Raw genomic sequence first — 142822 nt, forward strand, 5'->3', positions numbered from 1 at the left:
TTTTTTTTAATGCACAGCTAGAGAACATGATTACCATTTTTCAATTCTGTTTTTTAACACTAACCACATTTTAAAACATGAGTAGGTAAATGATGGGTCATGTGAAATCTTTAAGGTAGCTTTCTGCAGTCCAAAGGAAGTTTTCTAGAGAACCCTATAATCACACCTCTTATTTAAAGGAAATCTGATGGTAATATATGTAAATGTTTCAGAGAACTGAGATCTGATTTAAGTAAGGCCAATTACACCTGAACATAGCATGCCAATTTCTGAAGTCCTCCAAGTGTTTCATCTTACAAAGCCATGAATGAAGCTTTTAAATCTGCAGGGTACCATCCAAATTGGCAAAAAAAGTTCAGGTTCCATTCAGTTGTAGCAGAGGTATGTGCAGGACTGGGTGAATTCTGCAATTCTATACAACTGCATGGGGCCCAAAGGTTAGGGCAGGGCTCCAGGCCTCAGATTTATTGTTCCTCCATATGACTAGCAGAAGACAAAGAAATATTTAAAAAAGGGGGGGGATTTACTTAATCTGCATAATTAATAGAGGTCACAGAATTCAGCTTTTTCTGATGCAGAATTTAGGTTATGCTGGTACTCTTTTAAAGGGGAAAGTATACAAAGGCCAGCATGTATGTGCATCGTATTTATCCAGCTTCGGCACAATGAAATTGAACCACAATTAGGAATAACAAAAATATTAACAGAAATACAACATCTGGAACTTGTTCTTCCAAAAGATAAAGTTATGGTAGTCCAAAGAACTCCATAAATTTCACTTATGTTGTCTTACCGCTTATGGTTTCCACACAGATTCATACTGAACTCAAGTTTCTTCCAAATTTTCCATTTCTTAAAAAAGTCCATCTCACAGATTCAGTTTAAACATTCTGTCAACTATTTGTTGCAGGGTTTTTTGAAAACAAAAACCCAAAACAATTATTGTCACTATTCAGGTTACATCACAAATAAATGCAAGCACCAAACAGCTGTCTTGCTTTGTTTTATTTTGTTTTGTTTTTAAAAGACACTAGCTGGATTCCATTAGAATTCACTATGGAATGAACCAAATGTTATTGTACTGACACGATAAAAAAACCAGCTGCCCTGTTCTCCGCATCTGCCATCCAACCTTCTTCTGCCAAACCATCCAATGATACCACAATTGAGTTCAGGCTGAGGCTGCTCAGAGTCCTATGTGGCTCCTGGTTCCGATTCAGCAGGTTGTGCTGCCATCGCTTTCAAGCGAAAATTCACATCTTCTTCATCTTTTTCTTGCTGCGTTGGTTAAAGACCGGTGATGATCCCATCAGGCTATCAGGGGAAGGAGAAGCATAGCTGCTTTCAGAACCGTCTGGGCTCTGCGGCATGCCAGCTTCACTCATGCCTGACATGGGCTCCTCAAACACGTCGCTGCCCAGGACCCCATGGTGCCCATGGACGTGGCCTTCCTCACTCTCTTGTGGCTCTATTTTCACCGGAAGGTTCCAGAGAGGGGAAGTGTTCACTTCGCCACCTAAAAGGCAGTTGGGGGCGGGGTAGAGAAAGAGAGAGACTTTACTCATCAGATGAGCAAAAGATACAAAACATAGATATGATGAAAACAAGAGACCAGGTAGACTAGCTAGTCTGCATAAATAACATGTTAAGGAATAGGGAGTTGGCATATAAAAACTGCTAACACTTTACTCATGAAGTCTTATTTTTATATCAGGATTAGGCAACGTGTGGTTGGACTGCAAATCCCATCTTCCATTGGCCATGCTGGCTGAGGCCGGTGGGAGTTGAAGCCCCACAACCTCTGGAGGGTCATCGGTTCCCCAGGCCTAGTATATATGGAAGGTTTCAGAACTTTTGGTGAATTCTGAGGAGAAAGTGAACTAAGTAAAGAGAAGAGTGAACTGTGCTGAACCAATGTACTCAATGGAGACTGGGCTGCTAATCCTGGAGACAAGGAAACGTCCAACAACAAAGGACAACGTGTTAAAAAGCCATTTTATCATCCTAAGACAGTGTAGCTTTAATGTGCTCGGCAACAGTACCCACTGGATGCCTGGTGGGACACTCTTCAGCAACTTGGTGAACAGCCTACAGAGCTGGTCAGGGAAAGAGCAGAATAATGGCATTTTTCATTGATAAGCAACAATCCACCATCAGAGAATCACAAGGCATTTTGTATACTTATAGAATGTTAGCCTCTTCCCTCAAGCAGTAAAGCACTAACGTTGAACTTTTCAGTGGAATCATTTGCATCCCCAAATGACTTAGGGATCCCTCGCTACATTTCACATTTCAGAGGCCATACACAAGAGCAATGAGCCCCAGCAGAACAAACAGACTTGTGTTTTCAAAGCCCAGTTAAAACAGAGCGGGATATCTAGACTCCTTTAGCTACATATGCAGCTAAGATTAAAGTTAATAGGAGAAAAGACATGAAATGTTTTGAGGGGGTTTAATTGGGTTTCTTAATTGCATGGCACAATGGATTCACACCAATAAAATTAAGTAGGCTTCACAACCATCAGAGATGAAAAATTATAATATTGCCCTTTGTTTGCTTAGCCTTTAGAATGGATTAACATTCCATTTTCAAACTTTATTTTAACTATTGCTAGGAACTTTACTAAATTTTATTGCAAATTTGAAGGCAGAAGGATAGGGTCCAGTTCATCACCAACAGTTCCCTTGATTGTAGCAACATTTTCCCCCCCCCCTAGCTTTATTCACCACTTTTTAAAAATCAAGAGGCTCAATAGACAACCAAAACTGTGAAATATGATGGAACTTCTAAACTAATATCCAAGTATCTCCCTTCTACTAGCACTATTACAAAGGCACAGCCTTCAAATGAGCCACACTTTGTAGCATTTTCCATTTCAAAACAAAGATCAACACAGCACTTAAAAGCATCTCGGTTTCCTCTTTTATGAGTCAAGGGTCTACCACGCAAAGGAACTATGTACCTGAGGTCTGCGGAGACACTTCTGCTTCCAGGTTAGCTGAGAAGCGCTCACTCTGAGCTCCGAGCACTCCCACAGGCAAAGACTGATCCCCAGATGCCAAATCCCCCTCCAGCTCCTCACTCATGGGAAACGTGATGTCACTAACTGGCTCCTCTTTGATCTTCACGGGTTTCATGTCTTCTGCTGCCTTCTCAGGGTTCACAAGCTTCTCATACTCTTCAGAAAGTTGCTTGCTTACCTGTTGGTAACCACATGGCAGAGATAAGAAGGTGTGGTTTGTGACAGAGGTGCATGGCATCCATCTCCTTCATGACCAGCTCACACCTACCAAGGTAAGTTGTCTATGATGGAAGATGGAGCCTGGGCTGGGCTATGGTGGAGACAGAAGGCCTTATATTTCTCCCAGCATGGGCTTGCCCCCATCTACACTCCTGCCTGACTGGCTTGGATTGTGCAGAGTGGGGAGGCAATGTGTCTCTGCGCATGGAGTGCTTGGCTGCATCTACACTGTACATTCAAAGCAGGCTCATGCCTCATGCCACTTTAAACAGTCATGGCTTCCCTCAAAGAATCCACAGAACTGTGGTTTGTTAAGGGTGCCGAGTTGCTCGGAGACCCCTATTCCTGTCTGAGACCTAAAATACCCAGGCTTCCCTGGGGAAAAGGGTTGACTGTTAAATTCTGTAGTAGATAGGTAGCCGTGTTGGTCTGCCATAGTCAAAATAAAAAAATTCCTTCCAGTAGCACCTTAAAGACCAACTAAGTTAGTTCTTGGTATGAGCTTTCGTGTGCATGCACACTTCTTCAGATACCTGAAGTGGTATCTGAAGAAGTGTGCATGCACACGAAAGCTCATACCAAGAACTAACTTAGTTGGTCTTTAAGGTGCTACTGGAAGGAATTTTTTTATGTTAAATTCTGAAAATTGTTGCCCTGTGAGTAGGTCTCTGAAGAACACTCAGCCCCTTAAAAACAATCAGATCCCAAAATTCTTTGAGGAATCCCCTTGCAGGAATCACATCTGAGAGGCAAGGCAAATGTCTTAAGTCTGTGTCCCAGCATTATCTCAGTAGAAAAGAACATGTGAAGAATAGCCATCTTCCACTCTGGTGGCGCTGTGGTCTAAACCACTGAGCCTCTTGGGTTTGCTGATCGGAAGGTCAGTTGTTCGAATCACCATGAGGGAGTGAGCTCCCATTGCTCTGTCCCAGCTCCTGCTAACCTAGCAGTTCGAAAGCATACCAGTACAAGTAGATAAATAGGTACCGCTGGGGTGGGAAGGTAAACGGTGTTTCTGTCCGTTCTGGTTTCTGTCACGGTGTTCCATTACCCCAGAAGCAGTTTAGTCATGCTGGCCACATGACCCGGAAAGCTGTCTGTGGACAAACACCGGCTCCCTTGACCTGAAAGTGAGATGAGCGCCGCAACCCCATAGTCACCTTTGACTGGACTTAACCGTCCAGGGGTCCTTTACCTTTACCGTTTACCAGTAATATAATAACACCAAGGTCACACCAGAGGTTCACTGGTGCTGACTGGAATGGTAAGGAGCTCCAAAACTGTGACCTTGAGGTTCTTGCCTTGGCCCTGTATACTTGAAGGAGCGTCTCTATCTCCATCATCCAGCCCAGACACCAAGGTCCAGCTCTGAGGACCCTCTGGAGGTTTCCTCACTGTGAGACGTGATGCTACAGGGAACCAGGCAGAGGGCTTACTCGCTAATGGTGCCCGCCCCATGGAACGCCCTCCCATCAGATGTCAAACAGATAAACTATTTGACTTTTAGAAGACATCTGAAGGCAGCCCTGTATAGGGAAGTTTTTAATGGTTGAGGTTGTTTGTATTTTTAATATTTTGTTGGGAGCCGCTCAGCATGGCTGGGGCAACCCAGCCAGATGGGCAGCATATAAATAATAAAATTATTATTATTATTATTATTATTATTATTATTATTATTATTATTATTAGCAATATTGCCATGGCTCCTGTAACCCTGGAGAATTATAAGAAGCAGCTTTCAAGCAGCTGTTATTTTCACTCTCCCATTGGCTTCATAAATCTACACCTCTTTAGGAGAACTCCAGGAATCTCTGCAAACAGATATATTGCAATCTGCAGGAACGTACCCATTTGAGATAAAGCAATGGGAAGCCCCTCCAGGCTAGACATTTTCCCCAACAGAGAGCAATTCTTGCAGGTGTGCAGTGCAATCTATCCCCCAAGCTCCCGGAGCAATGAACAACTTCGCCTTTATCGATAGAGAAAACACATTCACGATTTCCCTGTACTATGAGAACCATGGGAATTAGCTCTCTTGCCTTGCTGTGAGCATACTGCTTCCTTCTCTTCTCACCTGCAGCATATAGCTATGATAATCCTTGATCCGGTGTTGCCAGAACTTCTGCAGAGAGAGCACACTGCCAATGCCCACTTCGTGGAAGACCTGCTCCATGACATCCGGGAAAGGGCTCTGCCCAAGCCGGGCTTCTCGGTCCACAGCAAAGCGCAGGAGCTTAGTGAACTTCAGGCAGTATTCGTGGGCGATGTCTGTCAAGGTTTCCAAGACACTCTCGTTGGCACACTCGAAGCCCGCGTGGGCCAAAATGGTGGCAATGGACTGGTAGAGAAGCTGGCGGCAAGAGGTCCAACTCAGCTCCATCACTGGCTCTCCTTTGCCTCTGAAAGCAGACAAGGCAGCACCCAAAAGACTTGGTGAAAATGGGGCTCTTCTGGCTAGCGTCGCCTGGGACAAAAATTTCAAGCATGCTTAACGTTCTAGCTAGCTTGAGATGGCTGGCATAAGACAAAGGAAACTTTTCTCCCCTGAGAAAAACGGTTTGGTGCTACTTCAAAGTTAGATCTTTGAAGTGTGTGTGTGTATATATATATAGCAAAGAGAACACGACTGCAAATTTCTCACGAGTGCAAAGTAAAGTGTTTGCTTTGAGGTACGATATGTAACTCCTGCAACTTTACCTCAAGGCAACACATTCATATTAATTACAGTGAGGTTCAAAACACCCTACTTTTTAAGGGGGTCTACACAGCTTAAGAATCTAGAGCTGAATTCTTTGTGACATTTTAATCCATGGATGACTAAATGTTTTGGGGGCAAGGGCTGCATTCACCCATGAGCTGTTTGACAGGAGTGCTACAGCCACCCCACACTCTTACATGCAATCACACACCCACAGACAACACGCACCAAGCACACACAGGATACAGAGAAACACACACACACACACACACACACACACACGCCACCATGAAAACACACCCAGTTCATCAAGTGATCAATTTTATGACTAGGGATGGGATGATCTGCATCCCCAGTAGAGTGTTGGGATGGGCAGAAGTTTGAACAGTGTCTGCTTATTATTATTATTATTATTATTATTATTATTATTATTATTATTATTAGCAACTGCTACCCAAAATCTCAGTGGTCTTGGGAAGCCAGAAACAAATGCTGTTAGAAGGCCAGTTGGTCCCCCCAACTTAATCCGAAGTATTTCTAGACCAAACCCATTTTAGACTTTCAGCTCTAGTATCTTAACTATTTATTTATTTTATCTATTTATAGAAGTATTTCTATACTGCTATATCATAAAACAGCAGGGCAGTGCAAAGCAGTAAAGCCTTAAACACCATCAAAACAATACATGCAATCCTTAAAGTGGCTGGTTCATCCATTTAAACACCAGCAAAGGCCAGTCGGGATTTTTTCTTTAAAAAATCTTCAAAGAGACGTCTGAAAGTCAGAAGTGAGGATACCTGCCAAATCTCTGCAGGAAGACTGAACCACAGCATGGAACCGGCAACACTAAATACCTGGCTTCTAGTGGAGACCAGCTGGACCTCTGTAACACATGGGACAACTAACAGCACTCCTCTGGATGATCTCAGCGATCGAGCTGGGATGTAAGGGCTCATGTGGTCCTTAAGGTATCCTGGACCCAAGTTGCTCAGAGCTTTGTATATCAACACAATAACCTTCAATCTGGCCCAGTATTTATGTATTCCTCCATGTTTCCACACTAGTGTTGCTAATGATTATGACGCCAGGTCTGGATTTTTTGACATTTATGGCGTGGCAGAGGAAGCCTTCCTGCCTGGCTGAAGTTGGGTACGGACTATTACCTACTCAAGTATTTTTTTAAAAAATTCTGTACCATGCAAACTCATGATCTGGCATTAACACATGACATACTGGGGTTCATGGCAGGGCCTACCCATTATGGGGGACAGGAAGTGTGCTGATGGGAGCTGCATTCCATGCTCTTGAAATAGCCAGTTTCAAAAACCAATGGGACTGGGTAACTGGGCACACAGCCCATAATTCCAGATCAGGCCTGCCACCACGCCAACCCTCCAATTCTTACTACGGGACACAGTGCCTGCAGCAAGGGCTTGGGGAAGGTGGTATATGATTGGCATGGACTGGATCCCCCTTGTACTGCCAGCTTAACTGTACCATCCCACGTAAGTATATTGGGGGAGTGCTGTAGCTCAGTGGTAGAGCATCTGCTTTGCATGCAGAAGGTCCAAAGTTCAATCCCCGGCATCTCCAGGTAAGGCTGGCAAAAAATCCCGTCCAAGACCCTGGAGAGCCACTGCAAAGTCTGGGTAGACCAGGGGGCTCCCAAACTGTGGTCCATGGACCACCAGTGGTCTGTGAGCTTCATTCAGGTGGTCTGCAACATGTCCATATTCATATTTTTATAGTATTGTTGTTGCTTCTCTTATTTTATACACTGTATTTTATGGTTTTGCCATTTGAATTCCATGTAAAGCATGTGCTCTATCACTGATCAAATTTTGGCTGGCTGGGGACATTACTGGATAATGGAATTCCGCCATCTTCTCATTCTCATCTGGTTCTAAGATGTATAGACTACCCCCCTCAATAGAGTACAGTGACAAATCTGCCAAGCCTTATAAATCAGAGTTCAGGTTAATGAAGTTTCAGGCATCATAAACTGGGTCATTTTCTGTTTCGATCGCTGAACATGACAGGCAGGCTATCTGTCAAATGCCCCCAGCTGAAGTGATGAGAAGCGTTATTGAACATGAGGCAAGGCCTTCCCTTTTCTAAATAGAGAGATCCTGTGGCCCATTTCCTGTTTAACCAGCATGTCAAGGTAAAAGAATCTGGTGCATCTGGAAGCGGTGGAGGTTCACTCACATAAAATAATGGGCTGAAATGATAGGCCTTTCCAAAGATGAGCAGAATGCTCAACTTAAGAAGGCAAAGATTGCCTTCTCGCAATTGCCCCAATTTTATGAAACATTACACTGCTGAGCTGCATTTTCTAACCAGTGAATTACTGCAGAATTCTGTTATATGACCAAAGTGTCCTTCCAGGTAAAATAAAAGGTGGGTGTTTGTGGATTTAAAGCAAGATTGAATTAGTTACTGATCCTGGTGGTGACGGGTGACCTCCAATGATTCAAAAAGATGGGGAGCTTTTTCTTTATTTCCCTTTTCTGATGTTGGCTCAGCTGTGCCAACTTCCCTCCTAATAACGCCTGAATTCTTCTCTGCATTGTGCCTCCCTTCCTTGGCCTGCCAGTGTAAAACAGCAGCAGTGTCAGCTGGACCTTAACCATCAGCACTTGTGTAAAACTGACAGCCCCTATGAGCGAGTGGTCAACAAGCCTTGCCTTTAGCATTGCCAATTCACGTCTGCAAAACGGGAGGGGTTTTCACATGCAAAATGGGAGGGGTGGTCACAGGATATAACTAACCACCTCCATATCTGAGGCCTTGGGTCTCTAGGTAGGAATGGAACTCTTGGCAGGAAATCTTAACCCAACCCTTGATTGCCCATACAGAAAATAACCAAGGCTAGATACTTCTGAATAAATGCCCAGGATTATTGTTAATTGTTTAAACCACGATGGGAAAGCTGTCGTGTTCCATATATTTTTTAGCTGCAATTCCCATTACCCATGACCATTGGCATGTGTGCATGATGGAAGCTAGATTCTGATAACATCTGAAGAGTCACAAGTTGGCCATTCCTGGTTTAAAATGTGGAAACACCGAGGGCCTATTCCACTAAACAGAGGGCTCACTCAGCAGTTTAAAAGAAGAAAATATTGAGCAGTGTAGAACACAGTAACAAGAAAGAAACCTCACATGTGTGGCTCAAAGCCAAAGCTCACATGGCCAACCCCCAACCCCCAAAAGACCCCACATCACGCACCTGTAAAAGTCGCTTTCTGGATCGCTGTGCCGCAACTGAAACGGCATCTTGGGAATCTTGCTGTCGAGAGGCAGCAAGTCATCGGGGAGAGGTGGGGAGCCAGGGCAGGGGGGCAAAGGCTCGCTTTCTTCCATCTTGATGCCCTCCGCTTGCTGCTGGCTCTGACTCTGAGCCAGGGCAATGAGGCTGCGCAGCCGTCGGTTGTGCTGCATCAGCTGGATGGTGTGAATGGTGAGGCTGCAGGGCTCCGAGGGGATGTCCAGCATGGTGGTGGGCTTGGGCTTGTTGGCAGAAGGCTGGTGAAGCAGGGGATCCTGGACCTCCACAGTGCGGAACTCTCGCTGGAGCAACTCAAAGGAGCTGCGGTTGGCTTGGCTGGACGAGACGGGGATCTCGCCCCAGTAGCGCAGCATCTTGCTTGCTTCTTAGCACAAAAGCTGTTGAGATCACTTAAGGGACTCTCGCCAGAAGAGCAGCTACTCAGCAGGTCCTTTGCAGAAACAGGGTGGGCATTTTAACCTGGTTCGAAAGACAGGAAGAAAAATCCAAAGGTGTGTCATTAATAATAATAATAATAATAATAATAATAATAATAATAATAATAATAATAATAATTTATTATTTATACCCCGCCCATCTGGCTGGGCCTCCCCAGCCACCCTGGGTGGCCCCCAAAAGAACACCAAAATACTGTGATACATCAAACATTAAAAGCTTCCCTAAACAGGGCTGCCTTCAGATGTCTTCTAAAAGTCTGGTAGTTGTTGTTCTCTTTGACATCTGGTGGGAGGACGTTCCACAGGGCGGGCACCACTACTGAGAAGGCCCTCTGCCTGGTTCCCTGTAACTCGGCTTCTCGCAGTGAGGGAACAGCCAGAAGGCCCTCGGTGCTGGACCTCAGTGTCCGGGTAGAACGATGGGGGTGGAGACGCTCCTTCAGATATACTGGACCTCTAATGGGGTGCCTGCTTTTAACATTAAGAAAGTATTGGGTAACAAGCCCAAACCCTCTCTACACACGTTCTCCTTCACCATCCAAAAGCTCAACTGAGTAATAATGCAGCCTTCATCAGAAGCTGAGCAACATCTTCTTTAGGAAGTTATATACATACCCTAGAAAAACAGAAATTGCTGTGAAAGTAGCCTTACAGAGGATCTATAGATTCCAATTAGCGCTAGAGACGGAGTTGGTGGAAAAGGCTGGGATGAGCTCAGGCTCCCCAATACTAGTGTGATATTGTATGAGAACCAAACCATAACTGAAAAAGCCATGACTCTGGTCACATTTAAAACTCCAGTGGGGGGGGCTCTAATGGGGTGCCTGCTTTTAACATTAAGGAGGTTTTGGGTAAGAAGCCTAAACCCTCTCTACACACTGCTGTTTTAGACACCATGGCTTCCTCCACCCACCTATTTTGATAGTAAAACCATACACTCATTGCTTCATGAGATATGCAAAGTAGACAAGAGAACAAATGTAGCTCACCCATCAAATCTGGTTTGGCCCTGAAACAAAATAGCTGTCAAATGACTGCAGAAATTGGGGGAACGCTCCTGGGGGGGCCGGCAGACCCCCAGTACCTCCGAGCGTCTCCCAATAGGCACGTCTCTGGAATGGCATGTCCCTTCACTCCAAAGTGCCCATCTGAAACACTTCTCTTATGAAAAGTGCAGCCAAGTCTTCTGGCATCACACAGCAAGAAGATAAGAGACATCCGTAGATCTAAACTCCGTTTTATTCACAATATATACAGAGAGTCCATAATCACGTCTGTGCCCTTCAAACTCTGGCAGAAAACCGAAAGCATACAGCAAAAGTGAAAGAACAGTCCAATAACACTCTCAGACAGAAGATATAAGACAGTCTTCCATTCCCACACTCTTCTCAGACATTTCATGTGATTTATACTAATCACACTAACCAGCATGGGACTGGGGAAAGGGGTGGCAGGCTAAAAGCTTGGAGGTGGCATTTCCCCCCATTGTCCAAAATGCTGAGCTGAGTTTCCCCAAGACACTGAGGTGCTTGCAGGATGGAGAGGAGGAGGGGGGGGGGAAGAGGATTACAGACGCAGCAGCTTCCAAATCTATTGTGCAAATTAAATACTGCAAATCTCTTGTTTCTCAACAGAGTGCAAATTGGATTCAGGTTACACCATCCATGGCTCACAGACTAAAAAAAGTCTCAAAACAACTGAAATGACAGTAGATTTCAATTTATTCATGCTCTATGTAAACTATTCAATTCAAGACATCACCAAGATTAAGTCCCACAAACAGCTTCTGTTATTTAGGTTAAGGCAGAAAAGAACAGAAGAGGAATTTGATTGTGTGTAAATCATTCCTTGGGTGTAGTTACTGAGTCCCTTTCCCAATTCCCCTTACAGGTTTTTTTGCCATACCCTGTGGTTTCCTGGCCAAACACATTGCAAAACGCCTTCCAGCTCAATGCTGTGCACACTTCCCTGCATGTAAGCCCCAATGGAATACAGTAGGACTTGCATCTGAATTACAAGGCATAGGATTTCACTGTTAGGCTATCATACAGAGGTTGGTATCAAACAGCTCAAACAAGGCAGAAGTAACTTCTAAGGGTTGTCTCAAGATTTGCAAGTAGTTTTTGTGCATAACTGCAGGATTCTATTGATTTAATTCCATCACAGCAAACTTCAATCTCCTTTGTATCCAAATAGGGCTGAGGGAGACTCCTGCCTGAAACCCTGAAAAACCAAAGCCAATACAATACTGAGTTGGCTGGACCAGTAGTCAGACTCGGCATAAGTCAGCTTCCTATGTTCCTAGCTTTAATAAATGCTCACAAGCATCTGCTAGTCAATGCAGCCACCGCCAAAGCCATGCTGAATAGCTGAGAGGATGCTATTTCTATGTTTCATTGGTTTGGAATGTGTGTTTTGCCAAGGTTTTTTTTGGGGGGGCAGGGGTTGGATGCATTTTTGAGCATCACTTTTCCCCCCTGTGTAACTGACATTTCATTGTGCTTGATGTAAACAAAATCTGCCCTTTTTCCCTTATGGGGTATCCAAGAGCCCGTACGGGGTCCCTAAGTGGGTTCTCTATCGGTAGGAGAAATTAACAGAAGCCAACCAGAGAATATTGAGAAGCAAAGCAGCTAGTAAGCCTTATCTTTATTAAGCTGTTGCAACAGGGTCCTCTCACCAGATGCAGGGAGGAGGAACCCAGAACAATGGTGTGCAAGCCCTTATATGGACTTTTGAAAGTGCCAGCCTGTAGCCCAAGATCACCCCCAAAACATCACACATACATCACAGAAAGAGGTGGTCCCCAGCAGAAATACATGGGGGGGTCTAGAGCAGAATCCTGTCTGGCAGGAAACCTGTTAATGGTCACTGATTGGATTACCTGGGCATCCTAGCCATTCTTTTGTGATGAGAAATACTTCATTCCTGAGTCCAGGTCACAGCCTCACCTTATTCACATCTTAAATGTGCCCTTAAGGCAGGATTTGTGAGCACAGAGACAATGGGGATGTTTTTCCATTTCCTCCCTCCTTGCAGATAAACATTTGGTCTGTTTGGGAAAGTCAAAATAGTTTCAGGACTGTCTTCCTGTACTGTTTCAGGCATGTGGTTTATATATTTATGTACGTGTTTGCCTTGTACATTTATATATTTGAGACCTTAAACTCTTATAATATGCTCATTGCCATTTCTTAGATTTCCAAATGTGTCCCCAGGCCCCAAAATGGTGGGGACCCCTGGTTTAGATTGTATGCTTGGGGAACGCCAAACAAAAAGAGTAGGTGGGGGCACAGATTCTCCTCAATGGCACATTTACATTTGAAAATGTTGCTGTGCAGCAGCAGGGTGCTTCTTTATTCGAATACATATGTGCTAAAGGCAAGTCGTTTTAAGAACTGCTTCACATATGAGAGCCGGTAAGTAGGTATCTGCACACTTCAAGTATTCACTGTGTTGCAAAAGTTGTGTCCTCATTTTAGGGACAGCTGAACAACACATACTAATGGAGGCTCAGAGGGAAAGTGGGCTGACTTTCTAGTATAGAGGCAGGCTGCAAGAACGTTGAGGGTTCAAACAAAATCAACAACACGTGCAAAGTGAAGCAAACCTGCCCCATGGTGGGAGTTACTCCAGGTGGAAAGGAGAGGTCGCTTGAGCGTGCCCAATAAATTTCCACTCAGGTAAAGGGTGCACAGGTTTCCTGTACACATACAGAGAGACACACACACGGTCTTTCATAGGCAGCCGGGAAAGCCTTCTGCCCCCCTTCTCAGTCTCTCGGATGACCACCCTCCAAATCATAGAACTGCAGAGTTGGAAGGGTTCTGACGGAGGGGCCATGGAAGGAAACGGGTTTGACCGGGATGCCCACCCCCAGGAGTCCTCCGCAAGAGCAGTAAGGAACCCTGTGGAATCAAGTCAAAGGCCACCGGCGTGTCGGATGCCCCCGAGGGTAGCCCACAAGGGCGACCTGAGTGAAGCGGCGGCGGTGGCGCTCTCTCCCAGCAGCTGGCATCCAGAAGCATATCGCTTCCGACCCTCCATCCTTCTCTCCCCCTCGCTTGGTATAATAAAAAATGCCACATGGCTTTCCAGCCTTTAGGTCGCAGAGCGCGCGCACAGGCACACCCGCGAACATGCAAACTCGGGACCCACTTACCCCCGCGGGAGGGCGCGTGCAAAGGCCGAGCCCTCGAAGACGGTGACTCCCTTCCCGGAACCAAAGTGCCACGGCGGTGGTTTCCGCGAGGGGACGGTTTGAGAACCGGACGCGCTAAAATGGCGGATCCCGCAAAGGAGGGCTGCGAAGGGATGGGGGATTTTAAGAAGCCGACTCTGCCGCCTCCGTTCCCGCCGCCGCTGCCGCCTCCAACTGGGGCAGAAGACCCCAAGAAGGCAGCGGTTCCTAAACCCCCGCGAGGCCCAGCTCCTCGCCCTTGCCCCCCTCCCGACCTCCCGCAATACCAGGAGCCTCCGTGGGGAGGGTGCCCTGCCAAGGAAGAGGAGGCCTCGTCCGGCTACAGCCTGGAGGTGGTGAAAAGCGGCTCCGTGCTGGAAAGCGTCCGCTTGGCAGGCCGCAGCTGGCTGCTGGTGGGCCGCGCGCCGGGCTGCGACCTCTCCCTGGCTCACCCGTGTGTGTCCCGCCACCACGCCGTGCTCCAGCGCCGCCCGCCGCCCGCCGGGGATGAGGAGGAGGAGCGAGGCCAGGTCGGGGAGGAAGGGGAAGAGCAGGGCCCCGAGCCCGGGCTCTACGTCTACGACCTGGACAGCGCGCACGGCACCTTCCTCAACAAAGCTCGGATCCCGCCCCGCACCTACTGCCGGGTTCGGGTGGGCCACGTCCTGCGCTTCGGGGGCAGCAGCCGCCTCTTTGTCTTGCAGGTAAGGAGAGGGTAATCGTCATGATTTATAAGAATAATTCATTATTTATACTCCGCCTGGTTTCCCCAGCCACTCTGAGCGGCTTCCATCAAAATATTAAAAATAACAATAAAACATCAAGCCTGAAAAACTTCCCTAAACAGGGCTGCCTTCAGATGTCTTCTAAAAGTCTGATAATTATTTCCTTGGCATCTGGTGGGAGGGCATTCCACAAAGCGGGCGCCACTACCGAGAAGGCCCTCTACGCCCACCTGTACATTTGGGTGCGGGTTGTGGCGTTAGTTTCTGTACTGGCCAAGGGGGTATCTGCGGTGCAATCCTACACACGTTTACCCAGAAGTCCCAACTACATTCAGGAAGACTTAGAATTGTAGAGCTGGAAGAGCCCACAAGGGTCATCTAGTCCAACCCTATCTTTTGCCCAACATGGGGCACTTACCCACAACCCTGAGATTAAGAGTCCCATGCTCTACCAACTGAGTCTGCCACTGCCCGGACAGTCTTTTTGTGAGGGTAGCATGCCAGATTTAAGATGCTGTTGAGCACCTTCAAGCAGGGCATCCAACACCTAATTCCTGCCAGTCATCCTCCATCTCAAGGGAAAGAAAGACTGGTGGGGCACCTTCAGACATGGACATATAACACACACACTTGCCTCAGCTCGCTATGGCAAGCAGAATAATTGAAGGCTGGATATAGCAAGATCAACTAACACAGAAAATAGGAGTGTCTCTGTAGATCAAACGTATTTGCTGTTTTGGTTTGGAATTGGAATTGGAGTTGTTTTTAAGATGTATTTCTTGTTTTATCACTTGATGTTTGCCACCCTGGGCTCATTTTGGACAAAAGGCAGGATATAAATTTAATAATTGAACAAGCGGCTGCATGTTCAAAGAGCAATGCTGTTCACTATCTATTTTCCTGTAACAGGTAATGATGCTGAACTGCACTTGCAGATGTCCCAATTCAAAGTGATGCTTTTGACCTATAAAACCTTAAATGGCTCAGGACCACAATACCTCAAGGACCACCTCTCCCCATATGAACTGACCCAGACCTGTGATAATCATTGGAGGCCCTTCTTTGTCTGCCTCCTCCATGAGAGGTCTGGAGGGTGGTAACATGAGAATGGGCCTTTTGTCTGTGGCTCGCCTTATGTGAAATGCTCCCCCCAGAGAGACTCACATTTTCTAGCTGTTTCACCTTATGGTGTAGAAATGTTCTTGATTTTTCATTTTAACGGAGGGAGAGGCTCTGTGTTTCACTGCATCCAATTTAAAGAGGAATTAAGAATCTACCTAGCAGCTCATTTACACATATTTACCATTCTATAATAGTTAAGAAACTTGAACTTTAATCCTAACTACATTTGTTAGAGAGTAAATCCCGCTGAACTCAACTTTTTAACTGACATTCAATTTTGTATGTTGTAACTTAATCCGCAGGGCCCAGAGGAGGATCAAGAACCAGAATCAGAGCTGACTGTAACCCAGTTGAAAGAACTCCGTAAGCAGCAGCAGGCTAAGTTAGAGAAGACCATGCTGGGCGATGATTCTGATGAAGATCAAAAGGAAAAGGATGAACATAGAAATGAAAATAGTCGGAGTACTGATTTCACTTGTTCCTGGGGACTGGGTAAGTTACAGTATATTACTGGTAGACTCTTAGCGCTTACCTATGCTTCATCTTCCACCACTGAAACTTGTGTGGTGTTAGTTCGTGGAGCTTGTTTCTGTCTTCTGTTTTCATTGCAATAAAATTATATGTGAATTCCATGTTTACTGAGGACTGGGATTATTTCCTACCAAAAAGGCTGTTCAAAGGCTTTGTACATGTGGCTTTCTTCCACCTGTAGGCATCTGGGCAAGGTTTATCTTGCCACACTCCTAGATCATAAAATGAGGCTGTATTTTATTCTCTTCTATATCTACTCTCATTTATAATTTTATTTGCATTTGTTTTTCAGGGGAAGACGCAGAGGAAGAGGAGGGTGAAGAAAACCCTATCGCCATCGAGTTTCAGGAGGATCAAGAAGCCTTTTATTTGAAAGATCCCAAGAAGGCATTGCAAGGTTTTTTTGACAGAGAAGGTATGTGTGTTACCTGTCATTCATGTCTACCATGGTAGTGCTGCTTAGCAGAACCACTCAAGAAGTTAGTGTGTATACATATAATGCACTGCTTTTAGCATAAAAGCCCTCAAAGCAGCTCTCAGCAAAACCATTAAAGCCACAACATATAGAAGAGTGGCAAAAATACTGTACTTCAGATTAAGAAGTGAGGAAATAAGTAATTTCTGGGTGATCCGAAAGGGCAAGCAGGTCATTCTTTAAATATCCTCACCCCAGACCAGCAGTTTGAATTGGTCCCAGAAACAAATGGGGAGCCAATGTAGAGAGGCCAGCTGTTGTGTAAAATATTTCAAATGAGAGGCCCCAGTCAGCAGCCTGGCTACAACCTTCTGCAGCAGCTGCAGTGTCCAGGCACTCTTCAAAGGCAGGCTGCTCTGAACTTGTTGCAGTAATCTGATTAGCATACACCTAAGTCATTTGATTTTGACAAAATCTGTATTTTCAAGTAAAGGTCACAGCTGGTTCACAGGTCAAAAGCTGATTCTTCAGAGGGAGAACTACACTCCCCCAAACAGCATTCCTACTGTCTAAAAGTACTTTTGTCTCAATTTGTTTGCCCAGTCAGTTACATATCCTAGACTCTGGTTCAGGTGTTCCATTTCCTCTCTGGAATCAGATGGAGTTATAAGCCCCATTATATGTTCCTCACCTGAGGGAAAGGTGGGTCCAAAGCATCTGTGGGCCCATCCCTCCAGACCTGCCTTTGCCAACACAAAGTTCCTGCCATCTGCACATTAGCATGGACATTTGAGGTAGAGAAGCCTTTTGCCAAATCCCTCTGTGCATCCAAGAGCCATGCACAACCCAGGGTTCAGGGTAGGCTATGCATATAGAGGTCTACAACCAAAGGGGTCCCTCTTTCAAATGCCCATGCTTGGATGGCAGGAGTTAGGCCACAGGCAAAGCAGTACAGACCTTTGGGCATTAAATTCAGGAGTAGAGGGGGGAGGGCTAGCACACTCACTCCTGCACCCTCTACACAGTCCCCCCCCCCCCCCATGTTCAGCTGAACACCTGAATAGAGCTTTACTGTGCTTCTTGATCTTTTAACCTCTTCTGTGTTGCTTACAGTCATCCTGCTTTCTGCAGGAGAAATAAGAAAGAAGCAGATTGGACAGATCTGTATAGCTATATCCTGGTTTAACTTGAAAGTATTAGTCCCTCCGTGGCAATTCTGCTTTGCTCTTGGGGGGTTTTCCACACACATCTTTGTAACCTAGAGTGGTACTAGAAACAAATTAAAGTGATCAACCTATCGTGCTTAAGAACTTCAGGGTGCAGAAGAGGATGGCTGCAGTCCCAAACAAACTTACTAGGAATAAGCCCCATGGAACACAGTGGGACTTATTTCTCAGTAAAAATGAATAGGTTTGTGCTGGCTATTTGGTTTTAGACTAAGCATGGGATATTATACTTTAATGAAATTCTACTTATTCTATGAGCTACTGCAGCTCATAAAAAAATGTGAGTGCCAATTCATCTTCGGCATTGGTGGGGAGACCACTAATTTCCAACATTTAAATTACTTTGTCAGCTTAAGCTCCTTTATGGAAATGAAGCTTAACTGCAGCATTATCTTTGATCTGTACAAAGAAATGTCTGAGAAGTTTGTTAAAGCTTTGATCTAGCAGTGATATATTCACCAGTCTAGATTTCTCTAAATGTGTCTGATTATAGATGTGTCTGAACCACTTACAGATGCAGGAATATCTTTGGAGTTAGAGTGATGGATCATTTTAAGACCTTATTGCTAATTGATAAATGAATCAATATTAAATATAGCATTGCCTTAGGAAGGATTTTTACAGATACTGTGCAGTTAAATTTTAATCCATGTAATTAAACTGCTCCAATTGCTGAAATAACAATGATTCCAAATACTTAGCCAGTTAATAGTTTAATACTGTTACCATTCATAAAAAATTAAAATAATTACAAAGGAGTAAAGAGCAAGAATTTAGGTTAAATGTAATTCAGGCTATCTATTTCACTACAAAACAAAGCTGCTGATAATGTATGCAAGTAAATCAGCTCCTCTCCCTCTCTTTTCTTCCTAGGTGAAGAGTTAGAGTATGAATTTGATGCACAAGGAACTGGCACTTGGCTCTGTAGGGTGAAGTATGTATGTATTCTATGTAATAATTTTGTATAGTTATGTCTTTCTGTATGTCAGAGAGGCAAAGAAAGCTGTTATGTCTTGTACATCTAGAATTGGTTTAGAGCAGTTAAATGGAAATGTAAGAATATTGATTCCGATCTCATTTATTGTCTACACCAGAGCTTTCCAAACTGTGTGCCGCCACATCTTAGTGTGTCGGCTGCAACGTGTAGGTGTATTGCACAAATGCACCCCAAGCTCCTTTGGGGCCTGGAAAGGGGTTAGTTTAATCTCTGGTTTGCTAGTAAAACTGACCTACTGTGTCACAAAATGATGCATGTCTAAAAAGTGCATCACCAACATGAAAAGTATGGAAAGCTCTGGTCTACACTGTATTCTTGTCAAACGATGAGTGGTGTCCAACATCAATCATACCTAGAGTAGACCTATTGAAGTGAATGGATTTAAGTGACTTAACTCAATGGATCTACTCTATGACTAATGTTGGAGGTTTGCCAAATGCCTGTTGATTGCAATGGCTCTTAGGTTGTCTCTGTACTGAGTATGCTAGAATGGGGGAAATAACTCTGAAAGAAGTGAGTGCTTTGTCTTTCAAATAAGCATAGAAGGGATTTGTCATACTATTTTCACTAAAATATTTGATTGTGGTGATAGAGTTCAGGTGTCAACCCCACAAATACTCAAGTGCCTTTTTTTCAAAGGTTCTCTTGGTTGTATTGGGAAACAAGGATGGCAATAGTCACACAAGGGTTGGCTGAAGAGGTCCGTGCCCTCAATTGGAGCACCCTTTCCAGTTCTGTACACCATACTTAGAAAGGATGCAGGCAAATTGCAAAGTGCTCAGAGCAGAGCAGCAAAGGCGAATGGTGTGGAAAACAGATCCAATAAGAAAGGTGGATGGGGAAACCCAGCTAGATGGGTGGGGTATAAATATATTATTATTATTATTACTACTACTACTACTACTACTACTACTACTACTACTACTACAACTACATACTACAATAACTGGGTATTATTATCCTGGAAAAAAGAATTCTGAAAAGGGGCATCATAGCACTTGTCAAATCCCCAATGGGCTGTCACAAAACAGAGGCCAAAAACTTGTTCTGCTACCTGAGATGGCAGGACTAGATCTGATGGCCAAGCCCCAGGAGGGTAGAATTTAGTTAAATTGTGAGAGAAAATTGTAAGAGCAAGTCAGCAATACAGTCGTACCTTGGTTTTCGAACAGCTTAGTTCTCAAATGTTGTGGCTCCCAAACGCTGCAAACCCGGAAGTGACTGTCCTTCCGCAGCTTCCTGCAGCCAAGCAGAAGCCACGGTTTGGTTTCCAAACATTTTGGAAGTCGAATGGACTTCCAAAATGGATTCCGTTCGACTTCCGTGGTACGACTGTAATGCCATTTACTCAGAGGTGTGGTAGGTTCCCACTTCCTAGAGGTCTTCAAGTTACACGAGAGTAGATTTCAAGGTGAACATTAAGAAAAGCTCCTTAATAAAAATAGTAGTGTAGGTGATGGAAACAAGCTGGGGGGGCTTAAACTCACTGCAGGTTTCCAGAAAGAGGCTGAGCAGCCAGCTCTGGATTTCCTGCATGAAGAAGTGAGTTGAACTAGCTGATGTCTATGATTCTTTATTTATGGCACTTGATAAGGTTATGTGGCTTTCACCTTATGAAAGCAACATGCTTCAAATAGCTGGGAAGATTGCTGTCTTTTAGAAAACTGTTTAAAGGATGAAACTGAAAGGTGATTGGGAGTGGCTGCCTGGACCATATAACACTGGTCCTAAAAGATCTTCACAATTCAAAGTGTTGGTGCTGACAATTAAAGCCCTAATGGCTCAGCCCAGTATGCCTGAAGGAGTGTCTCTACCCCCATTGTTCAGCCTGGACACTCAGGGTCTTCTGCTGGTTCCCTCACTGCAAGAAGCGAAGTTACAGGGAACCAGGCAGAGGGCCTTCTTGGTAGCGGCACCCTCCCTATGAAATGCCCTCCCTTCAGATGTCAAGAAGATGAAGAACTACATAACTTTTAGAAGACATCTGAAGGCAGCCCTGTATCAGGAAGTTTTTAATGTTTGATATTTTATTATGTTTTATATATGCTGTAAGCTGCCCAGCGTGGCTGGGACAGGGTATCAATAATAAAATTATTTTTGTTACTGTTATTAAGGAAAAGAGATGAAGCAATGAGATTTCAGTTGAGATTAATAGAAATTGTTACCCATTATCTTCCCGCGAGTGCTCAGTTGATTATATAGTCTATTTCCTATTTTACTATGGGAAGGTCTCCACTGGAACCTGCGTGCTTGGCCTTCTCAAGCTGAAAGTTTAAGGCCTAAAGCACTGAAACAGAATGCGTCCAACTTTCGAAAATTCTCCCTCCAGACTGAGACATAATAAGTGGCCATGGGTGGAAGGCCGCCTCCAACTCCGATTCTAAACCTTGTATAATTAATGTTGAGATGTTTTATAACCAAAGAGGCCAAGGTTATTTGAAAGAACAGTTCTGAGCAGTACACAAGCTGACACTGAGCAGACATGTCAGGCCATTTGTTGATCTTTCCTTGAACTGTAACCTTCTGAATTCAATAGGCTGCCTATAGATGATGCTTCGGGGAAGCAACTTGTGGCAGAGGCGATTCATACAGGGAAGAAAAAGGAAGCAATGATCCAGTGTTCATTGGAAGCCTGCAGGATACTGGATGCGAGGGGTGTGCTGCGGCAAGAGGCAGGTAGGTGGACTAGCCAGAGGCTCTGGCCACGCAGAATTCTTTTTGGAAATAGTCTTATTGACAAGAGCTTTGAAGGAATTTACATCTGTAAAATGTGGAGTATCTTGCATCTTGCTCACCTACAAGGATTGCTGGCATGCCACTCTTTGCATTTTATTTTCACAACTATTGGATGTGGTGACTTCACATCTTTGTGTCCATTTGCATACTTGCTTGTTTTTTGAAATGTGCATTAGATCACCTGTCACTAAATCAGAGGTACAGGTGCGTAACTGGCTTCAAGCTTTTCCAGTTTTCTTCATGTATTTTTGTCTTCGTTCTTTCTTAGTATCGCGAAAAAGAAAAGCGAAGAATTGGGAAGAGGAAGACTTTTACGATAGTGATGACGACACATTCCTTGATCGGACAGGAGTTATTGAACAGAAACGTCTGAGCAGAATGAAGAAAGCAGGAAAGATCGATGAGAAGCCAGAAACCTTTGATTCATTGGTAGGAACAATTTCAGCCAGGGATTCGTGGTAGTTAGTTGAAATTTGTGCCTGCTGCTGACCCTGTGCCTCCAGGCCAAGATATGGGGTATTGACTGATGATACTGTTGAGTTTTGGAGGTTCGCTGAGCATCTTCAGGGTTCAGAAGAAGTGCAGGGGTAAGCTTCCCCCCTCCACCTCAATTCTGAGCTGGTGGCAGGGAAGGTGGAGCTGAGAAATCAGAGGGTCATCTTGCTGTTTCTCTTAATATCTCTTAAATATCAGTGGAAGGCCACCTAGAGTCCTCACTTGAGAAGAGAAGATCTCATGCAGAGGCTTGGAAGACACCTTTTTGCTTTCTGATTCTTTCCAAAGTTGGTACAAACTCTAATAGATTCCTTAACATTTTCCCAGGCTCAGGAGAAGGGATTGTAGCCAACTCGACCACTGTTCATGCGGAATGACTTCCATGAGCACAATGGCATTTGACCTCTCCCCTGCACTTACTTCAGATCTGCTCCAAAGGATATGGGGAATCCCCAGTGCAGATTTGGAGGAGTGTGAGGGTAAGTCCTATTGCACTTTCAGCAATTGTCTGGTGTGCACAGTGATTTAGTTGGATAGAACCCAAAGTATCTTGCCAGAATTTTAAAAATGCTGTCACCTGAATTATGCTCCCATAAATAATCATTCCTAAGAGTGTTCCTGCAGCGGAATATAAACCACTTTCCACTATCATGTTGTTTGTCTGGTATCAAATTTCAGAGGGGTAGCCACATTGGCATGTTCATTTGTCTAGAAAGAATCATTTTTTGGCCTTCTAAACTGAAGAAGCACAGAAGGAAAACACTTGATTCAGTGTGGCAAAAAAAAACTTAATAATGAGCCAGTGGCGATTATTTAAAATGTTTTCATACCACTGTATAGCCAAAGATTTCTAGGCATTTTACGTAAGTTCTCTTTCTTTCTTTCTTTCTTTCTTTCTTTCTTTCTTTCTTTCTTTCTTTCTTTCTCTCTCTCTCTCTCTCTCTCTCTCTCTCTCTCTCTCTCTCTCTCTCTCTCACACACACACACACACACACACACACACCAATTGCAGGTGGAAAAGTGACAGATAAAAAGCAAAGTTAAAAGACTGAGTTAAAATTTTCAATATACTTCGAATGCCTGGTTAAATATCTTTTAAAGGTTTTGCCTGACTTCCATAAGACAAGAAATTTGCAGCCAGGTCAGCCTCCCTTGGGAGAGCATTCCACAATTGGGTTGTTGCTACACTTCTTTGTATTTCTAGGCTTTTCACTTCGCCAGCATTTGGGAACACAAAAGGTTGCTACATTTTTATTTTAAAGTTTTGTAAAGCTATCACAGATGCTCATCACTTTTCAATTGTCTCTCTGTAGAGTGCAAAATTAGCCACAACTGAAAGAGAGCTCTCTGAGATAGCAGAGAAGCTGAAATCTTCAAAGACAAGTAAGGCCACATACTTTATTCAAATTTTGGGGTTGTCTGCATAGGAATAAGGCATAATTAATTAATTCGTAATATTAAGGGTATTTTGTTTCTGTCTTCCACAAATGAAAGACTTAAGCCAAGTGTAACATCATGATTAAAATTATTTAAAATGCCTAATACTTGCCTTTCTAAAGAAGCTGATCAAGTTAAAACTCTCAAATTCAGTTCTGTGGAAAGCATGTTACATTTAGTGGAAGGAAAACAAATTTCATTCTGGGATAAGGAGCTTCAATACGGGCAAGTGATAACACACTTTTGGCATAACATTCAACTTCCTTCTTTCAAGTCCTTTTCCAATCAGCAGCCCTAGAGATGTCCTTGAAAGTTAGTTATACATGCCTAGCAGTATGCCAAAGGAACCAGCTTTATCAGGCCCTTCATTTCTTTGTTTAATACTAATTCAATTTTTGCACAGATAAACCCTGCATTTTCCCAAATACAGTTACTAGATCAAAGAATTCAAGCACATCTGTAGTCTTAATTGTATTCATCTCAGAAAGTTGTATTGGGCATCTGTTCCGTGTCAGCTACTAAAATTTTGGACCACTACTACCCATAACTAAATTGGGATGGCATGATTTTTTCTGTATTTGTATTTCCTTTAGCACAATCGCATTCAGCAGCGCAAGATTCTTTGGACGAATTCATGACGGAAATAAAATCAGGATGTGCTTTAGACAGTGTGGCACGTAGAAAGCTTCATTTGCGGACTTTTGAGCTGAGGAAAGAGCAGCAGCGATTGAAAGGATTGATTAAGATTGTTACACCGGCTTCGTTGCCGGAGCTGAAATCCGAGTGAGTCTTCATTTTATGGAGTGGTAATCATTTTATATTTTCCTTGTTGAGCTATAGTTCTCTGATGACTACCCAAATATACATGCAGAGAAGTATGGAGATAGTGGGAGGCAGGTTTTGGCACTGGAACTTCTCAAAGAACTGGTTTCCAAGTCTATTTTGACGTACAATGCTGGTGAGCATTAATTGTGATTAATGGCAGTGCCAACACATAACCTTCAGTCCCCATGGATAGCGGCAGGGGAGAAAGGAATTCTTGTTTGAGAAGGGAGCCTGCAATTCTGTTATCTGTCCCTGATGGGCTTCATTGTCTCTGCACGAGCCCAAGGCCACACCGTGAGGTTTACAATGAGAAGGAACTTTTTAATGTGGAATCTCCACATGAGAGAGAGTGCACACAACCATAGTTCTACTGCTGGTCCTTCAGAATTTGATACTAAAGCTGTGTGTGTGCTACTTATTAATTATTTCAATTTCATTGTTCCGCATGGGACAATGACAATAAAGATATCGTTATTCTCTTCCCCTCCCTCCCCAAATGTTCTGTAGGTTTGGGAGTCAAGATTCGGAAACTCAGAACAAACCCAAAAAGCTGACTTTACCCATGTTTGGTGCCATGAAAGGAGGAAGCAAGTTCAGACTGAAAACTGGTACTGTGGGGGTAAGTAAAGATAGCAAAAGCTATGGGCTGACAGTAAGGCTTCTTAGCAGAATGGGAAGGGATGCCATTTTGACCATGTCCCATCTCCCCTGCTGCCCCCCAACATTTTGGAGTGTTGAGAGCAGGGGAGGGGGTAAGGGGAAATGGGAAATAGCTGGATATTGCTTCCCTCCCCATTTTGCTGATTTAATTTATTTATTTTGTCTAGTCAAAGCCATTGCAAAAGATAGGCTCTATTTAGAAGTTGGATGCATTAGGATGGGCATTCAAAGATAGTTGGATCACATCACTTCTGTGGCCACTAGGAGGAACTATTGTAGAAACAGTTCAGCTTTGGGCTTACTTAGTGAGCCTGTTTATGTTTCTACAAATCTCAGTAAGTACTTAATAACTACTGTTCAAAGGCACATTGCCTCATAGCATGGCAATATTCTGTTCCATATATCAGTGGCAGATGATATAAGAACTACGTTCATGGCAATTTTTGTTTGCCCCACAGAAGTTGCCTGTCAAGCGTCCAGATATACCTGTAAACCTATTAAAGATGAAAGATGAGGGGCCAGAGGAGGAGGAAGAGGAGGAGGAGGAAGAAGAAGAAATGAAGGCTGTAAATCAAGGAACACAAAACTCAATGATGCAGATACCAGCACAAGAAACAGTTAGACAGCATAAACGGCCTACCAGTTCTTATGATTGCAGCAGCGAGCAAATGGAATTTGTTCATGGAGGTTAGTCTAGTTCTGTTCCCCTTCATTTTGAGGTTCTTAGAAGCAGTAGCTGGGACTGTTGGAATGCTTGATATGTACTCCTGCCAACAACAGTTAGGTTCAGCTATGTTCATTTCCTTAAGTGCCTCTGAAAACCCTGCCCTGAAGTCTTTTGAAGAAGTATGGACTTCAAGAGCTTAGTACAGAAGTGCACATCGATGGGGTAAATTTCTTCCTCTGGGCTAAATGGTCTTGAGGCCTTGGGATAAATTGTTCTAGAGAATCTGTGGTACACTGCTGTCTTGGAGTGTTGGTTGCAGGTCTTTTGGACCAGCTCCCTTCCTCTTCAGCTGGCCAGGAGCTAGCATTTGTATGCTAACCACTGCTGTTGGGACTGTACCCTGTGACTTGCACCTAGTGCACATATCTGTGCAACTGGTTGCAAAAATGGCTGCCCTCATTTCAGACCATTTCAGAGGACTCTAGTCATGATAGAAAGCATAGGTTGCTCTATTCAGTCTCTCAAGAGCGGTGGACTCGTAATCTGGGGAACCGGGTTCGCGTCTCCGCTCCTCCACATGCAGCTGCTGGGTGACCTTGGGCTAGTCACACTTATCTGAAGTCTCTCAGCCCCACTCACCTCACAGAGTGTTTGTTGTGGGGGAGGAAGGGAAAGGAGAATGTTAGCCGCTTTGAGACTCCTTCGGGTAGTGATAAAGCGGGATATCAAATCCAAACTCTTATTCTTCTTCTAATGGTATGTGTAGAGCAGGCTTCCTCAACTTTGGCCCTCCAGATGTTTTGAGACTACAATTCCCATCATCCCTGACCACTGGTCCTGCTAGCAAGGGATCATGGGAGTTGTAGGCCAAAAACATCTGGAAGGCCGAGGTTGAGGAAGCCTGGTGTAAGCCATGAAGAACTCAGAGATATATTAGCAGCATTACTATTTTATAAGTGTTAGGTTCATTTTGAATAGGAATGTTTTCCTTGCAATGGTCTCTTTTTAAATTCAAAGTACCAAATTTCATAGGCATCTCCAAAGACCAGTGAAGCTACACAAATAATTATTGCATAAATTTCAAGGTAAATTTTCTTAGGTGATGGGGATTTTAGGTTCATTCTAGTGGGCACAGCACCTTCACACACCAAAATATTGTTATGAGGCTTTACAGAGCCTTACGTTCCCGCCATAATCCCTCACCCTTTGGGGAATGCACAGATCCTGCATTAGTTGATTTTGGGAGAAAGGATAAGAAACATGGACAGATCTTCCATTTTGCTTAATTGCCTGATACAGTGCCTGTGCTCAGACGGTAGCAGGATTGCTGTGGGTACTGTGTTTTTACTTGACTGGCTCAGACCTTCTGTGATTGTGTGTAGCACAGTGTACCTGCTTTGATAGCTCAAAGCAAGTGAAGTAGCAGGACTCTGAACATTTTGGATCCTCTGGCATTTTGCAGCATCATTGCTGTGTAAGCCTGTTTATAGATAGATAGATAGATAGATAGATACCGTATTTTTCGCCCTATAAGACGCACCGGCCCATAGGACGCACCTAGTTTTCAGGGGGGGAAATCAAGGAAAAAAATATGATTTCCCCCCCGCAGCTCTGGGAGCAGCGGACAGGCTGCACGCAGCCTGTGCGCTACTCCAAGACCTTCTCCCTGCTTTTGCGGGAGGTGGCGGAATTCCCCCACCTCCCGCAAAAGCCCACAGGAGCCCCACTTGACTCCTGCGGGCTTTTCGACTAGGAGGGAGAAGGGACTGAAAGGGCCAGTCAGTCCCTTCTCCCTGCTTGGGGAAAAGCCCCCAAGAGCCGCTTGCTCTTTAAAGGGTGCACGGCTCCTGCAGGCTTTTCTAGGAGGTTGGGGAATTCCCCCACCTCCTAGAAAAGCCGCGGAGCCACTTTAAAGAGCGCACGGCTTTTGCGGGCTTTTGCGGGAGGTGGGGGAATTCCCCCATCTCCTGCAAAAGCCCGCAGGAGGGAGAAGGGACTGATTCGGCCAGTCAGTCCCTTCTCCCTCCTTGGGGAAAAGCCCCCAAGAGCGGCGCGCTCTTTAAAAGGTGCACGGCTCCTGCAGGCTTTTCTAGGAGGTTGGGGAATTCCCCCACCTCCTAGAAAAGCCGGGGAGCCCCTTTAAAGAGCGCACGGCTTTTGCCTGCTTTTGCAGGAGGTGGGGGAATTCCCCCATCTCCCGCAAAAGCCCGCAGGAGGGAGAAGGGACTGATTCGGCCAGTCAGTCCCTTCTCCCTCCTTGGGGAAAAGCCCCCAAGAGCGGCGCGCTCTTTAAAAGGTGCACGGCTCCTGCAGGCTTTTCTAGGAGGTTGGGGAATTCCCCCACCTCCTAGAAAAGCCGCGGAGCCACTTTAAAGAGCGCACGGCTTTTGCGGGCTTTTGAGGGAGGTGGGGGAATTCCCCCATCTCCTGCAAAAGCCCGCAGGAGGGAGAAGGGAGTGATTCGGCCAGTCAGTCCCTTCTTCCTCCTTGGGGAAAAGCCCCCAAGAGCGGCGCGCTCTTTAAAAGGTGCACGGCTCCTGCAGGCTTTTCTAGGAGGTTGGGGAATTCCCCCACCTCCTAGAAAAGCCGGGGAGCCCCTTTAAAGAGCGCACGGCTTTTGCCTGCTTTTGCAGGAGGTGGGGGAATTCCCCCATCTCCCGCAAAAGCCCGCAGGAGGGAGAAGGGACTGATTCGGCCAGTCAGTCCCTTCTCCCTCCTTGGGGAAAAGCCCCCAAGAGCGGCGCGCTCTTTAAAAGGTGCACGGCTCCTGCAGGCTTTTCTAGGAGGTTGGGGAATTCCCCCCCTCGTAGAAAAGCCGCGGAGCCCCTTTAAAGAGCGCACGGCTTTTGCCTGCTTTTGCGGGAGGTGGGGGAATTTCCCCATCTCCCGCAAAAGCCCAAAGGAGGGTTGGAGAGCAGCGGCAAGGCGTCGCGCGCCTTCCTGCTGCCCCCCATCCTCTGGGGCTGGCGATGGGAGAAGTGCTGCTTTCCCCACCGCCAGCCTCAAACCCGGGTTGGAGAGCAGCGGCAAGGCGTCGCGCGCCTTCCTGCTGCCCCCCATCCTCTGGGGCTGGCGATGGGGGAAGCGCTGCTTTCCCCACCGCCAGCCTCAAACCCGGGTTGGAGAGCAGCGGCAAGGCGTCGCGCGCCTTCCTGCTGCCCCCCATCCTCTGGGGCTGGCGATGGGAGAAGCGCTGCTTTCCCCACCGCCAGCCTCAAACCCGGGTTGGAGAGCAGCGGCAAGGCGTCGCGCGCCTTCCTGCTGCCCCCCATCCCCTGGGGCTGGCGATGGGGGAAGCGCTGCTTTCCCCACCGCCAGCCTCAAACCCGGGTTGGAGAGCAGCGGCAAGACGTCGCGCGCCTTCCTGCTGCCCCCCATCCTCTGGGGCTGGCGATGGGGGAAGTGCTGCTTTCCCCACCGCCAGCCTCAAACCCGGGTTGGAGAGCAGCGGCAAGGCGTCGCGCGCCTTCCTGCTGCCCCCCATCCTCTGGGGCTGGCGATGGGGGAAGTGCTGCTTTCCCCACCGCCAGCCTCAAACCCGGGTTGGAGAGCAGCGGCAAGGCGTTGCGCGCCTTCCTGCTGCCCCCCATCCTCTGGGGCTGGCGATGGGGGAAGCGCTGCTTTCCCCACCGCCAGCCTCAAACCCGGGTTGGAGAGTAGCAGCAAGGCGTTGCGCGCCTTCCTGCTGCCCCCCATCCTCTGGGGCTGGCGATGGGGGAAGCGCTGCTTTCCCCATCGCCAGCCTCAAACCCGGGTTGGAGAGTAGCAGCAAGGCGTCGCGCGCCTTCCTGCTGCCCCCCATCCTCTGGGGCTGGCGATGGGGGAAGCGCTGCTTTCCTCCACCGCCAGCCTCAAACAGCAGACTCTCCTGGCTTCAGCGGAAGCAACGCGAAGCCTCCGGAGCGCAGGCTTCGGAGGCTTCGTGTTGCTATCGCTGAAGCCAAGGAGTCTGCATTCGCCCCATAAGACGCACCCACATTTCCCCTTCATTTTTGGAGGGGAAAAAGTGCGTCTTATAGGGCGAAAAATACGGTAGATAGATAGATAGATAGATAGATAGATAGATAGATAGATAGATATGAAAACTAATTTCATTGGATAAAAGCTATTATAGTATAGCATTGATCAGCTTTTTGAAAAAAATAAAGGCAGTTTAATTGTAAGTTGTTAGAATTTGTTAAGATTTAATCTGCTAGTTCTGTGTTCATTAAAGAATCTGGTTGGCTAAGTCTGTGGGGTTCCATTTTTCTTTTACAGGAGCTCAGCCACAATCAGAGCCTTTGAGCAAAGATACAGTGACGCCAGAGTGCAGCTCCCCACTGAATAAATCACAGAAGAAGCCACAAGGTGAGCCAGGTGAGTACGAGAGAAAAATGGATGACGGCACTGGTAGATGCAATCATATTCTGTTGGTTTGTACAGTTGGAGTGGGAAAATATATTTTAATACTTGGAACATCTTGCAATATAAGATAGCAGTTCCTTCAGCTTGTTTTCTGAACATCTAATCTGTTGTAACAAATAAAACCACAATGCTTAAATAAAATAATAATCCTGATGAGATACTTTCCTTTTGGCAAAATGCATAAAGAAATTATTTAAATGATCATTGTGTGAAGTTTCCTAGTGAGTTAAGAAAGTTGAAAAAGGGGTTTTTTATAGTAATCATATTTTTAAAGGATGAATACTTTTCATTCAAAAACAAGTAACAACAAAATTTAGAAGGATTAAATTTAGAAGGATTAAAATGTATTAAATTTAAATAAGTAGGATGGATTTGTTAAAATTTGGAAGACTAATAAAAATTAATATATTTTAAAAGATTAGAAGGAAAATGAACAGCACATTTGGAATGTCTCCTTTGTAGTGCTAGGCACATAACTAAAATATTCAAGATTTTCTGGAGAAATGGGGAAAATAGCAAGCAATACTTGGTTTAATATAGCACTGCTACAGGTATCAAAATTGCTAACCTTTGTAAGATACACCCCAAAAGCAGTTTTGCTGTCCTGGATGTGGCTTGGGTACATTTTGTTGGTAGGGCCTAAGGAGCTGCGGTGCTTAATTTTAACAGCTCCCTGGCCATTTTTTTAAAAAAAAAATTACATAGGGGATTTATTTGTCTGAAATTTGTTTTGAATAATTTCTCTAAATAGAGTCGGCAGCATTAACATAGTTTTTCTTATTTTTTTCCTAGCACCTGAGACATCTGCAGGAAAGTCCAAGAATAAGAAAATGAACATTGCAAATACGGTGAGTTGGAGGAACTAAAGCATATAAATAGGATGAAGTGCACTGTAGCATACTGCATTCCCTACCTGGTGCATTCACAGAATTGCTTGATGCTTGATTTATGGGAGATGGTGTCCATAAGAGGATAAGGAAAAGATAAGACAGTGCTAGTGCTGTGTTCTCTGGCACCCGTGCAGTCCTCCTGACTTTGCAGAAGGCATTGCTGTCTTCTTGTGCACTGTGTGTGGCATAAGTATTCAGGCTGCTAGTAGTGGAGTTGGGCACTGTTGCCTTCTTGTGCTATTGTGCTTATTGCTATTGTGCTTATTGCTGGGGCGGGTCAACCGCCAAGTCAAAAGCAGCTTGGAGGACCTTTCTTTGTTCTCACTGGCCACATGCAGCAGCAGTTCAGTTCGTTGGTGAGGCCGTGATCGTATAGTGGTTAGTACTCTGCGTTGTGTGTCTCATGTCAGGCTGATAGATACTGTGCTAGTACAGGGACGTCCAACTCCCAAGAGACCGCGATCTCCCAGAATAAAAAGCTGGCAGCAATCTACCCTTGGGGGGGGGAAACAAAGTTGTTGACCTCCTTTTTTTAGGGGGGCAAATCAGAGTTGTTGAGCTTTTTGGGGGGCAGGTCAAAAAGTCTCTCACCAGAAGATCACTACCAGCGATAGCTCCATCTGCCGCTTTTGTGATCGTATGCAAATGAAGGAGGGGGCAGGGCCAGATGTTGCAGGCCCCCCCCCTGCGCACGGAGGAAATAGAGCCCGCTAGCTGCCGGGGATCGACCAGTCGATTGTGGTCGACCAGTTGGACATCCCTGTGCTAGTACTACTGGTAGATAAGACACAGTTATGAAAAGGTATAGCTGCTGATTATTTTGGAATGGTAGCACAACTCATAAGTTGCAGGAAGCTACACCACTTAATTATAATGCAAATAATTTTGAGTTTTCTTAATACTAACCTGGCAGTGCTTTAACTTTCTCATCTAATAGAAATCATTGGCAGGGCATTGCAGCCAACAAAACTATATGCAGCCAGGCAACAACTGTTGTAGGGGGAGCAGGCTTTGTGCCAACAGTATCGTTCTGTTTTATTATAAGTAACATTAGATTCTCCACTATAGCATCAAGTATAACCATATGATGTTTGTGTTTGTTAAACTCTTGTTTGTCTTTTGTCACAAACTATCCTCTTTAGAAAGTCTTAAGAAAACCCTCTTTGCATAAAGAAAGTGGGGGAAATGGTTTCAAACCTAACACGTCATTCTTTGGCCCAAATAGCCCCTCAAAGCATTTTACAACCCAATCATAAAGTAGAATCTGTCTAAAGCAATTTGAGTTCATGTTCTCAAGATAGTCACACTAAGATATTTCCCCAAGTTTAATAATAATAATGATAATTAATTAATAATTTATTATTTATACCCTACCCATCTGGCTGGGTTTCCCCAGCCACTCTGAGCAAAATATTAAAATACATGAATGCATCAAATATTAAAAGCTAGTAGTAATAATAATTTATTATTCAAACAAGTGCTAGTAGAACCTTTTTAAGGGGGTGCATGAAGTTGTGCAGCAGAAAGAGGGAAGGGAAATGTTAGAATTACAAAGGATCTTTTTTTAATCTATTCTGCAGTCTCAACGCACTCTGTCCTCAGAATATCCAGAAGATGACCCAGACTACTGTGTGTGGATGCCACCTGAAGGTAATTTATAATTTTCCAAAATCATGTTTGACCTGATCTGTTTGAAGACAATGCAAAATAGGGGACTTGGGTTGCTGAGAAACAGAAGGGGGTGCATGAAGCTGTACAGCTGAGGAGAAGGCAGCATAGAGACAGGCACTTGAAATGTCTTGCGTGTGGAGTAGTCTAAATAATTTTGCACCACAGAGTCTCTAAATCTGCTCACCTTTCTCTTGCTGAAGTATAGGGCAAGCAGGACAGCATCAGGACTAGTCCTGCACACTGATACTACAGTTTCTTTGCTATCCTATGTAATGCGGGCGTGGAAGAGCAAGCACAAGCAAATAAAGGATCTAAGCTTGCTCTGTCTGAATGAAGACTGACATTGGACCTCAGTTCTCCAGATCCCAGAACATTTCTGACTACATTATTGCTGTTTTCTCTCTGCCTGCCTTCCCACTATCCTACTTGGGTCATGCTTTTGCCCTTTGCCCAGCTTGGCCAGAGATAAAGGCAGCAGTGGTGGCACCTGAGGTTTAGGGAGGACACAAGCATACAAAGGGATCCAGTGTGCAGACAGAGTACCCTGTGCAAATATGTGCTGCAAAGTTCTATCCCTAAGTCATGCTGATGTACCTGCTGGTGGTAGATGTTTCTCAGGTATAGAACATCCTCCGTCATGGCTTGAAGTACTGCTTTAGGGGGAACAGGGGACGGGCGGGTGTGGAGGACCGCCTGGTCCTGAATGTGGTAACTGTGCCCCTGAAGGACCAGGTGCACAGCCTAGGAGTCATTTTAGACTCACAGCTGTCCATAGAGTCAGGTTAATTCTGTGTCCAGGGCAGCTGTCTACCAGCTCCATCTGGTATGCAAGCTGAGACCCTACCTGCCTGCAGACTGTCTCGCCAGATTGGTGCATGCTCTAGTTATCTCCTGCTCTACGTGGGGCTACCTTTGAAGGTGACCCAGAAACTACAATTAATCCAGAATGCAGCAGCTAGACTGATGACTGGGAGTGGCCACCAAGACCATATAACACCAGTTTTGAAAGATCTACATTGGCTCCCAGTATGTTTCTGTGCACAATTCAAAGTGTTGGTGCTGACCTTTAAAGCCCTTAATGGCCTCGGCCCAGTATACCTGAAGGAGTGTCTCCACCTCCATCATTCAGCCCGGACGCTGAGGTCTAGCGCCAAGGGCCTTCTGGCAGTTCCCTCACTGCGAGAAGTGAGGTTACAGGGAACCAGGCAGAGGGCCTTCTCGGTAGTGGCCCCCACCCTGTGGAATGCCCTCCCATCAGATGTCAAGGAAATAAACAACTATCTGACTTTTAGAAGACACCTGAAGGCAGCTATCTTTAGGGAAGTTTTTAATGTTGATGTTTTGTTGCTTTTTTATTCTGTTGGGAGCCGCCCAGAGTGGCTGGGGAAACCCAGCCAAATAGGCAGGGTATAAATAATAATAGGGTATTAATAATAATAATAAGAAGAAGAAGAAGAAGAAGAAGAAGAAGAAGAAGTGCTTAGAATTACTTAAGCGGTCAGGTAGAAGGAGAGGGGAGTTTGTATGTTCCAAGGTCTCCAACTGGAATGCATAGTTATCAAGAATGCTCATCAATCAATTGAAGTAAACAAATGCAACTTAGAATTTTCTTGCCCCAGATGCCCTTGTTTGATACACTACCTACATATAGTGTAGAGATTACTTAGGTGTACTTAAAAGTAGCAGTGCTGCTGAATTCCTCTGATTAGTCTTGTATTGCGAGCAACCTCCATTCTAAGAGTTATTTTTTGAAATTTCTGCCTTTTGTAGAACAAGATTAAAAGCCAGCTTTATGAATAGGCTGAAACATTGTATAAGCCCAGATATTTTTGCATCCCTTGCAGTTCCTTACCTGCCTCCCACAGGTCCAGCCAACCATTTCACTCCCTTTTTTGGCTTTGCAAATGTCCTTTTGCTTCTCACATACTTGCTCTGTGTCCCCATGAATATTCCTACACCTTTAGTTACTTCCAACCTCTGCAGAATAATGTAAAAAAACAAGAACAAACCATCTACCATTAGTGGAGGTCACACCTGGATGATGTCTAATATAAGTCCCCATCTCCCTCTCCTTGAAATGGACATTGACCTGTTGCATAACCAAAATATTGCACCTCTACTGAACCCCATGTCAGGAAAGTTTTACACTGCTTGTGATTAACTTAACACGCTGCCAAGTATGTAGGGTCTAGGTGACTGTGACTTGTCGACTATTTCTGTTTCTCTGTATATTGTTTTCACTCCTGGGCACAAGAGAGTTTTTTGAAAAGGGAAAAAGAAACACTCTAATCTTCCTCTTTTGATGCAGGTCAAAGTGGTGATGGTAGAACTCATCTGAACGCAAAATACGGCTATTAAACTTCAGGTGTTGGCTTTGAGAAGTGAAGGACTATAGTACCGCAATCACTACAGAGTAGAAGACTCCATTTACATGGCAAGCAACAAACTTTTCCTCATTGTGTTTAAATTCCTTTTAATGATTCCTGAGCCTCGCCACACATGCTTCTTCCCCCACTAAACGTGAATTTGTGTATATTGTGCATCAAAGTGTGTATATAGTAGTGAAAGCTATGTATTTACAAAGCAAACTTATCTATAACAAACCTGGCTTTTTACAATAAAAACTTAAGAATCCAAGTGCTTTTCTTTCCATTACAAGTATTGGGGTGGGAAGAAGGAAATCACACTGGAGAGATCCAGGCTCAAACTTCTGTTTAGCCAAGAAACTCACTATAGGACTGCTTTATTTATTATGAGTTTCATATGCAGAAGGCAGTCAAGTGACACTCATTTTGTTGTGTATGGCAATCCTGCATATGTGTATTTTGTTACATGTACATAGCTGATTTTAGGAGGGTTTCTCCCTATTTATTCCAACATAGACCTCTGCTCCGCTTCCCGATTCCCTCAAAAATACAATTGCAAACAGTAGCCTCCAGATGGAGCTGCTCAAAGCCAAGCTATGTTTAGTTTTATTCTCCCTTTTATAACTTTGGTGTTGGGTTTCTGTGAAGGTTCTCCCTTTCGCCTCTCATTACCAAGTGAAATTCGTACACATTCATATACTGTAACTTTATTATATTCACAACCTGCAAGGAAGAAATGTCTTCATCATTAGAAGTTTAGACAATTTCAATCCTATCGTTTACCATTTATAAAATGCTCTTGTTCAGAAGTATATAATTTTCGTATAGTCCACTTTATACACGCGTGCACCTATGTTCTTTTTAACTTCTAGTTGCCTAGGAAATGCACTCTTTTTTGTAGAGCTCTTGCGTTTCCCCTAGGGGTAGAGCAGCAAAGACCATGTCTTAAGATATGTAAGTTGAGAGTGTGTGGCTCAGAAAGAGTATATGCCTTTCTGTATAATGTATAATGTCACAGCTTCAATCTTCAGCACATCTAGTAAAATAATAATATTGATAACCTGGGTGTAGGAGGGATGAGGAAGATATATGTACGTTTAGGGGTACTCTCATTTTCCTACTCATATTGAAATACTGCCCCTCAATGAGGCCAAACTTAGATTCACAAAATATTTAGGGATATGCGCACCCCCAGAAAAAAGCATTGTGTGACATATGAGTCACTGTGAAAGATGCTTTATCATCAGTTCTTAAAGGTATAATCTTGGTACTGTTAACAGTGGAATTCAGCTGACTCAGACTGAAGGGAGCTTCCACAAATACATATTTGTCCATCCCCAACTAACCAACCCAGACCAGTTAAGATTTACATGATCACTCGTATAGTTTATAGTAACATGCTTCAACCACCTTAAATGGTAAATACATATCACATGACCTTGACCAACCCATATATTGGCAGCAGTGCATCTAAATTTCGCACAATATTGGGAATTCCATGTGGTCAGAAATCTTAAGTTAAAAGAATATTCAAAATACGTTGCTATAGCTTTCCCTCCCCAGTTCCAGTCAAAGCACGGTGCAAACATGGCTCACAGAAGATACTCTAGCACTGGTTTAGCAGATTAGACACCCATAGTATTGAAGCAGTGCAGGTGTGATTTGGTGAGGGGAAACTGGCTTCAGGTGAAGCATGTCCTCTCGGCCCAATTCTTTTAAGTTAGAAGTGAGACAATTGCAGCAATCCAGACATTGGGCTCCAACTCCCATCTGACCCAGCCAGCATAACCAATTGCCAGTGTGGACAGGAGTTGTAGTTCAGTGTTTGGAAGGCCAAAGATTCCCCACTTCTGCACTAAATGAATATCAGACACTGTCTTTTCGGTGCCTACTGAAGACCCTGTTCTTTCAATAAACCTTGTAAGTTGAGATCTTTGCCTGTCTTTGTCTGTATTGGAATTGTTCTTGAGAAGTTTGATGACTTCTTGTGTGCTGCCCTGGACTCATTTGGGAGGAAGGGTGGGATGCAAATGTAATGACTAAATAACACATCCCATTCCTGGATGGCTTAGCATTCTGTTATGCTCCTGCTTCTCTTACACAACAGGGGCTGCCAGATACCTTTGTCTTTCTGCCTTCTGTGAGCTCTGCTTCAGCTAACTCACCCACTTCCAGGCCACAATTGTAGCCGGAAGCTGTGTAACGAGAGCACAGAGTTAAATGAAAAGGAGACGGAGCTCCTGGTCGCCTATAGCACAACTCTGCACAATATTACTCAGCAACCTCATCCATCAGGAAGGAAATGGAAGCCACCTGGAGCCCCACAGTAAATGAGGAGGAGGAGAAAAAGTTAGTGGCTGAACATTAACATGGGGTAAGAGGACCAGGACTGAGATTAATCCAGACAGCAGTGTCCCTGGGTTAAATAATACCCACTGATCATTCCAGACTTTGTTTACTTAAATATTTATAAAATACTATGCCGTACCAAAGATGATAGATTAGAACTGTGCTTTTGGAAGGGTCCTTTTTAAAATGAGTACTAGGGAAATTCATGTTTAGGAAAGAAGATACTTGTCTCGAGCCAGAAGGGTTGGATCATTAAAAGCAGAGCAAGCAGGAACAGACAAATGTAGCAGACCCCTTTATTTGTGAAGGTACTTAAGTCAATAATGTGTAATCTTGCCTGTTAGTGGCAAATTGCCATCCAGACACTTTTCAGGCCTATTGATACTCTGCTGTAAGTAAAATGGTACTTTGCTGTCCATACTAACTGCTACCCATTAAACTCTGATCACATGGGCTTTGTTTGTCCTTTTGCATACAAACTTCTGAAATCTTCTGAAACCTAAAAGTGTGTGTTTCATAGCTCTGCTTTTTCCTCCCATGTGAGTGGGTGGGAAGCTGTTATTTCAGAACCCTTTAAACAACCAGTGTGAATTTCACCCTCATAAATTTTCATCTCCCTCTGTTAATAAAATAAGCATATATTTTTCTTAAAAACAATTTGGCTTTACTGCTTTGACCTTTCCACAAACCATGAAGGATTTATCGTTGACTCAAAACACATCTCCCCAACCCAGAAGGGAAGCTAACTTCTAAAATGCTGTTTTTGTAAGGCTAGGTTTGGAAATGTCAAGTGGGCAACCAAATAGCATGAATCATAGGAACCAGTTCAGCAAGCAGAGAGCAATGTGTGTGCAATTAACACTAAAAGAGGTAGAATTTCATTGTATACTGAACAAATCCTTTTATCAGCTGGCATCTGATCTTCAGTTTAGCTTAGTGTTATTAGGCTTTTATACGTCTGAGTTTAATTCTGCCCTTCCTGTTAAAACTCTGCTGTTCAAAGTATGAAACATATTTCCTACAGCAGTGTGAAGGGCAACTAGGAGATGCATGAGCTCATGGCTGACAAGCAACCCTTCCCTCCTGAAGCTCATGTTTGGTGTAAGTCTTGATAGGCTAGTTTTACCTTCCCTTGTCCAAATAGAAAGGGCTGCATGCATTTCCATCTTTACAGACTGATGGACTAGTTCAACAATTCCCTGTATGCTAAGGGTATATCCCCTCTCCCCATCAAAGTCACACTTGTGAAACAGTGAAGCACTATAATTGACCCAAACAACTCCTTTTCCTAAAATAAAAATTTGGTACAAAACTACAAAAATAAATAACAACAGCGGAGAGAAAATAATTATCCATAATGTAATCAGGTTCAAAGTTGTATGGAAAGTTCATCAATTGACCTTCATTCAACCCAGAATACTCGGCCACAGTTCTCTGTATGTGACCAGAAGATTTCTAGCATTCCCTTCTTCAGTAGTGTATATAATAAAGGTAAAACATGGGTGGTGCTGTGGTCTAAACCACTGAGCCTCTTGGGCTTGTCAACAGGGTGAGCTCCTGTTGCTCTGCCCCAGCTCCTTCCAACCTAGCAGTTCAAAAGCATGCCAGTGCAAGTAGATAAATAAGTATTGTAGTGGGAAGGTAAACAGCGTTTCCGTGCGCTTTGGCACTCGTTGCGCCAGAAGCAGTTTAGTCATGCTGGCCACATGATCCGGAAAGCTGTCTGTGGACAAACGCCGGCTCCCTCGGCCTGAAAGCAAGATGAGTGCTGATTCCCATAGTCGCCTTTGACTAGACTTAACCGTCCAGGGGTCCTTTACCTTTTTTATAATAAAGGTATGTCACGAATCCTGGAAATCCAGGAATTTGTCTTGATTCAGATTCTTTCTTTAGTGCCTTGATTTTGTGTGCTCGCTTTTCCATGAGTGCTAGATTCCAAACCTCATGATACCAGCAATGGAAGAAACTGACTGCAGGAGATCTCCAGTTCTTGGTGATCCCAAGTCATGGAGCAACAAAAAGAAAGGCTGCAAGATCTTTATAAATTACTGATTTAGGCTGCCCGTCAAAGATGAGCAGCGGTGTCATCTATGGGTCAGAGAGAGTAGGAGTTGGCAGGTCATTTTATCGATTTCTTGGAAGACATCCATCCAAAATGGAGACGTATCTTCACACAACCACCACATGGGGCTAATGGGTCCCACTCCCCACAGTCCCTCCAGCATCATGGTGAGAGCATATTATTTTTTCTGTGGAGGGCGAGGAGATTGATGTGATAGCAGTACTTCTTGATAAGGGTGGCTGTTCTTCAATTAATAAGAAAGCAACAGTAGAACTGTGCAGGAGAAAAACTGTGACACACACAGCTGCTGTGTTGAAACATCAATCCATAGGATCAAATATATGGAGCCCAAGTTGTCCTCCCGTGCAGAATCTGACATCTGGCCACTCCAGAGCAACCATTGGTGCTACTTCATATGCATCCCAGATCATGTGTGGTTCTGCTGATGAACTGCACAAAGAACTTTTCCAGCAGAAAGCTAATGGTGGCATATCCATATGGCATCCTGTTGGTTAACCCTGTAGCTAGCAGTCCCGGTGCAACTGTGTAGAGGGAATATATGGGACTGAACTGGATACCTTTGCCTGCATTCTGCAAGCAGAATGGCCTGCTTTCGTTACTACAGCACAGATGAAACTGACTGTCCCTGAAGTAGCTAAAGTCAGTTGACAAGGATCAGGGTGCCGAGCTATGGGCTGAAAAATGAGTTGTTAGAGACCGCAAGATAGGACTGCCATATGTCTGGATTTTCCCAGACATTACTGGTATTTCAAAGGTGGAATTGATGGCTGGGGGGAATTTCCGAAAGGCGGCGCTTTGTCCTGGACTTAGGCAAGTCAATCAAAAACTCACGATTGCTCAATAACTTTGGGGTTTTCCTTTAAAAAGCTCAACACATGGCTTGCTTCTCTTAGGAGAGCACGTTCCTGCTACCTCCAGATAATCTGCCCTGTGTCTGAAGGCTGCCACAAATAAATAACCATGTCAATGTGACATGACAAGAAATTTACAAAAGGCTGATTTTAAAAAGGCATGAATTACAGAGCCAATGATTTGCACAGGGTATTTATATCGGGATTCTGAACATGCTTACAGAGAAGAAGTTCCATGGATTCCAAAAGAGCAAAGAGCCATCTACCAGAAGCACACAATGTCCCACTGGTTTGTGCAAAACACCTTCATGAAGCAGTGAAGTCTGAGTAAGGGAAAGAATTTAGAGTTTGTTGAGAGAGTGAGAGGTGGCAGCTGGGCAGTTAAGGAGACAGTTGAGGATAGGCGTTGCAGAAAGTAAAACCTAGTGAGCCAGGAATGTGGGGATTTTCCTCATAAATGAATTTAATGAGAAATAATGGGTTTGTATAGCTGATGAATAGAAAGGATGCAAGTTACCTCTGCGAGAACAACTGGATGACCAGTTGATGGAAAAGACTAGTAGGCAACATCCTGTCCACCTGTGGATATAAATTTCATCTGACTGCTAATTTCCTGGGCTTTGAGACCTTTGGTAGAGAAAACCAAAAAGAGAAGCTCAGACTTAGAATGTCTGTATAATACCGGGTTGTGGGAAACTTCGTTGTAAACTTACACTGCAGGGTCTGTTATTTTTCACAATGGAGAGATGGAGATCAAATTCTGCATCCAAAATGGCAGAATTTTGCAGCATGTGTATCTTGCACGTTTGTAAGCCTAGGAAACCTATTTAACCCTCATGTTAAATCCTGCAGAGAGCTCCCCGAGGTCTCAGGCGGAGAAGGGATTTCTTAGTCCTCCTGGCCTGAGATCCTTTTCACTGAGATGGCAGGGCTAGAACCGGAAATCTTCTCCCATGCAAAACATGAGCTCTTCCTGTACCACTGAGACCTTCCCCGTATGTTAACCCTTCATCATCTGTTTTGTTGCTGTTGTCCAATTAGAAAGGGACAAGTCATAAGGGATGATACTGAACCCCTCGACCACAAACCCTCACAGCTAGAAATCCTAAGCATCCATTCCTGTCTACACTGAGATTTATTTCTTACAGCTCACTAGCAGTTCTCTGTTGGTGCACTGTTTAGGGATTCCTGGCCTGGCAAAAAGCTTATTTGGCCAGCAACTGGGACAGAAATAGGGCACTGAACATTTCCTGCCAATCAGGTGAGCAATGAAGGAATCCTGAGTCAGCCCAATGATAAGCTCAGAATGTGTTAAAGGAAGGGAAAATTCAGAAGGTTTCTACAACAAGCAGAAGCTGTTGGAGCTGCAAGACTGTTAGCATTTTGCAAAAGCCCCAAAAGGAGCAGCTTGTTGTAAACCAGCTGGTTCCACAACATAACACTCATAGACAAGATGAACACAATCTCTTCTGCGGGGCCTATAAAATACTTAGGACTCAGCTATACAACTGCAAATAAAACATTTTAAATGTGTTGGAAACACATTAAAAAAAAAATTCACAGCGTTTTTTATTATGTGTGCAGATTCCACCTTAGAATCTACTCTGTGTCAAAGTTTTCAGGTTTATCGTACTCAGGCAAACGTATTCCTTTCATAGTCTTTTTGCCCATACTCCTTGCTAGAATAGATACACTGTTTTGGATTGAAAGCTTGAACCTTTTAAGCCTCTAATCGCTCCTTAGGTGTGTAAACAAATGCAGAGGTTGGAGCAAGGTCAGTGGGGTTGTTGGGAATCTCCGAACAGACTCAAATAAAATCCGCTAATCAAGGGAAAAAAATAGAGATGGTCAAGGTAGCAATTGGGGCATATTGCTCCAAGCGTATTTGCTGTTTCTCTATCCCACTCCTGCCCACTTAGCACACAATGGCAAAGGTGATACACAAGGTGTACAAGAAGAAGGGTTGGGGAGGGAGTTAATTTCATGCAATCAAAGGTCAGGCAGAATAGAAATGAAGGGAGTTTGAGGAGGCAAGAGATAAAGGCAATAGCGAGCCCCCTTTAGATGTGGGGGGAGATGGGACAAGAGAGTTTTGCTGATTAAGAAACCATAACAGTTTGTAACGATCTCCAGCTGCAGGAATGAAAGGGCTGCTCTGGGATTCATTAATATGAGGAAAGGCCTCCAGTCCTTTCACGGAAAGCACAGACAAATGCGGAGATCAATTAAAAACCGGGGAGAGGGCACAAGCAGAGGAGATTATTTTAACATCTGGCCTGTGTGAAATACATTCTTTGGAACAATGGCTGGCCCCATCTGACAGCACATGCTCATCGTCTGAGCCTTCTCCACGCCCTGGTTGCTATGTCAGAGGCCGAGTTCTTAGAGAGGTAGCAAACCTGTGTCGTACTGCTCAAAACTCTACACGTGTAACTGAGTGCCTCCAATCTGCCAGTATTTTATGAGAGGGGTTCAAGAGCATACCAGAAGTTTTGATTTGCACGATTAGAGTCGATTATGAAGGAACATTCCCTTCTCTGAATCCCCCCCCCCCCCGCAGTCTGATGTGGTACAGTCCAGACACAGGTTTTGCTGCCGCAGAAAGAGCCACTTGCTCCCATACAGGGGAGCTCATGTGTAAAGATCCATGTCAGTGGCCTTGCTCTCAATGCTATCTAGAGATATTTGGTGGGTTCTGATCTCCCTGTAGTTCCTGATCTACCTTTTCCTCACTCCTGGTCTGAGGGGACTGAATTTGAAGCCTAGTCTCAGCCATGAAGTTCACTAGGTAGTCATCACGGTGTCCTGTTGCTCCAGAAGCGGTTTAGTCATGCTGGCCACATGACCCGGAAAGCTGTCTGTGGACAAACGCCGGCTCCCTCGGCCTGAAAGCGAGATGAGCACCACAACCCCATAGTCGCCTTTGACTGGACTTAACCATCCAGGGGTCATTTACCTTTTACAGTGGTGCCTCGCAAGACGAAAATAATTCGTTCCGCGAGTCTTTTCGTCTTGCGATGTTTTTCGTCTTGCGAAGCACGGTCCGTCGCAACTGCGCCTCTTCAAGCGGCTTTAAGAAAAAAGCGCAAGACGTTTTCGTCTTGCGAAGCAAGCCCATAGGGAAATTCGTCTAGCGAAGCAACGCAAAACCGAAAAACCCTTTCGTCTAGCGAGTTTTTCGTCTTGCGAGGCATTCGTCTTGCGGGGCACCACTGTATTCTCAAATTAATCTACCTTAAAGATGTTGTGAGAATAAAATTGAATGGTCCCACATATGCTACCCAAGAACTCCTTTCAGGAACTGTAGGATACAGATGTGTTGACTGAATTTCTGATGTCAGCCTAGATGGTGTGGTTCAAGCTTATGAAAATTCCGGATTGTCTCCATGCCTGTAAGGTTTGCATGCATACAATTCAACAAAAGCCCCCCAAGGTTTGAAAGGTAGGGCTCGATAAGAGCTCAGAGGAGCCTTAACAAGAAAGCTGGGGGTCTCAGCACTTTGAAAAGGGCCACATAATTCTCCGGGAACTCCCTTGTTGTCATTTGTACATTCAAGATGCCAAGTGAGTTCATCCGAAGACTTCCTGGAGCCTTGTAGCTGGGTTCAGAACCTCTGCCTGCAGGAATCCTGGCAGATCTCAAGATAGCCCCAAGAAGGGAATGTTAATGCAACTTCGACTGAAATATTTCAAAGGGGAGTTGGCTAAAGAAACATGTCTCCGCTAGGTTGCCTGGGTTTATCGTTTGCATCTCTCATATCTCTGGCCAGAGAGGAAGTTTCCTCTATTTTCTTCACAAACACATATAGCGGTGCCCAGTCTTCATCCGATTACAAGGCCCCTCACAGTTTATGAGTTGGATCCAGAATCACCCTTCAGTTTGCAGGAGGGACTGACTTCTAGCAGAGGAAGGGGGAGATTATTTTTATTTTACTGATTCCCCTTTCTCCTTGGGCTGCTTCCCATGTTGCTCAAGAGGGTTCCTCCAACTTTCTGGAGGAACTTTGCAGGGACCTGCAGAAGGAAGGAGCAATCGGCAAAAATCACCTCCTCTCCCTCCCTCTTTCCTCCATGAGGAACATCCCATGGGCATCTAGGTATGGAATGGGGGGAGTTTTTCTGAAGCCTGGGAAAGAAAAGCACTGAATCCAATTATCTCCCGCTGCTGATGGAAAGCTCTGTGATCCACCAGAGGCTTCCATAAGGACTAAGTGGGGGAGAGTGATGTTTGCCAAGTCCCTCCTTCTACAGCCTCTTGCAGACCCAAAAAATCTGCTGCAGGGGGTGGTGAGAGTCTTTGGAGAAGAATGGGAAGTGGTCATAATGGTATGTTTAAACTAAGCCTAAGATACATGAAGCCTGAAAGATGTAAGTAATAGAACCAACACATCCTTGTGGTTATAACTAAATTGTAACTACTTTCAAGACATGGTAGGGAGATGAAGTTTGGCATGTTTAACTTATATATAGGTACACTGCTGATGGGATTGGTAGGTGGAAGATATAGAATGCCTGAATTTCTAAAGCAGGAAGTGGAGGAAGAATCCATGTTCTTCCTCTTAAAAAGGACGCTGCTGGGTCAGAGCCAAAACCCCATCTCCACTAGCATCCTTTTCTCACAGGGGCCAATCAGATGTCTATGGGAAGCTTGCAAGCAGGACCTGAATGCAACTGCACTTTCCCCTGCTGTGTTTTCCAGCAACTGGTATTCAGAAGCAGAGTACTTTGAAGGTGGATTATAAACATCATTGCTGCTTTAGAAGGAAATGGTAAATATTTAGCAGCTATGCTGCGTGTTATGTTTTAACCAATATATGATTTTTATATTGCATGGCTGATGTGTATTGCTTTGTGTTTGTTGTCTGTGCTCCTTTGGAAGAAGTGTGGTCCATAAGTATCCCAAATCAAAAAGTAGATTGTGGTTATTAGTAGCTGTCAATAGCCTTCTCCTCCATAAATCGCTTCTCATCCTGCATCTTAAAAGAACCCATAGCAGAGGTTCCTCCAACGAGCTCAAAGTCCAAGGAGCTGCTTTTGTATGCACCAGACCATTTGAGATATTAAAGGTCAAGAAGACCACTACAGTGGTACCTCAGGTTAAGTACTTAATTTGGTCCGTTCTTAACCTGAAACTGTTCTTAACCTGAAGCACCACTTTAGCTAATGGGGCCTCCCGCTGCTCCCGCGTGATTTCTGTTCTCATCCTGAAGCAAAGTTCTTAACCTGAGGTATTATTTTTGGGTTAGTGGAGTCTGTAACCTGAAGCGTATGTAACCTGAAGTGTATGTAACCCGAGGTACCACTGTACTGTGAACTTTAAAGAATCAGTGATTATTTTTTTTAATGGCCAAAGATCAGTGACAGTATCTGCTCTGCATGTGGGCCATCTCAGGTTCAATCTTCAGCATCTCATGATAGAGGTTAAAGAGATCCTGCCTGAAAACCCAGAGAGCTGCTGCCAGCCAGTGTAGGCAATACTGACCAATGGTCTGATTCAGCTTCCTGTGTTCCACTGCATTCCATTGTCTGCCTGGTCTTGTTGAAAGCAGTTGTATTTTGTGCCTGTTGCAGTTCCTTTTGAAAGGCAGCTCTGCTTCCACTAATCCCATCTAGAGGTCACCAAGGAATGTATCATGTTGGGCCATGCAGTGCGCTCTGGTTAACAAATGCCACTTGGGTATCCAGGAGCCCAAGTTTAGAGGCACTCTCCAATATTCTTACTTCACATATTCCAAGGTTGATCCCAGGCTAAGCTCTGATGATCCGCAGGACTCAAATTAAAACCTGGGTGGAGTCCCTTTCAGCTGCAAAGAAACAAACCACTTGGTGTACTTTTCAAAACTTGATCTTCTCAGTCTTTGGTCTTGGCTCCGGGTTTCAGTAGTTGTTGCTCCCTGAGCATTAAATAATACCAGGGCTTTATTAAAAGCATATTTGCCAAGGTTTTGCAGCAATTGGACACACATGCCTCCCCCACGTGGGAGCTCAGTCTTGATGAATATGGTTTCAATAAATGAGCAGCATTTCATTTACAAGCTATTACTGTGTTGTTAAATTTAAGATGAAAAAGAAACAAAGAATACCTCACTTGGAACAGTCATTCCACATGAAGCGATTACCTTGATAGAAATAGGAAGATCGAGGCAGAGCAAGAAAGAGCATTTGCAATGGAGAAGTGCACTTCTCAAACAAATCACTTTTGGTTTCACTGAACATCATTTTGACCCACACAGGAACCAGCGTAAGAAGCTGCAGAGTTGGAAGATCTCTCCTCATTGTTTGTTAGCCAGGCCCTCCCCCCAAAGTGTTTATAAGGTAGAGTAGGGGAGACTCAAGGCTCTCCAGTATTGGATTTAAAATTAAATTCAAAAGGGATGCCAACTATACTGAAAAGTGCACGAATATTTGCACAGTAGCAGAAGCTGTTGAAGGCTAGACCTCTTCACTCTCAATTTCTGCTGTCTCTCCCTCCCATACATGCACAATCACTTGGCTCAGCAATTCCCCCATTCAAAGCTATGGAATGTTCCAAGGCACAGGAAGCAAGATGGCGCAGTTGGTTGCTGGTTCCTAGAAAATGATTTGCAACTCTTCATCTTATTGATCAGTCAGCCTTACCTACAATAGCAGTCTTTTTTTGGCTGACCGTCCCACGGCTACATATGGATTTGTACTCAGAGAATGGGTTTGCAGGGATGGGAAACCTGTAGTCCTACAGCAGTTGCTAGACTGCAGCTTCCATCGTTCCTGGTATTAGCCATGACGACTGGGGCTGATGAGATTTGGAGTCCAACAACACCTGGAAGTAGGAACCGGAAGCAGTCTTCAGAAGGGTCATCTTGAATGATAATGTCGGTGGCTTCCTTAGAGCTGCCCAAAGCTATCTGTTTGTTTTTGGAATAAATCCTCCTTTTTAATTACCTACGCTTACCGTGTTATCAAGCTGGGAACCTGGACATCTGCAGCCAAAGGTAATAGCTGGAGAGGCATCAGCACAGCTTTCCAGTTTCATCTTTTCATGAATATCCACCAGTTTCCTTTCAGACATCACAGTCATGCATATGCATACACCATTCACAGTGACCACATTTGGAACCCACCCCCCACAAGCATATGCCAGCCAACATCCATGAAGAACGCCAACATACATATTCACTGATAATTCACTCTCCATTCAGGCCTCAGCTTCAACCCACAAATACCCACCAGCTGATGTCAACCAGCTTCAGCCATCTTACATCCACAAATATCAGCCTGCTTCAGCCTTGTGGCATCCACTGATTTTCAAATACAAATTCCACCTACCAGCATCTTCCATCTTCCACTAGGTCCATCTCTAGATATCATCCAGCTTCTGACCATGGACATCAGCTGCATTCAGGCTGCAAACCTGCTCAGCAGGTGAACTTGCCTTATTAGTGCTCCATAGCATTCCACAACCAGATAGCCTCCATTCATCTGTGAATGGGCCTCCTACAGATAGAAGACTGGGCATCTGGATATCACAGCTGTTGCCCACTGTACATTGTTGTTAGGGAAGAGGAAAATGCCCTTTTATATCCACTCATCTGCCATTACCTATTGTGACATCAGAGGTAGTCCCTAGCCAATGGTTGCTAAGTTTAGTAATTTAGTTCACTGAAATTGTAAATGCTTGTATGCATTACTATGTGCTTAAATCTGATTGGCTGTCAACTGAATTCTAGAAAGTTCTCTCCAGTAGTGGCTGGCTAACATTGGTCACATGGGAAGTATCTAGTGAAAGAGAGACTCCATTTTATGTGAAGCAAGATGACTGTGTTTTAGAATCCACTGTAAACACTGCTAGGTTCCATAGAGTGTTGGAGTGCTTCTTTGCTTGAAAGAGAGCAAAGCTGCAGGAGAAGGTAAAAGCAGTTATCTCTCAAAGGAGCTGCAAGGCACAGCCTAATTGTGATACAGAAGGCTCAGTGCTGAGCTCTGGAAAAAGAGGAAAATACAGTTGTTTGGAAGTTAGAAAAAGAGACTGTAAGCCCATGCTTGACTGTAAATATGTTTTGATTTATCTAACTATATATTTCTGTAAGTAAAGTTTTTGAATGCTAAAGTCTGGAAGTCTCCAAAGTCTGGAAGTCTCCAAAGAAGTCTGGAAGTCTCCAAAGAAGGGTTTCAGTCATATACAGTGGACCCTCCGGATACGAATTAAATCTGTTCTGGGAGTCCGTCTGCAACCCGAAAAGTCCGTAGGCAGAGGCGCCGCTTCTGCACATGTGCAGTATACACTTCCGGGTTTGCCATGTTCGTAATCCGAAAGTTACGTATCCAGAGCGGTACGTAACTAGAGGGTCAGCTGTATATCATTTGAGCTTCTTAACTGCGATTGACTGCCCTTACTTCAACAATGGTAACAGTTTGTGACACCTCACAATTGTGGATGTACCTCAGCAGTGATTTATTTGCACACTGGCTTATTCTTGAAAATATTTATTATAGCCCACACTCCATCTGTAGTGATACCAAGGGGGACCAACCCATAAAACTGTTGTAGGGGACCTTTCCAGCACAAGGGCTGCATTTCCTTGCAGGGAACCTGCCAGGGGCCAGTACAAGGTAGCAGTTAGAGGCAAAGGGGAGAGGAGCAGCACATGTAGCTCTTGTGTTTGTCCTGTGGGCTCCATTGCAGCTACGCAAAAGCCAGTGGTTTCTACGCTGCTGCCACCCATCAATCTCTCAATCAAGTTCTGCAAGAAGCATCATCACAGTTCACAGAAACATTCCAACTGGAGAAAATGAGGGAAGTGTGGAGCAAGGCTAGTGAGGGGCATGGTGTGGGGAGCATCCTGGGGTCCAGAGAGAATTGCCTGGAGGGCTGGATTTGGCCAGCAGGCCAAGTCTTCCTTCGAAGAAGGTTGCAAAGATTAGTACAGCGGTGCCCCGCAAGACGAATGCCTCGCAAGACGGAAAACCCGCTAGACGAAAGGGTTTTCCGTTTTGGAGGTGCTTCGCAAAACGAATTTCCTATGGGCTTGCTTCGCAAGACGAAAATGTCTTGCGAGTTCCTGCGGGGGTTCCCCCCCCTTTCCCAAGCCGCTAAGCCGCTTATCAGCTGATCCTAAGCCGCTAAGTCGCTTAACAGCTGATCCGCTAAGCCGCTTATCAGCTGATCCGCTAAGCCGCTAAGCCGCTTATCAGCTGATCCGCTAAGCCCGCTAAGCCGCTAATAGCGCTAATCCGCTAAGCCGCTAATGGTCTTGCTTCGCAAGACGAAAAAACCGCAAGACGAAGAGACTCGCGGAACGGATTCTTTTCGTCTTGCGAGGCACCACTGTACTATGTGCTAGGTCCTATTGCACCGAGTGAGGTTTAGTTCCAAGTAAACATGCATATAGCACATTGACCGGACAATTTTGGCTTCTCCATAAGGCGGCAAAACAGGTGCTGGATTTCAACAGAGAGGCAAGGAAAGAAACCACAGCATTTCTGAAACAGGCGAAATAAAAACACAACACATATACCCAGCCGTTGACTGCATCCTTAGATATTTAGTCCACTGTGTCCATCCTTTGTTAATCCATCCTTTGTTAATCCACTACAAACAACTCCAGATTTCTGCTGAGACAATGAGTCTGAGGCCCTTTGAAGAGAATGGGCGCTGGTGAAGCAAGCAATATATTTCCTAAAATAAACAGATCAAAGCATCATTCTTCCTTTCATATGTGGCATGAACCCTTTCCCCCACCCAAGAAATTCTTCCTTCCTTGCCACCATCACACACTTTAATTAACACATTACAACCTGCTGACCCATGGAGGAGTTAACGCAGTACAGTTCTGGTATGGCACAGGTAAATATCTAACCACATACCAAATAGTAGGCCTGGTAAACATTATTTCACTTGGAATGTCAAGCGCTTGGGAGTTGCAAAATGCCCATATTTATACAACTTTTAACCCTGTTCTTTGATTCATCCTCCTCCCTATCCACTGAATGAAGAATTTCTCACACAAATAAAACAATCCAGTAATTAAATCCCGGAGGAATTGCTGTGTCAGGGGGTGCTTTGGGTTAATATTGCCTGCAGAAGCATGAATGGGAAAAGAGATGCTGTATTGCCTTGCTTGCTTTTTAATTTCTTATTACTTTTTTATCCTACCTTTTCTTCCAAGGAGCTCAAGGTGCTGTATATGGTTCCCCCATCACTGACTGGCAGAGGCTCTCCAGGGTTTCAGACAGAAGATGAGAAGATGAGATCTCCGGAGATGCTGGGACTGAACTCAGCATCTCAGCAAAACAGATGCTCAACCACTGAGCTACCCTTCCCTAAAGCTGTGGGACAGAGATCCCTACATGCCTTCCCTTTCCTCCCAGTTTCCCTGTCTTGGCCTACTGGATCCCAAAACCAAATAAACTTTCTAGCACAAGTCAATTTCATACGAATATCTCTGAGGGAGTTTTAAAAACAAACCATGAAACCCAACGCAGGCCAAGTCCTAGCGAGACAGTTTGACAAGTGGAATCCGGAGTGTTCTAATCTGTAGGCCTCAGTGTGAGCTGGAAACGATCATTGCTGAGCTGTTGTTGATTCATCTCGGCAAGCAAAGGAAGGGGGTCTGTGTTTGGACAGATGTAGGTTGTATATCACAGACAGGAGACCTAAACAGTATGCTGAATCCCCAGCTGTCTATTATGGATTGTATTTAACCCCCCCCCCCATTCTCCATGACAGTTTTTCAGGCTCCTTTTCAACATCTCCAAAGCTCTTTTATTCCAGTTGATGCTCAATGAATACTTTGACTCGCTGAAAGCTGCGTGGTTTGGAAATTGTGGTTATAGCCATGCCAGGAAGCCAAAACTGCTGCATCCCATCACGTAACCTTTCCCTTCAGAGTCACATCAAAATACCATTTTTTTAATGCAGCTTGATCAGATTCATTTGTTGCCATGCACAAATATATAAATATATGATCCTAAGGATGTCATCCATGGAGAGGCAAAGTAGGTTAAACTGGGCTTAAACCAGTAGGTTAGACTGCATTCAATTTCTGTGGTCAGGACTCTCAAGGACTCAATGAAGGCTGTGTCCTGGCATGGGGTCCACCTCAGGTTCTCCCATTAACATGGGTTCACAGCCTTGAAGCCATTCTGGTGAGACTGTGATCACCTGACACTACCTTGATGTCAGGTAACCCATCTTCAAAAGATAAAATCTGGAGTGCACTCTTAAGTGCACACTTTCAAGTCCTGAGTCATTTCTGATGAGGCAGTCTTTGCATGGAAGTTGACAACACCCAGGACAATCATCCAGCGGGTCTTCAGCACCTGATCCAAGACCAGCTTGGTGATCTCAGGGAGACAGTTCAGTGGGATGGGCACAACACCAACAGTATTCCCAACTTGTCCCACTAGGGCCAAGTGCAATTTCCAGAGCGGCAGCCATGATAAGTCCATTACACCAAAAGCACCTTAAAGACTCACAGATTTATTTATTGTAGAATAAGCTTTTGTGGACTGAGGCCCACGTTGTCAGTTATGTATGAAGGAACATATTGCAGACTGACCTGGCATTCCATAGCAGCACCACAAGGCCAGAAGCCACACTGACACAGGGCGTCTCAGATTTCCAGGGAGATTACCCGATGTAACACAATTCAAAACCAGGCAGGGAGGAGCTCCCTTGAAATTTGGGATTCATTAAACACCAAGAACTATGTTCTGGCATATGCCTTAAAACCTCTACAAGACGTTGCCATATTGGTACTACAGTGGGATTCATATACGGCTTATTTTGAAATGAAAGCTCACAATTCTTAATGCACCAAGATGACAACAGCAACGACAAATTCAACGCAATATTGCATAGATGCAAAAGCCTACGCCAGATGAGCAGTGAAATGAAGAAAAATGTGCCGAGGTCCCCCCAACTTGCCTCCTCCCATGACCAGCTGTAAATATTTATCTGGCAGCCTTTAATGAAAGACATGGGCCGAAACAATGATAGTTTCAACATGGCTGCCCTCCAGGGCTCCAAACTCGAGGGAGTTTGTTCTTCGCCACAGCTTTCTCAGCCGATGGTGCTGTAGGTTCCTGGGCAGTCAAGTGGATGCTTTGGGGGATGGAGGCGGGGGTGGGGTGGGGATTGCGGGAGACCCATATAAAACCACAAACTCTGAAAGAAAAAGTGTGAGACTGCAATGGAATCCTGGCTGCCCTGCCTTTTAATGAGCTGGTGCTGTTTTGAAGCCGGAGAAACCTTCCAGGGGCGGGGAAGGAGCTTGCTTGGCGAAGGGGTTTTAGAAATCTTTCCCTGCAGCAACAGATTTAATGGTAAATAACTTGCATTCTTTTCCTTCTGAAATGCCTGATTATGTACACCCTCCAGATAAGTTGTCGCCTCTCTAGGGCAGCATGTTTGCTCATTTGTACCGTGTGCTATATAAACTGTTCAGAACAAGAGCTTGGAAAGAACACTTACTTAACACTTTCGGAGGCAGTTGTTAACAGAGTGGGAACACCGGCAGCTTACTTACACCGAGTTAGCTGGGTGTTACTACAGTGCTCTCCACATCTGACTCAGTACTGTCTACACTAAATGACTGTGGCTCTCCAGGTTTTCCGACAGATGCCTTTACCAGTCGTACCTGGAGATGCCGGTGTCATAGACTGGCTGGATGCAGACGAGTGGAGGGAGGCAGTTGGAGATCTCCTGAGGGAACCTCCAACGAAAGAAGGCTCAGAGCCAGGGATTGGTGGTGGGATGGCAATGAATGGTCAGAGGGAGAAGGGGAGGAAGGCAGACTGGGAGCAGGAGCACAACTGTCAACCTTTCCCTTTTTAAGGGAAATTCCCTTATTCCGAATAGGATTCCTCACAAGAAAAGGGAAAAGTTGACAGCTATGAGCAGGAGGTGTTGGATGCTGAAGAGGCAACAGGGTTTAATGAGCTGGAAGAGGCTGTGGCAAACAGCAGTCTAGACTCAAAGGCAGAAGTGGAGGCTGGGGCGGGGGGCAAGAGGCAGAGATGAGGCAGGTTGCTGAAGAATTCAAGGAGTTCCCCCCCTCCTCCCCTCAGTCTCCCAGAGGTGTGTGTCATGGCTTCCCCATCCTTGCTCAGTTTTTGCTTTTATGCGCTCCCCACCCCTGCCCTTCAGACATGAGTCTGCATCATTGTCCCCAGGCACTGATGCACCAGTAGGCTTTTTTCTTGTTCATCTCCTGCTGATTCAGTTTCCTCCAAGCTACTGGTTTTTTGTTTTTTGTTTACAAGACCAAGGACAGTTTCAGACAGGTGTTTATTGTGGGATGGGTGCTACTCATCTACACAAGGTGTTTTGTTTTTCGTTTTGCAGAGCCCAACACGATGTCCTTGCCATCAAAACACCAGCCTATATTCCAATCCACTCCAAATCCAATCCAGATTTACCCTGGATTAAAAAGCAAAAAGTGCTTTTTAAAAACTGCTGCCAATGTTCCATGTGTGATACCTGAATGGTCTATTTACAATGGCCTGTTTAGGCAGCCCTGTTTAGGGAAGCTTTTAATGTTTAATAGGTTGTTGCATTTTAGTGTTTTGTTGGAAGCCGCCCAGAGTGGCTGGGGAAACCCAGCCAGATGGGTGGGGTATTATTATTATTATTATTATTATTATTATTATTAAGCCATCACCTGGAAGTGCGTCAGATCTACATCTCAGTGGTGCTTTTTGTGCTCAGGTTCTAAAGCAACCTAGCTAAAGCTCTGATCCTCAGCTTTTAGAAATGAGTATTTTCAGAGTGAAGAATGGCACTCTGCTTTTGCTTAAAGGAACCTTTCCCCATTATGCCAGACTGTTATTGGAGCAAGAGCTGATCATGCCATTGCAATCTACAAGCAAGGGAAGTAAAAGCAGTGTGTATCTCATGACATGAATGGGTTTGCCCACATCATAACCCCAGAAGTGGAGTGCATAGCAGAAATATGTGTTGGGGTTATGCACAGGGAGATAACCAAAGGGCTGGATTTATTTCCCTTGTCTGCTAGGAATGTGCCCTGCCCACGCCCTGCAGAGTCAAGGCTTGCTCAGCTGTAATTTTCTCATCATTCATTTTGCAACCTCACCTCCAGCAGGTGAGCACAAGATAGATGGCCCATCTATCATTCTAATGTCCTTTAGGGCCGCCTGTTACCACAGTGATCCCATAGACAAGACAGGGTGCACTTAGCCTGGCTGCTGCTTTCATTTCATTTCATTACCTTGCATATCCCACCTTTCTCTCAGTGCAGGACCTAAGGCAGCTTACAGCATTGCTCCCTTCACTGTAATGTGAGAAACGGCTGCCAATCTGACAGCAGCCAGTTGGAGGCTGGTTTTTCCCCATGATCCCTTTCTTCTCTCCCGCAGCCAAGTGGGTGAAATGCCAGCTTGAGCCGTCACCACTCACACTTGCGGCAGTTCAAGGGCAGCATGCAAGGGGAGACACTGCTATGGCTTTCCGAAGCCAGACGTTGCGCATGATGCCAGCTGAGTGATGCAAACTGCAAATTTCAACAAACAGGCTGGCTGTTTTAAATCTTCTCTTAAGCACTGGGCCTGCAAGAGAAACAAAGCGGATATTTTAATGCACGCTTTTCTGGAACACAGATGAATGATGGAGACTCCTGTGGAATTTGAAAGCTTGTGTTTGTCTGCACATGGAGGCTATCATATTGCCATGGTTCTCAATGGTTTCAGCCAGGGGATATTCTCAATTTTATCTGGAGATGTAGTGCATCTGCCTTGCATGCAGAAGGTTCCTGGTTCAATCCAGGACATCTCCAGCTAAAACTGAGAATGTCCCCTGGCTGAAACCATGGAGAGCCATTGCCAGTCAAAGTAGACAGTACTGAACTAGATGGACTGGTGATCAGACTTCATATAAGACAGCTCTTATATTCCTATCTTCCGTGATTGCAACAAACAGGGGTCCTGAATTTGGCTACTACATACCCCCAGCAAACAAGCTTGATTCAAGTTGTAATATATATTGTGTTATACTGTTGATGGATTGAAGCAGTTAATTTAAGCATGCTTGAGATACCTGTTTTCAAGGATCATAAAGAAATAACTCTGTCACCGGAGTAGTCAATGAAGGCTAAGGCCATCTTCATGAGCAATTTTTGTGGCCATTCAAATACACCAGGCATAGACAAACTCGGCCCTCCAGATGGTTTGGAACTACAACTCCCATCATCCCTGACCACTGGGTCCTGTTGGCTAAGGATGATGGGAGTTGTAGAATCATAGAATCATAGAATCATAGAGTTGGAGTAGACCACAAGGGCCATCAAGTCCAACCCCCTGCCAAGCAGGAAACACCATCAGAGCACTCCTGACATATGGTTGTCAAGCCTCTGCTTAAAGACCTCCAAAGTAGGAGACTCCACCACACTCCTTGGCAGCAAATTCCACTGTCAAACAGCTCTTACTGTCAGGAAGTTCTTCCTAATGTTTAGGTGGAATCTTCTTTCTTGTAGTTTGGATCCATTGCTCCGTGTTCGCTTCTCTGGAGCAGCAGAAAACAACCTTTCTCCCTCCTCTATATGACATCCTTTTATATATTTGAACATGGTTATCATATCACCCCTTAACCTCCTCTTCTCCAGGCTAAACATGCCCAGCTCCCTTAGCCGTTCCTCATAAGGCATCGTTTCCAGGCCTTTGACCATTTTGGTTGCCCTCCTCTGGACACGTTCCAGTTTGTCAGTGTCCTTCTTGAACTGTGGTGCCCAGAACTGGACACAGTACTCCAGGTGAGGTCTGACTAGAGCAGAATACAGTGGCACTATTACTTCCCTTGATCTAGATGCTATACTCCTATTGATGCAGCCCAGAATTGCATTGGCTTTTTTAGCTGCCGCGTCACACTGTTGGCTCATGTCAAGTTTGTGGTCAACCAAGACTCCTAGATCCTTTTCACATGTACTGCTCTCAAGCCAGGTGTCACCCATCTTGTATTTGTGCCTCTCTTTTTTTTTTTTTTTTTTTTTTTTGCCCAAGTGCAATACTTGTTTTGTAGTCCCAAAACATCTGGAGGGCCAAGTTTGCCTATGCCTGAAATACACCTTTGGACTTTCCAGCAATCGTCATCATCATCATCATTATTCTTATTATTAGCACCTGGCCTATTTATCCATCTAAATTGAGGTTAATAAATTTGTGCCCTTCCAGAAGCACTTGGACTCCAACTCCCATCATCCCTAATTAGGCTAGCAAATGATCAAGGAGGATGGGAGTTGGGAGTCCACCAACATTGAGGACTGCCGGCTGCATAACCCTGATTTATGCCATCAATTCCACTGCAGGGGTATGAAGGGCAACTGCTAGACACAGCAACCTTCCAGACTGAACACAACACTGGAAAGAAGACGACAGACAGCTAGAGATCTCTCTGGTATGCATATCTCTGAATCCCAATACTCCTTTGTGGTTGTTAAGAGGTTTCTATTGTTTCTGTCAGCAGTTAACAAAGACAACTGGCTCCAGCGATCTGTCTGTGCTGTGGATCTGTGCATGCACGGAATTCTGTGCCGGATACAAAATTCTGCACGCTACGAATGTCAGCTTTTGCTCTTTCAAGCAAGTTTGAGTTTCTGCAAATATAAGCTTGAAGATATGTGAGCAGTGGATGGTGATATATCAGAAGTTGGTCATGGATGAGATCAAAGTCGTACTTCCTGTGGGTGAGTGGTGAGACTGAGGTTCAATATTTTTCCTATCAATAGCAGGATGCATTATGCACACTGAGGGCTCAGCTATACTCCCGCTTGTCCTGGGCCTACAAAGCATGGCTCTAAGCAGTTTTGCCTTTGTCTTGCCGCTTTCCCTTAGAAAAAACTGCTCTTTAGCACCAAACTGGAACAAACAGCAAACTGCAGAAAACCCGATTGCCATTTGTTTCCTGGGGGAAAGTGGCAAGGCAATTGGAAGTTGCTCTGAATATTTTCAATTTTGCTTGATGGCAGTGATTTATTCAGATTACAGAAGCTGGATGAAGAATTCAAATACAGAACCTGTTTCTTTCCATGCTTTTCCAAAGCATGGAATGTACACAACTTGGGCTATGGGGAATCTAGATATTTTACTGTACTTTCTACATAAGTGTTATGCGTCAAATATGAACTCCACAGTGCTGCTTTTAACAGTCTACATTGACAAATACATGTTTGATAAGCTAGATTTGAACCCAGCCAGCAACAGCAAGCCTACTGAATCCTTGCTGGCCCAATCTGATTCCTACAAAACCATCAACACATGTTTTGAAGCAGATGTGAACCTGAAGAAAAGAAACAGACAGGTCAACAATAATTCAGTTGCACAATTGTCTGAACTGCTCTTGAGAAACTTTGAGGAATTGGAAGGGGGAAAAGAACCTTCAGTGATCCAAATCAGGGTTTCCTGCTTGGCAGGGGGTTGGACTCGATGGCCCTTGTGGTCTCTTCCAACTCTATGATTCTATGATTCTAGGGTGTAGGTGGCTGGGACTCTTTCTTTGGCCCAAATGTCAACTATTGTAATGTTGCACGTTTCCTAGGCCTGAATCATTTGGTTAGTTTTCATAACACTGAGGTTTTCTTTTAATTTCCCAACATCTCATTCAGAGTTTCCATTGCTACAATATCTAAATGCCACAGCTGGCCCAGCCATTGGGCAAGTGGAGCACTTGCTTCCAAGTGCTAGCTCTACAGAGGACCTGAGCAGAGGGCTGAAGAAAGCAAATGAAGATTGCTTCCAAGAAGCACCCGGCAACTGGAAGAGACTAATCTGGACTTCAATGGATCTTCAGTGATGGTTGCAGCAGTGGTAAGAAGACTACAGAGTTCAGGGATGAAGACTCAACAGCCAAAGACAGAATGGAACTCCATTCAGGGCATCTCAAAGGCTGGCCCAAACTGCACTTTGATATATACAGCTTCAAATATAGGATACCTCATGAAGTCAGTGGGATCCAAGTACCGTAGATTCTGTGGTGTCCACCCATTGTTCTTTCAAGTGAAGCTTACCTGGCACCAATTTTGTTGTCCTTCCAATGCCAGACAAATACATGCTTTTAATACTGAGCATCTTGAAAGTGCCAATGGTTTGGCTTTTGACTTGTTGTTGTTGCTGTTGTTATTATTTACTATTGAATAAGAAATACAATATTATGCCACCCATCTGACTGGGTTTCCCCTGCCACTCTGGGCACCTTCCAACATATATATAATCATAATAAAGCATTATACATTAAAAAGCTTCCCTATACAGGGCTGCCTTCAGATGTCTTCTAAAGGTTATATAGTTACTCATCTCCTTGGCATCTGGTGGGAGGGTGTTCCACAGGGTGGGTGCCACTACTGAGAAGGCCCTCTGCCTGGTTCCCTGTAGCTTCACTTCTCGTAGTGTGAGAACCACCAAAAGGCCCTTGATGCTGGACCTCAGTGTCAGGGCTGAAAAATGTTTAAATTACAGTAATTACATTGAAATATGCATGTATATATTAGCACATGCAAATCTTCCCCTCTTTTGTCCTCTTTTACCAGGAACAAATTCTCCTTTTTGGCAATGTGATGGTGGTCACCCTGTGCAGAAGAAAGAGACAATTTGACCAACCTGAGTCCAGAAGAAAGTTCAAGAGCTCCTGAAATTTAAGAGGAAGCCACCCTTTCTGGACTTGTTGACAACGCTCCAAAGGTTCATTTTCCTTACAGAGACTAAATAGGTCTTCAGTATTCCCTACAACTTCACTGGCCTCATACTCGGAATGGGATTGCAAGGAACTTCACGTAGCAGACAGATGGCTGCCCAGCCAATTCAGTAATTAGAATAGTAAATTAGGCAAATCACAGGCTAAACAGCAACTCCCCAAGTAGCAGGAGCGGATTGGAGGGCTCCAATTGAAAATTAACAGCGTCTCCGAGGAGGGAGAAGCCATTGTGGCTGGAAAGCTGGCACAGCTGGGAAGCTGCAATGCGGCGGGCAATGCATTTGGACGGGACTATTACTGCACGTCAAAGCAGGAGAACACAATGTCTGGGACACGCTAATGACACCAGGGGAAAAAAACAGTAGCATTTTATTGTTCTTGGGTAGTAATTGCTGAAATGATTTGCTGTCGAGTCTAGGAGCGTAAGTGGCTTGATTAGCAGCATTGGATGCAAGAGAGAAAACAGTGGCTGCAAGTAGCTGTTGAGTTGTTCAGCAAGTGCAAGGAGGGAGCTCATTAAGAGAGAACACGACAACAAGGAAAGAAATAGAAATGCACTCGCCCCTTTGAAACGACCGCAAAAGATGTCGATTCTCAGCAACTCTATAGCTGTAAAACCATTCAAGGTATTATTTAAGCCAGGGCTCACTGGGGGCTATCCCTGAGCCTGTTAAGAATCATGTTTATAGTGCTGTGTTTAATCCAGTTTTTTTTAGGGGAGGCCTTAAAACAAAATCTTACGCCACTTGGTAGTCAGTCTCCCTGGCTTCCCAAATTTCAAATTAAAACTTAGGAGAAGATGTTGTGGGCTAAGTCCTCCTGTGGTGCTTTTGCAGATCAGGAGGTACAGACAGCTGAAGAGGCTGGGGAATGTTTCGTAGGGGTGAGGGAAACACCACAAGAAAAGTTTCCAAAAAGGACAAGCAAAATTATCAAGTGGGTGGAGTGACGCCCTTATGAAGACAAGTTGCAGCATTCTAGGCTTTTTTAGTTTAAAGCAGGGGTCGGCCAACTTTTTCAACAGGGGACTGTCCATTGTCCCTCAGACCTTGTGGGGGGTCAGACTATATTTTGAAAAAAATATATGAAGAAATTCCTATGCCCCACAAATAACCCAGAGATGCATTTTAAATAAAAGCACACATTCTACTCATGTGAAAACACGCTGATTCCCGGACCGTCCATGGGCTGGATTTAGAAGGCGATTGGGCCGGATCCGGCCTCCAGGCCTTAGTTTGCCTTCCTATGGTTTAAAGAAAAGGTGAGGAAGAGGCAACATGATAACAGTTTGTAAAATTATGCACAGCATGGAGGAAAGGGATAAAGGAAAGTTTTTCTCCTGCTCTCATTAACACTAAAACTGGTAAAACATCCAAGACTGCAAGATTCAGGACAGAGGAAATAAATTACTTCTGCACACGACACTTAAACTATAGGACTCGCTTGTGCAAGAGGCAGTGAAGTCCACCATCTTGGATGGCTTTAACAGAGGCCTGGACAAATACATGGCAAATAAGGCTACTTATATCTACTAGCCATGATAGTTGTATTCTGCCTCAACAGCCAGGAGTGAGCTCCCGTTGCTCTCTCCCAGCTCCTGCCAACCTAGCAGTTTGAAAGCATGCCAGTGCAAGTAGATAAATAGGTATCGCTGTGGCGGAAAGGTAAATGGCGTTTCCATGCGCTCTGGTTTCCATCATGGTGTGCCGTTGTGCCAGAAGTGGTTTAGTCATGCTGGCCACATGACCCAGAAAGCTGTCCGTGGACAAACGCCTGCTCCCTAGGCCTGAAAGCGAGATGAGCACCACATCCCCATAGTCGCTTTTGACTGGACTCAGTGTTTCCGTGCGCTGCTCTGGTCCGTCATGCTGGCCACATGACCTGGAAGCTGTACGCCAGCTCCCTTGGCCAATAAAGCGAGATGAGCGCCACAACCCCAGAGTCAGTCACGACTGGACCTAATGGTCAGGGGTCCCTTTACCTTTAATAACTGTCCAGGGGTCCTTTACCTCCCCCTCTCCCAGGAAAATCAATAGCTTTATTGGGACCAACTAATGCTCACAATACCATGTGCAAACTTCTGAGTTATACAGAACTCATTCCCAGGCTGGATGCTGAAGATTTTTTTTAAGGGAAAACATATGCTTCTCAGTGTGGTGTTAACCGCTAGGGTCCTTTACCTTTCTACCTTTTACCTTGATGTCTACAAACCATGATAGTCATGTTCTGCCTCAACAGTCAGGAGGCAGTAATACTTCTGAATACCAGTTGCTGGAAACAGGAGAGGAGAGTGCTCTTGCGATGTGGTCCTGGCTTGTAGGTTGACCCCTCTGAGAACAGGATGCTGGACTCGATGGGCCATTGGCCTGATCCAGGAGCCTCTGTTTATGTTCTGAGTATCCATCCCCTTTTTGGAATCTAAATAAGCTGCTTTCACCTTTGAAGGGAAACACCTGCACGCCGAGGCAACAGGATGAGGGTTGGGACTCAAATGTTACTGGAACTGCTCTGGCTGTTAACCGCAAGCTCAACCGCCGACCAGCTGTGCTCAGTTTACATCATGAAGCAACCTCTCTGAACAAAAGAGAAGGCATTTAAAACAACTGTCATCCTTTGGGCACACGCAGTAGATTTCATACATATGAGCAGCTGCACAAATTCACTGAACTACAGCTCCTGTTAGTACCACCCGGACTTCATTCATCCTCTAGCTGTGCAACATTAACAGAGGACTTGCTCAACCCCAACCCAAAGTTGGCATATGAACCAGCAGCCTTGCACAAGACCTCTTGGGAAACTGACATATGCCACCTTGAGTTCCATCATAGATGGAACTCAGGAGATGAGCAAGATCATACATAAATGCCATCATAGTGAATCACAGTGGGAAAGGTAATTCAAAACTGCTGCCAGCACAACTAGCCTTTAAAATAAATCCAAATTTGTTATTTTTTTTAAATTTAGCCTTTCCAAAAAGCTACCACATTAACTTGGCATTAAAATGATCATGCTGGTTCAGGCCAGATTTTCATGTAGTCCAGCATTCTCTCCAGTAACAGCCGTTCAGCTATACTTGGGACACTCGGACAAAACTATATGTTATTCATGCTTTTTAGAAAGTGTGCTTAACTGGGCCACTTTTATTTTAAAGAAAATAGTTGTTGGCAGTCCAGCCTGGGAAGAGTTTCCTATTCCTTTCAATAATGCCCCTCCAGCTGCAAACAGCACCTTGGGGGTAAATAGCAGCTCCTGGGGGGGGGGGTTGGTGGGATCCTTGTGGTGGATGGGAAAATCAGGAATCTGGTGCTCTCCAAACGCTGCTGGATGACAACTCCAATTATCCCAGATCCTGACCATTAGCCATGCTGGTTGAGGCTGATGGGAACTGAAGACCAACAACATTTAGAGGGCTATAACTTCCTTATGCCTTCTGTTATAGTCTGGCGCTCAGATACAGATCATGGGTACAGGTGATCATGGGTGCAATTCTCGCTGATGGCATGTACTACTTTATGGACACAAAGGACTTGGCTAACACCGATAGCACTATTCTCCTGAAAAAGGGAGTAATATATGTATATGAAGAGCTTTCATAACTGTTCAAAGATGTTCACCAAATTTCACAACTGAGGCTTTCAGCTGCCGAGTAGTCAAGGACTGATCAACTCCAGGCCAAACTTCTCATGCCTCAGACTGCTTCTGTGTGAACAGGATGGATAATTGTCTCTTGAGTATGAATGGTTGGATCTAGGGATGGATGATGAAGGGGGAGGGGGAAAGAGAGAAGAGGGGTGGCCCACCCAACTTTTGGTTTTGGCCTCGCCCACCCTCAGAGTCACTTCTGCCCAACTCTGGTACATGATCTCCGATTCCTGTCCTCTCACCAAGGGAGTAGAGCCCAGATTGCCACCCTGGCCTATAGACCATAATTCTATTCTCACAGCAATGTCTCTTCTAACTTTCAACAGCAAACTGTTGGCAAACGGCTAATCTTTTCTAAGTATCAGCTGCAGGGAGTCACATTCTCAGTGCTGTGTGAACCAGTCCTTGCACACACACCCCCCCCCCAAATTTCTCACTGCAGAGCAGTGTCCATTCACACAGCCCCCAATTCCTCACTGCAGGGCAGTGTCCAGTCACACAGCCCCCAATTCCTCACTGCAGGGCAGTGTCCAGTTACACAGCCCCCAATTCCTCACTGCAGGGCAGTGTCCAGTCATTTCAGGCTGTTGCTTCGTGCATGCAAGATGTGTAACCTAGTTGCTCACACTGACCTCACAACGCTGTGGAAATACCAAATCTGCTGTTGCATATAGGGTTGATGACTCCCTCTGGGGGCAGGGCAGAATTGTTGCTCATCAAGGCTGACCAGTAAAACGTTGCAAAAGCAGCCTTTTCTTTTATTACAGCAAAAACTGCAAAGGTCAAGCCTGTGCAACTTCCCTGAACTTGTGTGACTGATTCCAGTCAAGCTGCTCGGGTTCCCTTGTTGTGGGATGAGGAATATTTTAAACATGGGAGTCCCAGGGGCCCTGTCTATTTTGAAATAGTAAACTAAAACCCTGCTTTTCATGTCCTCAGAGACAAAAAAAAACCAGCAGTGAATATAGCAGCAGTTAAAATGTAACTTTATTGTTCTGATTGAAAAACCACAGAGAGAGAAATGTTACAAAAGTACTAAAGAAAGGCAACATTAACAGAGGTTCGTCTCCCCTCCATTCCTTCATCCTGGAGCATCATCTGGGACGGCATATTCTGGGCCAATCAGAAATAGTCATCCTGCTTAGCAAGGGGGGCGGGAGCGCTCTGTAGTGTCTGTGGGACAAGCAGTTGGCTCTAGGCAGGGGAAGTAGCACCCCAAAACTTTCCTGACCACGATTCATGCTGGCTGTTTGTAGGCCAAACCTAACTTGCAGAAACGGCAAACTAGGTTACATTTGCCCTTGTCATATAGGGAGGCTAAATCCCATAAAGATTACAAATCCCACCATGCATTGTTGACCAGAGCCTGCAAAAATAGCAATAAAAGACAAGGAAGCAAATTTCCCCTCTTTTAACTGGAAATGTTTCAAAAAAAAAGACCTGCCTTATTTCATTCCTCATTGATTTCGTTCTTATCAGAGCAAGCCAGCGGACAAAAAGCAGCCTGCTTTTTATTTCATTAATGCTGGTGAAAAGAAGGCTGTGCACACCACCAAATTTTTCATGGGATGGGGCAGTAAAAAAAACACAACCCAAAGCATTGACTCCATTATCACAAACATTCCACCCACTGCCACCTATGTGCAGGGAGGACTTAAGGCAGCAGAGTCAACTCATACTCTTGGAAAGATTCTGGACTTGGGATTCCATAGGGAACATGAGCAACTGAGGTTGGCTTTTTCTATACAGAATATGTTCTATGGCCAAGATTAAGATCTAAGGCCCAGATTCAATTAACCCAGCATGCTAGCAGGAGCTAGTGCAAAGGCAGTGCAATGGGGCTTCCCCCCTCCTCCTCCGCATCTCCCCCAAATCTGCTCTGGGGGGTCAGGAGGAGAACCCCCTGGAACAGTGTGTGGGGTGAAGGGGGCAATTTTGTCTGGCAAGCAGAAAAGCTTGCGCTGATGGAATGATCAGAACAGCACGGCACTTAATTCCTCCCCAAGTTTCAGAGAAGTTGTTCATGCTATGGCAGACTCACATTTCCCAAATATTGTTTTGCATATATATTTTTTTCAAAATTAAAAATGGTGATTACACATCAGAAGTGGTTGCTCGATTGCACACCATATTATTATAGTACACCGATAAGACAGATGTCTGAATACACATCTTTGAAATCACAGAACTAGAGAAAACAGTGTAGGCCCAAGAGACACTGTAGATTTCATCTGGTTTGAAGGGTACCCTGTAAATAGAGGCAGCAAATTCTGTGGCCCTCCAGATCTGGCTGGACCACAACTCCCATCACCCCTAACCATTAGCCATGCTGGCTGGGACTGGTGGCAGTCCAACATCACCTGGAGAATCATAGGTTCCCCATCCCTGCTGTAAAATCTGGGCCATTTAACAGCACCAAAAACTAGCCCCTCTTACGTCAATGCAGACAAGCAAGAAGAAAGATCATCAATGTGGAGCAGAGGGGGCTGCAGTCGTGTTAAAGCAGCATTCCGGCCCCCATAAAGATGCTGTTAGTAAAATACATTTTGTCTTCCTCTTTCTCCCTCACTCAGATCTACAAAGAGTCAACTGAACAGCCGGCTGAGAGCCGATGTTTGCTCCCAGTGCCTATTATATCTCAACTAGTGCAGTGAATGTAAATCAAAGGCAACCCAAGCACACATTATTCTATCCCCTGCAGTGCTAACCCATGCAGCTGCAGGATGTGAGCAGTGTGATCACATGGATGGAGCCAGACACATGGTTGGGAACCCAACCGTGCACTTATGGTTTTCATACATATTCCCCAGCCAGATGGGGACGGCGCCCAAGGAAGTGATGCTCTCATGGCTCAATAAGGGGTTTTCTAGCCAAAGTGAGAGGAAATTGTGCCTCCTCCAGCCCCATCTTCTTTCCTGAGTACCTTCTGGCTAACATCTGCCCAGACATAGAGCACCCTGGGGCTCCATGGCATATTCTAGACTGCACGGGGCAAGAACATGTGACGTTAGTGAACTCGACAGATGAGAAAATCCTTTGGGACGTACTCTGGAAGTGTGTGTTTGTGCTGTGTCTCAAGGCGACCCTGGGGCTGCACAACCTCAATGTGCTCCTTGTTCCAGCCTTGTAATGTGGTTGCACAAAGAAGATCTGGTCCACCCTCCAGGGGCAGCTAAGCCAGATCCACCTTGACCTTTAGCTGATGAGACCAGAGAGCATTCTAATTCTTGGCAAGGTTCACTGGGCTACAGAGAACAACTCCCATTAGATTTGGGGAGGGAAATGATAGAACCCTGCTTATTCTTCACATTCCACCACATGGATCACTGCTCATTCATTAGGGCAAGATGCCAACTTTTAATTGTAAGAAAAACAGCTTTCTGCGTTATCAGACACCATCTTGATAATTGTACTATGGCTTATGAGCTGAGCTTGCTCAATGCACATACATTCCCTTTCTGCAAATCTTCAGAAGTTACGACGGCATGAAAAACAGGCAAGAGAAAAGCCACCCATCTCCTGTTACCAACAATCTTGGTGGTTATTGCAAAACAAAACAAAAACTAAAACATGCCCTCCCACGCCCAGTCCCTGCTGGGAAGTTGGTTGGAATGAGGATTCCTGAGAGTTTGGCGTTATCTCCTTCAGTAGGCACATGATGGTTCTTCAACTGGAGCTATCGGGCTCAGAGGCTTCAAGGTGCTCAGGGATCGGAAGGCGAAGGCCGAGGGGTCGTACACAAAGTGAGGTGGTGGTCGGCTCCCATGGATGTGCTGCGCGGAAACGATAAAGGTGAGGACAGGTATCAGAGAACATGAAACTAGCATGCACAAGGGAAGCTGGCAGTGAGCACCCTATTTATTTAAACAAGCACAGAAGAATCAAGGTGGCCCGCCCCCTTCATAATACAAAAGAAAACCAGCAAAGCAGCAGTCATAAAAGAGTAAAAATGAAAAAGCAGGGAAGTGCTGAACACCAGCCATAAAACTGGCTGATATTCAGGCAGCACCACTGAAAAATACATCTAAACAACGGTGCTTTAAACAAAATGTCTATAGGCATAGACAGGGGTTTGACTGTATTTCCTGTTGCAAGGAGTTCCATAGCCTGAATGCCACCACCAAGAAGGCATCGACCCTCCTTCGATTCCCTTCTGCCACATATTATCTAGGCATAATCTTCACTGTTTTTTTAAGAGCCTACCAGAGACCTTCTTCTTCCAACAAGCCTTTTAAGTGGAGATGTTCATCCCAGTCTGCATCTGTACTGAAATTATTTTAAACTGTTCTTATATGTGGAGTGGGTCTTAAATGTTTGTACTGTTTTCAATATACCGTATTTTTCGCCCTATAAGACGCACTTTTTACCCTCCAAAAATGAAGGGGAAATCTGGGTGCGTCCTATGGGGCGAATGCAGGCTTTCGCTGAAGCCTGGAGAGCGAGAGGGGTCCGTGCGCACCGACCCCTCTCGCTCTCCAGGCTTCAGGAAGCTATCCCAAGTCTTGCAAGCCCGGCGGGATGTCCCGCGGGCTCGCAAGGCTTGCGGGCAGCAGCCTGCACCCAAAAGCTGGGGACAGCGGGGAGGCGCAGAGCCACCACCCCGCTATTCCCCGACCTGATCGGGAGGCTGGCGGGGCGAGAAGCAAGCCTGCTTCTCCCCCCCGCCAGCCCCACAAGCTCGGGGGATAGGGGGATGGCGAAGCGCCGCCATCCCGCTATTCCCCGACCTGATCTGGAGGCTGGGGGTGGGAGAAGCAAGCCTGCTTCTCCCCCCCGCCAGCCCCACAACCTCCAGATCAGGTCGGGGAATAGCGGGATGGCGGCGCTCCGCCATCCCGCTATTCCCCGACCTGATCGGGAGGCTGGCGGGGGGAGAAGCAAGCCTGCTTCTCCCCCCGCCAGCCCCACAACCTCCAGATCAGGTCGGGGAATAGCGGGATGGCGGCGCTCCGCCACCCCCCTATTCCCCGACCTGATCTGGAGGCTGGCGGGGGGAGAAGCAAGCCTGCTTCTCCCTCCCCGCCAGCCCCACAAGCTCGGGGAATAGCGGGATGGCGGAGCGCCGCCATCCCGCTATTCCCCGACCTGATCTGGAGGCTGGGGGTGGGAGAAGCAAGCCTGCTTCTCCTTCCCGCCAGCCCCACAAGCTCGGGGAATAGCGGGATGGAGGCGCTCCGCCATCCCCCTATTCCCTGACCTGATTTGGAGGCTGGCGGGGGGAGAAGCAAGCCTGCTTCTCCCCCCCCCCCCGCCGCCAGCCCCACAAGCTCGCGGGATAGCGGGCCAAGCTGTCCCTGAAGGCAGAAGAGGGAGACGAAGTGCTCCGTCTCCCTCTTCTAGCTTGGGGATGGCTGCGCAAACCTGGGGGGAAATCAAATTTTTTCCTTTGATTCCCCCCCCCCCAAAAAAAAATAGGTGCGTCCTATGGGCCGGTGCGTCCTATAGGGCGAAAAATACGGTAAAGGCATTGTTTTCCATTGTTTCCACCAAGTTTTTTTCCCCAGCCAGAACTTCCCAAAACTCAGTTCTAGCACCTCTATCCTAAGAGAACAAGGGAGGCGTTCATGGTGAGTTCCGGCATCTCTTTTTCTAGAGAAGCAGCACTGGTTACTACACTAGTGTTTTGGTTGAAACTGTTTCCTTTGTTTTATAACTTCATGTTTTATTTTTGTGGTGAAAGGCGGGCAAGAAATCTTACGGAACTAAATAGCGAAATAAATAAATATGTTGCCATTAGCTGGCATGAGCTCTGCCAGGAAAAGGTGGGTTATACATATTTTAAAATGGAAATTGGAAAATAAATAAATGAAAAGGGAAGTGAAGACAACACGTAGGGCTATGCAGGGGATATAGCAAGGCACAGCTTCATCCTCATCTTAATTGTATGCTGTATTTCCACAAAAAGGATTGTGCTTAGAGCAGCTTACAATGAAGAAAAAAAGAAATACATCTCCAAATCAGTCACAAGAACGATTCCATAATAATGTGATAAAACAACAACATAAAAGCAAATACAGCAGCCAGAGCATGATTTCTGTTCTCATCCTGAAGTTCTTAACCTGAAGCACTATTTCTGGGTTAGCGGAGTCTGTAACCTGAAGCGTATGTAACCCGAGGTACCACTGTACTATAAATGCAACATCATCACCTTTCCTGGAAACAGCAAAAATAGCAAGGGCGCTTGGGTTTCACCTTGGTCTTAGAAACACATTTCCCGTGATGTTGCTCAAGCCCCACTCCTGCAACAGCTTCTTATAAGGATTCCAAGATGGAGAGAGGGGTAAGGCAACTGGAAACACCTATCCCATAATGCTGCTGCCGTGATGTTGACTCTAGACACCCTGTTGTTTCTTTTCCTGCTTGCTTGCTTCCCTTCCACACACCAGTGTTCCTAAACCTAGCGTTTACTCAACCAACTTGAAGAGACAGCCCTTTTGCTAAGCATTGGGATTTTTCTTTCCTTTTCCGTAGCACCAACTAGCAGGTCTTTTATCCCAAAGTGACCTCTGACACTTCATGGCCATGTCTGTCAAGAGGTGGTCACTGTATCCGGAACCCCAGTCTTTGATCCATGCATCTTCCCTAATGGATTCTGACTTGCAATCAAACAGTGAAAAGGTCACAGACAGAAAGGTCTTCTCTGTTGCTGACCCTGCCAATAGGGTCAAATCCCTTTGTCAGCAGGGGAAAGGGTCCATTAGATTATCTGGTTCATTCCCTGGTTTTTAACACAGGAAACGGGAGAGGCCGTTGGTTCAATGGAAGACAAAGATTCAGCCTTCTGACAGCACTGCTGTATTCTCCCTCACTGATCTAAACATACAGATTTCTGCATGGGTATTCGCTACACCACAGGGTTATCAGTTGAGTTATGAGTCCAGATTTTGTTGCATACACTTTGGGCGGGGGGAGACCTTTAAGGAAAGAATATTGGTTAATATCCAATGTGAGTCATTCTCAGAGTAGACCAAGGGGACTCAAATTACTTCAGTTGGTCCATTTTGAAAACGACTTACATTAGATGAGACCCATATCACATTTTAATTTTTCACTTGTACAGACTACATTAATAAGCAACATCAACTAGGTAACATCTTGGCACAGTATAAGAACATGGGCGAGTAAAAATATATGTAAGAAGCAATGTCTAGGTGTACTTACCTATACAATGATGCATGATACACCAATTTTGAAAAAAACCAGGGGGTTTTCAACACCAATTTTGAAAAAACAGGGGTTTAGCCCAAAGCCATGAATTTATATGGTTTTGATGCCTTCTCTAGCTCAGGGGTGGCAGATAGTTTGGACTACAACTCCCATGAGCTCCAGACAGCATGGCCAATGGCCAGGGATGATGGGAATTGTAGTCCATAACAACAGGAAGGCACCACATTAGCTACTCCTACTGCAATATCTCCTATAGATTCAATATAGCTATTTTATCCATTCCTTTTGATATGCATAAAACAAATTGCCAGGACAGAGTTGTTATGCGAAGTTGGGCAAATCAACCATCTTTCTATCTTCCCTGCTCCCCATATCAAAGGTGGGAAAGGACAAACATGTACTTTCTCAATGTATCTTCAGCAACCCGGTTAATGGTATTTTCATTTCTTCCCATATATTTTGGCGCATGAAACAAGACGAGGGTCTTTGCCAGAGTTCATAAAATTATCCTGCTCAATGAGATGCAATGAGTAAACTTTGGATCTTCACCACATTTACATAAAATCTGAAATCCCAATCATCTCATGCTACTAGTCACTCACACTAGGTATGAAAAAGGGCCCATATGTCCACACACTACGCAGCATTTTCAGGTTATGCTGCTTGTGAATTCTATGTAACATAATGAGGTTTGTATAACAAGGATTAAAACAATTTCTAAAGCGTTTCCTGCAGGTTTGTGTGGATAGTTGAGGCCTTTTGCTGTATTTTTCTTCACTGATCCTCTTCCAAGTGGTCTCTGAAATCTGTAGCCTAGTGCATGTAAAAATAATGTACAGATTCAAGGGAGTAAATCCTTGGAGTTTATAGCTGCAGATTAAGACTTTTTCAGTGGATATTAAATCTGAAGTAAAAGGGGGTTGTGTGTGAAACTGCACCAGAAGGTGGCGCAATTGCAGTAAAGCACACAGTGCTTGTGCACACATGCTTTTAGTGTTGTGGCATAGGTCTCTGGAATTCTGGTCACCACAAGAGAAGTCAGCCCCAACATCGTAAAATTTTTATGTCTGTTGAAAACTTTTTGTCCCTCCCCTCAAGTCTTCCCAACTTGGCCCATTTTATTTCTGCAGCTTTTAATACTTATTGGCTTTGTTTTATGATTTACACTATGACTCACTTTCTCTTTTTGTGCACCACTTGGGTATTTTTTAAAAATATGTACAACAAAATAAATAAATTGAATATATTGATTAAACAGTAACAGTCTCTGTTTGTCTCTGTTAGAACTTGTGGGGGTGGAAATAACCTGTTCTTGCTCTGAGAGTCAAAGATGTGCTGCATTTCTTCCCCATTTCCCCATTAACTAAAACTCAGTCTAAGTTTGCAACCAATGCAATTCCAATGGGAACTATTAAACAGAGTCTAGGAATTAGTCTATTTCTCTGTAGCACAGGGATAGCTAACATGACACCCTTCAAATGTTATTAACTACAATTCCCATCATTCCTGTCCTTTAGCTATGATGGCTTGGGCTGATGGGAGTTGCAGTAAAAAGGTAAAAAAATTGGAGGGCCCTACTTTAGTTACCAGCTGCAGCCACCGAAAACTGGTAATCGCAAGATGGTTGAAAGACGTTGTAAGTATTTCCATCATCCTTTACTGCAGCATTCAATAACATCCAGTGGGAGGGTGTTCCTCTTGTACCATTCATCTCTACTATGGCTGTACAAACATTTGCAAATAAAAAGGTAAAGGTAAAGGGGCCCCTGACCATAAGGTCCAGTCGTGACCGACTCTGGGGTTGCGGTGCTCATCTTGCTTTATTGGCCGAGGGAGCCGGGCATACAGCTTCCGGGTCATCTAAGCTGCTTCTGGTGAACCAGAGCAGCGCACAGAAATGCCGTTTACCTTCCCGCTGGAGCGGTACCTATTTATCTACTTGCACTTTGACGTGCTTTCAAACTGCTAGGTTGGCAGGAGCAGGGACCGAGCAATGGGAGCTCACCCCGTCGTGGGGATTCAAACCGCTGACCTTCTGATCGGCAAGTCCTAGGCTCTGTGGTTTAACCCACAGCGCCACCTGCGTCCCTTGCAAATAATCAACTATAATTAAAATTTGGGAAGCTGTATAATAACCCAGTCTGATGGGTCAGGCTGACCAACCTTAGATATAGAAGGTTGTAATGAACTTTTCTTTCCCCATCAGGCATAACCAATGTGATGTTGCCAAACATCATTGGCTGATGGTAGCTGGAGTCCAACAATATCTGAAAGCTATTGCATAAGTTACCCCAGGTTCTATGTGATTCATCTGCCCATACATATAAAGGTGCTGTTATTCTAAGTTCCAGTTGGACAGGTAGTTCTGCAATGCTTGAAAAAACAATAAAAGTTTTTCTTCTTTTGCAGTTATGTGGACTCAGAAAGAGATTCAAGTGACCAGCCTTTTGAATCCTTCTCTACTGTGACAGCAGCCAGTAGTTAAAATTATTAATATCTCTGAACTTTGAGGAAGTCTGACCCTAGGTGCCTCTGGGGTTAAACAGTGAAAGCGTCAGGAAACTTCTCTGAACAGGTGCCATGAATTTAAACCAGCAGTAGTGGCTTTGCAATCCAAAATATTTCCAATTCAAAGATGTTCCCATTTCTGTACCGGGAGGGCAGTAATGGAATAATACTGAATGTGACCCTGCACACTTCTTGGTCCATCTAACTAATGTTTAGGACTCTGAGCTTAGCATTGTCAGAGAGCCATGACTGAAGATTACAGCCACAATGGACTATTTCCCCTGTAGAATTCAACTGGCAGAGATCACTGATGATTAAACACCACCAAACACCCAATCAGGGATAGGGAAGCTGAGGCCCTTCAAATGTGGGACTCCAACCCCCATCATCCTCAGACTACTAGGGACAATGGTCATGGGAACTGTAGTCCAACAAGGTCTTGTAGTCCAACAGGCTCTATATGCAGAATGCCTTGCTTCAGCTGCTCTGAAAAAGCTCTGACCAAACACCAAATTCAAACGATAACAACTCCAACTATCATCATTCAGTCCGACAAAACGTTATCCTAGCATTCACTGACACAATAGCCAGTGGGTGGGTGGATAGATCTACACACGGGGGGAAATGCTAGAAATCAGTCATAAATTAAATTGTTATAACAAAAGGGGGGGAAACGCTATGTAAAATTGCATAGAAACGTTTTGTGCTCTACAGTGCCATCTGCCGTTGCATGTTTATAACACATTCAAAATGCTGGTTTTTTTTTACTAATGTAGCTGAGTCCGGTGTCTGGAGCCCTCGGTCCAACGGATCACATCTCATGTTCGCTTCCAGTATTGGCAACCAAACATGAATCTACAACTACACTAAACCTGATTTATTAGAGACTGCAAAAATTTAGCTGACTTGAAAGCATAGTAGTAAATGTCTTTGAATCCTGATTGACAGGGAAATTTGACCTATAAGTTGATGGACGCATGGAAATCTTCCTCCAGCTTTAGAATCACCATAGGTTTGCACATACAGCAGAAGGAGATGGTTAAATGAATAGAGCACTTCAGGTAGCATGGAGTGGGGTGCAATTTTTGGAGCGCTCCTCCACGCAGAAACTTCCCTGCAAGCAAAAATCTAGCACTACAAAGATAACGTTTTTGGCTCAGCTACTTCCCTATTGTCTTTTCACTTGTGACGAGGTCTTCTTTTGTTCTGCTATTAATTTACAGCTTATCTTTTTTCATCATCATCATCCCATTCTGCATTCCAAAGCAGTACAGTGGTACCTCGGGTTAAGTACAGTGGTGCCTCGCAAGACGAAAAGAATCTGTTCTGTGATTCTCTTCGTCTAGCGGTTTTTTCGTCTTGCGAAGCAAGCCCATTGAAGGATTAGCGGATTAGCGCTATTAGTGGTATTAGCGGCTTTTAGCGGCTTATCTGCTGATCGGATCAGCTGATAAGCGGCTTAGCGGCTTAGAAAAAGGGGGGGAAGGGGAAAAAACCAGCAGGAACTCGCAAGACATTGTCGTCTTGCGAAGCAAGCCCATAGGAAATTTGTTTTGCGAAGCACCTCCAAAACGGAAAACTCTTTCGTCTAGCGAGTTTTCTGTTTTGCGAGGCATTCGTCTTGCGGGGCACCACTGTACTTAATTCGTTCTTGAGGTCTGTACTTAACCTGAAACTGTTCTTAACCTGAAGCACCACTTTAGCTAATGGGGCCTCCTGCTGCCGCCGCGCTGCCGGAGCACGATCTCTGTTCTCATCCTGAAGCAAAGTTCTTAACCTGAAGCACCATTTCTGGGTTAGCAGAGTCTGTAACCTGAAGCGTATGTAACCTGAAGTGTATGTAACCCGAGGTACGACTGTATCATCCATTCTACTGGCAGCCCCAGCCACCACAGCCAATGGTGAGAGATTTTCTGGGGGCTCACAGGTCCCTGCTTTCAGAAACTAGCGATATCAGCGAGGGTGGCAGTGGGCATCCAGCCTGCTCTTGTCCACAACTGAGCCTGGTCAAGCAGCAGCTTTTCATTATAAGGATTCCGATATGAAAGAGAGATCCTCCCAAGCTGGTGTTTTTATGAAGGAAAATCCTAGTGCTGCAATGTCTGACTATCCATAGCTCTGCCCCCCAAAGTCATGCCCAACACCCCCATGCACACACCCTGTAACCTTGGCGAACAGCAAGAACACAGCAGGAGAGGCACATTTCGAGAGCACTCACCAGCTGCCTGCTGTGGCATTATGGATGGTTGTATGCACTGGCAGGCCTCAGAGTGGGAGGGTAACATAGCAACCTTTATTCAGAGCTAAAGGGGCAGAATTAATCAGACAGATTTGTCCCTCTTCTGAGCAATGAAGCTGCCTGCCAGTACAGAGAGAGAGAGAGAGAGAGAGAGAGATGGAAATGGACAAAGAGGCTGGCAATGCCCTCCATTTTGAAATGCCAACCAATCAGGATCAGTGAACATGCAGCAGCTGGATGTGGGGGTTTTTGTGCTTTTTTTGTTAGTATGTGGGGAGGGGTGGTTAAGTTGCAGGTAGACAATGTAGCTGACAGGCGAGGGAAGGATGACACTTGTTAACTACTCAAAACTCCAAGACGCAAGGCAGAATAAGGTCTGGAAGCTCTCATGGGGTCTCGATAATGGGGAAAAAGCAGGAAACAGCAGGAAATCTAATTTGGCAAAAAAAATAATAATAAAATAATAAAATACATACTGTGGTAAAAAGGGATGGCAAAAGCAAAGGAGAGGCTTCAGCAGAAGTTGGCCTGCGATGATAGCCACTTATCAGGCCTCTACAGTTTCAACCATTTATTTATTTATTTATTTATTTATTTTGCCAATTATCACTTCACCAAGGGCATCATGTTGAAGGTTACCAGGTCTCTCCAGTCTTCAAAACATGGCCACCTGTTTTAACACACCACAATCCCCAGAGGATTTCAAAGGGTATCCCGAACAGGCCATAATAAGATGAAAAATAGAGAGAACCTACGCGAGCCAGGAATCCACAGATTCCCAAATTTCAATTTATTTATTTTTAAGAGTAGATTTCAATCATTTGTAGACCCTGACATATATAGCAAAATGCACAGGCACTATTTTACTCCGTTTTGTGTTGTTTTGTAAGGAACTAGCCTGCTCTCCCAGTTTGTGTTTTACTTTGCTACCACCCCCACTCCCAGAGGGGGGTGCAACCCTGCATTTGTGTCTGTCAACTACAGCCACAACCAAGTACACAAACAGGCATTGTGGTGTGTGGTTTTGAAGAGAAGGGCTCTGGCCCCAGGCAAGTGTTTGAGAAAGAAATTCTAGGCTCAGTGACCAATGAAGAAGAATAAGTGGAATCATTTGGGTAGCATAACATCCTAGCTCTCCTAGCCCTCATTACTGACATTACTGACATTATTCTTCTCCAGCTTACTCTTCCTTTCCCTTCCTGTTTTATCTTCTTTGTGATTACACTGCAAGCCCTCTGAACAGAGACCTGTCCTCTCATACTGCAAAGTGCCATACACGCTGAAGGTACTGTTAGCAAAACCACTTGCATAACACAGACAGAGTCCACAGAGAAAAGAAATCATGATAAACACTATACTGAGCGGTATATAATTTGAGGAACAGGGAGGTTTTGTCTTTCTTACTTTAGGCCTTGTATATAGCAGATAGGCATTCAATCAAATGTACAGAGGAAAGACTCCCTCAGAACCACACAGCCAATGAGGGCATGTGCTACCTCAGCAAGCAGCATCCCACTCTGGTTGCTAAGCAACACATCCACCTGTCACCCCCTAGGCTAGCAGAACTTTGACACTAGTAGAATTAATTCTTAAATTACAAACCAAATGACGCATGCTGCAGCACTTGCAACAGGTACAATAAAATTATTATTAATGAAATAGGAGTTGGAAGAATGAATGTACCGTATTTTTCGCCCTATAGGACTCACTTTTTCCCCTCCAAAAATGAAGGGGAAATGTGTGTGCGTCCTATGGGGCGAATGCAGGCTTTCGCTGAAGCCTGGAGAGCGAGAGGGGTCGGTGCGCACCAACCCCTCTCGCTCTACAGGCTTCAGGAAGCTATCCGCAAGCCTTGCGCGCCCGGCGGGAGTTCCCGTGGGCTCGCAAGGCTTGCGGGCAGCAACCTGCAGCCCGAAGCACAGGACGCCCTCTGGAGGGAGTTGCCGCCGGACTCCGGTGGGAGTTGCCGTCGAACTCGCAAGGCTTGCGGGCAGCAGCCTGCAGCCCGAAGCACAGGGCACCCTCCGGAGGGCATCCCGTGCTTCGCGCAGGTGTCCACAAGCCTTGCGAGCCTGGCGGGAGTTGCCGCCGGGCTCACAAGGCTTGCGGATAGCAGCCTGTTCTGGGGGCTGGGGGAAATAAAATTTTTTTATTCATTCCCCCCCCCCCAAAAGGAGGTGCGTCCTATGGGCCAGTGCTCCCTATAGGGCGAAAAATACGGTAATTAGCAGGGATATAAAAATGAAAATAAGGAGCAAGACTATAGGTTTTAAATGTAAGAACCAGGGATTTGTGCTAGATGCAGAAGGGAACAAGGAGCTAGGAATGCCAAACTGTGAAGGACCACAAAGTCTAAGCAACAACCAGTTTATTTTTTTTAGAAAGCCAGTATTTCAAAGCAACGCCGTACAAAACTAACAGCTGTTTATTTACATATACATACTACTTTTAAAGTTCAAAAAGAAAGTAAAACAATGCCAATTTTCTCCCTGCTCAAGTTCTTTCCTATTAAGGCGTCTCTGTACAAAGTGTCCCATTTTTTTATTCAGCCTTTCACAACCACATTTGGAAAGTTTTGTATGCTGTCAAGTCCACCGCTTGTAGTACCTCCCAGACCTTTGGTAGCCCATTCAGTTTTTAGAGGGTTTAGCTGCCTTTCCCCCAATGTCTTGCAAATACTATTCTCACTGTGACTATTAAAATCAAAACCACAAGTTGGTCATTATCAAGTGGGCATTGTCTTATGTGAAAGTCCCATTTAACTCAGGACTTATTTCCAAGGTAACATGAATGAATAAGATTGTGGCCCACATTAAGTCTATGCAAGACTGCAGCCGTAGAGAACGGATCAGTTGCACATACAACTCTTAACATTTTTTCATCACATTGAGGGTATTAGTGAAGCAATACTCAAAGCATTTTTGAAATTTCCACGAAGATTGAACCAATTCCCTTTCTTTTAATGACAATGTCAACAACAGCCATTGCTGGTCCAGAATATCTTCTGTAGAATCTAAAGAGTTGGGTGCCATTATGTGGCCATGCCGAGGTTTTCTTAGACTGGAAAACAGAGAATCTCAGCTCCTTATTAAAACAAAAGTCAAATTCCTTTACAGGCTCTTTGTTGCTTCTTTCTGTCATTTGCACCTCTGCACTAATCACTGATAAACAAAGTTTCCTCTTAATTTATTTTTCAAAACTGAAGCAGGTGCCTTCAAATAACTAGCTAGCTTAAATAGTAAAAAATAAAATAAAACAAAACAGTGAAACTATTGGTGAAACAGCAGAAAAACACGGTATGGCAGGGATAAGGAACCTGTGCTCATTCTGAAACCAGGGTTTCCCCAACTTAGGTCTCCAGCTGCTTTTGGAGTACAGCTCCCATCATCCCTAGCTAGTGGTCAGGGATGATGGGAACTGTAGTCCAAAAACAGCTGTCAACCCAAGTTTGGGAAACCCTGTTGTAGGCTCTGAATTCCCATCTGCCCATGGCTGGCATGTCCAGCAACATCTGTAGGGCCACATGGGCTCCCTATGCACAAGATAAGGTAAAACTTGAACACTCTGAGCAACAGCTCAGCAGGTTTGTCCTGAATGTGCAATATAAGCCCGCAAGAAAAGCCTGCTGGATCGGACCAATGGCCCATCTATCCAGCATCCTGTTCTCACATTGGCCAACCAGACGCCTGCGGGAAACCTGAAAGCAGAATTCAAGCAGAACTACACACTCCTCTCCTGTGGCTTCCAGCAGCTGGTATTCAGGAACATTACTGCTGTCATGTGTCAGCTTTGCCTGCTGAACAGCAGCCTGGAGAAGGCGAACTGATACCACCTGCAGCTGATCAGCCTTCAAGGACACAGAGAAGGCACTGATGACAACCAGCTGGCTCTGGCCTTCTTAAACAGAGCTCCCAGCAGTCATCAATGCTCGAAACAATGCCTGTGTTCCTGGCCCTACCTTGCTGCATCCTGCTCTCCCATTGGACCCTTGGCTCTGTGATCATCTGGATTCCCTGACGTCTGGATTGTCTGACTATGCTGCCTGCCCAACCCTTCAGAATGGACTTGATTTCGGATGTGGATTCTGCTCTCAGGCCAGCGTTCCTCAGAGACTCCTAGCCCCTGCTTACTCAGAAACGGGACTACAACAGTAGCCATGATGGCTAGTCGCCACTGATAGCCCTCTCCTCTGTGAATTTGTCTAATCCTCTGTTAAAGCCATCTAGGTTGGTGGCCATCACTGCCTACCGGGGGACTGAATTCCATTGTTTAAAGATACGCTCCGTGAAAAAGTATTTTCTTTTAACTGTCCCGAATCTTCCAACCATCAGCTTCTTTGAACGTCCACAAATTCTAGTGTTATGAGGTGGGAGACTTCTCTCTATCCCATTTTCTCCATGCCATGCTTAATTTTATAATCTGCTATCATGTCACCTCTTACCGTATTTTTTGCTCTATAAGACGCACCAGACCACAAGACGCACCTAGTTTTTGGAGGAGGAAAACAAGGGAAAAAATATTCTGAATCTCAGAAGCCAGAACAGCAAGAGGGATCACTGCGCAGTGAAAGCAGCAATCCCTCTTGCTGTTCTGGCTTCTGGGATAGCTACACAGCCTGCATTCGCTCCATAAGACGCGCACACATTTCCCCTTACTTTTTAGGAGGGAAAAAGTGAGTCTTATAGAGCAAAAAATACGGTACTTGCTTTTTCTCTATTCTAAGAAGTCCCACATGCTGCCACCTTTCTACACAGGGAGTCATTCCACCTCCTCGATCATCTTGGTTGCCCTTTTCTGACCCTTTTCCAATTCTCTAATATCCTCTTTGAGGTGAGGCAACTAGAACTGGATGAGATGAAAGCCTGCAGGAAATGACATAAATGGGAGTCATTAGGAGGGAGCTTTTATGCTGTGACTTTTGTATGCCTTATCACCTTCAGTTCTGGGAGCGCTGACAAGTGATGACTACTCTTGATGTACGTACTTGTCCATTTATAATCGACCCGTTTCAGATCAGTTAATTTTAAGCAGATTCAATTTATTGAAAGTCATGTGCATGAGGAAATAGTCTGAAAGCATTGCTGTCAGATGATGCACACATGTGTAGTGGCAAGCACAATCTGAGATGAGACGATCCCCGCAAATGCAAGAAGGAATGTTCTTAAGATGGTGTAGTTTTTATAAGTACTAAAACAATCAAAATATATAGACTGCTGACTTCAGAGACACATTATTATTATTATTATTATTAAAGATCAACTAATCAGCTAGTCAATTTTTTTAAAAAAAATCCAATACTGTACAAATTGAGAAAATGCTACCAAGGATGATTATGTTTTAAGTACTTTTCTGTATCTGAAACCCCCAATCCATTGATTGGTACTCAACACAACGTCTGCCATAGCTGTTTTAGCATCTTATGACTACTTTTACTGGACTGTCATTAATGTTCCTTTAGAATGTTATTTGTTTTAACTTCCACCCTGAGCTTGCCTGAGGAATGGGAAGGTATAAAGTAGGTCTAGTAAGCCGAATGTTATTCCATCTCTAAACTGCAGATGTTCCACAGAGTGTTTTGCTTCCCTTTCCTGTGGGCAATCTGCGTACCTGCTGATATCGTGGCCCTTCAACTTATTCCTTATCTGAACACTTTCTAAACATTGGCACGCATATTTAAGCTACAACCCAACTCTTCTGGCTCATCCTAGAGTTTAGCATCCCAAGGTCTTTCTGTTCTCGGGTTTGACACCCCAGTGTCTTTTCCTCCTGCTGCCACCTTTAGAAAATTGTTGAAGCCAATGCCATAAGCAGAGAACAAATTGCTGCTCAACTCCCCCTTTGTATTTCTGCAATGTTGCTAGGGGGTGGCGCCATCTGAAAAGGTCAAGTAAACATACCAGTGTCCTCGCTATAAGGGGGTGGGGGGGAGAGAAGCACAAGTGTGTTTACAAAGTTGTCAGGTGGCCACTGGCAACTGTACAAAGGGGCAACTAGACAATGTTCAAGCTTCTTTGAAAAGCTCTTCAAAGAGAAGCATTATGCTCAGTTGCACATAACTAGGCATAGTAGGAAATTAGCCAGATCTGGGTTCTCACTGACGCCAACTCATGATAGTCTCATTTCAACCCCTGATGCCCTCTTTTTTTGGCATGGTGCTTGCATTAATAAAGCACTTCCACTGTCCTATGATGTAAAAGAAGCTTTCCAAAAGACCATTTTTTACATGTTTCAGCTAAATAAACCCCATGTGCTGAGCATTTGAAGGCTTACATGCAATAAAAACTGTTTACTTATCTACAGAGCATAGCAGTATAGGTGAAGAACACCGTTCTAAAAAGTAATTTAGTCATGAATTAATCTGGTTGTTGATAAACCATTTTTCATGCATTGACTTGCATGGAAATCAGAAGGTTTGTGGCCTATCCACTTTCTGATTTTTCCTTACTTGGGGAATGGGGACATTGCTCCTGAAAATAAGCTACACCATCCCTACAGCACTGACATTGCTTATTTTGTCTCTCCATCTGGCCAGTCTTTATAGAGCTCTCAAAAAGCAAGCTCTTGGTACTGCCGTACTGGTAGAATGCACAACAATATGGAAGAGCCATAGCTCAGTGGCAGGGCATACGCTTTGTGTGCAGAAGGCCCTGGGTTCAAACCCCAGCATCTTCAAGTAATACTGGGAGAGACGCCTGCCTGAAAGCTTGGAAAGCCACTGACAGTCAGAGGAGACAGTACTGAGGTAGATGGACCAGTAGCATAAAGCACCACTCAATGTTCCTAAGCTTTAAAAGGTAAAGGGACCCCAAACCATTAGGTCCAGTCGTGACCGACTCTGGGGATGCGGTGCTCATCTCGCTTTATTGACTGAGGGAGCCGGCGTACAGCTTCCGGGTCATGTGGTCAGCATGACTAAGCTGCTTCTGGCGAACCAGAGCAGTGCACGGAAACGCCGTTTACCTTCCCGCCGGAGCGGTACCTATTTATCTACTTGCACTTTGATGTGCTTTCGAACTGCTAGGTTGGCAGGAGCAGGGACCGAGCAACGGGAGCTCACCCCGTCGCGGAGATTCGAACTGCCGACCTTCTGATCGGCAAGCCCTAGGCTCTGTGGTTTAACCCACAGCACCACCCGTGTCCCTTGTTCCAAAGCTTATTGTGCTTTTAATTGATCAATTCCCCTTCAAAGACGTGCTGCATATATGCAACTGGGGCTGCCTCTGTCTTCCTTTCTCCCAACAATTTTTTTTTTTTAGTAAAAACACAGTACAACATCAGACACTAAAAAAAATTCCCTGAACAGGCTGCCTTCAGATGGCTTTTAAAATCACATAGCTGTTTATCTCGACACCTGCTGGTAGGGAATTCTACAGGGCGGGCGCCACTACTGAGAAGGCCCTCTGCCTGGTTCCCTGTAACCTCACCTCTTGCAATGAGGGAACTACCAGAAGGACCTTGGAGCTGGATCTCAGTCCCTTGGGCTGGAGACACCCCTTCAGGTATAGAGGGCAGAAGCCATTTAGAGTTTTAAAGGTCAGCGCCAACACTTTAAATTGTTCTAGGAGCCAATGTAGTTCTTTTAAGACAGGTGTTAATGGTCCTTGCGGCCACTCCCAGCCACCAATCTTGCTGCCACATTCTGGATTAGTTGTAGTTTCCAAGCTACCTTCAAATGTAGATCCACACAGAGTGCACTGCAATAGTCCAAGCAGGAGATAACTAGGGCATGTACCACCCTGGCGAGATAATGCACAGGCAGGTAGGGTCTCAGCCGGTGTACCAGATGGAGCTGCCTTGGATATAGAGCATAGGAACATAGGAAGCTGCCTTACAACAAGTCAAGCCATCTGGCTTTGAACCATCTGTAGGGAGTGGCAGTAATGGAAGAGTTGTTGCTCGGTGGCAGAACACATGCAAATCGTCCCCATTTCCATCTCCAGAACCTCCAAGCAGGGCTGGGAAATACTTCTGTTGAAATGCTGGCAATCTGCTGCCAGTCAGCAGAATGACATTGATCAGTAGTTTGTCTCCCTTAATCTCCAGTTAGGGCTGGAAAAGATCCTGGAGAGCTGAAATACAGACCTTCAGCATGTGCCCTCTGCCACTAAGCTACGGCATCTTTGAAACACCAGTACTCTGCCAACACAGGCACATGTCGCTTTGAAAGGGTACTGCTGGTACATGTGCTTGTAAGACTTTATAGCCTTTATGTCTAATGCAAATCAGATGCTAGCCTCGGGATCTGCAATACACAGCATGAATGGCTGCCTTATAGAGTAAATGTGCAGGGGGGTGGGTGGGAGAGAATATATGCAAGCACCCTGTATACACCCTGCAATTTGCATTAGGCTCCAGGCACTGCAGTTGCTCACAGCTAACAAACCCAACACAGGCAATATTATGCATGTAGAAAGAATCAAAACTGAGAAGAACAAAGTGCATCTTTATCATCTTTCTCTAACCAAGGCTGTTGGCACAGGGACTACACATGCCGACACTAGGCCCTTGCCTCTGGATAAATCACTTCCCTGGCAGAGGCCAAGGATGAGAATCATGGGCACAATGTACAGCAGAAGAATTAATGAAAAGGAGATCCAGGTTCCCACACTCATCAGAAAGAAAGGCAAATATAAGAGATCTGTTGACAGACTATGGTGTGGAAAACTGTAACCTCCCTGCAACCCAGTCTTTGGGGAGGGGGACCCCCAAAAAATTCATATATATGAATGAGAGCCATTGATTTGACCTACATCTCCTGCTTCCACTCCTACAGCAGCATGACCTTAATTTTTTTACTCTGTTCCTACATTTAATTTAATTGTTAACAAGGCCCCAAATGGGACAAATTTCAAAAAGCCTCTGGGCTGACAGATAATGCCAAAATTAAAATAAAAGGCAAGATTCAATTCCCACCATCCACCCACGTAATGAAATGATCAAAGTCTAATTACCACCTTGCTGAAGAAATAAGCCTCAAACTCGGAAGAGCAAAGGAGGACACCCAAATATTTGCCCCTTCCATGGAGCATTATCTGATACTGATGGCTCTGTTAGCAAGAGCATTTCAGCTCTTGTACATGAAGTTTCTGTCTCGTATCTAATTTAGCCAGTTGGCTTGTTTGGAGGACTAAGGATTCCATGGTTAGTTAAAGTTGCTCTCTATTCTAAACAGAAAGAACTTAGAACTGGTGCAGAAGAACTATCATTTGCAAAGGCAACCCATGGAACCGCAGGAAACAGATTGCTATTCTGTGAGAATGAAGAGCTTGAAAGTGAGTGCAGGTCTACAAAACAGGATCCACAGAAGATGAAATGAGTTGCAATAATCTACATCAACTCTCACCAGAGATTAGTCTTATTTTCAGGAAATCCATCAAGGAGATGGCGCTTCTCTTCCTATTTTGCATCCTTCTCGTTCTTGCTTTCAAGCCTCCTCATCTCTTGCCTTATCCATTTGGTCATTTCCAATAACTTTGCTATTTCAGCTCAAACCTGGAATTTTATGGATTACTCAAAATGGCATCACCTGTTCTCCCTTCCTCCTGCACAAGGCTAGAGCTCCCATATTGCTACACTATTTTTTCTCCCACATGTGGGTAGTGAAGCCAATGAATTTGTACTGGCATACATTCTGGATAAAATAATACTATGAAAATGTTACATAGATGGTACTATACCCTTTTGCATGCAGAGAAAGTCTCACTAATTTTTTGGAAAGGGTGTGGAAAGAGACCTATATATATTTGGTTAGAACAGTGTTTCCCAACCTTTTTTGGGCAAAGGCACACTTGTTTCATGAAAAAAATCTCGAGGCACACCACCATGCCAGATGGGGAAAGGTCACTTTTTACTTATGTAAAAAAAAATAAAAAAATAGTAACAGCATAGAAGGTAATGGTTAGGCTAGCATCCCTCTTCCAAATATGCTAGGTTTTTATTTGCAGGGACTGTTCTACATGGGAAGGGGAAAGGAAAGTTAATAGAAGGAAAGGCGGGTGGGAGAGAAAGAGAAAGAAAGAGGGAAGGAAGGGGGGAAGAGAAGTGGAAAGGAGGGAGACCGAGGCGGGGGAGAAGCGTCTGGAGAGTTGCTCCGAAGTTTGGGGGGCCGCGGGGGTGGGCGCGCGTCCCAGGAGGCGGAGGCCAGCCCGGGCTGGGAGCCGCGCCGCGGCCCGGGGGCGGAAGGTGGACCGCGGCTCCTAGGATGTGGAAAGGGGACGGCGGTGCAGGGGGAGGAGACCCGCACGGCTAGGGCAGCGCGCAGGGCAAGGGGAGCGGGCCGGAGGCGGGCGAGGGGGGCCGCGATCCCGCGCGCCGCGAACATGGCCTCCTTCCCCGCGGGCCCCGTCGAGCCCCCCGGCCGGGGAGGGCGGCGCGCCCCCGCCGCCGGAGGAGAGCAGAGGCAGGAGGAGGAGGACGAAGGCGCTGCCGAGGAGGCGCGCCAACTTCTGCCAACTTCGGCGCCTGCCCCGTCGCCGCAGGCTCCTCCCGGCCGAGAGCCAGAGGACGGCGGCGGAGCAGGAGGAGGAGGATCGGGTTTGGCGACGGCTGCTGCGTCCTCTCCAAGCGCGGGGCTGGCCTCCGCCGCGCCCGATCCTCCACGCTCGCCGCGCTTCTTGGCGGAGCAGGTCTCGTGCGTGTGCGAGGCGCTGCTGCAGGCGGGCGACCCCGGCCGGCTGGGCCGCTTCCTGGGCTCGCTGCCGCCCGACGCTGAGGCGCCGTGCCTGGAGGCGCAGGCGGGCGAGAGCCTGGCCAAGGCGCGCGCGCTGCTGGCCTTCCAGCGCGGCGACTTCGCCGAGCTCTACCGCCTGGTGCAGAGCCGGAGATGGGATGTGGGAGGGAGCTCGCCCCGCGTGTGCTCGCCGCCGCCGCCCCGCCTCTCGCCGCCCGACTCGCCCGCCTCCTTCCCACGGAACACAAGGCAACGTTCCGCGGCACACTAGTGTGCCGCGGAACACCGGTTGGGAAACACTGGGTTAGAATGTCAAGAGGTAGAAAGGTATTGAATAGAGTGTTATGTGAAACATCTAAAACATAAAGCATATGATTGATTTCTTTGAATATAGCACCACACCAGAAGAGTTGGTAAAGTAGCAAAAAAGCTTACCTATCAGATATGTATGATCAAAGGGATCACAAAACCAGAGTAATATTTTGCTGTGTGGAAGGACTTTATTTCTTACAGGGGAAAAAGAACAGTGAAACACATGCTTCAGTTTGGAAAAATCAAGTGGGATCAACATTATAATTTGCAGTTCTTGGTGTCTGCAACAAGGGGCTGGAAAAAGGACCTCTGTTGTTTTTAAACAAGAAATAAAAAAGATGAAATGCTATTTTGTTGTTAAACTGTTGGCCATTTAGAATTCTGCACTGGAAAGTTTCTTAAAGAAATAATAATCACTTCCTCTCAGAGGATCCTTTGAAACTGCCAAAGATCGTGTACTAAGTTATACTGTTTTAGTTTGCTTAGTGGTTATCAGCCACTTTATAGCTTTATGATCTCTCAGATTATGCCCACAAGCTGTTTAGAGATGAGATTTACATAAATGAGCCACAAACTTCCTGTTTATTTGTCTTGGAGAGTTAGGTCATATCAATCATCTTCCTTATTTCTGTGCTTCAGTCCATATGCAGAGTTAAGAAATTATTTTCTGGTGCCATTTGTGAAAGGGATGCCCACCGCCACCCCCCACAATAAACAGGAGGTACATGCTGAAATTACCATGAAAAATTACCCAGCTGAAATCTTTTGCCTGGAGAACTCAGCAAAATCAGGGGAATGTTTTGCAAAGTAGCAAATGGGATTTTAAGTTAACTTTTCTCAAAAGTGAGTCAATTACTAAGAAGAATGCTTACAAAATTTAAGTAGGGCTGTACCACACACTGAGAAGATAAAAGAAGCAAAAATCACCAGGTGCAGGAAATAATCTATTGCCAAATCGATTCCCAGCACATTTCAAACATTCATGCTCTTCCTCTTGGGAAAGTGCATGGGAGAAGATTACTTTCACATCTTAGCTCTCGCTTCCCCGCCCTTATCACAATAGGAGGATATTATGTGTTGAAAGAAGCATTCCAAGAACACAGCTCTGCTGTGGCATTGCTGGCCACAAAAATGCTACCTCTATAACAAATTATTGTTTTAGTTAAGTGGAAGGGGCTGCAGAAAATATTCTTGCCATCATGACCAACCCAATCTAGTACTTATTTTGTTTAAAGACACTTTTGTGCTTCAGTGAAGGACTTTAAGTAATTATCTGCTCCTCAGCTATTCTCTTCTTTCCTTCTTACCTGCTCTCATGCAGGTATCCACACTGCCTTGAAGAAATGTGTATTAGCTTCCCAACTTCCCTCTCTAACTCACCCTAGCATCCACATGTCCACCCGGCACTTGCCACTCCCTCCTCTCCATTTTTGGAATTAGATCCCTCCTTCTACCACAGGGGTGAGGAACTGGTTCAGGTGGGGGGACAGACAGTTATCTCCCCCACCCCTCGAAGGCCAAGCATGTCAGGTGGGCAAGGTCTCCCACCTACCAATCACCTGACATCAGAATAGCACCAGGTGACCCACTTTTGCCTGCTTGGTTCTATGTCAGACTCTGCGGGTAAAAGCACAGCCCACAAAGCACCAACAATAGGCCAATCAGCACTCGCAGAGTGCTAAAAATGGAGCTTCCTAAGACCAGCTGATCAGTGCACAGAGCTTTGGAGGCACTGTCAATCAGCTGATCAGCAGTGGCTGCAAACCCCATTTCAGTTGAGCTAGGTGAGTGTGGCTTGGCTGAAATGGAAGCTGCATGGTACCAGTTCAGATGATTTGTCCATCTAGTTCAGTATTGTCCACATTGGATGTCAGCAGCTCTCCAAAGTTTCAGAATGGGGACATTCCTAGCCCGGCATGGAGATGTCAGGGATTGAATGTGAGGCCTTCTCTGCATGTGAATCAGATACTCTACCAACGACCAATTATCCTTATTACTGAATGAAGTGATAATAATCTATTTCAGTTCTTCCTAATGGGCACAACTAATGCGTAACTGATTGTATACACCACATATCTACATATTAAGCATGCATCCAACGATGAAATGATTAGCACTAATGCTGTCATTAATGCAAACCACCATCTAAGGATATTCAGATGTTATTCCCAACTGGCAATAATAGTAATAGAGTGGCCACATGTTCTTCCATTTGAAGGGCTGTCAAAGCCAAGTATGGGTTAAAGGCAAAAAGCCACAATAAGGGACAGCTGGGGCCATGGAAGTTGCCAGTCAGGCGTCAGCAGAACAAACTGAGCAGGCACACAGATCACCTTGTTACAGTCTTCTTCCTACCTGCGATGAGAGGTGTTGCACTTCCATTTAAAATTATAATCATTATTTCCCTCTTTGTCGCTAGTCTCAACAGCTAGCAGTGTGTTTTATCAGCTAGAGCTAGGGTGCCAACTATGTCCATTCTTGGACAGGGATAGCCTGTCGGTGGTGATTCATGCACTTGTGACCACAATGCAATGTGATCTATGTGGGGCTACCTTCGCACCTCATTTGGAAGCTCCACTTGGTGCAAAATACTGCAGTTACAGTGTTGATAGGGCCAGCCTATCACCAGCACATTGCTCTGGGGCTCAAATGCTTGCAGTGGCTGCCCATACTCTACCGGGCCAGTTTGAAGGTTCTTGTATTGTAAATTGTAAAAGGTTTTTGTATTTACAAGGACTTTAACAACATGGGTCCAGAATATTTTAAAGACTGCCTAATCCCTAATATCACAGCCTAATCACTTAGGACTTGGGGGAAGTCTCTGTTGGCAGTCCTCCATGGTTCATAACTACTAGATGCAGTGCATTGGGCGTAGTTGGCCCCAAAGGATTAATAGATGTGGATAGAAGAAAGCAACCAAATTATATGAAAGTACATGCAAGCCCTTTCTTCCATGGAGGTACATTAAGGCCCTTAACTCAGGTCCCTTCTCCCAATCTCACACATAATTCTGTTGGACAGGGAAAGGCTGGCAATGGTGATTCATGCATCAGAAACTTCAGGATTCCTGCACATGGCTCAGAATATACAGATGAACTCCCTGATGCTCAAGTTCAGGAGTGTCTAGTTTCCGTCTCTGCCTGCAGTCCTCACCCAGTCTTCACCCTCGACTCTAGACACAACCCCTTTCTGGAGAAAAAAACATGAAAGTTCTTCTGAGGCAACTGCAACAGATTGAAGATCAAGTTTTCTGCTATTCCAGAAGTGGACCCGAGGAGAGCACAACATTTTGGATGTCTCCAGCCTGCCAGTGTTTTGTGGAAGTGATTCAGCTGCCTGCCAGGACTTTAGGTTTGCACAACTGAAGTGGATTGAATAGCCCCCATCACCCGAGCACAACAAATCCACTTTAAAATACACAAGACTTTTTGCAGTTTGGAAAGTGACATGGAAATATAATGAAAAGTGTGAGCTAAGTGAAAGACATGTAAGCATGCTGCAAGGAAATCAGGATGAATGCAAGACGAAGGTTCATTGCTATATTACCATCCCACAAGCAAGGAAACTTCATTGCCCAACCCCAGGAGGAAGAAGACAAAAGTGAGAACTATCAAGCAATAGCCACTTACCCGGATTTTGATGATTCTCGTCTTTGTGCCACAATTCTTCTTAAACAGCATCTTCTGAGAAAGAAGCAGAATTATATGGTAAAAGCGAGCGAGCAGATATGCAAGATATAAGCAGTGTAGCTGCACAATTAATTTGGGTGTTAAATAATGCTGGAGTGCTAAAGTGAGTTGGAAGTTCAAACAAACATTTAAGAACCACTACTGAGACCCATGGTACCAATTGGGATTTTCTTCCTATTAATAGGTGGTGGCATCCAATCAGAACAAAGGCTTTAAAAAATCCTCCCCCTCTTTCTTATGGGGCTTGATGGGGGAACACTGGCTATTTTATTCTGCTTTTTAATGAGTTTTGTAATAGCAAACTACACATTCAGTTTAGCCCTTAAATACTTTGCTCTTAAAGGAAGTTCCTGTTTTCAGAGCAACTGCGTGGCAGGCAGTCATTCCACAGGACAAACTTGCATCACTGCTAAATCTGATGGGGGTGGGTTGGGGGGAGAATGCATTTCCTGAATTTCTCCTGGCCATTAACTTTAAGAGGCACAAAGGTTAAGAACCTTGCTTGAGAGTTTCTGAGAAACCTCATAACAGAGAGTTATGGAACAGCAGGCCACCAGAGACAGGTCCCTTCATTACCAGCCAACAGTGGTGTCTTTACAAGAGATTAAGCTACAATTTCCATTTTCATAATCTGGAGGTGGATTGGAATAAAGATGGGTTCTTCAAAGAGTCAAAAATAATACAATCCCCCAAAATATGCATTCTCTGTGTATATGTAAAGCAGGGGACAATATGGCACTCTCCAGAAATTGCTTGATTACAACTCACATTATCCCTGACCATCAGCCATGCAGGCCGAGGCCAATGGAAGTTGTAGTCCATCAACACTATGAGGGGGCCATGTTGTTACAGAAACTGTATGACATGTACTAGGCTCACAAATGCAGCTTCTCCCATAAGAGTGATGCACAGGGCCTGGAAAGCACCTGATCTGTACCTTCAATGCCCACCACCCAGAGGCGCAACACTTTTTAAAAGTGTATTAAAAACCGACATAGGTAACTGTATTGGTTTCTCCCAAAGAATACCTGAGAATTTCACTTGGGCAAATGCTGGTGTTCCTAGCCCTTTTCACAGTTATTTTTCTATTTTGATATCTTAATATACTCATAAATGATTCCAAATGGTTTAATTCTCAGGGGGAGAAGGATGAACTATTAAACCTGTGTAAATCTATGGCTTTGATATGCTGTAAGAATGAATCAGCAATAATAAAAAGCTGTGTAGGAATTTGTGGAAAAACTTTACTGGGGCTTCACGTTAATATATTCACTGAAAACCTATTTAAAATGCCTTTCCAACACTACCGTCATTGAGTCTTAATTTTAGCATTGTAATGATGAAACTCTTAATACACTTGTTTTAATATTTTTATTTTTTTTAACCTAAGGGCTGAACAAGCACCATGGATACTCGAGGCACAGATTGTTCCTTCCCTAGAGCAGGGGACTTGTCTGTTTGATCTGTGGAACCCTAAATGCAGTGTGATCTTGTCTTTTTCATTCTTTGGGACCAACAGAACTGCAAGTTCCACTATTGTGAAGTATTCTAATGTAACTTTTGGAACAGCATAATGGGCTGCAAGTGAAACTGAGATGTGTTTAAAAACGATGGACACCGATTCTGCAATGCTGCAATGTGTGAGTAAAATACAGAGCTTGTGGTTATGTTGATCCCATAATGAGAAAGAGAAAAGAAACTCGAGAGATACAAGAAGGGACCAGCAAAACCGCACACTCTGCTATTAGGAGGTTTACCCACACGTTGCCTCTGCTCAATGTAGCATTACAGAAACAATGAATATATATCCTTTTCAGTTTTATTCTGAGCCCATTACAAAATGGCAGCCCTATTCCAAAAGTGACATCATAACATTTCAGCATGAAACAGAACAGTTTAGTACTGTTCAGCAAAACACTCCAGTACAAATGAGATCCTTCAGAAGCGGCACGCCCAAAACATCCCTACCCAATTAGGATCAAAGCGAGCTGAGCACAAAAGAAAACTCCACAGCCAGAAACCATCAAGTTGTCAAAAGACTCTACTTCAAACTTAAGCAATTCAGCGTTCAGAAGTCTCTTTAATTAGAAGTCTGATCAAGCAAGATTTCTCGAACCAAAACAACAACACTGACAGCCAGAAATGCGAACCACCCAGTATGAATCCCATCTTGCATTGCAAAACCAATTATCAGTGTGAACCAAATTAACGAGCATTTGGAACTTTGCCCATCAGTTCTCAAACTTATATCAAGTTATTACCTTAGCAGTGTTCTAAAAGGCAGGGAAGGGTAGATGACAGATTACGCCTCACGAGGCAGTTTCCAGTAAACCACTTACTACTAGCACAAAACATGCGCTCTACCAGTTAGCTCCACCTCCTGATCATCCAATGGAGCATCTCTCCACAAACTCACCAAAACATAGCTTGCTCCTGGACCCAAGCAGGACTGCCAGCTTAATACATCCCTGGCTCTTGTGCCCTTAACAGCAGCTTGATGTGTATGTACAAGCGGCACATGATAATCCCTCTTGCCATACCGGGCAGTGTTTCACCTACTGCTTTTTGCAAATTAAACTTATGTGAAAGGCACTGGAGCAAGAACACAGTGGCTTCTTCCCCCTCATCCCAGCTTGAGTTCCAAGCCTGTGGGCTAAATTCGTCCCCAGAGCTTCCAGGACTAGAAGGGGTTCCCAGGCAAAATACGCCAAGCGGTTGGAGTGCTGTCCCAACCCATGCATGCAACCAGCCAACTCTGAACATAATTTTCCTGGAAATGCCTGTATAAAACAAACTCGGGCTTTGTTTCCAGCGCTGCTGTGAAAAGTATCATCAAGCTGGTATTTACCGGGGAAGCTCAGCGAAAGGAGGGGTTTGCGGGCACAGACAGCAGGGGCAGAGGCCCTAGTGTAATAAATAATAATAATAATTTTATTATTTATACCCTGCCCATCTGGCTGGGTTTCCCCAGCCACCCTGGGCGGCTTACAGCACATTAAAAATTGTTGTGTGTGTGTTTATATCTATATGTCTATGTAGTGTACACGCACACACACACACATATATAGTGGAAAGGCAGGTGATTACACAGAATCGAAGAAACTTTATGTTGGCATGTACTGTCTATAGCTGTTCGATGTAAATAAAAAAAACCTCCCTCAGTATTAATATGGCGAGATTCTGAAGAGTCAGAAGCAGATTTCCCCTTACAAAAATGCCAGTACTAATACTATCATTGAGAGAAAAGGTTATCAGGTTTACAATTTTTTTTCTCCTTGCCACAAAACCACGGGCTTGTTTTGAAATTCCCCTGGATGAGAAGGCAATTATTTTGTCACTCAAGGTCAAGGCCCAGCTCTCACTCCTGCTTGGCATCTCAAACTCCGGGGTGGACACCAGAGGCCTAGGCGATGGGGAGAGAGAGAAACACCTGCATGGCCGTTTCAAGCGTGGGACTCTGAAAGCAAGACAAAATGCTGCTTTTTTAAAAAGAGAGAGAGAGAGAGAGAGAGAGAGAGAGGAAACAGCTGCTGGGATCCCTTTACTCGCACTTGAATGGAGCTCATCAAGCAGCAGCCTCTTCCCCCAGCATCTGGCCTTTGGGTCAGTGTCTAAGGGAGACACTGTGTGTGTGTGTGTGTGTGTGTGTGTGTGTGTGTGTGTGTGTGTGTGTGTGTTTCAACAGAGGTGAGGGGGAAGAGCCAATAAACAACTCTTGCAGCTTTTCAGTTTAGAAAACAGACAAGTAAGTGGGAACATGATAGAGCGGGCAGGGAGACGTTCGGAACTCAGGGTCATCCAATGAAGCTAATCCACCGACATGAATGTCATTAAATGAGAAGGTGACAAATTCAAGGCTATCTATAGCCATTAGCCACAATGGCTATGTTCTGCGTCCACAGCTGGAGCCAGTGGCCGAGACTCACAAGTGGGGATTGCGCTCAGGTCCTGCTTGGGGGCTTCCCACAGCCATCTGGCTGGCCACTGTGAGAACAGGATGCTGGGCTTTTGGTCTGATTCAGCAGAGCTCTTCTTATGTTCTTTATCCACAAATTCTTGTGTGCAGCAGCATGATGCACACTGCCTAGGGTTGCGGTATCTCCAAGTCCCTCAGATCTGGGCAGGTTTTAGGCACATTGCTTTCTACTCTATGCAAATCAACTTGCTGCCCAAATTAGCTCATATGCTCTCTTTTTCTCATCTGAGCAATAAACCAGTCTTTCCTACTTTCTGGTGTGATGTGTTCTTTACCAGCTATGAAGGTGAATTGGGGTGCATTTATTTTAAATGGGCACAAGTTCCAACATGTTTCCATTCCTCTCAGGTTGTAGGTTGGATTCATGTGCATGGTGGACGTGTATGTGGATTCTGACATACACCGCCTAACATCCTGCTGTTATCACTGCTTCAACTCCATTTGCCAAATTCACTGTTTGCATCTTAGCATCTACATTAATTAACTGGCTTATAATTTACCCAGAGAGTATGATCTTTACAAGATTTAGGAGAAACAGAAATATATGCATCATACTTTGAACCTGACATTTGGCCCCTGCACTTTCCCAATCTTCATTATATAAACGGCATTCTTAATTTCTTCCAGCTGTAATGGTTTTGCAAGAATTTCCTTTTGCTGTGTATTTAAGATGTAGGAGAACCAACTGGAAAAAAAATGCTTTCAAAGTCACACACCATGTAGGATCATTATCCTTCCTATGTAATTTGGAGTAATACTTCTGAAACTCTGAATTTATTTCATTTGGTACTGAACAGACCGTATTACACTCACCTCTAACCAACAACATATCGTTCTGACTTTTAAAAAATGAAAAGTCCCTTATCTGATCCAGTCTCTCACCCCTTTCCCAATATATTTGGTGCATACATGTAAATCCAAATTCAGCCCTAATTTAATTTATATTTAGCGTGTTGCAGATGTTTTCTATAAATACCTGAGAAAAAGGATGTTGTAAATTGATTTAGAAGAGAGACTTTGCTGTTTTCTGAAAATTCTCTTCCTGCAATGTTCTAATGCATTCCTTATGGAAGGCATATGCTATAATCCTGCTTCGAATGTAGCCCTTACACACTTTCAATTCAATGTCGCGTGAAGAAGTTACAACCCCATTAAGTTCAAAACATTCCTGAAGTCCAACACCTATCTGTATTTTACAATTTTCATAATTCAAAAGTCAAATATTTAAACACCGCAAACCATAATTTCAAACCCCATCTGTTAGCTGCATTGTCAAAAGATACTGGAGCATGATGTGGAGCAACAATTGTATCACCACACACTATTACTCACTGGGCAAAGAAACAACCAAATTGTGAACCGAAAGCAAATTTGGTGTACTAATGAGGAAAATGTCATGTTCTTTGGGATTACGGGTATGCCTTCTACCCATGATTTGCATTTGCCCCCAGACCTACACCACAAAAGTTGAAGGTGGCAGCAGAAAGTTCTGACCAGTTGCTCATGTCAGGGAAGAGCTGTCCTTCTCATGTGTCCTGCATGCCTTTCTTCTCCAAGTCTCATAAACAGGCTGCTGGGTCCCACCGGTTGTGCTTCTGGTGTTCCAGAATGTAAAAAGAGCCCTGCACGATCAGAACAAATGCCCATCTAGGCCACATTCTCACCAAATGTTTAAATCACTATGGTACCACTTTAAACAGTCCTGGCTTCCCCCAAGGTATTATGGGAGCTGTGGTTTTTTTAAGGGCGCTGAGAGTTGTCAGGAGACCCCTATTCCCCACCCAGAGCTACAATTCTCAGATTGTAGTTTAACAATCAATCCCTCTTCTGGGAACTGCAGTTCTGGGAAGGTAACTGGGCTCTCCTAACAACCCTCAGCACCCTTCACAAACTACAGCCCCCAGAATTCCTTGGGGGAATTTAAAGTGGTGTCATCATGGTGCATCATGTTCTCATGGTCGCCAACCAAATGCCCATGTGACGCCTGTGAGCAAAACCCATGCACAACAGCACTCTTCCGACCTGTGATTCACAGAAAGTAGTATTTCAAGGCATGCTGCCTTCAACCGGGGAGGCAGACCACCCCATCCCGGCCACTAGCTACCCTATAAGTTGGAAAGTTAAAAGGATTTCTCTCCCAGCTCCTCAGTTCAGTTTCCCCCCAAACCATTTCGCCACACTGGTTTCCCCCAGCAAATTCTGAAAACAATAGCCCGAAGTCAGGCTGAAAACAAAGCCTGAGGTTTCCCTCATCTATCCTCGTTGTGCTGTTAACAGTTTCTATTTTAAACCAGGTGTTGGAACTGAGTTTTCGACATTCTGCTCCTGGCGCTGCCACAAGGGCATGTCATTGACGGTTCTGCAGGATCCCCGCTGCTATTTCTCCACACGCAAGTCAGGCCGCAACCAAGTTTCCAAGTGCGAGAAATTCCAGAAGCTCACTGGCCTCAGCCACAAATAAGTTTAGGGGAGCAACCCTAAGAACACTTAATCTGGCAATAAACCCCTTCGAAACGCAGCCAACTTACCTTCCAAGTAAACATGCATAGGTTCTACAGGTCTTAATGCTTAACCAAATCGAGGCTTTTCCAAGGCCTGCAAAGCTGCATCATAAATATTTCTGTTACCAAAGCAGGCTCTTGTCTGAAATAGTGTTCACTTCCCGTCTCTACTTGGACTGGAGATAACTTAAAACATTAGGTGTTGACCCCATTCATTTTTAGTGCGTTATAAACCTGCCAAGAGCCCCGGGGAAAAAGGGATGTCCCATTTTTCCAGGCGAGATCGTGGCGGCCATTTTGGGTGATGCGCTCTTGCCCCGAAGAAAGCATTTTTTCCTGGGCCAGAGGCAGGCATGGGTCATGCGACTCACCCAGAAGTGCATCCTGGAAGACACACATCCTGGTTTTGCATCTCTAAAAGTTGGGTGGAATGCTGTGTGAGGATCCTGCAAGTCAGACTGGAGCAAATATGGGAAGGGAGGCACAAGAGTAGTTTTGCGCCTCAAAACCAGCAGAAATGGTCCCTGGGGAAATCCTCTTGGGCCAAGATGCACTTTACAAACTAGATTCAACTACATTGACATAGATTTGCATCCCTTCCCCTGAGCCATTTCAACCCCCAGATTATTGCCTTATACAGATTAGCAGTGAGAAGCACACACAGCTTGCCTTGCAACTCTGAAGGGCCGCTGCAGCTTGTTCTCTCTTGCCTTCCCAGAGCTTTCTTCAGCTGCTTCCTCCACTTCTCAGGGAAGCAGCACAGCATTAGTTTATGTGCATGCACACAAATGGCATAGCTGAAACAATATGAATCTCGCAAACTGTGGCACTATATAACTTTTAGAAGGCAGATTTAAGGTTTAATGTTTTATTACGTTTTAAAATATGTTGGAAGCCCCGCAGAGTGACTGGAGCAAGCCACGCAGATGGGCAGGGTACAAATAATAAGTTACTATTATTTATTATTATTAGCTGCAGATGTGGGTAGGACTTGCATTCTTCAACCTGAGTCGCTGAGCTGGCAAGTCTAATACAGTTTTGATCCTACCATGAATTCTTAGTGAGAAGTACACAGACAGGCGTTATGTCTGAACTGGGAATTCCAGTAATGAGCAGAAGGTGTGGGGAGCTCAGCACCCTGGCTGCCGATGTCCCTGTGGGCAGAAGCTCCACCTGTTCCCAGGGAAAGGGGAGAAATTAGGGTCATTTTAAAATGTGAACCAAACTCATTTGCGCTTCCCAAAACAATGCCAAAACCAAAACACAGGCTGTTTCTGAAATTTACACTTCTCCAACTATTGCAAAGTAAGCTCCCGACCCAAATGTGTACGATTGTGTCAACGTGTGAAAAATGCGTGTATCGGTGAACATAACAAATATGCATTTTATTAGACAAAACAGCATAGAGAAATATATATTGGCAGAAATGCACACCAGACATTTTTGTGAGGATTAAAAAAAAATATGAAACAGAAGTGTGGCAAGCTGAATTTAAGATTGAAAGAGAAATTGACAGAATTCTCCATGCCCAACAACTCTACCCACAGCCTTCCCAGACTGAACCAAACACAATTTCAACCCCGCTTCAGACCTTCCCACAGCAGCACTGCCCTCTTCCCACAGTTGAAATGAACACCTGAAGAGAGCTTAGGAGAGGCAGCATTCTATTAGAGTTACCAACTTTTTTTGTGGCATGGCTCTTCAGCTTTTTAACAGGTACAGAAATGCGGCAGGCAAAAAAAAAAATCTGACAAAGAGATGGTAAAATGTGAAAAGCCACATCTCAGAATTACAGTAGTAATTGCTGCTAGAAAGAACTGAAGCCCTGTTACAGACCAAAAAGTGAAAAAAAGGACAGGAACCCGCAGTTCTGTTCTGCAAGCTCAGTTTGTCAAGCCTTAAGTCCATCTCCTGCTTCTAAAATAAAAAGCACACAGCACTGAGACAATTTTACGCTAGCACACTTTTAAATTGCTCCCACAGGCTTTTTCTGTTCACATGAGGAATCTGCTGCCTGGTTATCTTCACACCTGCTGCTACAGCAGCTGCACAGGGCATAGAACATGGAAACCAAGCAAGGGAAATTTTGCCATGCGAAGTGGAAACAGCCTGACTGCCTGTTCACTGTTTTAGAACCTTACCAATTTGTTAAAGCAAAGTTTCTCAGTAAAACCAACCTGTGGGAGTCACTGCCTTTTGTGCAGGAAACCCTGATCCCAACCTCATCGGAGCAAGTTTTACACTCTGAAGATACACTGCTGCTGCTGCACAGGCAGAATGGCTGCAGAATCCAATGGACAGAAACATAAACCAGAAAAGGCAAAAAATAAAAATTAAAAAGGTGAGCAATGACAGACACATCCTTACTGTTCTTGGGAATGTCACTAGTGCCCACCTATCAGGGACTGCCACCACCCATGGAGGCAAACAATGAACTTCACTGATGGGGCATGTCCCCAGCACTACATACGATGCTGGAACACCCCAGTCCTCTAGTCCCAGTGGTACAGCCTGCCAGAGACAGGGGTTCGAATCTGCCCCCCATGTTATCCACACACTACTTCAGAGCACATCACACACAAAGGATGGGAAAGACACAGCATGGCACCAACATAGGGGCAAGAAGCCTACAGAGAGAACACAAGTCAACGTCTGCTGTACTTGTGCATGAGAAGTCCTTCCCATGACACACTTTTCTCAGCAGCATTGAGAATGTTCTCTCACAGCTATAAGCAGATCTGCCAAGAGGAGAGAGGGAGGAAGCAGGACTCTCGAACTAAGCAAGACTTTTCTGTGTTTCCAGGAGCTCTCAACTTAGTCTTACCCAACAGCCCTGCCGGTGACAGTTGTTAGGAACAGAACACAGAGCTAAGCAGTAACACACCCAACCCACGAAAGGAGAGCCAGTGAAGAACAATAGGAAATAGCTCCTGCCCCAAACTCTCCCCATCCCTGTGAAATGTTGTGTCTGGCACACAGCATGCCGGGGGTTAATGCCTGGCTAGGGATGGGAGCAGCTGCAGCGTGGTGGGCAAATGAGGTCAGGCCACCAGACAAAGTGGCTATTGTGAGGCCAGAGGCTTCTGTTTGATGGCCTCCCACCTACCATCTCACCACGTGGCAAACTGGAGCAGGCCAGGGAGGGTGTGTGCAAATATTTGTGTCTCTGTGCGCACACACACATATATATATATGCATGCACATGCACACGCATGCTCAAAGAGAGAGGGGGCCAAATACATATTATTTGCCTGCAAGCAATTGGCTCAAAGAGGAGAATTCTTTGCTGAGTTTCTCCCTCCCTTCCCATAGCCAATCCTAAACACAGAAGAACAGCTCCCCACTGTCAGATCCTTTTGCTCCCAGTTACAGTTTATGACAGGCATAAGTTGCACAACCTGTTAAGGTGTGACAGGAGAGCTCCTCCCTCTGATTTTTTTTAACCTACATTTCCATCCCACCTTTCCTTCAAGTCAATCAAGGTGGTGTAAACAGAGCACCCGCCACCCCCCCCCCAGCAACCTTGTGGGGCAAGTTGGAGACAGCAAATGACCCACGGTCACCAAAAGAACTGCATGGCTGAGTGGTGATTCGAACCCTGGTCTCTCAACTCTTTAGTCCAGCACTCTGGCCACTATGCCATGCAGAGAGGGCACTTTTTGTGGGTTTGCATTAGTGGCAGGCAGATTTTTTAAAATGATTTTTTACAGATGTGCATCTTTTTTTCAAACTGTATGGAATTCACAACAGCAAAACACGCATCTCACAGACAGACAGCCCCAATGCCAGTGAACTAGAGCCCTCTATTTTCTGATTTCTTTTCCTCTAACAGCTGTGTTTGCCACTGAATGTCCATGCACCAGATTAGGACTGGCTGAACCCTACCGCCATCATCATAATCATCACAATTTCCTGCTCTTAAAGCAGCTTTAAGTCAACAGTCAATGAAATACACATTAATAAAACAATAAAACAGATACACACAAGGCAGCTGCCATTAAGCAACGTTTCTAAAGGTAAGCAGATTTTTTAAGGTACATTACGGGGCAGGAAATGCGTTCCCCAGGTGGGGAATTGGATCTGGCTGGGGTGGCCAATTCCTTATCTCTCCCCCATATCCCCGGGGCTAAGCTCGACAGGTGGGCAGGGCAATCTACCTGCCAGACTGCTGACATCACAATGGCATCAGGTGACCCATTTCTTCCCCAAGTCTGTGAAATCAAACAGTGTGGGCGAAGGTATCATGCTTTGCAAACCCTGATAAGCAATCAACGGTTGGGGCTCGCAAAGCACCATGCGAGTGCTGCCAATCGGCTGTGCCTGCAAATCCCCTTTTGGCCCAACCATGTCTTATTTTAATTAACTGCATTTCTATCCCGCCTTTTTCTCCATGGAGCTCAAGGTGGGCTGTTGTTTTGCTTTTGGTTTAGCTATTTATTTTGTGCTTTTACCCTGTATTTTTATCTTGGCGAAGCTCCCCGAGATCTTCAGCTGAAGGGCGGTAAATTTAAAGAAAGAAAGAAATGTTCTCTCCCCTTCTCATTTAACCCCCACAACAACCCTGTGAGGTAGGTTAGGCTGAGTGTGAGCGATTGGCCCAATGTCACCCTTCATGGTGGAGTGGGGATTCAAATCCTGGCCTTCCTGGCCCTTGTCCGGCACTCTAACCACACCACCACACTGGCTTTAGCTTTACAGTGGTTTCCTTTGAAGTGATGGAGGAGCTAGAAGTCTCTTAGCTGTTATGACAAGCCTTGAGCTGAGCTATCTATACCTATCTCATATTAAGAGGCCTATCTCTCAGCATCAGGGCCCAGCAGTGTGGAGGGACCCTGGGCAAAGTGTCCTCTCAGTGCCCTGTCCCCTTCTCTGTCAGTGGGTGCTGGTGGGCAATGAAAATCTCTTAAGGAAAATTTATTATCCAGGGGCCACAGTGGCAAAAATGTAGTCTTCCCAAAATTAAGGCGATGTCATTTCATTCATAGGGAACCCTAGTGGTCCCTACCAGAAGATCCTCCCTACAACAGCTACTGCAAAGGGGGATTTTGAATCTATGTGAGGACTAGCCCATTTATAAAGATAAAGATAAAGGGACCCCTGACCATTAGGCCCAGTCGTGACCGACTCTGGGGTTGCGGTGCTCATCTCGCTTTATTGACCAAGGGAGCCGGCATTTGTCCACAGACAGGTTCCGGGTCATGTGGCCAGCATGACTAAGCCACTTCTGGCAAATCAGAGCAGCGCACGGAAACGCCGTTTACCTTCCTGCCGGAGCGCTACCTATTTATCTACTTGCACTTTGACGTGCCTTCAAACTGCTAGGTTGGCAGGAGCAGGGACCAAACAACGGGCGCTCACCCCGGCTCAGGGATTTGAATCGCCGACCTTCTGATCGGCAAGTCCTAGGCTCTGTGGTTTAACCCACAGCGCCACCCACATCCCTTAGCACACCCACGTCCCTTAGCCAGTGTGGTGTAGTGGTTAAGAGCGGTAGTCTTGTAATCTGGGGAACCGGGTTCGCGTCTCCGCTCCTCCACATGCAGCTGCTGGGTGACCTTGGGCCAGTCACACTTCTCTGAAGTCTCTCAGCCCCACTCACCTCACAGAGTGTTTGTTGTGGGGGAGGAAGGGAAAGGAGAATGTTAGCCGCTTTGAGACTCCTTAAAGGGAGTGAAAGGCGGGATATCAAATCCAAACTCTTCTTCTTCATTTAGTACATCCCTAATTATTTCCTAGAGCCTCTACCATAACTAATGCAAGCAAATGCTCTTATTCAACAATAATTAAATTGTGTAAAAAAGTGGGGTACCCTCCAGCAAGCATTTCTCCCACACAGATTAAATTTATCATTCCTATTCCAGGCCACACCATTGCTATGCTGGCTGGGGATGATGGGGAATTATAGTCCAAAACAGCTGGGGGGCACCAGGTTGGGAAAGGCTGATCCTTCAGCACAGCAGCATAAATGCCTAAGAGTCAGTAAACCTTCACATGCCGCTATGTTTATTTTTGCCGCATTAGACTCATTTGTATAATATGCAAACAAGTCAGCTTTTTGCATCAATAAGCAGCGTTGTTTGGAACCATCAGCAAAGACGACGAACGGGGTGAAGAGTCTGTTTAATATCATTAGGAGCTTCCTGAGGATGACAGCAGAATAATAATTAATTAGAAAGAGGAAACATCATGGACCATCCCGCCGTTCTCCAGTTTCCATCTCTGCTATCTTGTTCCCACTGAGCATCACGTACATATTGAATGACACACAGGGGCGCACGGGAGCCACAGAGGGGCTAATGGGATAAAGGGATCTCGCTCTCCAGTGATTTGATCCACTGACGCAACATATAATTAAACGGCTGCGATTGGAGAGAGTTTTCTCCCTGATGCTCACCACAGCTAATTGCTTGACTGCCTGTACTATGCCTGATGCCAGGTAGCGGGGTCAGCTACATACAGTGGTACCTCGGTTTAAGAACAGCCCTGTTTACGAACTGTTCGGTTTACAAACTCCGCAAAACCGGAAGTAGTGTCCCAGTCTGCAAGCTTTACCTTGGTCTAAGAACAGAAGCCGAATGGTGGAAGGGCACCGGCAGCGGGAGGCCTCGTTAGGGAAAGTGCGCCTCGGTTTAAGAACGGTTTTGGTTTAAGAATTGACTTCCGGAACGGATTAAGTTCGTAAACCAAGGTACCACTGTATTCGGAGTGTGTTTTACTAGGCCTTAAAAATAGCTTTGGTGTAGCGCTGTGCTTCTCAAAGGAGACAAACTCCAGAAGCTCCTTCAACGGGAGATTCTGCTGTCACAAATAGATCTGGACTCAATTCAAACTAGGTTTGGCCTTAGCAAGCAACTGCAGAGAACCATCATAAGGATGAACTCCTTCTGTTAAAGAGTGCCCATATTTGTTGCCCCCATGAGCTCCAACCCTCTTCAAATGGCTGCATTTTCCTCCCTCCAATGATGGGTTTGTGTATGTGCAAGGGATGTTTCAGTCTCCCTCCCCCCCAAAAAAGGGCTTCTTATTCCCAAGTCACATTTTGTGTACCGTGGACAAAGGAGAGAGATAAAGTGCATCTTTCAGGGGGAGGAAGGCAGAGCTCACCCTCCAGCCATTGGCTGCAAGGTTAACTGGAGTAAGTTCTTCTACGGCTTGGGTTAAAAATCAGAATCAAAGAGGAACTTAGGGTCATAATGTTCCTTGCACATCAAAGGTAAGCATTATGAGTGCTCAAGAATAATAGTCAAACTTGTGATTTATACACTTCAGTGTCATCTCAACCCCAAATGCTGGGATGGGTGAGCTATGACAGGGTATACCAGAGGAGAGAATCTCTGTCAACGAAACAAAGCGGGCAATATAAATTCTGAAAGAAACTGTGCCCCTGAGAGAGGTGAATGGAAATTTTGCCTTCAACATCAGCAAATCATAGCACTCTTACCAACAATGTTTAGCTGCTCTCACTCTGCGTTTTTTATTTCCCTGTAACAACGGCATCTTCACAAAAGGCTGTATGCTTGGGAAAATAAATGGAAATCTTGCAATGTCTTCAGCACCATCTCCTCTCACACAGAAGTCAGTCATTCAGTGGTAAGTCGACTGCCAAACGCTTGAGGAAATCCCTACATACACACACACACACATATGCCTGCCAAAGTTTCTGTATGTAAATATAAGGAGTCCATTCATTAATTCACATCCACCCAAACTCCTGATGACTTCTATAACAAACACTATAGACGAGCATATTGGAGCCAGATTTCCAGTGTATAAATAGGTTCTTCAACAGACAACAGAAACTTTCCATAGCTGGGTTCAATTCCGTATTAAATATTCCACTCATTTGTAAAGGACCATCTCATTTTAAATTGTGCCTCTTTATCTCAGCTATCAGGGCAGTTCATAGCATTTTAAAACAGCAACAAGATATAGAACACAACAAGACTGGCTCACACTTGACATTAGCCTTACACAAACACATTTGAAGTACATAAACTTCACCAGACAGATACATAGGCACCACTTGTAGGAATCTATCCTGTTGTATGGGGAGTTCTGAGAAATGCATCTAGGGCAGGGATGGGGCACCTATGTCCCTCCAAATGTTGCTGAACTACAACACCCATCAACCCTGATATTGGCCATGTTGGCTGTGGCTGATAGGAGTTGGAGTCCAGCAACATTTAGAGGGCCACAGGTTCCCCATCCTTGATTTAGGGGCCACCACCGGGTATGATTTGATCCCAAAGTAAGCAGAGTATTGCCATTAACCCTGGAAGAAGCCCAGGATCATGGAGACATCCACAACAAAGCTTATCCTTCATGGATGCACCACTGCTTAGGAAACCTGTTTTGCATAGGTTTTTGTCACATCTTTCTCACTTCCTACACTGACAGATCACAGGAAAACAGAACGGGAAAACTTGCAGGTATATTAAAAAACCAAGCCAAACACCATCTGCCAAGCAAAAAGGGTTTTCTATTTTTAAAAATAATAAAAGTAGTCCCGGAACGCTTCTGTAGGATTTCCCTGAAGATATGGGTTCTGCAGTTGGATGCACATGAAATGTTAGACCTAACATGCCAGAGTGAACATACTACACCAGCCCTACTGGCCCAACTGGGTTGGCCACCAGTAAGATGTAGGAGAGGAAGCTGGGACTCTCCCAAGAATTCATTTGCCAACATTTGCTTGAATGATGAAGCAGCCGTTCCCAATTTCTGAAGTCATTGAGATAACCCAATCTCTAGCTGCATTCCCTGTGGCTTCAACAAACAGAGCTAACAGCTTGTTTGGCACACAAGCGCATATTCAGTCTAACCCAAGCAGTTGTGGATACTGACATACAAGCACTCCAAAGAATGGGTGCATTGTTTACGTGGATTAAAACAAGGAGCACTGTGTGTGGAGTGGTTTGAGTGAATTGCAGAGCAGGTTGGAGAGTGTTCACACCCTCAAAGTACTGAGGACACACCACTCTGGCACCACCCAGATGCCAGAGTATGTGCAACAAGGGCCGTCAGCATGACCTTTCCTTCTGGACGACAGCCAGAGCAGCAGCCCAAAACTAATACCCTCTTACCAGGCTGCTGAGCTCAAGAGTCAAAAGGTGGCCACAAAGCCGGGAAAGATTCCAGTGAGCAGGCCAATTCCATTAAAAACAAAACAAAAACAAAACCCCGATGGCTTCAGCTTCAGAAGTATTATTTATTGCCAGATGCGGGGATCTCTCTTACAGGAGAGTGCTAGCGAGTCAAGACTGCTTTCCTCAGAAATTTCCAATCGTATCATTTTCATGCAATTCACCAATCATTTCCTTCCATCTGATGGGACATCCCACTTGTTCAGGCCAAAAGCCAATCTAGACCAGCACTATGTTCTCACAGCGGCAACCAGATCCCCAAAGGAGGCCCAAAAGCAGCACCCAAGCACTAAAGCAATTTCCCCACACCTTTGAGTCCTAGCCTGAGATCCATAAGAAGGTTGTGGGCTCCCTCCCTCCAATTTCCTGACCTCCCATGATCTGCTCCTTCAAAATTAAACAGTTCTGTTATGATCGGAGGGCCTAACCTTTTCTCTTCCTCCTCAAGCAACCCAGAAGAGATCAAGCCAGGACTGACCTATGCATGCAGGAGAATGAGGTGGGAAAATACCATTTTTGGATGTTCCTGTTGGAGGAAAGCGAACCCAAGTTCCTACCACTAAAGTCTTACACATTAAACAGAAAACAGGCCAGGCGGACTAGATCTTCTTTGCTTTTTGTTTGTTTGTTTAAACACATTCAGGTGTTTTCTGTATTAATAATAATAGAAATGTAGAGTTGGAAGGGACTGCAAGAGTCATCTAGTCCAACTTTCCGAAATGCAGGAATCACACCTAAAGGATCCATGACAGATGACCATCCAACCTCTGCTTAAAAACCTCCAAGAAATGAGAGGCCACCACTTTCCGAGGTGGTCTGTTCCATTGCTCTTACCATAAGAAAGATATTCCTAATGTTTAGTCACAATCTCCATTCTTGTTATTTGAATCCGTTGGTTTGGTTGGTCCAGCTTTTAAGAGTAACCCTGCTGCTGCTCCTGTTAAAAATATGACTGGTGCGGGGAGGGTTACAATTCTCTGTTAATCTGGCTATGCTACAGCTACCTGTTACGGGCCCTTGAATCTAACTCTTCTGGCTCCTCTTCATCTGCAAGATCAGCACCAGCCTACTTCATCTGTTAAGAGCAAGAGCAAGCGCTCACCAGGGCCTCTCTTGAATTTCTGGAATTTTGCTCCTTCCTCTCCCCACTGACCAGATGCCAAGGAGACCGTCCTCTTGCAATTTTGAAGAGAGTTGCAACAGCAAAGAGAAATTCCAGCAGGTGACAAAGTTTATCTTCCCCTGCATCACAAGTTTTGGCTTTCAAAACGTCATCTTCTACACAATTTATTACTTCTTTATTTTTCTTATTATTGATTCCCTTTAATCCCCTTTCTCCACCATCAGGTTCCAGGATGGGTTACTTACACCCATTTAAAATCCAATATTAAAAACAATAAAAACAAATGACAGTCACAGGAATGGACTGGGTCCTTAAAAAATCTCTCTCTCAGGTGTCAAAGCCCAAGACAAAGAGGTGCATCTTCAGCATATGGTGGAAACTATATACAGTCGTACCTTGGCTCCCAAACGCCTTGGGAGTCGAATGTTCTGGCTCCCGAATGATCGGAAACTGGAAGTCATTGTTCCGATTTTCGAATGTTCTTTTGGAAGTCAAACGTCCAACGGGGCTTCCGATTGGCTGCAGGAGCTTCCTGCAGCCAGTCAGAAGCCATGGTTTCAATTCCAAACATTTTGGAAGTTGAATAGACTTCTGGAACGGATTCCGTTTGACTTCCGAGGTACAACTGTACTGAAGCTGTAAGATGCATCTCTGTCGAGAGGGAATTGCACAGCCTAGAAGCTGCCACCACAACCTGAACTTTTGAGGGTGGTGGAACTGCCAAGAGAGTTCCCTCTGCCAATACCAACACTTGAGAGGGTCTATAGGGAAGGAAATGGTTTTTTGGGTGTTTGAGGCCTACACAGTTTAGGACTTTAAATGTTAATGTGAGTACCTTGAATTGGGCCTGGAAGGAAACTGGCAACTATGACAACTACAGGTGCTCTTCCACCCCTTTGCAACGGCCATCACCTCAAGTCAACCAAAACAAGTTGTCTGATCTCTCTCACACACACACACCATCTGCCTCCTGTCCTACAGTACTTCCCCACAGGCTCCCCTGAAAAGAAGAGTCTGCCCCCTCCATCCAGAAGCAAGCAGCAGCCCTGGGCTTTCTGGGACACGAACACAAAGGCCTCATTAAAATGCATGCGGCTGGCAGCATGTCCCGGGTGTAATTAGGACGTTGCCCAAGGACAGCGATCAAGGGGTGGAAGGAGACCACTGAATACGCTGCAGATGTATCAGTGCCTTTGTACGCAAGCCAAGCTGTTTCAGCCCCATTTAAACAAAAACAAAATGGAAAGGGACCCGAGGTGGGAAGAAAGCCAAATGCAAAGGAACATGCACACTGAAGCAAACGCTCCTCTGCAAAGGCACCACAAGCAGCCTAGCATGACAAGCAGATGGGGCAGCTGCTTTCTCCAACTGATTACAGGCAAACAATACACCACCAAGCCCAATGAGCGAGTCAATGGGACACCGGTGGCCTCAGCCAATGAAACCAACAGGCTGAGAACATGAAGCGTTTCCAGAAAGGAGAGAAGGCCAGAAAAAACGGAACCCCTGGCAAGCGAACACAGGAAGTCAGATTCCATGCAGTGCAGAAGGTAGTTACTAGACCACCAAGACCATGGAGAACTTCTGGTGCTCCTCAGATGTTCTTGAGCTCCTCAACACCCATGAGCCCCAGCTTCCACGTCCAAGGATGAGGAACGATGGGATGTCTAGTGAAGCTACATCTGGTGAGCCAGAGGTTCCCCATCCCTGGGAATAAAGGCTATTGGGTTCCTGGGAGCAAGGGAGCTCAGGGTAATCAAACCAGTTCCAATTGGGCCTCATTCCAGGAGGGAAAGTCTGAGCAATTATTCTACCACATAATTTGTGAGACTACTGGCGGAGAAACTCTGTGTGCCATCTGGGAGTGGCTCTTCCCACCTGCCTCATCCCACCTCCCAGATCCAGGAGCCTTCCTAAGGGAGCCTCAGCCAGAAGGAGGACTGCAAGTGGCCTCCCAGATCTGTTGGGTTTAGGTACAGGATAAGAAAGTACATATTATGGTTGAGTGGACTATTTGTAAGCTTTTAACGTTCGTTTTTTAACGTAAATGTAAATTTTAAACAAGAAGTCTTAACGGTTGAATTGCCAGTGGTGTTTCATTTTCTTTTCATCTTGCTTTTCATTTGTATACTTTTCTATATGTATTACTGTCACAACAGGCTGCTTTATTTTCGTGAACTGTGAACTGACTACAAATGGAATCAAATCAGGTGGAACTTTCTGGAGGAAAGAGCTGTTCAGCAGTGGAACGGACTCCCTCCAAATATGGTGGACTAACCTTCACTGGAGATTTTTAAGAAAAGGTTGGACAGCCATCTCTTATGGATGCTTTAGTTGAGATTCCTCAACCCAAAGGGTTGGGTTGGACGGCTCTCAGAGGCGCTTCCAGCTCTGCAGATTCTAAATGCATTTGTAGAATATTTCATAGATCAACCAACAGACTATCAACGCAACATGGCCTTACCTGCTGCATTTTTTCCAGGTCAAGGCTGGGCCTTCCGACTTTGTCTCCATAACCTTGCCGGTGCCGCTTACAAGGCATCGCTTGCTCATAGCTGGCTCCGACGCTCGTGAAGATGAGAGGCCGGGACGTCGGGGTCCGTACCAAAGGCTGGAGTCTCTTGGGAGGGGAGGCACTGAAAAGCACTGGGCTAGGGGTGGCATGCAAGCCGTCCACCGCTTCCGCCACCGGCCGGAACGACATGCCGCACAAGTTCTTCACCTCCTCGTCGCTGGAGGAGGTATTGCAGCTGTCGCCGCAGCAGGAGAGCCTGTTGACCTGGGACCACTTTCGCTTCTCGGCAGCAAATTCGCAGCTAATACGTTCCAACTCCTCTTCAGAGCTGTGGCGGTCCAGGCCAGGAGGAAAATGGGCTCGTACTTTGCAGCACTGGTTTTCTTGGTTCTGCAGCTGATTGGTTGCCAGGGGGGTCAAGGTGCAATTCCGTCTTCTCTCTGCAGAAGTAGATTTTTAAAAAAAGTGACTGAAGAGATCTCGGTCATGGCTGTCACATGATGGGAAACTGACCACGCCAGTATCCCTCCTTCCCATCAAATGACTACTTCACCAGGGACCCTGGAAGGGGAGGTGGGGAAAGATTATTTATTAGCTGAATAAATAATAATAATGTCCACACACACCCCACTTTGGCCAGAGAGTCCAAGAACCCACTGGTGATTCTCCTGCAAAAGCAACAGCTGTTGAAATCAAGGCTCATTTGTGGAGAAGGAAAGGTCCAGCTGGTTTTCTAGGACCCAGCAACTTGCTCACTATACCTTCAGAGCAGAGCTTTGCAGAGGCAGAAGAAAGTGAGCTGAGCACTAATACAATGAGAGAGAGGAGACAAGAGTTGCGTGTGTTAGTGAAGACACCAAGCCTTTTGAATACTGAGCTTCGACCATTCTGTAATTACGAACCTTAGACTATTCCTTTGGGATCCCCAAGGCTCTCCACCCAATATACATACAAGAGACACATTCTTGTTGCCCCTGAACTTCACCACCCTTACCCATAACCAGGGTGCCTGTAGGGTCCTCATACATTGTTTGAGCTCCTATTTCCCACGGTACATTTAAAGAGCATGGCTGATTCTTGAAAACCACATGCATATCTAAAGTGGAGAGAGAGGTTGAGTAGAGGAAGAAGTCAAGTAAAAACTTGAACACAAGATGGTTAGCTATTTGTTTTATTTTAGAACTTACATCCTGCCTTCTTTTTACCAACTGAACTTGCAAAATAGCGTAACATTTCAAGCAACCGCAACCATAAAGGAAACGGTATGAAAAGAATGGCAAATGAAAGGTTCAGTCAAATGCCATTTTGAACAGTAATGCAACATTCCCCAACTTGGCAGAAATGCATACGGCACAGAATTATTGTTAGAAGAAACTTGGCATTTTATATTTTTTACATGGTGCCAACAAGCGGTACCAGATGTTTTGCATCTACCTTGCATTTCCAACATACGGTGCTACAAGGACTCTTCGTACAATGTATTTCCCTTACAAAGTGGCAAAGTACGTGGACTTATATTTCGTAACACATGGTATCAGTATCTCATGGCCAGTATCTCATCTGCATCAAAGCCATTGCACTATGGGTTGTCGATCACAGACAATATATTCTTGCCACCTTTGATATATACCTTACAAAGGTAGGTAAAGGTAAACGACCCCTGGACAGTTAAGTCCAGTCAAAGGCGACTGTGGGGATGTGGCGTTCATCTCGCTTTCAGACTGAGGGAGCTGACATTTGTTCACAGACAGCTTTCCAAGTCATGTGGCCAGCATGACTAAACCACTTCTGGTGCAACAGAACACTGTGACAGAAACCAGAGCGCATGGAAACACTGTTTACCTTCCTGTCGCAGGGGTACCTGTTTATCTACTTGCACTGGCATGCTTTCAAACTGCTATATTGGCAGAATCTGGGACAGAGCAACAGGAGCTCACCCCATCATGGGGATTCAAACCGCCAACCTTCTGGTCGGCAAGCCCAAGGGGCTGAGTGGTTTGGACCACAGCACCACCTCCGTCCCATATACCTTACAAAACATCACACTGTTCCCTGTACAGAAATTCAAGCTCCACATATGAAAGAGTAAAGGAAGCAGCTCATCAGCCAGAAGAATCTAAACTAGAGTGGCAATGCAGATAGAGGTCTACCATGGTGTGAATATTCTGGCTTCAGGAGAGCAGATCCCAGCTGCTTCGCTCCTCCTTGCTCATTTTACTGCTGTACTGCACTGAACCAAGCCACAGTTTGGCTTGGTGTGTCGTCTGAACCCCCACTTAGGGTTTACCTCTCCCAGATGAAGCACGGGCTGTAAGCCATGGGACAAACCTTGGTCACCGCTCATGATTAGCTAAACTGCAAGCCTTGTTTTGGATGACACGCTAAGCCAAACCAGCTTAGCTCAGTGCAGCATTGCAGCAAAATGAGCGAGGACAACTGGAAGCTCCACCCAACTATGCAGTTCACTGGGTGGGCCTTGGTCCAACCACCATCATACAACCCAGGCTACCTCCATTGTTACAAAGATAAAAATGGAGTTATTGCCCTGAGAAATCTACGGAGGTAATAAACAAGCCACACTTTGTGTCCCTGGCGCATTTTGCAGTCTCAGAGCTACCAAACTTGGGAAAAGTTCTGTGTAGTAAGGGGTCAATGGAAGGAGGCGTATATGGTGGAAGTTACATATAACAGAGTTGATAGAGCATGCAGGCATTGCAGATCAATAGTGGATAAGCCCTGCACCCTACGTGCTTCCCAGTTTACCTTTGTCAATCTGAGCAAGTTCCTGGTTCTCTCCCTCAGAGTCATCACTGTCTTCCTCATCACTCGGGGGATAGGAGATCTAGGAGAGAAAACACATTAGGAAATAGTTTAATATAAAACAGGCACGCACAGATCAGTGTAATTCTGACCCTGGTCCCTTTCGCATGCATTCTGTCCTCTTTCAGCAGTTTTTTGGTGTGTTTTTTAGGCATGCATGCATCACATTTATATTTGACTTTTTCCCCTTAGAACTTTATTAAGCAATCGAAATAGTTTGCAATGAAGCAACACAAAGAATCAGGTGGCAACTTGCTATTATTGGTTGGATATGACAATGGAACATGAAGTGGTTCAATCTAAAGTCAGACAAGGAAATAGGATTATTTTTCTTGAAGGAACAACGAGGGCTAGTAATCATGGATATGTGTATGTAATCAACACCAAATTAAATCAATGAAAATGTCTCACCCTTAAGCATAACAGCTTTCAACCTGCTGTTAACAGTATTTCTTTATGCTCCTTGCCTTTGGTTTATTTTGATTATTAATAAAAAATAAAATAACTTTCAAAAACCGCTCACCCACCCAAGCAGTTTAAATGAATGTTTTATTTCTGCCACTGCTGCTTCAGTTTTGCAAGTCACTTTTATCTATTTTTTCATTCTTGTGCCGTTGTTTTTATTATGTCATGTCAGCAGCTTGGCGGGGGGTGGAATTTGAAGGGCAAGATTTAACATTTGCTTGAACTAAATAATATCTATGCCATCTCCCTGGAGAGCCATGGGAACTGTATGACCTGGGGATAGCCAAGAATTCTATCACCTTCACCAGAATGAAACCCCCAAGAGTCTATAGACAGCCATAAAACAAATAAAACTGCCATAGTGTAATATAGATAAGCTCTTAGCTAAGCTGAATGATTACACCAGAACCCAGAGAATACAGTGGTGCCCCGCAAGACGAATGCCTCGCAAGATGGAAAACTCGCTAGACGAAAGGGTTTTCCATTTTTTGAGCTGCTTCGCAAGACGAATTTCCCTATGGGCTTGCTTCGCAAGACGAAAAACGAAAACGTCTTGCAAGTTTGTTTCCTTTTTCTTAACACCGTTAATACAGTTGCGACTTGACTTCGAGGAGCAACTCATAGAACGCGGTGTGGTAGCCTTTTTTGAGGTTTTTGAAGACTTTGGTGATTTTTGAAGCTTTTCCAAAACTTCTTTTAAACTTTTATAACTTTTTGGGGGGGGGGGTTGGATTTTGGGTCGGGGTGTTTGGAATTCAAGGACTTGGTGTTGGGGAGGGGTTTGCAAGAATCTGGAAGCTTGTGTGTTTTTCCTCTGCATTTTTATGATTTTCTGTGACCATTGGGCCACTCTGCTGTTTTTTTTAAAAAAAATCTGGATTTGAATTTCTGTGTGGTGGGTGGCTGGGGGAACAGTTGAGGAGGGGTTTCCAAGAATCTGGAAGCTTGTGTGGTTTTTTTCTGCATTTTTCTGATTTTCTGTGACCATTGGGCCACTCTGCTGTTTTTTAAAAAAATTCTGGATTTGAATTTCGGTGTGGTGGGTGGCTGGGGGAACAGTTGAGGAGGGGTTCTTCAGCAAGAAGCAAAGAGTGGAAGAGGAACCTTCTTCGAGTTGTCCCCCAGAGTCTTAGAAAATGTACTGTACATTTTGTTGATTTTTAAATGTTTTTCTGTCATGTTTAGAAACTTAATTTATTGTTCCCTCAATTTTTGAAATGCTCTTTACAGTATGTGTGACTTTAAAGAGCACTTAATAAACTCTTGTTGTACCAAATTTGGCTTTGTTTGGACTTTTTTTGACCATAGGAACGCATTAATTGGATTTCAATGCATTTCTATGGGATTTCGTGCTTCGCAAGACGAAAAATTCGCTAGACGAAAAAACTCGCGGAATGAATTAATTTTGTCTTGCGAGGCACCACTGTATGCTGTAGTGGTTTTCCAAACAGAGATGCTATTTCAAGAGCTCGGGTCCCCTTAGATCTCACACAATCGATGTCTGAAAACTGCTGCACTGGCCACACATTCATTTCTGGGCCTAATTCAAGGTGCTCTCGTTAATGTCTAAAGCCCAAAGTGATAAAGTCCCCAAATATCTGAAAGGCGGCCTTCTTCACTGCAGACCCCCTCAGGTGTTCAGGTCTATTGGGTGGATAAAAAATTAGTATTACTCTTATACAAAGGCACCCAGAAACTTTAAATAAACATTGCTCAAAGTAGAGAGTGTGCATGTAATTGCTTATATGTGGCTTAGTCAAAGAAAACCAATATATTAAGTGTGCAGACGTACACACTTTTGCAAAGAAATGGGAAAGGAAAAAAAATAGGATGGAGGCTGCTATCCAGAAGCACACATGTGCTGGATCAGGGATATGCTACTACTGTTCACAGGGTTCCCTGAGCTATCAGCTTTGTCTCAGTAGAAAGCTGCAGCTGTGTTTATTTAAGGAAGAAACTTGGACTGTAGCTGGAGGGCTTTGCTGCTGCAGCCTCGTTCACTCCTTGTCTCTTGCTCAAGGCTGGAAAATTCCCAAGTTTCCTCCAATCACAATTTGGGGGTGCCATTTCCCAGTATAAGTGCATGCTGGAAAACCTAGAGGGGAAAAAGGAGTTACAAGCCTAGGGAAGCCAAGTTAATTTAAATGTTTAGATCTGGGGTAGCCAAGATGGTACCCTCCAGATGTTACAGACAACAACTCCCATCAGCCCCAGGCAACACAGCCAATGATCAGGGATTATGGGAATTGTAGTCCACAACAGCTGTGAATCTCTGACTGTGTGGCCCAGGCGGGGCCAGATTTAGGTTTGATGAGGCCCTAAGCTACTGAAGGTAATGGGGCCCTTTATATGTCCGGCTGTCCTTTGTCAACAACAAATTGTCACTATTTTTTGTGTTGAATATATGCTATATGGTAATTTATGGACCTAATAGGTATGTAAAGCCATTTGCACATAACAAAATATGTTTTTCATCATAGTAACTGTTGAACTGAAATACAATTAAGAAGATGTATATTAATAGTGAAATACAATTAAGTATATTAATAGTAAAATAATTATTAAGCTCTGACTGTATGTAAGTTTGATTTTATTTGTTTTTTATATTATATTTAGGAAATGTACAGCCAGTGTTTTTTTTCCTTTAAATTTTTTTGGGGCCCCCAAGGGAGTGGGGCCATAAGCTATAGCTTGTTTAGCTTATACAGTGGTACCTCAGGTTACATACGCTTCAGGTTACAGACTCTGCTAACCCAGAAATAGTGCTTCAGGTTAAGAACTTTGCTTCAGGATGAGAACCGAAATCGTGCTGCAGCGGCGCGGCAGCAGCAGGAGGCCCCATTAGCTAAAGTGGTGCTTCAAGTTAAGAACAGTTTCAGGTTAAGTACGGACCTCCGGAACAAATTAAGTACTTAACCTGAGGTACCACTGTACGTAAATCCAGCACTGGGTCCAGGGAACAGTGGGAAGTCGCTGAAAACCGTTGGAAGAGCTGGCCTCTTGCCAAGGGAACATGCTGAGCACAAATATTTATTGAGCAGGTTAAGCTGGTGGTAAGGGTCCTGGGGAGTTCTTGTTTAAGATGCCAGCATCATTGTTTTCTCATGACCAGGCCTCCAATGTAATAAAAGCAGCCCTAAGATAACTATCTGGGGCAATTATATTGGCTCTATTGGTTGGGTGGGGCAAATAAAGGTGTGTGTTTTTTATATTCGTTTTTCCGCTAACAAAGCTTGCACATGTGCACTTGGCCTAACCTGTGAATCAAGGCTGCCCATGTAAGATCTTTCGTGAGTTACGCTCAGATTGTGTGGATGGAGCATTGGCGGGTGGGGAACAGCAGGTGGTTGGACTATATGACCCTCGTGGTCCCTTCCACCGCTACCATTCTCTGATTTTCTTATTCTATATCCCCTACTTTACATAAGTTACTACAGACTGAAAAGCAGAACACTAAATGCTCGATGCAGCCATAGACAACTTCTACATATTGCCCAACAAGGGCAATGTGCTCAAAGCACAATGGACTGTTAAAACAGTCAAACAGATAGAGTAAATAAAAGTTATAATCACTGCCGTTTAACACCAACCGTTCAACAGTTAACGGTGTGTGAACTGGCCTTGCCTCCAGTACTGTTTACAGGTAGTGCAATACTAAAATTAGTCCCCAAGTTCATCCAACAGAAGCAAAGAGGGAGGAAGTATTCCTCTTAAGGGAACTCGTTTTCTGAACAGGAGGGGGTGAGAATAAACTAGAACACAGATGAAGAGCAAAAGGAAGAGGGTGAGAGAAATAGCCTCTCTGGGAGATGGGAGGATGGAAAGAAATCCTGTTGAGCAAGACTTTCATCAGCTGAGTGAGAAAGCTGCCTAGAGCCCAGCGGAAAGATCAAGCAACAACTGCACAACCGACCACAAGAAAATTCTGAATACTCTTGCTTCTCCAAACAATACTCCCAAGCATCCTGTTCAACTCTGCAAATGAACCAAGTAACAAACTGCACAGGAAGGATTGTTCAGCAGACTGGGAATTGGGAGAGACAGGGAGCCAAACTGCTGTAAATGGTTAGAAAGGTCACATTTTACAGCAAGGGAGTCTCCAAGCTAAGATGTTAACCTTGAAAGTGCTCCCTTCCAAGCTTGTGTCCAATTAGTATGTGGGCAGGAGCCAGTGTTCCAATCATTCCTGACAAAACTATTCCAAATTACGGAGTAGGCCAGGGGTAGCTGACATGGTGCTCTCTGGATGTTGTTGGGATTCTGACTCCCATCAGCCCCAGCCAGGATGGTCAATGATCAGGAATGATGGGTGTTGTGGTCAAAGGACATCTAGAAGGCACCATGTTTGCTATTCAAGTCATGGAACATGCACCTAGTTTCCCACAGGCGGCAGTCATGGCCACCAACTTGGATGGCTTCAAAAGAGGAATGGACAGATTCATTAGAGAAGGCTATCAATGGCTACTAGCAGAAATGTTTCTGAATACCAGTTGCTGGAAACTACAGGAAGGCGAGTGTTCATTCTCTGGTCCTGCTTGCAAATTTTCCTACAGGGATCTGGTTGGTCACAGACGGAATAGGATGCTGGACTAGATGGGCCACTGGTCTGATCCAGCACTGCTCCTCTTATGGTCATAGACCATAATTCTCAACTGCTGTCATGGTGAGTTTTATCTGGGTCACCGTGCCGGTGGTGGAAGACACCCTTTCTGAAGGACTGCCATACATGCATATGGCCAGCAGAGCCAATTGAGAAGAAAGTGAAGAGAGATCAGACAAAGGAAGAAAAAGTAAAGGAAGATAAAGGAGTGTGTGTGTGTTTTAATGGGTACAGACCAAGAAAACAGATCGTCATGGGAAGTTCTTTTCTGTCACATATTCAACTGTGGATTGGCACTGGATTTCTTCCTTGTTTGTTCACTCTCATAATTGTAAATTTGCTGTTACTTGCCTAAATCCGTAGCATGGAGAAATATTGTTAAACATCTGTAAGACTAAAGAGCGGCTGCCAATCTGTCACTCCCTGTCTACAGCTGAGGTCTGTGCCCATTTGGTCTGGGTGGATTTAACCAGCCAACTTCTGCATTTACACAGGGTGGTTGTAGCAACGGTTGCATGTATGATCTCTATCTTGAGGAAAAACAAGCACTTGAACTGCACCAAGTACAATTAGACAACAGGCAGCACCCAGAACTCCTGCTTCAGAACTCAGAGGTGGAACCATGCAAGGTTAAAAAAAGGAGGAGCTGTGTCTAGCTCAATAATGTTTGCTCACTGGTCCTCAACCCAACAGTTGACACAAGGGCAGAGGAACATTTTCCTTCTTGCAAGGATAAGGAAACAGGCTGTCTTCTGGCGCAGTCATGTCACGGATAAGAGTTTGCAACTACCCTGGCAACTCTCCCTCCACCTCTTCTCAGGAAAACTCCCTTTACACTGTGATAAACCAGAGCCCTAGGATCAAGGAATCAAACATCCACACCTTAAGATAGCATAGAGATCCAATTATGCTGCTTAAGTTCACACAAGGATAACATGGCTGCAGAATGACCTCGCAGGAATGGAGGCACAGATTAATGGGGGTGCTATCTTTAATAAAACCTAAGCCCTCTTAAGGGGTTGCAAGGAGAGCAATGGGATTATGTGAGGGGGGCGGTCTGGATGAGTGCTAGCTCCACCCCTTCCACCACCAACCTTCATCGCCTTCCAATTTGTGAACATGAGTGTCTGAGGTGGAGAGTGTTCTGGATCCATGGAAAATTGGGGTGCTAAAACATGCAGGGAGCCACTACAGACACAGAAGGCTCTCTACTGCGATGGAAAGTGGAAAAGCAGTAAGAACATTTATACATATTTTACCCTCAAATGCTCTCATTGTCCTCTTTTCAACTCTTGGAAGAGGGCTGTATCCTGATGTTTTTAGACTACAGCTCCCAGGGCCAACAGAAATTGTAGTCCAAAACATCTGGACCGTACCAAGTTGGAGAAAGGTAACCTAGATGATTCTAACAACCATTCTGACTGAAAGGGAGCGGCTTTCCTAAAACCACCAGCAGGTTTATGGCCAAGTGGAGATTTGGACCACACTTCCAAGCTCACATTTTGCACTTTTGGGGAAGACACAGTCACCCATGCTTTCTGTTTAAGCAGTTGTCTATTAGGACAGAGAAAGAACGAATATACAAAGACAAACATGATTTCAAAACACGAATGCGGGGAAACCTACCTATGGAATTAACTGCTCCAGGATGAGGTTTTGGCCAAGTATATAAACATGAATTTCTAAAGAGAGATTTTGAACCATGCATACTTTCTCATGGCTCATGCTTATTATATTTTTCTTTCCCCTATGCGAATACAAGGATGTATTCCCAGGTGTTAGGAGAGGAGGATGGTGGCAGTCTACCCGCCCTCAAGGTTTCAGATTACATGAGATTATTCCTCGGAGGCAAACTTCTCTCTCCGGGTATTGGTTTATAGAAAGTTAGTCAAGACATGTTCCTAATATCTATTACTTTTTTGCAGGTTACATCTTGGAGATATCCAAGACCATCTTGAGGTTGGACAACCAGAAGCGTGTAACAGGCATCAAATAGTCTATCCTCTTCTTGCACAGCAATAGCAATACAGCTGCCCCCATGCAAATATACCAGTTGATTCAAGGGTGCTGTCTTTATTTTAAAACATCACGTTGTCAAAAGTTCGGTGTTTCTATAGTTGGGTGTGAAGGAGCACCAATCTTTCTACTCCTCTGGCCATTCTGACGACTGCAAACTATTCACTTTTGCAGCTGCTGACAACAAAGTCTGCAACATCATAGCCTAGGCTATGATTCTTTGTGTGATGCTCAGGTGAGAGACAACCCTATAAACTGACTTTTGTGTACAACTGTGGTTACTTTGGGGCACACCTCCATGAAACAGACCCAACAGAGATTATAGATTCTGTCCCATAAAATATATTTTTTTCAAAATTGCATTTACTACCAGCTAAATCCAGGACTACAATCCTTTATCCAAGTGAAACAAAACATATTAATATGCCAGCTAGCCCACAACCACTGGATATGAAGAGACATTTGAACATCAGGCACCATTTTGTTCTCAGAAGTGTACACTTTACTGTGTCCCTTTATGAAGTGGGCAGCATCATTATTTCCATCTGCTTTTTTAAAAAAAACAAAAGTTACTAATTTCTAGTTGCCTATGTTCAGAAGTTTGTTTCAACACTCCAAGCCCGACTCAGTGCTATTAACTAGAAGCTATACTAAGAACCAGAGGCCTACTGTATATATTCCCCATTCCAAGACATATTTATCTGGAGGGGGAGGGAAGAGGGGAGAGAAATCAAGTTTGAACAAATGCTGAACTTTTTCTGTTCTCCAGCTTGTGCAAGTCTCCAACGCCTTTTCCTCTCCAACTGTGTTCTTTTGAGAAGAAGCAGTGGCAGCTTTACAAGAACTTGTGCTAATTCCTTCAGGACAGCTGCTTAAAACCAAAGCTTGGCACACAAACTTGACAGACCCTGGGTCTAGAAAGCCACTCTAGACCCACACACTGCTCAGAATAGGCAGTCACAATTCCACCCCCAGCTAGCTCCCACCCAGACACTGCTCTCCTAGAGACGCCTGGAAACCCTTTGACTTCAGATAACATGGCCAAGTTCACTGTGGAGTCTGGAAGACCTCTGTCTGCGGCAGGCTTCCCCAATATGGTGCCCTCCAAATGCTTTGGACTACATCTCTCAGCACACCCATGCTGGCTGAGACCACCCACACCTCACTGGGCCCTAATCAAATGTTATATTGGGGGGGAGGCAGGAAAAGTAGTCTGGCCCTGCAGACGGGAGGGAGGCCACATTTGAAGTACATGGTCTCCTCCAAAAATTCCTGGGAACTGTCATTTGTTAAGGGTCCTGGGAAGTGTGGCTTTGTGAAGACTAAACTACACTTTCCAGGAATCTTTGGGAGAAGCTTTTGAATAAATGTGCATGCAATGTGCCACAAGCATATGGTGCAGATGTGTCTGGAGTCCCTAGCCTTTATGAACTCACTGACAATATCCAGACAGACACAGGCAAGTCCATAAAAATGAATTAACTTGCTCAGTAATTTACCAACAAAGAGAGCTGTAAGGGGCAGGTAAAAGGTACGGCCTGATCCACTCATTTTTACTCAGAAGTCAGTCCTGCAGAGCTCAAAGGCTTTCTCTTAAGCGAGCACCAGACTGTAACTATACCATGCAATCCTAAACATGTTTAGCCACAACAAGTAATTTCCACTGTTTGTTTTGTTTTGTTTTATTTTGGGGGGGGGGGAGATATGCTTACTCTCAAGTAATTTGGAAATATCTACAGACTTAGAAAACACAAGTGCAGTCAAAACCCGTGCCTAGCAAAGCACTTCACCAACTTCTAAATATTTCCCAAATGTTTTATTCATTTATTTTCAGAGTGGCACAGCCCCCTCTCTTTGCAGGAGCCATTCTCAACATCAAAAAAATGTCTCCCTTCAAATATAATCCGCAACACACAAAATATGCACTTTGCTAATAACCCTTGCATCCACACAGTGCACTTTTCGAGGCTCGAGGCTGTCCAAGGAAGTGCAAGGCCTCCTCCATCCCTTGAGCTGCTGTGTGGACAAAGACAACCTGGCCCTCGAAAGGAACAGGCCTTATTCAAGTGCATACGCAGCTCTCACGGTTAACTCGTGCCACGACCAGGATGCGAAAGGGAGAAAACGAGCCCTGGCCATGCTAACAAGAACAGTATAGAGTTTCTGCAATCAGTACAGCTCAACGCAAAAATAAAAAATGAGACGTGCTTTGGAATATACAACCAATTCCGCGCTCCCTTTTTTTTTACCTTTAACTGGAAGGGCTGGATCTCATTCAAACTCTGATTCCTGAGCTTCTTCGTGAGGATCTTGAGCATGGTACAAATCCAGAGAGCCGGGAAAGAGTTAAGCACCCACGCACATCTAGATCGGCTGCTGCCGCCGCCGCCGCCACGCTTGGAGGCACTCAGAATAGCTTGCATTCAGCAACTTCAGGTACACACAACTTGTAGCTTGGAGAGGGCAGGATCTGCAGAGAGAAATTCGATCTTGCGCCCCTTTCCTTCCAGACAACAGCCTGGATGGGTCTGGGTTTTGCTGATGAAAAATACTGCCACGCACAGTCTTTGGTTGTTGTCCCCACCCCGCCCCTTCCTTTTCTTCCAACACGTATAGATATTACACAGCAAATCCTTTCATTTGCTTCGCAGGCTGCGGAGGCAGCCGAGGTAAAGGAGAGCTATAGCGGAGCTTAGCAAGGGAGGCAAAAGGGGAGCAGCAGCAAGAACTTAGGAAGAGATGAGCGAGCTCTCCCAGCAGAGGCCCGGGGCTCCGCTCATGGCAGCGGGTCTAACGTGCCATGCTGCTCACTCGCTTCCCCGTCGCCGGCAGCCCCTGGCCAGCATCGCTCCTCCTGGGCACACGCGCTCTTCCTCCCTCGCGCACCCGGCCCGGCTCCTTTTTCTGTCTTCCACGCTCCCTTCTCGCTGCCTTCGAGCTGTGTGAAACTTGTAACAAACAGAACACGCTTCCGAGGCGCCCATTGGCCCGGCCGAGGAGGACTGTGTCAATTTCAGTGGGCGGGGCTTCCATTTAAAGGGAAACCAAAAGGAAGAAGGGGAAAGTCGCCTTTCACGCGCGCGCGCACCCTCCCTCCGGGCTGGGAGATCCAGAGGCGCCGGATGCCATAAACCCTGGCAGCTGCAGATCCTTAAATCCGAAAGGATCCCCCACCACTCTTGAGACGAGGGCTGGGGATCACTAGCAGCATACTCTCTCTCTCTCTCTGTGTGTGTGTGTGTGTGTGTGTGTGTGTGTGCATAAAAGAGTAAAGTGACCCCTGACCATTAGGTCCAGTCGTGGCCGACTCTGGGGTTGCGGCGCTCATCTCACTTTATTGGCCAAGGGAGCTGGCGTATAACTTCCGGGTCATGTGGCCAGCACGACTAAGCCACTTCTGGCGAACCAGAGCAGCACACAGAAACGCCGTTTACCTTCCCGCCGGAGCGGAACCTATTTATCTACTTGCACTTTGATGTGCTTTCAAACTGCTAGGTTGGCAGGAGCAGGGACCGAGCAACAGGAGCTCACCCCGTCACAGGGATTTGAACCACCAACCTTCCGATCGGCAAGTCCTAGGCTCTCTGGATTTTAAAAGTTTTATTCAGCACTTCAGAAAGTTTGCTCTGCATCCTAGTAGGATGCCATGAATCACTAACATCGTATATTTATTACAGAGACTAACAAAACAGAGATTCATTATTTCCAGCACAATGTGAAGACAGAAGCTGAAATGCTTTGCTAGCAATAACTGATCTATTTTGTTAGCCGCTGAGATATGTATAGCACCCATGAATGTGCGTACGATGAAGAGCCTTGTGGCACCTTCAGAACTAACAAATTCATTATGGCATTAGCTTCAGTGGCCTACACTCCAGCAGAGAATTGTAGGGTTGGAAGAGACCTCCAGAGTCATCTAGTCCAACCCCTGCAATGAAGGAATCTCAACTTAAAAACCTCCGAGGAAGGAGAGTCCACCACCTTCCCAGGGAGTTCGTTCCACTATCAAACAGCTCCTACCATCAGAAAGTACTTCTGGATGATTAGTAGGAATCTATTTTCTTGTAACTTGAAGCCATTGGATTGGGTCCTACCCTCCAGAGGAGGAGAAAAGAAGCTTACTTCCATCTGACAGCCCTTTAGATACTTGAAGATGCCTATCATATCTCCTCTCAGTCTCCACTTTTCCAGGCTAAACATACGCAGCTCCTTCAACTGCTCCTCATAGGGCTTGGTTTCCAGACCCTTGATCATCTTGATTGCCCTCCTCTTCACAGTACTCCAGGGTGTGAGCTGAATGAGCCCTTGGTCACCCTCCTCTGCAAACATTCCAGCTTGTCAATATTATTCTTAAATGGTGGTGCCCAGAACTGGACACAGTACTCCAGATGTGGCTGGCCTGACCAAGGCAGAATAGAGAAGGACTATTACTTCACTTGCTTGGGACACTATACTTCCGTTGATGCAGCCTAGAAAAGCATTAGCTGTCTCACACTGTTGGCTCATGTTAAGCTTTTTGTCTACTAAAACACCTAGATCCTTTTCACATGTAGGACTGGCAAGCCAGATGTCCCCCATCTTTTATTTATGCAGCTTGTTCTTCCAGCCTAAGTGCAAAAACTTACATTTGTCTCTATTGTCAGTTCACCAATCTGTTTAAGGTTACATTGAATCTTGATTCTGTCTTCTGCGGCATTAGCTTCCCCCTCCCAGTTTGGTATCATTTGCAAATGTGATGAGCATCTCTTCAATCCTTTCATCCAAGTCATTTATAAAGACGTTGACAGACAGTCAGGTTGTACATCCATAGCAGTGACCAGAGGAGGAATGACCTCTCAGACGCCTTTATCTGCCCCAGCTGCAACAAAACATCTCTCTCCCATATCAGTTTCTACAGACACAGCAGGTGTTGTAGCCTTCCAACAGTTTGACTTCACCCCCAAAGGCACACTCCTCCCCTGTCTCCCAAGAAATATGAATTCCAATGAACGATGGGCCCAGGAACGAACCCTGCAGCACCCCACTTGTCACTTTCCCCCAGGATGACGGGGAACCCTTAGTGAGCACTCTTTGGGTTGGGTCAGTCATCCAACTACATATCCACCTAACAGTTACCTCATCCAGTCCACATTTTACCAGCTGTTCTGTAGTGAGGCAGTATACAGATGATAGCTTTTTAGAGACTGGCACCGCAATACTCTATGCATCTTTCCTGAGAAGTAAGCACCGCTGCATTCATCAGAGCTTATTTTCTAGTGCAGGGATAGTCAGCAGGGTGCCCTCTAGGTGTTTTGGACGGCAGCTGTCATCAGCTAGCATGGCCAATGGGTAGGGCTGGTGGGAGTTGTCAGTGCAAAATATCTGGAGGCCACCATGTTGACTAGCCCAGTAGTGTATTTAGAACTCCACTGCTGGTAGAGTTGTCCCTGGGCATGGTGTCTCGCCATGGTATCTAACCGAACTTATGTTTGGCATGATTTCCCCCTCCCCCCGCCACCCAAAAAAGCCAGAACTATGCCTAAAGAAGCATGTTTAACTAAATGAAAGGATAGGTACATTTCTACGTAACTACATATGTGTGCACGTGCTCCTTTTAAAGGCAAAGACAGACTACCATTCTGATCAGAGAACATTGCCACACTCAGTTTGCTTATTCAGGAGACTAGGGCAACCAGCATGGGGGGAGGAAATCCTCAAAAATTATTGGAAAGCATTAAAAATACTCAATTAACTGAGGTTCTGCCCCCTCTAGCCAAAGCCTGCCCCCCGTAATGTCCTCTTTGGGGAGGGATTTTTACCCGTTATCTCCCCCCGAAAGCTCAACAACTTTTGGGGTCGATCTCTCTCAAAAAAAGGCTCGCCCTAACAAAAATCCTGGCCATGCCCAAGGGAACTAGCTGCAACTAGGAAGACAGAGCAAGGACATTCTCCTTCCTTGAAAAAGGGTTCCACTTGTACCCTTACAGATTGCAAAAGTACAGCAGGCTTAAAAGGGGAAGTTACACCAGAGCAGTGTTTGTCATACACAGCCTTGTGGTGTGTCCTCTTGAAGAACCCAGGCAGGAGCGCCAAAGGAAATTTGCTAATGACCTTGCGAATACTCCCTGAGCACCGTTATTATCTGATGGGTGCTGGGCACTCTGTGCAGAGCGGAGCAGCTCCATGCTATAATTATTATCTCACGGCTGTTCATCTGTCGAGTTCCAGCAGGTCCTGAGCTGAGGTCCTTTGAGCTGAAGAACAAAGGCACTTACCAGTGAACTGTTCCAGGAAACCTTGCAGTATATGACGATCATTCTGTTGTTCAGATCTGGTCTGAAGGCACACAAGGCCATTGTCTTGCTGGAGCTATACTAACCTGGGTCTGGGTAGTGCCTGGAGTGGATGAGTGTCTGGGAACCATCCTACCTTGGATTCCATGAAGGATGAAAGGTGGGAAATAATTGTAAGAAAATAAATAAAGGGCACTGTTGTTCAGGCCTTGGCTGTTTATGAGATTCACATGCTGTTCCTGTTTTTGGAAACACTCCCATGAGCTAGTAGATGGGTTGGTATTTCATTTCAAGTGAATATTTTACATTGGCTTTTTAGTTGTTATTACTCACCCCAAGACTTCTGGAGCAGGATGTCTACACACACCCCAATAAATAGAAAATCAAAGGCCTAAATTAAATACTCAGATTTTCTTATGCCTTACAAGTAGGGCCATGTCAATGTAAAGTTCATCCAAATATCTCAATATACAATGCTAGATGTTCCCAAAGGCTAATCAGACTTAACCAAATAGCTGACTGTATAAACATTTGAAATTGTAGTGAACTAAATCAAAATGGAGGCATATGCTATCAACAGTGTAATAGATTCTGAACTTAAAAATGGAAAGTGCAGTGCTGGTGGTCAACAAAAGGGGTTTAAAGACTCTCTCAAGGCAAATCTAAAAAAAATGTAGTATAAACATAGACAACTGGGAAACACTGACCTGTGAGTGCTCCAGTTGGAGAACAGCCTTTACCAAAGGTGTCATGGGCTTTGAAGATGCTCAAACTCAGGACGAAAGAGAGAAACGTGCTAAGAGGAAGACATGCTTGGCAAACCATCATCATTATCACCTCCTGCCCGGAAAGCTATGACCCCACTGTGGAAGGACGTGTGGATCCAGAATTGGCCTCCACAGTCACTTATGGACTCACTGTTAAGACCGTGTTTATGGAAGACAATCTTACTTGGCTATGAGTGATCACCAAAGAGAGAAGAGATTATTTTCGTGCCATGTTTTTTTAGGAAGAAGAAAAAAAGCCTCTCGCCAAAGAACAGAGAGGGGCATTTAAAATCCAGCTATTAACACTTAACATCCAATCCCTGGCACTTTTAACTAAGCCAGTCACCATGCCACTACAAGAAGCCTCCTAGCCTCATAAGAGATGTGTATCAGGAGGTGGTGATTCAAGAAGTGCAGCTTCTTCAGTTGAACTGTATCCATGCATCACAGAGAACTTGATCATCATGCAAGCCTAATGGAGGGTGGGTGGGAAGAGAAGAGCTCTCGTGGAAGAAGGAAAGTCTACTCTGGGGACATCTCCTCCAGATGTTGTTGGACTCCGGCTCCCATCATCCCTGGCCATCGGCCATGCTGGCTGGGTCTGATGGGAGTCTGATGGACTGTTAGTGTTTGAAGGGATACAATGCTATAGCCACCAATGGTCAGCTCATTCCATTTCATCACTCCTAATTGATTTCCCCTCCCAATCCCAAGGGAATCAAAGGAATTGTGAAACTGAACAAGCATCTTCTGGTTTAGAAAGTTTCACTCCTAAGGGAAGTGGCATTCTTTGTTGCCATTTTAAGGACAAAAAGTGTAATAGCATCTGTTGATGTATATGAAAATATGCAGGCATTTTCATTTGAGAGGGAAAGTAAAATTCAAATCAACTCCCAGCTCTGTTTTGTTGAGGGTTCTTTCCCTCGTTTTTGACTAATCCTTCTCCTCTGCCTTTAGGAAGAACAAGACAACAACATACATTTTAAAAAGTGATGGGGGGAATTTCTCCATGCCAGAGGACTCAAGCACCATCTAGCGGCATCATCCATTCATTACATTGTCAATGAACATTGTTCCAAGTGTCAAAATCGGAACCCGTCATGAGCAACAAACTATACCCCACATAAAATACGAATTCAGCTGTGTCTGTGTAACACACAAAAATAAATGAATACACGTTTGAGATAATTAAGACAGGGCAGAAACTAGAGTTGTATTTGGCCCTAACCGTGGTTTTCAAAAGCTTTTCAAAAAAGTGAAGTAGCAGTTGGGGTGGAGGGTGAATTTGGGCCTGAATTGAACTGTTAATCATCCTGTTTATGTTCGAGAGAAGAAGCATGGGGTTGTAGTAGTATTACTCATAATATGCAAAAACAATAAAAATAAACCACCTTCAATTTTCAAAAACCATTTTTTGTCCCCATCCTCCTCCCTGCCGCGCGCTACAAAGGCCACACTGAGACCAAGGAAGCCAACAGGTAGTGCCACCCCTTGGGCACCTTTGCCTCAGTCTGCTTCTCCTGGTGCTCTTCCCTCTCTCCCCCTCCCACTAATAACTGCTTCTTTCCCCTCAGCCACCATGTCCTTTTGTGACATCAGAGGCAGTTTGTAGCTAATGGCAACAGCGCAACCTTCCTAGATCTGATGGTTGCGGGGGCACCACAGCAGTGAGTTGCTTATTATTAAAAAAATATTTACAGTTCAACCTTCATATGTACTGTTACCTATTTGTGCCCCAACTTCAACCCACAAATATCCCCTGGCTTTTGTCAACTGGCTGCTGAAAGTGAATTTCAACGAGCGTAAATCTACAAACATCCACCTACTTCAGCCTCATGGCATTTCACTAATATCTGAATGAGAACCCATTGGCTTCCACCCACTAACATCTTCCAGGTTCAGTTAGGTCCATCACTAGATATGAGCCAGTTTCTGACAATGGGTGTCAGCCACCTTCAAGCCCCAACTCTGCTCAGCAAGTGAACTTGCCTTATTATCGTTCCACAGCATCCCACAGCTAGACGATTGCTTCTGTCCATCTGCTGATTCCCCTCCTCCAAGTGGCAAAATGGGCAACACTTCCTGTCCCAGCTGTTGCCCACTGTGGTCTGTTGGGAAAGAGGAAAGGGCTCACTTTTATACCCACCCAGTTGCCATGGGCATTTGTGATGTCACAGGTAGTCCGTAGCCAATGGCAACCGCTGGGGATGCATCACCAGAATCTCCTCAGGCCTCACAATGGTAGGTGCACCTCAGCAGTGATTTATTTGCATGCTTGTTTATTATTAGAATCATAGACCTGTAGGGACCCTAGGAGTCATCTACAGGAATCATAGCTGAAGAATCTCTGACAGAGGGCCACCCAACCTCTGTTTAGAAACCTCCATTGAGGAGAGTCAGCTACCTTCCAAGGCAGTTCATTCCACAGTCAAACAGCTCTCACTGTCAGAAAATTCCTCCTAGTTTTTAGTCAGAATCTCCTTTCTTGTAATTGTCATCCATTGGCCCAGGTCCACAACAACTCTCTTCCTCTCCCGTATGACAACATTAGCTGGAAAGGAAATGGGGGAACCTGGGCTCTTCGTGTTCCCGACAGCCATGGAGGCAGTGTTGCAACCCATCCTGTATAATACAGGATCATCCTGTATTTCAGTGTAAAATGCTACATCCTGTATTGATTCATTGCAGGACAGAGTTTGTCCCGTATTTCTGTATTCTGCTACGTACTCTTTCTCTCAGCCAAGTAGAGGTTCCTTTCCTCATCCTGCCTCCAAGGAGGACCAAACCAGGGCAAGGCTTTCATGTTGTTGCTTCCAGTTCCCTGCTGTTTTGGCTGAATTAAGGCAGCCATCTGCAGAGCTGCAGCCTGTGAGCTCTGGGCCCCGTCCTTCAAGGAGGAACAGGTTCTGAGGCTCTAGAAGCAAGCCGCTTTGTGTCAGCGTAGCCCAGAAGCCCCATTTCCAAACAAAGTTATCTGCATGACATTTGAAAGAGGAGGGTTGGGGGTGAAATAGCTCTCCACAAGGATTGCTCCCTACCTAATATTTTCTCTCTCTTTCAGAAATTTAACAAAGCTCATTCCCTCATCAGAATATGCCCTCCCCCATTTATTTACTTATTTGCCCTGGCCTGCATGTATTGCTGTACATGCGCATTTATGTGAAAGGGTGCATGAAATGTCATGTATTTAAGCTCTGTGCAGCAAAGCACAGACAGATTTACAAATTCATGTGTATGTGTGTGTGGCAAATTCCAGAGGGGCCACCCTGTTAGGCTGCAATACATTGTAATGCATTGCTTAGTCTGCATCAGGTGAAAAAAAATCCACCACTGCAGGCCCCCCCCCCCGTATTTTGCCAAAACAATGGTGGCAACTCTAAGTGGAAGCTGCTCCAGCTCTGGCTTCTTGGCTTCTTACTTACAACTCCAAGGGGCGGCAGCACCGACTGACAGCTTCCTCCTCTTTAGTTTCAGTTTTGTACAACACAGCAGGGAGGAGGAGGGTCGGACCAGAAGCAGAAGGAGGTGGTTCTGCCTGTCATTGGCTCAGGTGGCACCTACCCTTGGTTTCCCTGCCCTCTGCCCTCTGGAATACCTCCTCTAAAAGTGTAGGCCATAGTTGAAGGACCTGCAAGAGAAGGAAACCGCAGGAGCAAAATGCATATGTTTTTATGCTGGAAAGCTCTCCAGCCAGGTAAATTGCAAACATGGAAAGGCAACCCAAACATAAGCCGCCTGTGGCATAGTTTGAGTTTCTCTTATGAGAAGGGCTGAACGGCAAGGGGCAGCATAAGACCTTCACACTCACTCCTAATTTATGGATAGGTAGCCGTGTTGGTCTGCCATAGTCAAAATAAAAAAATTCCTTCCTGTAGCACCTTAAAGACCAACTAAGTTAGTTCTTGGTATAAGCTTTCGTGTGCATGCACACTTCTTCAGATACCCGTTGTCCTATAGGAGACGTTGTCCTAATTTATGAAATGTGCAATTGTCACCAGAGGGCAGCAAAGGAGCATTAATGCTTGCTGATTTGCGGCCAGTAGATGTGTTACAAGAGAAAAGGAGCTGAAGAGGTTATGGAGGGCATTCAGAGCTGATTTCTTCTGCAAAGTGATGTTACCTGTCGCAGAGCTGGAAGTAGGAGCGGAGCAGGCTGCCTCAGAAGGTGGTAGACTTTCCCCTGTTGAAGTTGTGTAAGCCGAGGCTAGATGACTACAGAGATGCTGTAGCAGTGAACTTCCTGCATGGACAGGGTTGAACTAGATGGCGTTTGAGGTTCCTTCCAACTCTATGATCCTAAAATACCTATTTGCAGCAGGCTTGGCTCACCTGTGGCCTGCGAAATGTGATTGGACTTCAAATCCCATCAGCCCTGGCCAGCATGTGCCCTAGTCAGGGATGATGGGAGTTGCAGTTCCAGCAACATTGGGTGAGAGGGAGACACACAGGTGAGCCACTCCTGCCCTATGGGGTCAAAGTTCTTTCAGGGTCTTTCAACACACCCTGTTTTTTTTTTTTAAAAAAATGTTCAGTTCATATTAAGCATTAGCTAGAAAAGGCTTGAATTATCCAAAAGCATAGCTACCTGAGTTCTCTCCATGAAGCTTAGAAGAAGCTGCAGAGCTTCCTTTTACTGAGGATCACCTCCCCACCAAGTGGTGGCTGGTGTGCACTGGGAGAAGGCATAGCAAAAGGCAGGAGGACCAACACTAGGTGGAACTAGAGCCAATAACAGGCAGAGTCAAGCAGTTCTGTCCCCCAGCCAGCTCCCTGCTTAGTTCTATGAGGGCAAAACTGACACCAAGGAAGAGGACGCAGACAAGCAGTGCCACCCCCTGAACTGGTTGCCTGTAAAAAAAGAAGGAAGGCAGGTTGGAGCTGGCTGAGAGCAAACTGAGGCTGAGGGGGCAATGCTCCATTTGCCCTAATAAACCAGCCTACACTGGGCTCTCCAGACTGGGTTTTATGTTTGGCTTTTCATAGGCGTTTCCTGGGAAAAGTCATTGATAGTGCAATAGTGGTGGATTGATACTGGACTGTCCGCACATCGTTCTGCTTTATTAGTTGTTCTGCAATGCCTCCCCAGTGTTCCCGTCTGGAGAGGCACTCTTCTGCTGCAGTGCAACGAAAGCAGGATGAAAAATAAACTGGGACGTTCATGGTCCAGAAAGTTACAGGGGGAAGCTCTGAAACACCTGAAGGCACAAACTGTTATCAAAAGTGAGACCCCATATAACTGCCCTGATACCCTCATGAGGAAATCATCAGGAATGCTCAATTAAAAAAGATGTTTGGGAGGGACCCTGAGTCAGACCAGGGGCCATTTAGCTAACTCGCTGCTATCTATCCTGACTGGCAGCAGATCTCCCCAGGTAATGTTCTTTTCCTAGCCCTTCCACCCAAAAGGCTTCTGCTGGCAACGTCAGAGATTGAACTTGGCCTTTCAAACATATGCTCTGCCACTGAGTCATTGCCTCCTCTGGGATTATTCCTAACCTTTTCTGGGTTCACCCTGTCAGCTTATCAACTGATACGCCACACGTGAGCTTACCTGCGAGGCGATTGCTTGGGTGCATGTATCCATGCTCTGGTAACCATTTAGAGCAGGAGAGGGGATTTCTTCTCCCCTCCCAATGTTCCTGAACTGCAACTCCCATGAGCCCTAGCAAGCATGCCAATAGCCAGGGAGGATGGGAGTTGTAGTTCAGCAACATCTGGAGGGCCAAGATTCTCCACACCTGATTTAAGAGTACGTATTGAAAAATGTGTTGCCATTAACAAAGACCCAGAAGCTACCATGATCCAGAACAGGGCTGCAAGGTTATTAATCTGGGCTGTTTGATCATATGGTGCCTGTGTTTTATCAGTTGCACTGGCTCCATGTTGACTTCTGGTCCCAAATGCTGGGTTAAGCCCTTAAAGATCTCAATGGCTTGGGACCAAGTGGCCTGAAATACTGTTTACCTCTATATTCACTTACCTGGAACTTAAGATCCTTTCCAGAGGACCTGCTTCAGTGCCTGCACCAAATGGAGGCGGGCGACCGCTAGGGAGAGCGCCTTTTCAGTAGTGGCACCCCGGTTGGGAACAGCCTTCCCTGGGAGGCTGGCTTGGTGCCATCTCTGTGGTCTTTGAGACCTTTCTGTTCATCCAGGCCTTTTAAATAACTTACATAGCAGGAACCACTCAGTGTATCTTGTGGAAGATTGTTAGTACTGTCTATGACACTGACTGGCAGTGTCTCTCTCTCTTTCCCAGCCCTACCTGGAGATGCCATATGGGGGCTGAAGCTAGGACCTTCTGCATGCCAAGCAGATGCCCTAGTACAGGGCTAGGGCCCTGCCCTGTGTGTGCTGACTTCGGAGTCAGCCCCATTGGCCTCAAGGGGACATACTTCCTAGTCAACATGCATCAGACTGAGTGGTAAAGCAGCCCGCCCTTAGCGCAATGACCTCTTGCAGGGCTGATCTCGGGGAACAAGAGGTTTTAAAAATGTGGCATACTGAATCTGGTGAGCCATTGTCTGTTGAGCAAAGGCTGAGCTTACATCTATATAGAAAGGGAAAGGTGTAATATTGCTTTATCTGTCCTTGCTTTAGGACAATGGAAGCAGAGAGAGGGTGGAGAGGCTGGTGGGGTTCTGACAAGTGTTGATCTCCCAGCTAACCAAGCCGAAGAGCCACCGAGGTACCCTGCTGTGCAAACTGCTGCTTATAGGAGACGTTGTCAATTCAATCTCCTGCCAAGTGTTACCTGATTTAAAGGGAGAGTCGGTGGAAGCACCCGAGGAACCTTCGGTGCAGAAAGAGATTGATTATGGAATAAAATTATAACATTATAGCTCTGAGCATGTCTTCATACCCAATCTGTAGAAGATGATTGCATCCCAATCAATTTATGGCTACCAGTTTTCAACAACAACCCCCCCCCCCAAATCTCCACCCCCCACTTTAGCTTCTCTCTGAAAATCTTCGAGGTGGAATGAGCTTGTCCAACATTTTTCTTTGGAGGTTTTTAAAACCCGTCTTTGCTTTCCACCATGGACAGCTTGACGGTTGCATTTGTGCAAAGCGAGGAAAAGGACAAAAAGCAGCTGCAAGTTAAGGATACAGTGGTACCTCTAGTTACAAACTTAATTCGTTCTGGAGGTCTGTTTTTAACCTGAAACTGTTCTTAACTAGAGGTGTGCTTTCGCTAATGCTTTCGCACAATTTCTCTTCTCATCCTGGGGTAAAGTTGTCGAGGTAACTCTTCCAGGTTAGTGGAGTTTGTAACCTGAAGCATTTGTAACCTGAGGCATTTGTAACTCGAGGTACCGCTGTAATGGTGACGCTTAATTTGTTGGGCTTGGGTGGGTGGGTGCTGGATGTAAGAAACTGTGTGTATTCTGAGTTGGTAAGACTTGAGCCCACAGCAAATCCTGCCGTAGTACTTTGGGATCCCAGGCAAAGGAATTCTCCAAGGAGCCTGGTTCTTCCTCACCTCTTTTCAACCCCATAACAACCCTGTGAGGTAGGTTAGCCCAAGATCACCCAGTCAGCTTAGTGGCAGAGTAGGGATTTGACTGTGGTTTCCCAGGTCTACAGTTCAGTACTCTAAGCACTACACCACACAAACGCCGGCTCCCTCGGCCTGAAAGCGGGATGACCACCGCAACCCCATAGTCACCTTTGACAGGACTTTACCATCCAGGGGCCCTTTACCTTTACCTTTTTTGTGTGTTTTTAACACCATACTCTAAAGGACAGAAAGAGTTTGTTCCAGGAACCCCTGGCAAAGAAACCCATGACACCAGTTATTTCAGAAGTCTTGCACAACAAAGCTGCTTCCCCAGAAGTTCAGACTTCCTGCAGTAAGAAACGTGATGAGGAAATGCTCTGGGCAGTGCAGGACAACACCTGCTTAACAGAAGTAGTCTAACTTCTCCGCAAACAAATCAGAATGAATGCTCAATAAGTCATCTGAAAGTGACCTTAGTATCACATTAAGGAATGTCTCAGTGGGAGTCAAGCTGTGAAGCACATCTTGTCTCCTTGGTCTGATCTGTCACTTGATGGCCCACTTGAATACACACAAAGTGGACAGACAAACAGAGGTTTGCAGCCGGGGGAGCAATTTCAGGTGTGGAAGGGCGAGATTCAGATCAACGTTCGGAAGATCCATTCAAGATGAAATTACAAACGGAATATTTTAAGGGCATTTGTCATGGGGCTGTTCATTCTTTTCAATAGTTCATTTTATTCCTGATTTCTCCTATCTCATAAGGAACCCAGTCATCCACACAGAACAGCCACATACCTCCCTTTTTAAAAGCAAAGCTTACCCAACACAACACCCCAATTGTTTTGCAAGCATAGCCAGTACATAAGGCTGCCTCCAAACTGTCTCTATTTTGTGGGTAGGAGTCAAGTACATCCTGGAAATTTAGGTTGTGCAATTAAACTACTCTGTTACCCTAGCACAGCAAATCTGATTTAGAAAATAAACTGACTTTTTGCCATTAGGAAAGTGATGAGAAATGCACAGAAACGTGTGAGACGGATGAAAGATTAGCAGGCATATGTGTAGTAATAATAAAAATAATAATTTATTATTTACACCCCACCCATCTGGCTGGGTTTCCCCAGCCACTCTGTAAACACCCTGTATGCAAATCAGAATGAATGCCGAATAAACTGAATGCTGAATAAGAAGATCATCTGGAGGAGACCAAAGTGAATATTTGGAATAATAGTCTGTCACACTCAGGGTTTATCCACACTACTGAGCTAGCCAGATATGGATGCTCTGGTGCATAAGACTGTGGTGAGGTCTGGAGCATGAAATATCACCCCCAATATCACCCCAAGGCAGGGGTTTCTGCTCCTATACTTTCTATATTTCTATGGGCTCAGACCAGAGCAGGACTGTGGGTCCTTTGCCCTCCCTTCCTCTTGGATTCGTGTGTACTTCAGCAACAGCAGACAAGGAGCAAGAAGAAAAGGACTTTGTGTGGGGAAGACTTTCATGGGAGCAATGTCACATTTATATCTTCCGTGGTGTGTCTCCCTCAATGCATCTATTTGTGTGTGCTGCGGGGAGGCAGCGCTGCACGAGACAGCGCACTAAAAGGCACTGTCGGAATTAGAGGTCTCTCTCCGAAGCAAACAGAACTTTGCAGCTCGGACTCATCTCTGCTAGTGCCGATTATTTAAGATGATGTCCCTTGTCAGATTCAAGGCCTCACGTGGAGGCTGAAGAGAGGGAGAGAGAGAGAGAGAGATCTCAGCCACCCCGAAGATTATCTGGATGTGGCAATGTTCAAACCCACTGGGCCCTGCCATGCTGCATTATTTAAGCCCAGTAACCAAATTTAGTAACCAGCCCGCAAGGCACTCTTGAGAAAAATGCGGTTTCCAGAGATTCATTTCCCAGCAGTGGTGAATCTGACCACAGCTACGGGCTTCTCGCTTTAAAGGAGCCACAACACAACGCTTTCTCCCTTTGCAGGGCACGGACTAATTCTTCAAGGACTGATTTAAACCCAGCAGTGTAAAGTTATATCATCACCGACAGAAATCAGAGTGGCCGAGAGAATCCCGTGCATGCAAAACAGCCTCACCCTCCCTCAACTTTGCACCACGCTTCTCCAGAAATGATCAGAAATGCCAACTTCTTTTTTTTAAAAAAATATATTTATTAAGAATTTTAAAATTACATGAAAGACAAAAAGAAAGAGAAAAAACAAAAGAAAAACAAACCACGATCAAGCAATACCAATTAATAAAAATCAAAATCAAAAAGTAACAACAAAACACGTAACACAAGACAATCAGAAAGCAAAAATAAACCACAATGACCGCTCCCCGCTTAAAACGGGGGGCGCCCTTTGCGTGGACGTGTGCTGCCCCTAGATCTGGAGCGGCTCCAACAGCATAGGCTTGGCTTTGCCTTCCCTCAGGTGGGATACCTGGAGGTCTCCGCCTACCTCAGTCAGTTGTCCAATCCCACCTGGGGGAAGCGTTGCCAAGGAGACCAGGCCAGGTAGGGGAGGGATTACCTGCCCACACAATAGAGGGAGGATTTTACCTAGGAATCCTCACTTGGCTCCACACTGGATCACCTTGATGCTCCCTAGGTCCCCGGCTGGGGACCGGGGAGGGAGAACGCCCAATGCCTGAGCCAAGGTCTACCCACATTTGAAATTTAATAAAGTTGTGGCCAATTTAATCCCATAGCACGTTGTCTTGAGTCGTTATTCCACATGACGGGGGGGACCATGCAGGATCTGGGGACTCCGCCTGTCCACGCAAAAATTTAAAAACAAATCCAATATTCCAAAATCCTTAACTGTCATTACCTTATTTCATCGACCTCCTCACTCCTCCCTTTTTTGTATCCTAGTTGTTAATTATCACAGCAAATCCTTTCCATTTTTCATAATATTCTGTCATTAAATTACCTTAATCTATTTTAACCTTATCTTACTATAAAAGACCCTAAAACTTAAAACTTAGATCTTATTTATACCATTTTCTCATAACCATAACATATTCTTACATACTTCTTTTAACATTTTTACTAAAGCCAAATAATTTCGTTCCAACATTTTTCTAACATTCATCAATTTTATAAAACAATCCTAAAAAAAAATAAATTTAAATCTTTCTTCCAATCTTCATCCAGCGTCTCTTCTTCCTGGTCCCGGGTTTTGTCAGTCCTTTCTATCCCATCAATCTAGCTCATTAACCTGGCAATCTTATGTCCGAGGCCCTTAAGTCTCTTCCATGTCCCTTCCGCAGCTCTTCTTCATATTTATACCTGTACTTTACTTTATCTCCTGCTCCTTTCACTCGTGGAAACTCCAACTTGACAGTGTTTTTGACCCTTCTCAACAAATCAGCCCCTTTTCCATAGTCCACACTAAGCTCCATGTGGTATTTAAAAACATGTTTCAAAATCCCTCCAGAATTAAGAGCCCCCACAACCCCAAAGATCTCACGGCCCATTGCCAGACTTGGAAAGTCACAACATCCCTGCATAGGGGGGGTCTATCCAACCCCCCATTTCCAAACCAAACCAAACTCTATCTCTCCAAGCCTGGCTTTTTCCAAGTTCATTTGTCAAATCCAATTATTCATGTTCCTGCTGGGCCACAGCTCTCTCCATCTCTGGCACCCAAGGTCCAGCAACATCCTCTTCCCTCATCTGATCTGTCAGAGCACACTCCTGATTTGATTCCTGGGTGGGTTCTATATAGTTACCCACTACCTGTCCAAAATTTCTGATCGCAGCAGTCATCAAGTCCGTCTTCTCATGTAACTGTTCCAATAAAGCACTTGTTTTACAGAAAGCACGCACCAGAGCTTCTGAATACATTGTTATACAAGGTCAGAAGTCTGTTCCCACGATCGTAATCTGTTGCAGCTGCAGAGCTCCCCGATTTAGATTTAGTAACAGTTTCACAGGCTCCCTCTAGGGGATGAACTTCTATTTGATCTTTTCTTTTAAAAGTAGATCTGGCAACAAAGTTTCTTTTTTCAGATATTTTGTCAATATTTGTTCCTTTAAAATGCGAAGGAGAACAATGGAATCACTATGTTTCTCTTCTTTTAACTATCTGTCAAAGATGTTTGTCTATGGTCAATGAACTTCCCAAAGAACGTCAGTGCTGACACCCCGCTCCCAGGTCCGAGACGGTGGAAAATTACCTTTCTTTACACTCTCTTCTGCAGGTTTAACCAGTCCGGAAAAAATCCCCCCTCTTCTCCTGCTTCCAAAGGGGGTTCAACAATTTTAAATGATGAAAGTTAATCCTTTACAAACGATTTTCTGATCTCTAGTTTGCCATGTCTTTGCTTTAATCTATCTACAAGAAACGGAAGGCTGACTTCCTGTTTAGACCTTCCCGTTTCAGTGCCAAATTGAGAAGAATTTCTTAGTCCAATTTACCTTTCTACTCGCAGGTCATTATTTAAAGTCCAATTGTTCGAAATTGAGCTACTCACGGGTAATTGTTTTAAAAGCCAAATTGTCCCAGGAAAAAGGCAGCGCTCTCCGGCAACGGCTATGCGGCTTTGCTCCACGGAAGAAGCAGTTGACTCTCAGCACCGCGCCACTTCCCCCTCTTCGCTCCGGAGACTGTAACTGGGTTCCTTTACGAGTTGGGGGGCGCGAAAGGTGCCCGCCGAGTCCCATGGTCACAGGCTTCATCCGCCTGTGATTTTTCAAAGGGTCCCCGCTTCGCCGTAGCGGAAAAGACCCGTTTTCCGTGGAGCCTGTCCCTCCGGATCAGAGGGAGTCCGCCATTACCGATGGCGCCACCCCGGAAGTCTCCCAACTTCTATTTTTAACTATGGATCACTATGACGACTCTTCCCATGAAAAAGAGGACGTGTCCTGGAAAAAGAGGACATATGGCAACCCTAGAGAAATCTTGTTCATATTGAAGACCAGGAGAAGCTGAGCTTTAGGTGACTGCCACTTAAAGAAATTGGCAGAGCCTGCGTCCTTCCAGAAACTGTTAGACTACAACTGCCATCACTCCCCTCCAGCATGGCCAATGGGCCAGAGATGATGGGAGTTGTAGTCCAACTGCATTTGGAGGGTGAGAAGTTCCCCATCCTGGCTGTAATGAATGTTCATGTCCATTCTTGGGAAGGAGGAAACTCAAAGTGGGTGGGCTCCAGAGTTTGGCATTCCACAGACTTGGGATGCTGCCAGTACCATTTATCCAAGCACCAGGTATGATTGTGTTGGCCGCTGCAAATCAGTTTACGAGCATTAGCTATCATCCAGTTGCAAAAGGTAGTGAAGAACGGGCTGGTACAGAAAACTACTGTAACATGATGGAGTACTGGCCAAGCATTCTCTGCATTTTCACCATTAAGCTTAGGACATCTTTACACATTTCAGGTGTGTGCCCAAGAACTGAAAACCAAAAGTTAAGTGCAACAAATGTATTTTTATCATACATCAGCAATACATCATACAACAATACATCATACAACAGCAATACACTCATCAGGGAACTGGGATTAGCCAAATTTCATTTGCGGCCTGATCCTGTTCATTTTTATTCTGAAGCCTTTCAGTGCCTTTCTTCCAAGCAAGCAAGCACAAGTTGGCAGCCTAAATACTTAAGGAGTCAAATTCCAAAGCGCTGGTTTTTCAAGAGCTTCTTGCAAGACAAACTCAGAAAAATATGTTGCCTTCTAGTACAGTTCACACACACACACACCCCGCCCTCCTGTCTGAGCTGTGGCTTGTGCCTACCCAAACTCATGGGAGAGATAGAGCCCCACAAAATGGTTTGATTCTTTGAGCACGTCGGGACTTGGCGAGTGTGTGAGCAAAGAAATGATATGATGTCAATATTTCGCTGGCACCAGGCCACGCACAAACAGCACGTCCTTTGTCTTGGCAATCATTACACAGGGAGTGATCTAAGTCTGAGAACTGGGACGGGTGGGTGGAATGGGCAGTGGCGGCACTTTCCCCGATGCCAGCTGAGCTGCCTCCAAGTTCCAGAAACTTCCTTTGCATGCGCAGAGACTGCCTTGTCCATAAAACCAACTCTAGGCCCCCAGGAGCCAGGAGGACTATGCTGATACCTGTCCATGCCAAAGTTGACTCTTGCACACAGTTATTAACCATCAAGCATGCCAATATGACGCGGGTGGCGCTGTGGGTTAAACAACAGAGCCTGGGACTTGCTGATCAGAAGGTCGGTGGTTCGAATCCCCGTGACGGGGTGAGCTCCTGTTGCTCGGTCCCTGCTCTTGCCAACCTAGCAGTTCGAAAGCACGTCAAAGTGCAAGTAGATGAATAGGTACCACTCTGGTGGGAAGGTCAACGGCGTTTCCGTGCACTGCTCTGGTTCGCCAGAAACGGCTTAGTCATGCTGGCCACATGACCCGGAAGCTGTACGCTGGCTCCCTCGGCCAATAAAACGAGATGAGAGCCGGACTTCCGGTCGGTGCCAGCGCTTAATGGCGGTCCTACCTCCGAGCTCCGGAGAAGGACTGCTTCGCAAGTTCGGGTCTTACCCGCTACGGCAAGCGGGGGACCCCTAAAATCCCAGGCGCTGAAGCCTGAGAACAAGGAGACTCGGTGGGCACCTTTGCGCCCCCCGGTACCGTGAAAGAGCCTTTTTAAAGGCTACGGATCGACATCGGGAGTGAGCGCGGTGCTGAGAGTCGCTACCCAGCCTGCGAAGTGAAGCCGCGTCGCCATAAGCGGAGAGCGCCGATTCCTTCCTGAAAAGAAATTCGGACTGATTCCCCGTGAGTAAGAACTGAAAAATAACTGGGACTTTTCTTAATTTTAAAAATTGGGCTAAAAACGGGGGAGATTTAAACAAAGGAAGTCTGCCTCCCCCCGACCGCATGAAAGTGAAAGCAACGGAGCTCTAAACCTGCATCCGTTTAAATTCATTCTTTGATCAGCTAAACCGGACATTTAAACCTTTGATCTCCCCTCGAGCAAGCAGGGCAGAGGGGAGGCGAATTTGACCATTAACTGCATGACTTAATTGAAGGAAAAAACCTCTGCTATCTCATCTACTTGAAAGTCTGAAACGGTCTGCCTTCTTAGTACATTGAGCTGACTTTTCCCTGTGAAGTGACACCTTGATACAAAGTTTCCACAGTGCCTGACTTTTGTACATTTTAAGAAGAAACAGTATAAACAGTATACTGGGCAACTGTGGCAATTGGAAGCTATAAGACTTTAGTAACATTGATTTTGACTGGGTTAATCTCCTTTCTTTCTACATCTTGGATGGTCTCCTTTGTTCATGTACTTTGAAATTTCCTTCTATGGCCATTTTGATTTGCTCCCTCTAGAGGATAAAGTGAAGTCCAGCACGGCCTAAGACAGTGGAATTTTCCAAGGGAGAATAAATCCCGTGGGAATTGACCTTGACATGAGTGGGCCACAAGAAGAGATAACTACAAGAGCCAAGACCAAGCAACAACAACAGCAACAGCTGCAGCTGCAACAAGCAAAGAGAAGAGGTTCGATCTTAGGCGTAACAGCCGGACTAGCTGGAACAACAGGACAGGACAAAGGAGCAGCCGTTTCTATGGAAGCTGTGACAGAAGCTTTGTTTAAGATAAACCAGACTCTGGAGTCTTTGACAAAACAGACTTCAGAGAACACACAAAAATTAACAGAAATATCAACAAGATTAAACCAGAATACAGAATCTATAAATAAATTGGTCGAGGAAAATGCCACCACGCGTCAAATTGCCGAAGAGGCCAAAGCCACAGCTGGAGAGACGCAGGAGAAATTAGAGCCACTTGCCAAGAAGGTCTATGAGCATGATGCAACCTTGGCCTTGTGGGAGTTACAGAGGAAAGAGAGAAACTTAAAATTAAGACTGATTCCGGAGAATGAAAGTGACAACCTTGTGGAATATTTGACACGGGAGTTTGCGGATTGCTGGGACCTGGAGGAAGACGATTTTAAAATCACAACTGCCTTTAGACTCGGCAAAAAGCAAGATAGAAAGACACCAAGAGATTGTTTGATCACACTCAGATCTAAGGAGGAAAGAGATAAAATTTTAGGACTACACTTTGGAAAAGCCCTCCAAATTGGAAATTCAGCAGTACAGATCTTTAAAGACATACCAAAATATATCTTGGACTTAAGAAACTTCTACAAGGATTTGGTGCTTTTGTTAAAGAAAAATCAGATCCGCTTCAGGTGGGAATTCCCACAAGGACTGTCATTCGACTACAAGGCAAAGAAAGTGAAAATAAAGACAATTCAAGATAAAGACAAATTTCTGGCAAGATATCAGGAGGACCTACAGAAGGGGACTGTGGACGTACTTGCAGAACAGAGGAGAGCACTGGATATCCTGAATCTCTCGTTTGGACAAAAACCACCACCGTCAGAAGAAGAGCAACAACTTGGAGCTGTTGGAGGAGCCTTAAGAAAATAACAAGATGGCTCTGCAATTCCTTAGTTGGAATTGTAATGGACTGAATGGGCCTTTGAAGAGAAGACAAGTATTTCATATTTTGAACAGAGAACAATTGGATTTGATATGTTTACAAGAAACTCACATAACTAGAGCCCACAGGAGATTACTCACAAATAAAAGGTTAGGACAAGAATTTGTCTCATCAGACAAAGTTAAGAAGAGGGGAGTGGTAATATATGTGAAGGAGAAATGGGCTCCAAAAATGATATTTAAAGATGAACAAGGGAGATATCTGGCTGTGGAGATACAAGTACAAGGAGAAAAACTTTTAGTTGTTGGAATTTATGCACCAAATGAAGGCAAATCTGACTTCTTTAAGGGACTTCATGAAACTTTGACGGACTATCTGGATTATAATATGATAATCATGGGAGACATGAATGGCGTGGTCTCCACTAATATGGACAAGGCACAAAGACTAACAGTCACTAAAGAAGGGAGACTCCCCAAGACTTTTTTCGAAATGACAGAAAACATGGACTTGATAGACATTTGGAGAACAAGGAACCCTCTGGAGAGAGAGGGAACCTTCTTCTCCCAAGCAATGATGACCTGGACCAGAATTGACCAAATCTGGGTTACTAGTGGATTGGCTCCAAAGATTAAGAAAGTGGAAATCTGCCCAAAAACTTGCTCCGACCATAACGCCGTGAAGATGGAGATGAAACTCACAATAACCGGTCAATTTAGATGGAGAATGAATGACACCCTCTTTCGAGATAAGGAGATTCTCACGAAGGCCCAAAAGACCTTAAAAGACTATTTTGAAATAAATTTGAGGACTGACGTGGAGAAAAGAGTGATCTGGGACGCAAGTAAAGCTGTTATGAGAGGATTTTTGATTCAACAAAATTCAATAAAGAGGAAAAAACAAAATGAGAAAAAAGAGAAGATCTTGGAAATGATAAAGGAAGGAGAGAGGAAATTAAGAACAAAACCAAAGTCTCAGGACATTTTAAGAGAGATTAAGTTATATCAAACTCAATATATGGAATTGATGAACCAAGAGATTGAATGGAAGATAAAGCAAATGAAACAAAAGACTTTTGAATCAGCAAATAAATGCGGTAAACTTTTGGCATGGCAATTGAAGAAAAGGCAGAAACTAAATACAGTTACAAGCCTAGAGGTTGATGGAAAGAGTATATCTAAACCTAATGAAATTAGAAATTGCTTTCTAAGTTATTTCAAAAAACTTTACACCCAAGGCCCGCAAAATGAAGAAGATATAGACAAATTCCTTGGAAGATATGGATTACAAAATATCTCTCAGCAAAGTAAGATGGACTTGAACCAGAGAATCTCAGAACAAGAGGTAGAGGCTGCCATTCAGAATATGCAATTGGGCAAATCTCCGGGACCAGATGGACTGACTTCTAGATACTACAAATCGTTGAAGGAATGGTTGATTCAACCATTAAGAGAAGTTTGTAATGAGATCCTTGAA

At 45.1% G+C, this 142822-nt stretch overlaps 3 protein-coding genes and 4 long non-coding RNA genes across 17 annotated transcripts; 3 read left to right on the forward strand and 4 right to left on the reverse strand.

Moving 5' to 3' along the window:
* Positions 1–349: 349 nt before the first annotated feature.
* SUPT7L (SPT7 like, STAGA complex subunit gamma) lies at positions 350–14423 on the reverse strand. Of its 5 annotated transcripts, none has more exons than XM_081186454.1 (5): positions 14302–14423; positions 9173–9691; positions 5317–5641; positions 2964–3201; positions 350–1516 (listed from the first exon to the last, which is right to left on the reverse strand). In XM_081186454.1, exons 2-5 carry the CDS (start codon positions 9583–9585, stop codon positions 1254–1256), a joined length of 1239 nt encoding a protein of 412 aa, XP_081042580.1. In that variant the 5' UTR covers positions 9586–9691; positions 14302–14423; the 3' UTR covers positions 350–1253. The 5 variants fall into 5 exon arrangements, with proteins under 5 accessions (XP_081042580.1, XP_081042581.1, XP_081042579.1 ...); XM_081186455.1 differs by lacking the exon at positions 14302–14423 and adding an exon at positions 14137–14265; XM_081186453.1 differs by lacking the exon at positions 14302–14423 and adding an exon at positions 13832–13970.
* SLC4A1AP (solute carrier family 4 member 1 adaptor protein) lies at positions 13951–36945 on the forward strand (the record flags this gene model as incomplete). Of its 3 annotated transcripts, none has more annotated exons than XM_081186410.1 (14): positions 13951–14553; positions 15999–16188; positions 16520–16642; positions 18742–18802; positions 21402–21541; positions 21870–22030; positions 23410–23479; positions 24127–24316; positions 24866–24977; positions 25477–25705; positions 29943–30041; positions 30882–30937; positions 32560–32629; positions 34959–36945. In XM_081186410.1, 14 exons carry the CDS (start codon positions 13951–13953, stop codon positions 35006–35008), a joined length of 2154 nt encoding a protein of 717 aa, XP_081042536.1. In that variant the 3' UTR covers positions 35009–36945. The 3 variants fall into 3 exon arrangements, with proteins under 3 accessions (XP_081042536.1, XP_081042538.1, XP_081042537.1); XM_081186412.1 differs by having other exon boundaries at positions 29943–30032; XM_081186411.1 differs by having other exon boundaries at positions 25480–25705.
* Positions 36946–45609: 8664 nt separating this feature from the next.
* Positions 45610–47099, reverse strand: LOC308582941. The gene is made up of 2 exons (XR_014005957.1): positions 46383–47099; positions 45610–46103 (listed from the first exon to the last, which is right to left on the reverse strand). It is a non-coding gene; the product is annotated as an uncharacterized lncRNA (long non-coding RNA).
* Positions 47100–47477: 378 nt separating this feature from the next.
* LOC308582936 lies at positions 47478–61578 on the forward strand. 3 transcript variants are annotated; one of them, XR_014005951.1, is made up of 5 exons: positions 50206–52602; positions 56595–56683; positions 57891–58092; positions 58812–58962; positions 61421–61578. It is a non-coding gene; the product is annotated as an uncharacterized lncRNA (long non-coding RNA). The 3 variants fall into 3 exon arrangements; XR_014005949.1 differs by lacking the exons at positions 50206–52602; positions 57891–58092 and adding an exon at positions 47478–48185; XR_014005950.1 differs by lacking the exons at positions 50206–52602; positions 56595–56683; positions 57891–58092 and adding exons at positions 47478–48185; positions 56753–56972.
* A 2004-nt stretch (positions 61579–63582) lies between these two features.
* LOC308582908 (uncharacterized protein) lies at positions 63583–121310 on the reverse strand. Of its 3 annotated transcripts, XM_081186492.1 has the most exons (7): positions 120610–120750; positions 111223–111301; positions 109221–109265; positions 109086–109127; positions 108409–108897; positions 89142–89195; positions 63583–66390 (listed from the first exon to the last, which is right to left on the reverse strand). In XM_081186492.1, the coding sequence occupies exons 2-7, from the start codon at positions 111280–111282 to the stop codon at positions 66262–66264; spliced, it is 819 nt and encodes a 272-aa protein (XP_081042618.1). In that variant the 5' UTR covers positions 111283–111301; positions 120610–120750; the 3' UTR covers positions 63583–66261. The 3 variants fall into 3 exon arrangements, with proteins under 3 accessions (XP_081042618.1, XP_081042617.1, XP_081042616.1); XM_081186491.1 differs by lacking the exons at positions 109086–109127; positions 109221–109265 and having other exon boundaries at positions 89142–89192; positions 108409–108899; positions 120610–121310; XM_081186490.1 differs by lacking the exons at positions 109086–109127; positions 109221–109265 and having other exon boundaries at positions 108409–108899; positions 120610–121305.
* On the reverse strand, positions 101661–103821 carry LOC308583132. The gene is made up of 2 exons (XR_014006072.1): positions 103120–103821; positions 101661–101818 (listed from the first exon to the last, which is right to left on the reverse strand). It is a non-coding gene; the product is annotated as an uncharacterized lncRNA (long non-coding RNA).
* Positions 121311–127518: 6208 nt separating the features above from the next.
* On the forward strand, positions 127519–132237 carry LOC308582937. The gene is made up of 2 exons (XR_014005952.1): positions 127519–127640; positions 131999–132237. It is a non-coding gene; the product is annotated as an uncharacterized lncRNA (long non-coding RNA).
* The last annotated feature ends 10585 nt before the right edge of the window (positions 132238–142822 follow it).

Source organism: Podarcis bocagei (assembly GCF_964188305.1).
Source record: "Podarcis bocagei genome assembly, chromosome: 3".
In the NCBI taxonomy this organism is placed as follows: domain Eukaryota; kingdom Metazoa; phylum Chordata; class Lepidosauria; order Squamata; family Lacertidae; genus Podarcis; species Podarcis bocagei.

Coding starts and splice junctions, on each gene's coding strand:
- SUPT7L (XM_081186454.1), bottom strand. CDS start 9,585: ATGCTGCGCTACTGGGGCGAGATCCCCGTCTCGTCCAGCCAAGCCAAC. Junction 5,642..9,172: donor CCAGAAAGCGACTTTTACAG/GTGCGTGATGTG, acceptor GTCTGCTTTCAG/AGGCAAAGGAGAGCCAGTGA. Junction 1,517..2,963: donor AGTGTCTCCGCAGACCTCAG/GTACATAGTTCC, acceptor ACTGCCTTTTAG/GTGGCGAAGTGAACACTTCC.
- LOC308582908 (XM_081186490.1), bottom strand. CDS start 120,783: ATGCAAGCTATTCTGAGTGCCTCCAAGCGTGGCGGCGGCGGCGGCAGC. Junction 111,302..120,609: donor TCCAGCCCTTCCAGTTAAAG/GTAAAAAAAAAG, acceptor TTTCTCTCCTAG/ATCTCCTATCCCCCGAGTGA. Junction 108,900..111,222: donor ACTTGCTCAGATTGACAAAG/GTAAACTGGGAA, acceptor CTACTTCTGCAG/AGAGAAGACGGAATTGCACC.